We start from the raw sequence: 119,490 nt of genomic DNA on the forward strand, positions 1-119,490 counted from the left end.
AGAAAAAAGAAAAAAAGGAGTGGTTGGGAGCTTCAGTCACCCACCAGTCTGAAAACAGCCCTCAGCCCCTTACCCAGACTGGCCAGGCACCCCCATGGGGACCCCCACCCTGAAGGGTGTGTGACCAGCTGCAAACAGCCATCATCCCCTCACCCAGGCTGGCCAGGCACCCCAGTGGGGACCCCCACCCTGATCCAGGACACCCTTCAGGGCAAACCAGCCAGCCCCACCCATGCACCAGGCCTCTATCCTATATAGTAAAAGGGTAATATGCCTCCCAGCATCGGGATCAGCAGAGCCGCGAGGCCTCCGAGCACCGGGATCAGCGGAGCTGTGAGGCCTTCCAGCACCAGGATCAGCGGAGCCAAGAGGCCTCCCGGCACCGGGATCAGCGTGACAGGGGGCAGCGCCCAAACCCCCTGATCGCCCTGCGGCTCTGTGTGTGACAGGGGGCGGGGCCACAACCTCCCTATCTGCTCTGCTCTGTTCGTGACAGGGGAAGGCGCCCCAACCCCCTGATCAGCCCTGCTCTGTGCCTTATACGGGGGAGCTCCCCAACCCCTGATCACCCTGCGGCTCTGTGTGTGACAGGGTGCGGCGCCCCCAACCCCCCACCCCCCGCACGGGCCCTGCTCTGTGTGTGATGGGGTAGAGCCATAACCTCCCCATCAGCCCTGCCCTGAGTGTGAGAGTGGCGGCGCCCCAACCCCCTGATGGGCCCTGCTCTGTGTGTGACGGGGGAGCTCCCCAACACCCTGATCGACCCTGCTCTGTGCGTGACAGGGTACGGAGCCCCAACCCCCCTGATTGGCCCTGCTCTGTGCGTGACAGGGGGTGGCGCCACAACCTCCCCATCGACCCTGCCTTGAGTGTGACAGGGGGCAGTGCCCCAATCCCCCAATCGGCCCTACCCTGAGTGTGACTGAGGGTGGCATCACAACCTCCCGATCCGCCCTGCTCTGTGCATGACAGGGGGCGGCGCCCCAACTCCCCAATCAGCCCTGCTCTGAGCCCGACCAGGGGCTGCACCTAGGGATTGGGCCTGCCCTCTGCCACCCGGGAGCAGGCCTAAGCCAGTAGGGCGTTATCTCCCGAGATTGTCCCAGACTGCGAGAGGGCACAGGCCAGGCTGAGAGACGCCCCCTTCCCCGCCGAGTGCACAAATTTTTGTGCACCGGGCCTCCAATATATATATTAGAGGCCCAGTGCACTGGCGGGGGGGGGGGGGTGGCCCTCAGCCCGGCCTGTGCCCTCTTGCAGTCCAGAAGCCCTTGGGGGATGTCCTTGGGGAATGGGCCTAAGCCAGCACTCAGACATCTTTATGCTGCTTCGGAGGTGGGAGAGGTTCTTGCTACTGCTGCTGCCCTAGCCACTGGTGAGCCTGGCTTGTGGCTGATCAGTGCTCCCCCTGTGGGAGTACACTGACCACCAGGGGGCAGCTCTTGCATTGAGCATCTACCCCTTGGTGGTCAGTGTGTGTCATAGTGACCGATTGTTCCGCTGTTTGGTCGATTTGCATATTAGCCTTTTATTATATAGGATATATATATATATTTCAGAGAGGAAGGGAGAGGCAGAGAGAGAGAAACATCAATGACGAGAGAGAATCATTGATTGGCTGCTTCTTGCATGCCCCCCACTGGGGATTGAGCCCTGACCAGGAATCGAATTGTGACCTCCTGGTTCATAGGTCATTGCTCAACCGGTGAGCCACACTGGCCAGGCTTAGACATAGTTCTTTTTTCTTTTTTAATATATTTTATTGATTTTTTTTACAGAGAGGAAAGGAGAGGGATAGAGAGTTAGAAACATCGAAGAGAGTGGAACATCGACCAGCTGCCTCCTGCACACCCCCCCACTGAGGATGTACCTGCAACCCAGGTACATGCCCTTGACCAGAATCGAACCTGGGACCTTTCAGTCCGCAGGCCGACGCTCTATCCACTGAGCCAAACCAGTTAGGGCAATAGTTCTTAATTCTGTGCTCATTTTGGGGTTCTTAGGAGTCATAGGTGGAGACACCACACCCTCAATCTAATCTTTGCCCTCAGCTACTTTATTAGATTGTAAAGTTTGAACAGCCCTTTACCACACAAAGCCTTCAATAATCCCATCACACTCTTTCATAGGCTTCCCCACCATAGCACTGACCCATCAGCTTTGTCATTATTTCTCTGTCTCTCTAACAACCAGGACAGAGACAGTCAGGTAGGTATCTCTTGATAAGTCCGAACTGAAGTAATGAAATTTAGGCTTTTCTAACTCTCTGTAACTATATTGTTTCCTATTTCAGGAATCTCTTTGGCTTCATGTGACTTATGTAGAGCAGTGATTTTCAACCTTTTTCATCTCGTGGCATGACCAAACGACTAAAGTTCTGTGGCACACCAAATAATATTAAACTTTATGCTTCTCTGACAAAAATAGGTATAATTTTGATTCATTTACACTGGACAGCTATTGTGTTGGCTGTAGTCATTTTTAAATTTGAAAATCCAAGAGAAAAGAGGTCAGTGCCCCTGACTAAATAGCCTAGTATTGCATATTTTAAAAATTCTTGCAGCACACTGGTTGAAAATTGATGATGTAGATAAATATTTTGGTAAATTTTCAGGCAATTGAAAACATAGTTAATTATATATTTTCCATGTATAGTTCCTAAACCAAAGGGAAGGGTAATTAATAGTTAATAAAGTTAATTAAAAAAATGATCAGTTGCAAACACTGGTTATTAAAGGTCACCTGTAAGTTGCTGGTATGGGCAGAGCAGGTTGGAGGAATAAAAGAAAGTAGGGGAAGCTTTTGAAAAGGGGGCACATGGCCTTTCAGAGTTTTGTTCCCATAATTGAGGAGATGGAAGGGCTAGGTAGACAGTGAGGGGACCATGGGCGGGGGGGGGGGGAGAACAGGAGGAACCTGGGGAAACCAGCTTGCGGAAGTTACTAAAGAAACCCAGCTGGACAGGGAAAGAAGGGTGCTTGCAGACATAAGCTTTAAAATGTATAGATATTGCTAAGACCAGCAGCTTGCAGACAACCAATCAAAAGGTAGTGAGGCGTATAACCAATTACAAGAATGTTACTAAGCAGAATTCTTTGAAGGAACCAATCAGGAGCTAGCAAGGCATGTATCTACCCCTAGAAAAAGAATCTCTCTCTCTCTCTCTCTCTCTCTCTCTCTCTCTCTCTCTCTCTCTCTTTATGGCCATGTGGGACTCTACACATGGACTAATGGACTTTAATTCGCTTGGATGCTGAACTACACCCAATTGCAACATGGAACAGAAGCTCTGGACCCTGGCCTGCTCCTGGAACCCCAGCTGCACCTTTTCCAGGGCTGGCTTCTCTCAATAAACTTTGCTTCTGCTAACCATATTTTTTGTCTACAAATCCATCTTCAGTTTTGCAAGACAACGAACTTGGACTCAAACACCACACCTTGGTTTCAGAATCACATTCCTTATCATTTCCCCCGAGTTACCGATGCACAGGCTGGTGTGGAATCTGAATGTTCCTGTCTCTTCCTGGGGTTCCCTCTCTCCTCCCTCCCCTCATCCCACAGCAGCTTACGTGAGGCAGCAAAGAGTTCCCATTAGTATGGTGCTCACAAGAAAGGCAAAAATGGCTGCCGGAGGTAGGGAGCTCTTGATGAGATCCCGCAAGTAACCCTTGAAGTTGCTCATCCAGGACCTGTAGTTTTCTGCATAAAGAGCATAGAGTTTCATTGAGGAGAGGTCAAGTATGTAAATGAAGACGCTTCGATTTCAACACTGATTCAAGTTCAAATAGTTGTCCCAGGTATAATGCTCTTACAGTTGGCCAAAGCCCATATCCTTATCTATTTTGCTTTGCTGCCTCTAAGATGTTCAAGGGGTCCACATCTGTACTAATAAAAGGGTAATATGCTAATTAGACCAGACATCTTCTGGACATCCATCCAGACGTCCTTCCGGACAAAGCCACGGTGTTGGGGGTAGAGGCAGAGGCCGTTAGGGGTGATCAGGCTGGCAGGGGAGAACAGTTAGGGGTGACCAGGCCAGCAGGGGAAGGCAGTTAGGGGCAACCAGGCTTGCAGGGGAGGGCAGTTAGGGGTGACCAGGCCGGCAGGGGAGGGCAGATAGGGGCGACCAGGCCAGCAGTTAGGGGTGATCAGGCCAGCAGACAGAGGTGGTTAGGGACAATCAGGCAGGCAGGGGAGCAGTTAGGGGCATCAGGCAGGCAGGCAGGTGAGCAGTTAAGAGCCAGCGGTCCCGGATTGTGGGAGGAATCCTGGATTGGAGAGGATGCAGACCAGGCTCAAATTTTGTGCACTGGGCCTCTAGTTAAAAATAATAATAATAATTTAAAAGTATCCACAGCCCTAGCTGGTTTGTCTCAGTGGATAGAGCATCAGCCTGCCAACTTAAGGGTCCCAGGTTTGATTCTGGTCAAGGGCACATGCCCGGGCTATGGGCTCAATCTCCAATAGGGAGCGTGCAGAAGGCAGCTGATCCATGATTCTCTCTCACCATTGATGTTTCTCTCTCCCTCTCCCTCTCCCTTCATCTCTGAAATCAATAAAAAAATATATATATTTTAAAAGGCAGCCACCGATGGATATAATCTTTGCCTCTTTATGAGTCAAATTGGTAGTAAGTGTCCCAGAAAGAGAAAGGAGAAGGCCACCAGCATCCAAAGGGGGAAGGGGCCAGGGAAACTGGCAGAAGGAGCTTCAGAGGGAGTCTACTGATTAAGGTAAGGCTCGAGATAGTGGGTGTTTTCTTTAGGAAGTGAACATTACTTTTAAATACTGACCTGAGGCATGCATGTTATGTCTTAGGAAGACAGGAACATTCATTCTAACAACAGACAAACCCCTTGAGAGGGGTTTTGATCCTTCCTCCTCTTGTAGTCTATAAGCAGTTAAAGATGACAAAGAGGAAACCAGAGGTTCCAAGAAGCAAGTTAGAGAGCATAGCAGAAATCCAACAATCAGCAACTTCTGGAGGTTCATGGATTCTCCCAAGGGCCGCTGAGCTGCACTCGCTCAGCTAAGGGAAGATGGATGTTTTTCCTAGGCTCTTTCCAAGGCAGCTTTGTCTGAAAAGTTACAAAATGATGGGTTAGTTTTGTTAAAAATATCAGTTTTATTGATTTTCAGAGAGGATGGGAGAGATAGAAACATCAAGGATGAGAAAGAATCATTGATCCGCTGCCTCCTGCATGCCCCCTACTGGGGACCAAGCCTGCAACCCAGGCATGTGCTCTTGACTGGAATTGAATCCGGGACTCTCCAGTCCGCAGGCTGACGCTCTATCCACTGAGCCAAATCAGGTAGGGCCAGGCAGTTCCTCTTAAACGGCTACACACTGAACAACTCAGACTCACTCCCTCTGAGCTCCAGAGTTGGGCAGAAGCTAGAGAGGCCCCACAGACATATGGGGAGAAACTGAATTGTCTGGCATCAGGGTAAGACCTGGTGTGTGTGTGGGGGCAGCTTTCTCCCAGACAGAAGTGCTGGCAGAGGCCATTGTTCCTTTGATGAGCCCTCCCCCCACAGAGCTGGCATCTGAGACTCCATTAACTGGGCTCACACTGTTTTCCCCAGCCTAGTGATTCTTAAAGTGCCCCCCCCCCCCATTTTGGAACCACCCAAGCTGTTTCCAGTGGCTTTTCCACAGCAATGACCTGTCCTGACTCATGCTTCAGATTTCCTAAAAATATCTCAAGCAAGCAGCTGCTGGCCTCGGTGTGTCTCTTACTTCTTCTTTCTAAGTGGCATCAGCCCTGGTATCAGGAGCAGCCAGCCTTTGTTTGCAGCTTGGCCTCTCCTGGGTATCTACAAGCCCAGAAGAAGTAGCAGCCATCTGCAGATCACTTTGTAGCTCATGCTGGGTGGTCCTGAGCAGAACACAGGCAGTGGCTGACCTTGGCCTGCACCTCTCAGGAGGCCCCAGAACCAGTGCACCCAATGGACAACTTTAGACCATGCCCCAGAGCATTACCACTCAACCACCTCCATAAGTGACACACTCAAGGAGCAGACTCAGTGAGCACAGAAGCCCCGCTGAAGTAAGCTCTTCTCTGTGGGATGGGACCATGCACAGGGATCCTCCACAATGGTAGGTGCTTAGAGTTGTTGGCTGATGGTCCCAGCCTGTCCTTGTAGCTGATTGGCCAGGGGGTGAGTTCCTCCCGTTGACATGCCAACAGCAATCAAGGCTCAACTACAAAAGGAGGGTGTACACAGCCCACACTGGGGCACACGCCTTGAATGCCCAGCTTGGGTGATTGGGGAGGCTGTGTCATTGGACCCTACAGAACACCTACTACATTAGGCCACTCTACCAAGCCTGGGAGACGTAGCAGCTGTACCTAATACATAGAAACAAACACAGGGAGGCTGCCAAAATGGAGACAAAGAAACAAACAGAAATCTGATGGGTAGCTTCTGGGAAGACTTTTTGCTGTATTGATCAAAGAGAAGGTGCTGCCATTTTTGTGCTGCCTTGTCCATTGTTGAAGTGTTAGCCGAAGTTGGAGCAGCCATCTTGTGACCATGAAGCAATGCACATGAGAAAAAGGTCAAGAAAGTGACATCCATTCTGGCTCTGACAACTTCAGGCCACTAAACCAACATGTCCATTTGCCTACCTCGAGACTGCTTGTGTGAGAAAGATAACCCCCTATTTGAGTCGCTGTAATTTGGGTTTTCTGTTACTTAAGACATTTATAACTGATACACTCATCCACTATGTCATAGGGTTCAAAGACAGCCATGTTAGGTGGGAAACCACTTACCTGAAAATTGACTTACCACCAACGGATCCAAAGAAGCAGTGAATTTGATCTCAGCCTTCAAAGTACAACGGAAGAAGCTAGTAACAGTCTACCCCTTACGTCTCTGAAGTTCCAAATAGAATTCTACCACTCCTTATGACATCATTACTGCATTTGACCCTCCCCAGCCTCTCTCCATTTGACAGTTAGGCATACAGACATCTTTTTCTGTCTATGCATAAACATCTGTGTTGATTCTGAAACCCATCCTTACAGTAGCTGTATCCTCTTAACACGTGAAGAATTCTAAGATATTTTATTTGCCACATGGTAGCTACTAGAGTTTACAATAGTGTATATATGGGACTTTAATAGATGAAAATGGTGGCATTTTACACCAGTAGAGGAAAAAAAGATGATTTAACATAATGATTAGCTACCCATTTGGATGCATTAAAGTGAGAGCCCTAGGCACAAAAACAAATTTTAGATGGATTAAGAACTAAACAAAAGTAAAACCCTATACGTATTGAAATAAATTATGGGTGAATGTTTTTATAATCAATGTGGAAGAAGCTACTCTGAGCATGTCATAAAACCCAAAAAGTCATGAAAATCCTGATAAATGTATTGCATAAAAAATATAAAGCTTTCATACGGCAAAATATTGTAAAGAAAGAAGATTAATGACAAATTAGATCAGGGGTCCTCAAACTACGTACGGCCCGCGGGCCACATGCAAATACAAATATTGTATTTGTTCCCGTTTGATTTTTTACTTCAAAATAAGATATGTGCAGTGTGCATAAGGATTTGTTCATAGTTTTTTTTTTTTTAAACTATAGTCCGGCCCTCCAACGGTCTGAGGGACAGTGAACTGGCCCCCTGTTTAAAAAGTTTGAGGACCCCTGCATTAGATAATGCATTTTTTAACATATATGATATCTTCTCCAAGGTTCTTATTGGTCACAATCTCTAGAAAACTTATAAAAGGAGGGTTAATGGGATAAGCCACAGTCCCCACTGCTCCACTTAGTCCTCAGAAATACCCCCCGTTCCCTTGAGTGCCCCGTGTAGGTATTACTCTCTGCCCCTATTGTGTAGCAGCAGCCCTGACTCCTCATGAATACCAGGGTAAATTACTCCTGCTGGTATGGGAACTCCTATCTGTGAGGTAAGGAAGGAGAGAATGCTAACTGAGTAAGCGTCTCATTCTTGATCATGCCTGGTGCCTCCCTTTTCTTAGATCCTCTCTCCTAACGTCTTGAGAGAATCAATTTCTACTCGTGTTGCTGTGTGGAACTGAATAGAAAATTGTAAACTGTAGGATTAAACTACTTTTCTAACTGTCTAATTCAACAGTTCCTCAAGCAATTTAGCATGCCACCTGTGCTTCCATTTCCAGAGTTAACCAAAGCCACCAATTCCTGGCTGTTTTGAAGGATTCTTAGTGTAAATCCAGTTGCTTCTTGGCTATGTTCTGTTCTGGTCTTTCCTTAATCCTTCCTTGTACTAAGAGACTCTATTTGATCTGAAGATTCACATTTATTATTATTCTTATTTTATCTCAAGTAAAAATTTTTATATTGTTTTATTTGACCACATTCATTCTGATCTTTCCTTCAGGACTTTCAATTTCTTATCATGGTAAGAACACTGAACATGAGCTCTATCCCCTTAACAACTTTTGAAGGGCACAATACCTTATTACCTATAGAAACTATGCTGTATGTCAGATCTCTAGTACTTATTCATGTAGCATAACTGAAACTATACTTGTTGGACAGAAATTCCCCATTGCTCTCTCAGTCTCCCTCTATATAAGCTCTTCTGGATCAAGACTTCATTTTTAATTTTAAAAATTTTATTTTGGCTATATCACTTTTTACTGTGAGTTCAATTTAATATGGTTTTCTAACTCAGTAATTTATTTATTTTTAAAAATGTTTTTATTGCCCTGGCCGGTTTGGCTCAGTGGATAGAGCATCAGCCTGCGGACTGCAGGGTCCCAGGTTCGATTCCAGTCAAGGGCACATGCCCAGGTTGCCAGCTTGATCCCCAGTAGGGGGCATGCAGGAGGCAGCTGATCAATGATTCTCTCTCATCTTTGATGTTTCTATCTCCTTCTCCCTCTCCCTTCCTTTCTGAAATCAATAAAAATATTTTTAAAAAAATGTTTTTATTGATTTCAGAGAGGAAGGGAGAAGGAGAGAGAAATAGAAACATCAATGATGAGAGAATCATTGATCAGCTGCCTCCTGCACTCCCCACATTGGGGATCGAGCCTGCCTCCTGGGCCTGTGCCCTGACCAGGAATTGAACCAACCGTGACCTCCTGGTTCATAGTTTGGTGCTCAAGCACTGAGCCACACTGACCGGGCAGTGCCTTTCTTTTTAAAAATATCATCATTTACATTTTTATTTCAAGGGTAAAACACAACTCTCAAAGGCCATTTGTTTATGTGTCAATGTCTTATTTAACTGCTTATTTAGGAAATCGGCAGGAAGACAAAAAAGCTGGTTCCAAGAACATTGGAGAACTAGAGATGTATATATAGTCAATGGGAAAAGAATGTCAAAACCAGATTATTAAATTATACTATTTCAGATTTCATCAAAGATAGCATGAGTAGCGATTGCCTTTTATAATGCACTTTGTGGCACAAAGCTCCCTGAAGATCCTCTCACAAAACTGTTAACTGTGAATCGATGAAATACTCAGTAGCATTTCCCTTTGGAACCTGTAAAAAAATTAATAAATTAGACATGAGTGTTTAACCTTTTACAGAAATAAAACCATATCACCTTTGGGGTTAACTTCTCTACCAGGCTATAAAGCAAAATGAGTTATTGATTCCTGTAAGTTAACCTTTAACCTTAAAAGAACCTTATGGGACCATAAATCATTTGCACTTTGATCAGTTGTGGACTGAGATTGTGCAGGGTGGGGCAAAGGGAGGTTTACAGTTGTAAGTACACAAAACACAGAGTTTATTCTTGTATTAGTGATCCTAACCTCTTATATTTTTTGTTGATTAGAATTAAGACCAAATGGCTTCATTTCTACATCTTTCTGATATTTCTAAAGCCCTGTGCCCTTAAAAATCTTCTTAAGTCTTTGGACACTCTTGTCAGAAAACACACATATGCATTCATACATAAATGTACCTAATCCAGGGGATTTGGGGGCTCTTGAATCCCATCTATGAGCCTCAGTTTAAGAACACTAGTTTTAGCCCTAGCTGATTTAGCTCAGTGGATAAAGCACTGGCCTGCCGACTGAAGGGTCCCGGGTTTGATTCTGGTCAAGGGCTCATGCTCAAGTTGCAGATTCAATCCCCGGTGGGGCTGTAAGAGGCAGCCGATCGATCATTCTCTCTCATCATTGATGTTTCTATCTCTCTCTCCCTTTCCCTTCCTCTGTGAAATGAATAAAAATATAATTAAAAAGAACATTATTATAATCTTTTATTGATTGAGCCTGAAACCTGGGCATGTGCCCTTGACTGGAATCGAACCGTGACCTCCTGGTTCATAGGTCGACGCTCAACCACTGAGCCATGCTGGCTGGGCTAGAACACTAGTTTCTGAGGTAAGAATATACCACTAACAGTGCCCCAAGATGGCTAAATAAGATATCTATTTTTAAGGAGGCAAAACCAGACTTTAACGGAGTCGTTCTTATATTATCTCCATTTTGCAGGATGTCAAAATGACTTGCCTTTTAACTTCCAGACTGTGATGATCTGATCCCCAAATGTGTTGTTCCATGTTTGACCAGGATAATAAAAAAGTGAGAGTTTTATTTTCAATGTTCCAAGCCTCTGCCAAGTTTAGATACATTGTTTTTCTACAGAGGAGGAAGTGGTGGCTGTGGGAGGGGCCCCATTTGTCAGAGGAGAATGCTTTCCAGATGGGTTTCCTCAGATATATCTTTTTGCCTGACTACATGGAAGGAAAGACCAGTCTTCTAGCAGCTGCAGAAATGCTTAAGAATTAAATAGTATGCAACACTCCCCTAAAGTGCAGGCTTAATGACAAGTGCTTTGGGAAGCTTCAGGGCAGTGTCTGCTTGGACTGTGTTTCTTTTTAAAAAAAATATATGTTTAGCCCTAGCCGGTTTGGCTCAGTAGATAGAGCATCGACCTGTGGACTGAAGGGTCCTGTGTTCGATTCCGGCCAAGGGCACATGCCTGGGTTGTGGGCTCGATCCTCAGTATGGGGTGTGCAGGAGGCAGCTGATCCATGATTTTCTCTCATCATTGATTTTCTATCTCTCTCTCTCTCCCTCTGCCTTCCTCTCTGAAATCAATAAATATATTAAAAATTATTTATTTCAGAGAGGAAGGGTGAAGGAGATAGAAACATTAATGATGAGAGAGAATCATCCATCAGCTGCCTCCTGTACGCCCCCCACACTGGAGATCGAGCCTGCAACCCGGGCATGTGCCTGACCAGGAATCGAACTGTCATCTCCTGGTTCATAGGTCAACACTCAAGCACTGAGCCACACTGGCCAGGCTGCATCCTTTCAATACACAGGAAAATGATAGTGCCAAGGGCAGTGCAGGGCACGAAGTAACCCAGAGGCCAGGCTCACGGGTAGAAGGCAAGTCTGAGAGGCATGTTGACTGGAGTTAGGGAACGCTCTGGGCCCAGGAGGGTGGGGCAAAGAGACTGGCAAGGGCTTTGCTTTAACCGGGACAGTCCAGGACAAACTGGGATGGTTGGTTATGCTAGTGGTGCCATGTTAATAGCGGTGGGAGGGGCACTTAAGACAACCCTATGATTTTATACTATACAAACCATTGTATTTTACTACATTTTATGACAGGAATTCTATGTTTTAGTGGTTTCATTGGATCAGGAGAATTTATGATGGTCTCAGAACTAGTCCCTTGAAAATGCCAAAGTTCTCATACTTTATTTCTGTTTTTCAAACATATTTTTATTGATTTCAGAGAGGAAGGGAGAAAGAGAGACAGAAACACTGAGGAGAGAGAGTCATGGATCGGCTGCCTCCTGCAGGCCCCCCACTGGGGACCGAGCCTGCAACCTGGGCCTGTGCCCTGACCGGGAATCGAACTGTAACCTCCGGGTTCCTAGGTCGACGCTCAACCACTGAGCCACGCCAGCAGGGCTCATACTGTATTTCTTGTCCTGCTCAGGACAGCTGCTGCGTCTCACAGCCCAGAATCTCCAGCCTCAGGGCAATGTGGTTCACCCAGCTCCGGGGGTGAATTCTCAGGTAGCGTGTCAGGAGCGGTGGGTCTAGCGAATTCACCACGGGTGTGAGGGAGTCTTGATTTCCCTGAAAAACCTGAAAGAGGAATGACAGCATTTATTTGTTGTCCGGCAGGAAAAAAATTATGTTTTCCCAACATGGCTAGGAGAAGTGAGTGTGACATCTAGAATTAAGGGCACTCGGCTTGCTGCTGTGGAGGCCTTCGTCTTTAGGTCCTGGACAGTGCCAACTCCTTTTTTTTAAAAAAATATATTTTATTGATTTTTTACAGAGAGGAAGGGAGAGAGATAGAGAGTTAGAAACATCGATGAGAGAGAAACATCGATCAGCTGCCTCCTGCACATCTCCTACTGGGGATGTGCCCGCAACCAAGGTACATGCCCTTGACCGGAATCGAACCTGGGACCTTTCAGTCCACAGGCCGACGCTCTATCCACTGAGCCAAACCGGTTTCAGCCCAACTCCTTTTATCATGAGAGCCTTTGTATACGTGGTTTCCAGTGTTGAGAATGCTCTTACCCCTCCTGTTATCCCATTTTTATCCTTTGGGTCTTGGTTTAAATACTATGTCTTGCCCGGCCGGTGTTGCTCAGTGGTTGAGTGTTGACCTGTGAACCAGGAGATGACAGTTTGATTCCCAGTCAAGGGCACAGGCCCAGGTTGCAGGCTTGATCCCCATTGGGGGGCGTGCAGGAGGCAGCTGATCAATGATTCTCTCTCATCATTGTTGTTTCTCTCTCTCTCTCCCTCACCCTTCCTCTCTGAAATCAATAAAAATATATTTACCAAATAAAACTAAGGCCATTCTTTTACATAACCACAGGATAACATTATTATACCCAACAAATGTATTATTGATATCACAATGTTGTCTTCATATAGTTTTCTAATCCAGAATTTAGTAAAAGATCTCACATTGCATTTATTTATCATATCTCTTTAATCTAGAAGAGACTCCTACTCTCTGGTCTTTTTTTGACCTTCATGACATTGACTTTATTTATTTATTTACTTATTTGGATTTGGAAAATTTACTTTGGAAATTTGGGGCATTGGCATTTAAAAAATATATTTTTTTTTATTGATTTCAGAGAGGAAAGGAGAGGGAGAGAGAGAGAGAAACATCAATGATGAGAGAGAATCATTGATCGGCTGCCTCCTGCATGCCCCACACTGGGGATCAAGGCTGCAACCCAGGCATGTGCCCTTGACCAGAATCAAACCTGGGACCCTTCAGTCCTCAGGCCGACACTCTATCCACTGAGCCAAACCAGCTAGGGCGGGGCATTGGCATTTTTAAAAACGTCCAGCACCATTGTGCTATAGAATGTCCTACATTCTAAATTTGTGTGACTGTTTTCTCGTTATTAGGTTTTGGTTAAACATTTTCAGTGCAAATACTAAGTAGGTGATGCGTCCTTCCCATCACACCGCATCAGGGGACACATAATACCAGTTGGTCCCATTATTGACACGAGTTTGACCACTTGGTTAAAGTGATGTTCACCAGCTCTCTCTGTGATAGAGGTAGCTATCTCCCTTTCCTGGCCAACAATCTGTGAAACGATGTAAATATTCAGTTCCCCATCAGGCTTTCAACCAGTGGTTTTGGCATCCCTTAAAGTTCCCTGCAAGCATTCAATAGCATGCTGATAGTTGCAAATTGATTTCCTAATTTTTTCATTTCTTCCACATTTTTATCGTATGGCAGACGGCAGAGACACAAGATGAGTCAAACATGCAATCACACTGAAGGCTTCTGTTTGGAAGTGGTGTATGTCATGTCTACCTACTACATTTCATTAGTCAAAATGAGTACTACTGCCAAGCCCAAAGTCAATGGAGTTTTCAAGGAAGGAGGGAATGAAAAAGCAAGGACAAACAATAAACCCTTTACCTCATCTGCCATTGTCTGTTCATTTAGAAATTCCTTATTTTTTCTCGTTCTATCAATAAGAGGTGGTTTTATAAAAGGTTTGGGCGACCTATTACGTTTCTTAGTCCAGGAGTACCCCCTACTGTTGATAAAGTGAAGTGCAATCTATTTCTTACTAGATGGGCCAGTAAGGGGGTTGTTTCTTGTGATTTTGTGATTTGTTTTTGCTTTTACAGGACACTTAATTTTCACCATTTGAATTCTTTTTGTTCATCACAAAGCCTGCAAGATATGTAACCCCCTACACCAGAAACAAATGCCTTTTCAAATCTGCGGCCTCTAGCCACACATACTTTCAATCTCTTTTTAGAAGTGATTTTATGGACTCGAATGGGAACTAGGCCATTGGCTCTCCTGGGTGTCCAGCTTTCGGATTCACCCTGTAGATCTGGGGACTTGTCAGCCTCCATAATCCTGTGAGCCAATTCCTTATAATGAATCTCTTTATACATACACTCCCATGTACCTAGGCACACACGTGCACATCCTATTGGTTCTGTTTCTCTGGAGAACCCTGACTACTACTTGTGTACATGGAATCATACAATATTTGCCCTTTTATGTCTGGCCTATTTAACTCGGCATAATGTTTTCAAAGTTCATCCAGAATATCCTCCAGAATGTATATTATCTATACCCTAAGTCTTTCATTCAGCCTTAAGAGGCCAGGGAATTCTTGGAGGAGATGATGTTTATCTGAGACTTTTAAAGGATGAACAAGGTGACAGGGACAGTGGGAAATCCCTAGAAAAAACAACGTTCCAGGTAGAAGAAACAGTATGTGTAAAAGCCTGTTGTCAGAAGGAACATGCAATTTTTAGGGGCCTGGGAGTTTATTATTCTGGGTGGAGCTTAGAGGGCAAAGGAGCAGGTGTCAAGAGACTGTACTAGAGAGATTAGTAAGGGCCACATCATTCTTGGTGAAAAAGAAGATAAAAGACACCATAGAGATGAATTATACATCCCCTCATAACTCATGAGATTGCAAGACTTCACTAGTACACTACGTCCTCTAATTAGCATAATTTGTTGACGTATCTAGCAAATCAATATCAAGAAGGAAGACTGTCTGGGTCACTAAAGTTCAAGGTCAATGAGGAATCTAAGTTGCTGATGAGGGATACAGACACCATGAAGCCTTTGGGAGATACTTGTCATTCTTCCTTACCCCTCTGCTTCTTGCCACAATCCTGGATGACATGAAAATTCATGAGGAAAATCAACTTTGGGCTCTACTCTGCCCTTTTCTGGGGATTATACATCCTTGCCTAGAGTCACTGTGTCCCCCCCAAATGCTTTTCATGGTGTCTTATTACTACAGATACTCGGTGAAGTTTATCCTGAAAGTTTGATCCTATATCAACCTTGTTGTGCTCTTAAATGCCACGCTCTCGGTCAGGGTTGTGCCTTTCCCATGAGAGCAGCATACCTTTACTTTGCCATTCTGAAGACACGGAGTCCAGTTATGGCCATCTTGGCTGCTGGAGATGAGGAACTCCTTCACATACATGCTGGTAAGGAGAGATTTCGCACCCTGGGTGGTTATTCCTGTGACTTTCCTTGTCTTCCGGAAGTCCACTTGCAGCCACTCTTCTGGACTATTCACCTGAGGAATAATCTAGTTAGACTAGTTTCCCGTTGGTCAGGATTTGCTCCCAGAAATCCCGAATTCCTTCTTATTAACCACGTCACAGCACCTACACTCTGCGTTTTAATTGTCTTTGTCAGTCCCCCTTCTTAGACTCTGAGTAACTTGAGGGCCATCATTCTTCATGATTCATTTCAGTATCCCCAGGGTCAGCTATTGAATCGATATTTAGTAAATGTTTGATGGATGAATATATGAGCCATATAGAGATTGGCTATTTATTAAGTTTAGCCATGTGTTATATAACCTATTTTGTTTAAAGTAAGCCCCCAGTCTGGCTGGTGTTGCCCAGTGGTTGAGCACCAACCTATGAACCAGGAGGTCACGGTTCAATTCCCAGTCAGGGCAAATGCTTGGGTTGCGTGCTTGATCCTCAGTGTGGGGCGTGCAGGAGGCAGCCAATCAATGATTCTCTCTCATCATTGATGTTTCTCTCTCTCCCCCTCTCCCTTCCCCTCTGAAATCAATAAAAATATATTTAAAAATAAAATAAATTAAGCCCCCGAAAGGAGCAGACACCATTAACTCCATTCATCCCCAAAAGCTATTCAGTGGTTGAAAACTCACAGACTGAGTGGTTCTGGAAAAGAATTGTGCCCAATGAACTGTTCCATGACTGTAACCCTTTTCTTTGAGACGCTGAGAAATCTGCATAAAGAGCTAATTATTGAGCCGAAACCGGTTTGGCTCAGTGGATAGAGCATCGGCCTGCGGACTGAGAGGTCCCAGGTTCGATTCCGGTCAAGGGCATGTACCTGGGTTGCGGGCACATCCCCCGTGGGGGATGTGCAGGAGGCGGCTGGTCGATGTTTCTCTCTCATCGATGTTTCTAGCTCTCTATCTCTCTCCCTTCCTCTCTGTAAAAAATCAATAAAATATATTTTTAAAAAAAGAGCTAATTATTGATACTTCTTTCTGTGAAACTGGACTTCAGCTAGAATTCTATGACAGATATTAGCCTAGAACTGCATCTACAGATTCCGTTTCCAGTTAGGGATCATTTCCCCCGATGAATGCTGTGTGTTTGACACCGCTAAATATCTGTGGGTTTTTCTGCCCACAGTCAACCTTCCTTGACACTCTTGGGGAACAACCAGGTGACACAAATACCTCTGCGGAAACAGTCAAGGGCTTTCTTCATTCCTTCCCAACCGCTACTTCCCACGCTGCCGCAGTTGAATAGAACATTTGTTGCCTCTTACCCGGGGTCTCCAGGCATTAGTCCTCCCCTGGAGGTGAAGTCGGGCTTGTGGAGGAGACCAGGTGGCAAACACATTGTTTAAGTAGGAGGAGGCAGTAATCTGTGCGTCTGATATTGTTTTATTTTCCATTCCTAGTGGAATGCTGCAGCCTGAAGGAAACGAAAGGAGAATGTAATCACAGGGACAAGATGCAGCCCTGGTCCCACTAGCCCGCCTCCACTGACACTTGAGGACTACTGTCATCATGACTTCACTTCCCAGGAATTAACTTTTGCATTGATTCTGTTATTGGTAACATGCCCCCCTTTTTTTCTGGTCAGATCTGCTCAGCTTTGACTTTGATTTATTTGCCTTGTTAATACTACAGTAGGAGGTGGCTGCCCATGGGGAATCCCATGGTTAGAATGACAAATTCTTGCCCGGCTGGAGTGGCTCCGTGGTTGGGCACTGACTTATGAACCAGGAGGTCACTGTTCGATTCCAGGTCAGGGTTGTGGGCTCGATTCCCAGTGTGGGGTGTGCAGGAGGCAGCTGATCAATGATTCTCTCTCATCATTGATGTTTTTCTCTCGCTCCCTCTCCCTTCCTCTCTGAAATCAATACAAATACATATTTTTAAAAAAGAATGACCAAGTCCTGGGTTTTCCCAGGACTCTGCTGGTTTTAGCATTAATAGTTCTATGTGCTGAGAAAATCCGCAGCCTCTGGAAAACTAGGACTATTAATTATTCTATTCATGGTTGGGAGATGGAAGGATATGGGATGACATGGCACTTACTGTTTAAATCACAGCCCATCAACTCCATGCGGAGAGTGCTGCGGATGCTGTAGTGTGTTGGGTGCAAACGGATGTACCGAGCAATAATTGGAGGGTTAAAAATATTGTGTTTTATTCCAGACGAATCCACATTGCCAAAGAAGACCTGTAGAGAGGGATTAGCACAGATACGTGGAAAGTGAAGACAGAGCAAAAAGCAATTCCTCCCAGTCATGTTTTCCTTTGTGCGTTTCTCAAAAGCATCCAACATTCAAAACCATTTTGGCTAGACAGATGTCAGGATAGAGTTCAAAAAGGAGAAAAATACCAGGAAGAGGAATGGAGCAAGGGAAATCGGGTCTGGGCAGGTAAAGTAGTCTATTTTGGGCCCCATAAAAAGTTCACCAATGTTGCCCTAACCGGTTTGGCTCAGTGGATAGAGCGTCAGCCTGCGGACTGAAAGGTCCCAGGTTCGATTCCGGTCAAGGGCATGTACCTTGGTTGTGGGCATATCCCCAGTAGGAGATGTGCAGGAGGCAGCTGATCGATGTTTCTCTCTCATCGATGTTTCTAGCTCTCTATCCATCTCTCTTCCTCTCTGTAAAAAAATCAATAAAATACATTAAAAAAAATGTTCACCAATGTTGAGGAAGCCCGCTAGGGGTGGGCCACAGACCAGTAGCATCAGCATCACTTGGGAGCAATTAGAAATGTAATATCTTGGCCTTATTCTAAATCTACTGAATCAGAACATAAAATTGGAGAAGCACTAGCTTAGGGCAGAGCCAGCTAGGAAAGAGGACTGGGAATCGGCAGCTTACCACACTGGTCTCAATGGTCTTCCAAGAATGTGGGCTCTGCAGTCAAATGCTCTAACTGATGTCACCCCAATAAATTTAAAAAATACTCTGGGCTCTGTGTGCATGTGTGAACTGCTGGGCATTAATGAATGATTCCTTATGTATGAATTTATGAGAAAAATGTTAATATCCAACATGTGAAATTTAGGACCTTGACGCGTCTACATTCTAGAGAAAAGCACATGACATATTTAAGGGAAAAGGAACACAGTTTGAGAAGTATGGTAGTAATGCCAATTCCAAAGGCCTAGAATTAAAACATGGTATACAGTGCAAAGAAAGTTGAAAATCATCTCTCATAAAATACCTGGCATTCTATATTTGAATACACTGAAATAAGAATCAATGTGTTTGTTATACAAGATGGGGCAAAAATAGGTTAACAGTTGTTCATATGGGAAATAATGCAATACTTAATAAATAATAATAATACGATGAACTCTGTTTCATGTACTCAACTATAAACCTACCTTTGCCCCACCCTGAATCACACATCCGAGTTACAGTATTATGAAGAATTTTTAAAAGTTGGATCCTCTCTCTTTTTTGATGAGCTTGATTAAAGGTTTATCAATCTTGCGCTAGCTGGTTTGGCTTAGTGGTAGATCGTAGGCCTGTGGACCAAAGGGTCCTGGGTTAGATTACGGTCAAGGGCACATACCTCCTCCCCGGCCTGGGCCTTGGTAGTGGCTCATGCAGGAGGCAACCAATTGATATGTTTCTCTCACATCAATGTTTCTCTCTGTCTTTCCCTGTCTCTTCCACTCTCTCCAAGAATCAATGGAAAAATATCCTCAGGCGAGGATTAAGAAAAAAAAAAAAAGGTTTGTCAATCTTGTTTATCTTTTCAAAGAACCAACTTTTGGTTTCATTGATTTTTTTAGACTCTATTTTGTTTATTTCTGCTCTGATACTTATTTTTTCTTTTCTTCTACTCACTTTGGGCTTTGATTGCTCTTTTTCTAGTTTCTTTCAGTGTTAAGTTAGAATGTTTATTTGAAAATTTTCTTGCTTTTTCAGGTAGGCCTGTAATGCTATGAATTTCCTTCTTAGGAATGTTTTCACTGCGTCCCATAAATATTAGGTTGTTGTGTTCCCATTTTCATTTGTTTCAAGGTATCTTTTGATTTCTTCCTTTATCTCATTGTTAACCTAGGCGTTTGTGTTTTTCATATTTTTCTTGTGATTGATTTCTGGTTTCATATCGTTATGGTCAGAGAAGATGTTGCTATGATTTCAATCTTCTTAAATTTATTGAGACTTGTTTCGTGTCCTAAAATGTGGTCTATCCTAGAAAATGTTCCATGTGCACTTTGTTTTGTTTTGTTTTTCTTCTTCTTCTTCTTCTTCTTCTTCTTTTTTTTTTTATTGCTTAAAGTATTACAAAGAGTATTACATATGTCTCCTTTTTTTCCCCCCCGCCTTTGACAATCCCCTGGCCTCCCCTACCCCCCAGTGTCTTATGTCCATTGGTTATGCTTATATGCATGCATACAAGTCCTTTGGTTGTCCATGTGCACTTTGAAAAGAATGTATATTCTGCTGCTTTGTGGTGAAATGCTTTCAAGATATCAAGTAAATCCATCTGATCTAGTGCGTCATTTAAGGCAGTTGTTTCCTTGTTGACTTTCTGTCTGGAAGCTCTATCCATTGATGTCAATGGGTTGTTGAAGTCCCATACTATGATTGTATTATTGTCAGTATCTCCATTTATGTCCATCAAGATTTGCTTTATGTATTTAGGTGCTCCTATGTTGGATGAATAAATGTTTACAAGGGTTATATCCTCTTGTTGAATTGATCCCTTTATTATTATGTAGTTTCCTTCTTTGTCTTATTATAACTGTTGGGGCATGTTTCTTTGTCTACCCATTTTTGGCTGCTTCTGTATTTGTTTCTGTCCTATGAGGCTCAATAGCACAGTCTTCCTGATCACCCAAGCAAAGTGCTACAGGAATGTCCCTTCTATGGGTTATGTAAGCCTTCCTATTGTAATTGAGTCTTGATTGCTGTTGGCCTGTCTGTGCATGGGGTCAACCCATAGGCTGGCTGACTGTGGAGACTGAACATGACTACAGTGCATGAGTGCGGGTGCTGGTTCGCCTCAGCAGGGCCTGGTGTCTGTTGACATCTCCCTTTAGATGTGCCACTTGTGCAGTTAATTCAATCCTGCTCTGATGTTGTTTGAAGCAGGTGTATTTGCTCTGGGGGCTCTTGGGAGGACTCTCGTGCAGGCCAATGCCAGATGCTGCCTGTGACTGGCCTTGGGCAACCTGTTTGGAAGTACAGTTTGTGGCTGTCTCTAATGGGCCTTGGTGTGCATAGGAAGGACCAAGCTGTAAACCAAGGCTGGCTTCCACCAGGGGGCAGGTCAGTAAAAGGTCCAAGGCATCTGAGATCTGCCTCTGTCTTCCTCTACCTCCTGGCAGCCTGTTTGGCTCAGTCACTTAAAGTGTCTCTGGTGGTACTAGAGTTTCATGGGGAAGGGACTCTGAGTCACCAGGTAGGGGAAGGTAGTGTTCACCAGATTGATACAGGTTCAATCTTGGTGTCAGTGCTGGGTCTGTGGCCACTTAGCAAATGTCCCAGGGTATACCAAGTCTAGTTGCCATCCTCCAGGTGCCCATTGACCTTTGTGGAAGGGCAGGGTCTCACAAAATTGTCAGGGTGAGGCCAGCAGAGTTTATCAGGCCCAAACGGGCCAAGATTTGGCCCTGTGAAGGGAGGGCTCAATACCAATCAGGTGTTTGAGGGGAAAATGGCCCCTGTCCTTGAGCCACACAACTCATTGTGTTCCAGATTCTGCCAGGAGTTCAAGCTCAGCCAGGCGGGGCTGCTGAGAGTTGGGAGGGTGGGGCCAGTGGATCTCCCATGATGGGGAGCATCAGTCAGGCTTGGGGGAAGGCTCTGTCTCCAGAGGCACCAAACTCAATCACTGACACTGTCTGAGCCTCCCCGGATCTCTACACCCCTTCCCAGACAGTTGATTCCTCAGCAGAGTGTCAGCTCTGCAGGGTGAGGTGGCAATGAGTCCAGAGGGTAGGGCTAGTGCATTCTCCCAGGCTGATGCTGTAAGGGAGTACTCCATTCAAGAAAGATGACTTCTATGGTATGGGAGAGGGACTCAGGACAGGGATCCTGGTGGCTGTCCCTTCAGCTCTCTCCCAAGAGCCACAAACCCCTGCCTCTCCCCACGTGACTCTAGTCTACTCTGCCCTCCCATCACCAGAGCCCAGGGTGTGTGGTTGTGGATGAGATTTTTGTGTGCTGGCCTTTTAAGAGGGTGCCTTGGTTTCTAGCAGGTTCCTGCCAATTCCTGGCAGTTAGAATTCCCACTGATTTTCACAGCCAGATGCTATGTGGGATATTTTCCTGGCTCTGGTGCTGTGGGCTGAGAAGCCCAGTATGGGGTTGGGACCTCTCACTCCTCAGGGAGAAAATTTGCTGCTGAGATATCCCTCCAGATTCTCAGGCCTGCCCCATGAGAACAGGACCAGCCCTTTTTGAGTATCTGTGCTTCCTACCAGTCTTGATGTGGCTTCTTCTATAAATCCTTGGTTATAAGACTTCTGTTCAGCTAGTCTTTGGTTGGTTACTCGGGTTAACTGTTCTATATCTTAGTTGTAATTCCAGTTTGGTTTTTGGAGGAGGTGAGTGTACACCTACTCTGACACCATCTTGGATCTCTCCTTTACAAAATATTTAAAGAAAGACTAATGCCAATCTTTTCCAAACTGTTCCAAAAGACAGAAAAGGAGAGAAAACTTCCCAACTTATCCTACAAGGTCAGCATTACCTTGACACTAAATCCTGATATATATACCACAAGAAAAAAATTACAGAGCAATATTCTTTACCAATATGGATGCAAAATCCTCATAAGAATTATAGCAAAATGAATCCAAGAGTATAGTATAAACATTCCATTCCATGTCCAGGTAGAATTATCACAGGAATGCAATGGTGGGTGGTTCAACATAAGAAAAGTGATTAATCGCCGAACCGGTTTGGCTCAGTGGATAGAGCATCGGCCTGCGGACTGAGGGGTCCCAGGTTCGATTCCGGTCAAGGGCATGTACCTTGGTTGCAGGCACATCCCCAGTGGGGGGTGTGCAGGAGGCAGCTGATCGATCTCTCTCATCGATGTTTCTAACTCTATCCCTCTCCCTTCTTCTCTGTAAAAAATCAACAAAATATATTAAAAAAAGAAAAGTGATTAATCAACACCACATTAGTGAACTAAAAATAAAAACCAATATGACCATCTCAGTTGATGCATAAAAAAAAAAATCAACAAAATCCAACATAAATTTCCACAACATAATAAAGGGCATTTAGAAAATACCTAAAGCTAATGTCATACTCAGTGGTGGAAGATAAAAACTTTTCCCCTAACATCAGAACAAGACAACAATGTTTGCCTTCACTGCTTCTATTCAAGGTTGTAAGAGAAGTTCTATCCAGAATAATAAGGAAAGAAAAAGAAATAAAAGACATCCAAATTGGAACGGAAGAAGTAAAACTATCTCTATTTTCAGATGACATTATCTCATCCTATCTAATAAAAGAATAATATGCAAATCAACCATCACTCCATCACAAAAGATGGCAGCGCCCATAACCACAAGATGGCGGCGCCCACCCCCCTCAGCCCCGCAGCTGAAGTGTCCAGGCCTGTTGGCCAGGCAGGTGGCGGAGGAGGAGGGGGGGGGGGCTGAGGGGCAGAGCCAGCGATCAAAGGGAGCAGGGGCAGAGCCGGCAATTGGAGGGGGCAGGGGGGGAGCCGGTGATCAAAGGAGGCAAGGGCGGAGCCTGTGATAGGAGGGGGCTGGTCTCCTGTCCAGGCCTGAGGCCTCAGGCATGGGCAGGAGTGGAGCCGGCAACGGGAGGGGCCTGGGGCAGAGCTGGTGATCAGAGGGGACTGGGGGGGGCAGAGCTGGTGATCTCAGGCCTGGGCAGAGGGTGGATCCAGTGATCCGAGGGGGCTGGAGGTCCCCTGCCCAGGCCAGAGGCCTCAGGCCTGGGAAGGGGTGGAGCCGGCGATCTCAGGCCAGGACAGGGGCGTAGCCAGCAATGGGAGGGGACTGGGGCAGAGCTGGCAATCGGAGCGGGTTGGGGGTCCCCTGCCCAGGCCAGAGGCCTCAGGTCTGGGCAGGGGTGGAGCCGGCGATCTCAGGCCTGGGCTGGGGCAGAGCTGGCGATCGGAGGGGGCTGGGGGTCTCCTGCCCAGGCCAGAGGCCTCAGGCCTGGGCAGGGATGGAGCCAGTGATCAGAGGGGGCTGGGGCAGAGCCAGCGATTGGAGGGAGCAGGGGCAGAGCCAGCGATTTGAGGGGGAAGGGGTGGAGCCGGGGATGGGACGGGGAAGGGGCAGAGCCGGGGATGGGAGGGGGCTAGGGGTCCCCTGCCCAGGCCAGAGGCCTTGGCCAGAGGCCTCAGGCCTGGGCAGAGGTGGAGTCGGTGACTGGAGGGGGCTGGGGGTCCCCTGCCCAAACCTGAGGCCTCAGGCCTGGGCAGGGGCAGAGCTGGTGATTGAAGGGGCAGGGGTGGAGCCAGCAATGGGAGGGGGCAGGGGTGGAGCTGGTGATGGAAGGGGGCTGGGGCAGAGCCAGCGATCAGAGGGGGTTGGGGTCCCTTACCCAGGCATAGCCTGGGCAGGGTGGAGCTGGTGATCTCAGGCCTGGGCTGGGGTGGAGCCGGTAATCGGAGGGGGCAAGGGTGGAGCCAGTGATTGGAGGGAGCTGGGGGTCCCCTGCCCAGGCCAGAAGCCTCGGCCAGAGGCCTCAGGCCTGGGAAGGGGTGGAGCCGTCTCCTAGGGGAGCAGGGAGCAGGCCTAAGCCAACAGTAAGACATCCCCTGAGGGCTCCCAGTATGTGAAAGGGGGCAGGCTGGGCTGAAGGACTCCCCCCCAGTGCATGAATTTCATGCACCGGGCCCCTAGTATATTAGAAATCCCTAATGAATCCACAAAAGATTAAAGTTAATAAATGGATTCAATAAAGTTTCAGGATACAAGAACCTCCCCCCCACACACAAAAGTTGTATTTCTATAGACTAGCAATGAAAAATCAAAAGTGAAATTAACAAGTCTATTTAAAATAGCATCAAAAGAAATAAAATACCCAGGAATAAATTTAGACAAGGAGGTGCATGACTTGTGCACTGAAAACTATAAAGAATTGCTGAAAGAAATTAAAGATGACCTAAGAAATGGAAAGACATCAGCACTCATGAATTGGAAGTCTTATTTGCTAAGCTGGCAATTCTAACCAAAGTTATTGACAGAGTGATAGATACAGATGTAACAAGACAATAAAACACAGAACCTGGCGAGAAAACCTAGTGAGAGAACATGGACACAGAACCTGGCTGGAGAACCTAGCGAGAGAACATGGACACACAACCTGGCTGGAGAACCTAGCGAGAGAACATGGACACACAACCTGGCTGGAGAACCTAGCGAGAGAACATGGACACACAACCTGGCTGGAGAACCTAGCGCGAGAACATGGACACACAACCTGGCTGGAGAACCTAGCTCGAGAACATGGACACACAACCTGGCTGGAGAACCTAGCACGAGAACATGGACACACAACCTGGCTGGAGGACCTAGCGAGAGAACATGGACACAGAACCTGGCTGGAGGACCTAGCGAGAGAACATGGACACACAACCTGGCTGGAGAACCTAGCGAGAGAACATGGACACACAACCTGGCTGGAGAACCTAGCGAGAGAACATGGACACACAACCTGGCTGGAGAACCTAGCAAGAGAACATGGACACACAACCTGGCTGGAGAACCTAGCGAGAGAACATGGACACACAACCTGGCTGCAGAACCTAGCGAGAGAACATGGGCACACAACCTGGCTGGAGAACCTAGCGAGAGAACATGGACACACAACCTGGCTGGAGAACCTAGCGAGAGAACATGGACACAGAACCTGGCTGGAGAACCTAGCGAGAGAACATGGACACACAACCTGGCTGGAGAACCTAGCGAGAGAACATGGACACACAACCTGGCTGGAGAACCTAGCGAGAGAACATGGACACACAACCTGGCTGGAGAACCTAGCGAGAGAACATGGACACACAACCTGGCTGGAGAACCTAGCGAGAGAACATGGACACACAACCTGGCTGCAGAACCTAGCGAGAGAACATGGACACACAACCTGGCTGGAGGACCAAGCGAGAGAACATGGACACACAACCTGGCTGGAGAACCTAGCGAGAGAACATGGACACACAACCTGGCTGGAGAACCTAGCACGAGAACGTGGACACAGAACCTGGCTGGAGAACCTAGCGAGAGAACATGGACACAGAACCTGGCTGGAGGACCTAGCGAGAGAACTTGGACACAGAACCTGGCTGGAGAACCTAGCTAGAGAACATGGACACACAACCTGGCTGGAGAACCTAGCGAGAGAACATGGACACAGAACATGGCTGGAGAACCTAGCGAGAGAACATGGACACACAACCTGGCTGGAGAACCTAACGAGAGAACATGGACACACAACCTGGCTGGAGAACCTAGCGAGAGAACATGGACACACAACCTGACTGGAGAACCTAGCGAGAGAACATGGACACACAACCTGGCTGGAGAACCTAGCGAGAGAACATGGACACACAACCTGGCTGGAGAACCTAGCGAGAGAACATGGACACACAACCTGGCTGGAGAACCTAGCGAGAGAACATGGACACAGAACCTGGCTGGAGAACCTAGTGCGAGAACATGGACACACAACCTGGCTGGGGAACCTAGCGAGAGAACATGGACACAGAACCTGGCTGCAGAACCTAGCGAGAGAACTTGGACACACAACCTGGCTGGAGAACCTAGCGCGAGAACATGGACACACAACCTGGCTGGAGAACCAGGCGCGAGAACATGGACACAGAACCTGGCTGGAGAACCTAGCGAGAGAACATGGACACACAACCTGGCTGGAGAACCTAGCGAGAGAACATGGACACACAACCTGGCTGGAGAACCTAGCGAGAGAACATGGACACACAACCTGGCTGGAGAACCTAGCGAGAGAACATGGACACACAACCTGGCTGGAGAACCTAACGAGTAAACATGGACACACAACCTGGCTGGAGATCCTAGCGAGAGAACATGGACACACAACCTGGCTGGAGGACCTAGTGAGTAAACATGGACACACAACCTGGCTGGAGAACCTAGCAAGAGAACATGGACACACAACCTGGCTGGAGGACCTAGCGAGAGAACATGGACACACAACCTGGCTGCAGAACCTAGCGAGAGAACATGGACACACAACCTGGCTGGAGAACCTAGCGAGAGAACTTGGACACAGAACCTGGCTGGAGATCCTAGCGAGAGAACATGGACACACAACCTGGCTGGAGAACCTAGCGAGAGAACATGGACACACAACCTGGCTGGAGAACCTAGCGAGAGAACATGGACACACAACCTGGCTGGAGAACCTAGCGAGAGAACATGGACACACAACCTGGCTGGAGAACCTAGCGAGAGAACATGGACACACAACCTGGCTGGAGAACCTAGCGAGAGAACATGGACACACAACCTGGCTGGAGAACCTAGTGAGAGAACATGGACACACAACCTGGCTGGAGAACCTAGCGCGAGAACATGGACACACAACCTGGCTGGAGGACCTAGCGAGAAAACATGGACACACAACCTGGGTGGAGAACCTAGCGAGAGAACATGGACACAGAACCTGGCTGGAGAACCAAGCGAGAGAACATGGACACACAACCTGGCTGGAGAACCTAGCAAGAGAACATGGACACACAACCTGGCTGGAGAACCTAGCGAGAGAACATGGACACACCACCTGGCTGGAGAACCTAGCGAGAGAACATGGACACACAACCTGGCTGGAGAACCTAGCGAGAGAACATGGACACAGAACCTGGCTGGAGAACCTAGCGAGAGAACATGGACACACAACCTGGCTGGAGAACCTAGCGAGAGAACATGGACACACAACCTGGCTGGAGAACCTAGCACGAGAACATGGACACAGAACATGGCTGGAGAACCTATCGAGAGAACATGGACACAGAACCTGGCTGCAGAACCTACCGAGAGGACATGGACACACAACCTGGCTGGAGAACCTATCGAGAGAACATGGACACAGAAACTGGCTGGAGGACCTAGCGCGAGAACATGGACACAGAACCTGGCTGGAGAACCTAAAGAGAGAACATGGACACACAACCTGGCTGGAGAACCTAGCGAGAGAACATGGACACAGAACCTGGCTGGAGAACCTAGCGAGAGAACATGGACACACAACCTGGCTGGAGAACCTAGCGAGAGAACATGGACACACAACCTGGCTGGAGAACCTAGCACGAGAACATGGACAGAAACCTGGCTGCAGAACCTAGCGAGAGAACATGGACACACAACCTGGCTGGAGAACCTAGCGAGAGAACATGGACACATAACCTGGCTGGAGAACCTAGCACGAGAACATGGACACACAACCTGGCTGGAGAACCTAGCGAGAGAACATGGACACACAACCTGGCTGGAGAACCTAGCACGAGAACATGGACACAGAACATGGCTAGAGAACCTATCGAGAGAACATGGACACACAACCTGGCTGCAGAACCTAGCGAGAGAACATGGACACAGAACCTTGCTGGAGAACCTAGCGAGAGAACATGGACACACAACCTGGCTGGAGAACCTAGCGAGAGAACATGGACACACAACCTGGCTGGAGAACCTAGCTAGAGAACATGGACACACAACCTGGCTGGAGAACCTAGCGCGAGAACATGGACACACAACCTGGCTGGAGAACCTAGCGAGAGAACATGGACACACAACCTGGCTGGAGAACCTAGCGAGAGAACATGGACACACAACCTGGCTGGAGAACCTAGCGAGAGAACATGGACACACAACCTGGCTGGAGAACCTAGCAAGAGAACATGGACACAGAACCTGGCTGGAGAACCTAGCGAGAGAACATGGACACACAACCTGGCTGGAGAACCTAGCGGGAGAACATGGACACACAACCTGGCTGGAGAACCTAGCGAGAGAACATGGACACACAACCTGGCTGGAGAACCTAGCGAGAGAACATGGTCACACAACCTGGCTGGAGAACCTAGCTAGAGAACATGGACACACAACCTGACTGCAGAACCTAGCGAGAGAACATGGACACACAACCTGGCTGGAGAACCTAGCGAGAGAACATGGACACACAACCTGGCTGGAGGACCTAGCGAGAGAACATGGACACACAACCTGGCTGGAGAACCTAGCGAGAGAACATGGACACAGAACCTGGCTGGAGAACCTAGCGAGAGAACATGGACACACAACCTGGCTGGAGAACCTAGCGAGAGAACATGGACACAGAACCTGGCTACAGAACCTATCGAGAGAACATGGACACGGAACCTGGCTGGAGAACCTAACGAGAGAACATGGACACAGAACCTGGCTGCAGAACCTAGCGAGTAAACATGGACACACAACCTGGCTGGAGAACCTGGCTGGAGAACCTAGCGAGAGAACATGGACACACAACCTGGCTGGAGAACCTAGCGAGAGAACATGGACACACAACCTGGCTGGAGAACCTAGCGAGAGAACATGGACACAGAACCTGGCTGGAGAACCTAGCGAGAGAACATGGTCACACAACCTGGCTGGAGAACCTAGCGAGAGAACATGGACACACAACCTGACTGCAGAACCTAGCGAGAGAACATGGACACACAACCTGGCTGGAGAACCTAGCGAGAGAACATGGACACACAACCTGGCTGGAGGACCTAGCGAGAGAACATGGACACACAACCTGGCTGGAGAACCTAGCGAGAGAACATGGACACAGAACCTGGCTGGAGAACCTAGCGAGAGAACATGGACACACAACCTGGCTGGAGAACCTAGCGAGAGAACATGGACACAGAACCTGGCTACAGAACCTATCGAGAGAACATGGACACAGAACCTGGCTGGAGAACCTAACGAGAGAACATGGACACAGAACCTGGCTGGAGAACCTAGCGAGAGAACATGGACACAGAACCTGGCTGCAGAACCTAGCGAGTAAACATGGACACACAACCTGGCTGGAGAACCTGGCTGGAGGACCTAGCGAGTAAACATGGACACACAACCTGGCTGGAGAACCTAGCGAGAGAACATGGACACACAACCTGGCTGGAGAACCTAGCGAGAGAACATGGACACACAACCTGGCTGCAGAACCTAGCGAGGGAACATGGACACACAACCTGGCTGGAGAACCTAGCAAGAGAACTTGGACACAGAACCTGGCTGGAGATCCTAGCGAGAGAACATGGACACACAACCTGGCTGGAGAACCTAGCGAGAGAACATGGACACACAACCTGGCTGGAGAACCTAGCGAGAGAACATGGACACACAACCTGGCTGGAGAACCTAGCGAGAGAACATGGACACACAACCTGGCTGGAGAACCTAGCGAGAGAACATGGACACACAACCTGGCTGGAGAACCTAGCGAGAGAACATGGACACACAACCTGGCTGGAGAACCTAGCGAGAGAACATGGACACACAACCTGGCTGGAGAACCTAGCGAGAGAACATGGACACACAACCTGGCTGGAGAACCTAGCGCGAGAACATGGACACACAACCTGGCTGGAGAACCTAGCGCGAGAACATGGACACACAACCTGGCTGGAGAACCTAGCGAGAGAACATGGACACACAACCTGGCTGGAGAACCTAGCGAGAGAACATGGACACAGAACCTGGCTGGAGAACCTAGCGCGAGAAAATGGACACACAACCTGGCTGGAGAACCTAGCGAGAGAACATGGACACAGAACCTGGCTGGAGAACCTAGCGAGAGAACATGGACACACAACCTGGCTGGAGAACCTAGCGAGAGAACATGGACACACAACCTGGCTGGAGAACCTAGCGAGAGAACATGGACACACAACCTGGCTGGAGAACCTAGCACGAGAACATGGACACACAACCTGGCTGGAGGACCTAGCGCGAGAACATGGACACACAACTTGGCTGGAGGACCTAGCGAGAGAACATGGACACACAACCTGGCTGGAGAACCTAGCGAGAGAACATGGACACAGAACCTGGCTGGAGAACCAAGCGAGAGAACATGGACACACAACCTGGATGGTGAACCTAGCGAGAGAACATGGACACACAACCTGGCTGGAGAACCTAGCGAGAGAACATGGACACACCACCTGGCTGGAGAACCTAGCGAGAGAACATGGACACACAACCTGGCTGGAGAACCTAGCGAGAGAACATGGACACACAACCTGGCTGGAGAACCTAGCACAAGAACATGGACACACAACCTGGCTGGAGAACCTAGCGAGAGAACATGGACACACAACCTGGCTGGAGAACCTAGCACGAGAACATGGACACAGAACATGGCTGGAGAACCTATCGAGAGAACATGGACACAGAACCTGGCTGCAGAACCTACCGAGAGGACATGGACACACAACCTGGCTGGAGAACCTAGCGAGAGAACATGGACACACAACCTGGCTGGAGGACCTAGCGCGAGAACATGGACACAGAACCTGGCTGGAGAACCTAAAGAGAGAACATGGACACAGAACCTGGCTGGAGAACCTAGCGAGAGAACATGGACACAGAACCTGGCTGGAGAACCTAGCGAGAGAACATGGACACACAACCTGGCTTGAGAACCTAGCGAGAGAACATGGACACAGAACCTGGCTGGAGAACCTAGCACAAGAACATGGACACAGATCCTGGCTGGAGAACCTAGCACGAGAACATGGACACAAACCTGGCTGCAGAACCTAGCGAGAGAACATGGACACACAACCTGGCTGGAGAACCTAGCGAGAGAACATGGACACACAACCTGGCTGGAGAACCTAGTGTGAGAACATGGACACACAACCTGGCTGGGGAACCTAGCGAGAGAACATGGACACACAACCTGGCTGCAGAACCTAGCGAGAGAACTTGGACACACAACCTGGCTGGAGAACCTAGCGAGAGAACATGGACACACAACCTGGCTGGAGAACCTAGCGCGAGAACATGGACACACAACCTGGCTGGAGAACCTAGCGCAAGAACATGGACACACAACCTGGCTGGAGAACCTAGCGAGAGAACATGGACACACAACCTGGCTGGAGAACCTAGCGAGAGAACATGGACACACAACCTGGCTGGAGAACCTAGCGAGAGAACATGGACACACAACCTGGCTGGAGAACCTAGCAAGAGAACATGGACACAGAACCTGGCTGGAGAACCTAGCGAGAGAACATGGACACACAACCTGGCTGGAGAACCTAGCGGGAGAACATGGACACACAACCTGGCTGGAGAACCTAGCGAGAGAACATGGACACAGAACCTGGCTGGAGAACCTAGCGAGAGAACATGGTCACACAACCTGGCTGGAGAACCTAGCGAGAGAACATGGACACACAACCTGACTGCAGAACCTAGCGAGAGAACATGGACACACAACCTGGCTGGAGAACCTAGCGAGAGAACATGGACACACAACCTGGCTGGAGGACCTAGCGAGAGAACATGGACACACAACCTGGCTGGAGAACCTAGCGAGAGAACATGGACACAGAACCTGGCTGGAGAACCTAGCGAGAGAACATGGACACACAACCTGGCTGGAGAACCTAGCGAGAGAACATGGACACAGAACCTGGCTACAGAACCTATCGAGAGAACATGGACACAGAACCTGGCTGGAGAACCTAACGAGAGAACATGGACACAGAACCTGGCTGGAGAACCTAGCGAGAGAACATGGACACAGAACCTGGCTGCAGAACCTAGCGAGTAAACATGGACACACAACCTGGCTGGAGAACCTGGCTGGAGGACCTAGCGAGTAAACATGGACACACAACCTGGCTGGAGAACCTAGCGAGAGAACATGGACACACAACCTGGCTGGAGAACCTAGCGAGAGAACATGGACACAGAACCTGGCTGGAGAACCTAGCGAGAGAACATGGTCACACAACCTGGCTGGAGAACCTAGCGAGAGAACATGGACACACAACCTGACTGCAGAACCTAGCGAGAGAACATGGACACACAACCTGGCTGGAGAACCTAGCGAGAGAACATGGACACACAACCTGGCTGGAGGACCTAGCGAGAGAACATGGACACACAACCTGGCTGGAGAACCTAGCGAGAGAACATGGACACAGAACCTGGCTGGAGAACCTAGCGAGAGAACATGGACACACAACCTGGCTGGAGAACCTAGCGAGAGAACATGGACACAGAACCTGGCTACAGAACCTATCGAGAGAACATGGACACAGAACCTGGCTGGAGAACCTAACGAGAGAACATGGACACAGAACCTGGCTGGAGAACCTAGCGAGAGAACATGGACACAGAACCTGGCTGCAGAACCTAGCGAGTAAACATGGACACACAACCTGGCTGGAGAACCTGGCTGGAGGACCTAGCGAGTAAACATGGACACACAACCTGGCTGGAGAACCTAGCGAGAGAACATGGACACACAACCTGGCTGGAGAACCTAGCGAGAGAACATGGACACACAACCTGGCTGCAGAACCTAGCGAGGGAACATGGACACACAACCTGGCTGGAGAACCTAGCAAGAGAACTTGGACACAGAACCTGGCTGGAGATCCTAGCGAGAGAACATGGACACACAACCTGGCTGGAGAACCTAGCGAGAGAACATGGACACACAACCTGGCTGGAGAACCTAGCGAGAGAACATGGACACACAACCTGGCTGGAGAACCTAGCGAGAGAACATGGACACACAACCTGGCTGGAGAACCTAGCGAGAGAACATGGACACACAACCTGGCTGGAGAACCTAGCGAGAGAACATGGACACACAACCTGGCTGGAGAACCTAGCGAGAGAACATGGACACACAACCTGGCTGGAGAACCTAGCGAGAGAACATGGACACACAACCTGGCTGGAGAACCTAGCGCGAGAACATGGACACACAACCTGGCTGGAGAACCTAGCGCGAGAACATGGACACACAACCTGGCTGGAGAACCTAGCGAGAGAACATGGACACACAACCTGGCTGGAGAACCTAGCGAGAGAACATGGACACAGAACCTGGCTGGAGAACCTAGCGCGAGAAAATGGACACACAACCTGGCTGGAGAACCTAGCGAGAGAACATGGACACAGAACCTGGCTGGAGAACCTAGCGAGAGAACATGGACACACAACCTGGCTGGAGAACCTAGCGAGAGAACATGGACACACAACCTGGCTGGAGAACCTAGCGAGAGAACATGGACACACAACCTGGCTGGAGAACCTAGCACGAGAACATGGACACACAACCTGGCTGGAGGACCTAGCGCGAGAACATGGACACACAACTTGGCTGGAGGACCTAGCGAGAGAACATGGACACACAACCTGGCTGGAGAACCTAGCGAGAGAACATGGACACAGAACCTGGCTGGAGAACCAAGCGAGAGAACATGGACACACAACCTGGATGGAGAACCTAGCGAGAGAACATGGACACACAACCTGGCTGGAGAACCTAGCGAGAGAACATGGACACACCACCTGGCTGGAGAACCTAGCGAGAGAACATGGACACACAACCTGGCTGGAGAACCTAGCGAGAGAACATGGACACACAACCTGGCTGGAGAACCTAGCACAAGAACATGGACACACAACCTGGCTGGAGAACCTAGCGAGAGAACATGGACACACAACCTGGCTGGAGAACCTAGCACGAGAACATGGACACAGAACATGGCTGGAGAACCTATCGAGAGAACATGGACACAGAACCTGGCTGCAGAACCTACCGAGAGGACATGGACACACAACCTGGCTGGAGAACCTAGCGAGAGAACATGGACACACAACCTGGCTGGAGGACCTAGCGCGAGAACATGGACACAGAACCTGGCTGGAGAACCTAAAGAGAGAACATGGACACAGAACCTGGCTGGAGAACCTAGCGAGAGAACATGGACACAGAACCTGGCTGGAGAACCTAGCGAGAGAACATGGACACACAACCTGGCTTGAGAACCTAGCGAGAGAACATGGACACAGAACCTGGCTGGAGAACCTAGCACAAGAACATGGACACAGATCCTGGCTGGAGAACCTAGCACGAGAACATGGACACAAACCTGGCTGCAGAACCTAGCGAGAGAACATGGACACACAACCTGGCTGGAGAACCTAGCGAGAGAACATGGACAAACAACCTGGCTGGAGAACCTAGTGTGAGAACATGGACACACAACCTGGCTGGGGAACCTAGCGAGAGAACATGGACACACAACCTGGCTGCAGAACCTAGCGAGAGAACTTGGACACACAACCTGGCTGGAGAACCTAGCGAGAGAACATGGACACACAACCTGGCTGGAGAACCTAGCGCGAGAACATGGACACACAACCTGGCTGGAGAACCTAGCGCAAGAACATGGACACACAACCTGGCTGGAGAACCTAGCGAGAGAACATGGACACACAACCTGGCTGGAGAACCTAGCGAGAGAACATGGACACACAACCTGGCTGGAGAACCTAGCGAGAGAACATGGACACACAACCTGGCTGGAGAACCTAGCGAGAGAACATGGACACACAACCTGGCTGCAGAACCTAGCGAGAGAACTTGGACACACAACCTGGCTGGAGAACCTAGCGAGAGAACATGGACACACAACCTGGCTGGAGAACCTAGCGCGAGAACATGGACACACAACCTGGCTGGAGAACCTAGCGCAAGAACATGGACACACAACCCGGCTGGAGAACCTAGCGAGAGAACATGGACACACAACCTGGCTGGAGAACCTAGCGAGAGAACATGGACACACAACCTGGCTGGAGAACCTAGCGAGAGAACATGGACACACAACCTGGCTGGAGAACCTAGGGAGAGAACATGGACACACAACCTGGCTGGAGAACCTAGCGAGAGAACATGGACACACAACCTGGCTGCAGAACCTAGCGAGAGAACATGGACACACAACCTGGGTAGAGCCTGGCGGGAGAACCTGGCTATGCTGATTAACTGAACCCTGTCTCCGTGTCCTTCATTCTTCGTTGACTCTGTCCATACCTTTGGGAACCCTGGACCTGCTGGGTCTGGACCCCAACACAATGAAAGATGCAGAGTGATGTTACTAATGTACACACCTTCAATCGTGTGTAACACTCCCTGCCACAATAAACTCTATTTCCTAGAACTTAAAAAATAAAATTAAAATAATATGGTGAGACAAACAAACAAACAAAAAGGGTGTTTGATTTTGTCAAATGTTTTTTCTGTATCGGTTTATGTAATTATGTGATTTTTGTCTCTCAATTTGTTTATGTGATTTATCACATTTGTTGATTTGTGGATATTTTACCATGTTTGCATTCCCGGAATATATCCCACTTGGTCATGGTGCATGATAAAAAAAAAAAAGTTATTGACAGAGTAAATGCAATTGCTATCCCAATCCCAATGATTTGTTACAAAAATGTAAAAGCCAATCCTAAATTCAAATGGAATTTCAAGAGACTTTGAATAGCCAAAATAATCTTGAAAAAGGAAAACAGTTTGAGGACGCACACTTCCCTATTTCAAAACAGCATAAAGCTACAATTATCCCAACGATGTGGTGCTAGCATAAGGACAGATAATTAGATCAATGGAATAAAATTAAGAATCCATAAATAAACCCATAATGCTATTCATGCACGTACACCCCTAAGAACTGAAAACAGGTATTCAAATGGAACCCTGTTCTAGAATGTCTATTGCAACACTACTCACAATAGCCAAAAGGTGGAAATGACCCAAACATCCATCAACTGAGGAACTAATTAATGCACAACATGTAGCTCACCCATACAATGGAATATTATTCAGCCACAAAAAGGGAATGAAGTGCTGATTCTTGCTACAATGTTGTTGAATTATAACAAGAACATCAAGCTTAGTGAAAATAGCCAGACACAAAAGGCCAACCATTTTTTGTATGATTCCTTCTCTAGGGAGTTTCTAGGATAGGTAAACCTCTATGGACAGGAAGCAGGTTCATGGTTGCCTGGGGTCTAGGGGAGGAGGAGAGGGCATGTGGGGGTGGGGAGAGGAGGAGGGCAGTGGGAGTGACTGCCACCCAGGGTACAGGGGTTTCTTTTGGGGGAAGTTCCAACGTTTTGGAAGCAGATAGGTGTGCTGGCTGTCCAACATCACCAGTTATACCTGGTGCCACTGGATCCCACATGTTTTTTCTCTACAACATTCCTGTCCAGTGGACAGTGAGAGTTCCCCCAAAGAGAGGGTCCCATGAGCAAGGGTGAGCAGGGCGCTGCCAGCGCCCCTTCTTTGCAAGCCCCGGCCCACCAGGGCCAATGGGAAAGCAGTGACCTCACCGAACTTATGCGTCATACAGCCTGTACCTGGACCAATGAGGGCTCGGTCCACGGTCGCGAGGATACAGAGCAGGAGCCTCTGTACTGGCCATCTTGAGCGGTTGAGACCAACGGGCACCTTCCTGAACCCAACCGCACTTAACCGCACTTAACCGCACCGCAGCACGCCACAGCGCACTGTAGATCTAGGCGGGTCGGAGACAGCGCACCCCAGCGCCCAGCATGTCTGGGCAAAGGAGCCGCGATGGGTCTTCTGGTCACCAGAGGCGGAACCGCACCCGAAGCCGCACCCGCAGAGCTGAATTGACCTTCTCTGTGAGCCACCTGGAGCACCTCCTGCGGGACGGCCACTACACCCAGCGTCTCAGCGACAATGCACCTGTGTACCTGGCGGCCATCATCCAGTACCTGACGGCCACGGTCCTGGAGCTGGCGGGCAACGAGGCCCAGAAAATCGGCAGCAGGCGCATCACCCCGGAGCTGCTGGACATGGCGATCCACAACAACGCACTGCTCAGCCGATTTTTTGAGAACACCACCGTCTCCCAAGTGGCCCCGGGCAGGCGGTAGCTTCCCAACATGACCTGGGCTCCCCGGGCCTCGGCCCACTCACAGCCCAGGCAGCCCGGGCCTGTCTGGCGCCTTGGGCCAAGTTATTGAAAATAAAGTGTTGAAGGAAACCTCTGTGCCTGCTTCAGTCACTCTGTGTGGGAGGTGGTTGGGATGGGCCGGTGGTGGTGTGTTCCTGGGAGGGGGGGTGGAGTCGGGGATGACAGGACAGGAGCAGCCCCCATGGTGACAGTGCAGGGGGTGGTCCAGGGTGGGAGAGGCCGGCTGGGTGGGGGTAGGCTGGGGTCTGGAAAACTCCCCCATCGCCTCTGAGCAAGTCAGAGCCTGGCAACGTCCCCAGAAGGCTGGTGTTCACTGGGGTGGAGTGCAAGACCATGACTCAGGCATCGTGATAGGGTGAAGGTGCAATGCCAACCCGCCTGCAGAATGGGGTGGGCGGAGTGGTTGGCATCGACTCCCATGGGGCAGTGGCTTTGACGGGGAGATTGAGGTCTGATGTGGGGGCCGAGGGAAAGACAAGGAGAAAGATGCAAAATCGGAATGAGGGTCACAAGTTTCGTCTTGGTCCTGTTCCTTTAGAGATGCTGGAGACACCCTTAGCAACCTGGGTAAACAAGCTTGTCACCTAGCAACAGAGGGCTTGCGGCCAGGCCCCGCCCCAGGACTCGTGATTTGTTTATGCTCTTTGCACCGGGCCAGGCCCCGCCCCAGGACACTGATATTTTGCATATCACCACGGCAACCAGGGGGCGCGGGGCTTAGGTGCGGGAGCCTGCGTGCTGCCCGGCTGAGCCGGACGCAGGGCACCTTGCAGCCAGCTGCCAGCACCCGCAGGTCCACCCTGCTGCGTCAGCGCGACCGGAAGCGCTTATGCTGGGAACATGGCGGCGTCCTCCAGCGGCTTGGGTGGCGGTGCGGGCCCGGGGCCCGAGACCGGGGACTTTCTGGCCAGATACCGGCAGGTGTCTAACAAGCTGAAGAAGCGGTTCCTGCGGAAGCCGAACGTGGCGGAGGCCGGCGAGCAGTTCGCCCAGCTGGGCCGCGAGCTGCGCGCCCAGGAGTGCCTGCCCTACGCGGCCTGGTGCCAGCTGGCCGTGGCGCGCTGCCACCAGGCGCTGTTCCACGGGCCGGGGGAGGCCCTGGCGCTCACCGAGGCCGCCCGCCTCTTCCTGCAGCAGGAGCTCGAGGCGCGCCAGCGGCTCGCCTGCCCCGCCGCCTACGGGGAGCCCCTGCAGGCGGCCGCCAGCGCCCTGGGCGCCGCCGTGCGCCTGCACCTCGAGCTGGGCCAGCCGGTGGCCGCCGCCGCCCTCTGCCTGGAGCTGGCCGCCGCCCTGCGCGACCTGGGCCAGCCGGCCGCCGCCGCCGGCCACTTCCAGCGCGCCGCCCAGCTGCAGCTGTCGCAGCTGCCCCTGGCCGCGCTGCAGGCGCTCGGGGACGCCGCCTCCTGCCTGCTGCTGGCGCGCGACTACAACGGCGCCCTGGCCATCTTCACGCGCATGCAGCGCCTGGCGCAGGAGCACGGCAGCCACCCGGTGCCGCCGCCGCCGCTCCCGCTGCCGCCGCTCCCGCTGCCGCCGCCGCCGCAGGTACATGGACCCGGCGCGGCCCCCGCCCCGCCCGCCGCGCCGCTCCCTCCCAACGCCGCCGGCTCTGCGGCCGCGCCCTCCCCCGCCGTGCTGGGCGCCTTCTCGGACGTCCTGGTCCGCTGCGAGGTGTCCCGTGTGCTGCTGCTGCTGCTCCTGCAGCCGCCGCCCGCCAAGCTGCTCCCGGAGCACGCGCACACCCTGGAGAAGTACTCCTGGGAGGCTTTTGACAGCCAGGGCCAGGAGGGCAGCGGCCAGCTCCCCGAAGACCTCTTCCTGCTGCTCCAGTCCCTGGTCATGGCCACCCACGAGAAGGACACGGAAGCCGTCAAGGCGCTGCAGGTGGAGATGTGGCCGCTGCTGAGCGCCGAGCAGAACCACCTGCTTCACCTCGTGCTGCAAGAAACCATCTCCCCCTCGGGACAGGGGATCGGATGACTCGCATTAGCCTGGTGACACTGCCTGCTGCCAGACCCTAGGCACCCGCCTCTGCATTTGGAGGGAAATAAAAGATATTGATCACCGCCGTTCTACCTTTTTTAGCTTTTTCCCCTTGCCACCACAGAAATCTTGTTGACTGAAAGTTACCTGTACCCCAAAGACTTCTTTCCATAATAGTGGGAGAAAAAAACAGTGTGATGGGATCTGAGAGCACATGACTCGCTTCTCAAAAACTGCAACATAAAAATGAGACTCCTTAAAAAAAAAAAACAAACCGTCACCGGAAGAGAGCCGCTGCTTTTGATTTTTAGGGAGCGAGAGAGTGGAAGGGAGGTGAGGTGGGGGGAGAAACAGACATCGATGTGACAGCTATACGTCAATTGGTTGTCTTGCGCATGCGCCCCAAACGGGGTGGGGATCAAACCTTCAGCGGACCTGCCCTGGACCGGAATCAAATCCCAATCCTTGTGTGTGCGCGCATGCGCGCACAGGCTTACGCTCTAACCACTGAACACACAGGCCGGGGCAAAATGAGAATCCTTTTATCCCTTTTCTCTTCCACCCAACTTGATCTGCCACATGCACCCACGCTCTAGTCTTTGTTTCATTGTCAGGAATTTATTGCACACACTCTCAATACTTAAGCTATGTGGCTTTCTTATGGTGATTAATTTATTGGCATATTTCTCCCTTATCTGCCTCATACTTATTGGTGGGAATCAGTTGCTTGGTATAATTGTTGCCATAGCCCTAAATCCATGATAAAGCCATTCCAATACCCCTCACTTGTGGTTTAGATTTAGTTCGCCTATAAAATGGGTATAACTTATCTACCTGGCAGGGAGCAGAAAGCAGAAACAGGTAGTTCTTAGTTCCAAGATTATTCATTCATTTGAAGTTGACAGTGTGTCTAGTCTAGTGTGTGGGCTATGCTAGACAGTGAATCTACAGACATCATTTGCCCTGTGGTCCTTACTCGGAGAGCTGCAATACAAACGTATTCCGTGCAAGGTCATTTCAAGGGTAGACTGAAAGGGAGTGGGGCCCAACTTAAGTGTGTCAGGTGTGCACTAAAATTCACATTTATGGTTCTATTCTGAGAGGTATCTGTACTACCCATGACCATTTTTATCTGTAGCGATCTTTCTGTAACTCAAATATATAAAATCAGCATGGTTCTTTGGTGTTGTGTGATCATGTATATGCAAGCCAGTGTAATTCTCTAAAACCATCATGGCATGCTATTTATTAATTTTAATTTTATTATTATTTTAATTTTTTATTGATTTCTGAGAGGAAGCGAGAGGGGGAGAGAGAGAAATAGAAACAACAATGATGAGAGGGAATCATTGATTGGCTGCCTCCTGCATGCCCCGTACTGGGGATCAAGTCCATAACTCGGGCATGTGCCCTTGACTGGAATTGAACCTGGCACCCTTCAGTCTTCAGTCCGACGCTCTAGCCACTGAGCTAAACCAGCTAGGCAATAGCATGCCATTTTTAAAAACACTAAATTTCCAATGCTTTTTGGTCTAAATGTTACATGCAAACCCACTTAGCTGTTTTTGTTTTAATGCAATTTATCATATTTACAGTTTTCAGAGTGATAATAAGAACTTCAGAGTATACACTCTTTGGGTATACTCCAGAGTTCTCATCCTTTAGGCTGAAATTGTATACAGTACTAATCTTTTGGGGTGAGATTTAAGGACACAGTTTGGGGGTAGGTTTTTGTTTTGTATTTTTTGAGGGGATATGTGGATGGTTGTCTCTATGAATTAAGTGCCTCAAAATGAGTGGGAATTTAATTAATTAATTAATTAAATTATTGGGGTTTTTTTGTTGTTGTTAAACCTCACCTGAGAATATTTTTCCATTGATTTTTAGAGAGTGGAAGAGAGAGGGACAGAGAGAAGCATCGATGTGAGAGAAACACATTGATTGGTTGCCTCCTGCACATGCCCTGACCAGGGCCCTGGGCTGGGGAGGAGCCTGCAACCAAGGTACATACATGCCCTTGACCAGAATTGAACCCAGAACCCTTTGGTCTGCAGGCTGACTCTCTATCCACTGAACCAAACTGGCTAGGGCTGGGTGGAAATTTTAAAATATATATATTCTTATTGATTTCAGAGAGGAAGGGAGAGGGAGAGAGAGAAACATCAATGATGAGAATCATTGAGTGGCTGCCTTCTGCATGCCCCCTACTGGGGATTGAGCCCACAACCCCGGGTATGTGCCCTGACCACGAATTGAACCGTGACCTCCTGATTCATAGGTGGATACTCAACCACCGAGCCACACTGGCCAGGCAAAATGGGTGGGACTCTTCTGCTTCTATTTCAACAGTGTGGAAGCAATAGGCAAGGAGTGACAGCATACACCTATTTGTGACAGATTGAGTCACCATTCCTGTGCTCTCATTGGCTGCCAGGAAAGGCCCTTTGGTACCCTAAAAGCCTAGTCCAATTTATTGTAAAAGTGGTAAGGGTGCATGCTGCTTTGTGCTTTGCTTTTTTGGGTATACTCTTCTCACCCTGTTCTGCAGGCCTGGCTGGCTGTCTTACTGTCTTATGACAGGAATGCTTAGGAGTTCTGTAATGTGACTAATGGTAGTATTTGGATTTGGATTTAAGAAAAATCCTCCTTGCCCTAACTGGTTTGGCTCATTGGATAGAGCGTCGGCCTGCAGACTGGAGGGTCCTGGGTTCGATTCCAGTCAAGGGCATGTACCTTGGTTGCAGGCACATCCCCGGGGGGAGGGGTGTGTGTGTGTGTGCAGGAGGTGGCTGATCGATGTTTCTCTCTCATCGATGTTTCTGGCTCTCTATCCCTCTCACTCTTTGTAAAAATCAATAAAATATATTTTTTAAAAAAGAAAAATCCTCCTTAGGCCTCTGATCTAAACTTCTTGCATTAAGGAGGTGGGTGTGGGGGTTACCAGAGAGGCAAGTATTGGGTTTATAAGTATAATTTAGGAAACACTAAAGGTTGTTTTCCATTCGCCATTGGCTCATTTATGTATGTCCCTCAGAAATTTCATAGTATAGATAGCTGGGCCCAAGTCAGATTTCAGTGATTTTGACAAAGTTCTCTTGTCACATAGCAACTTAATACCCAAATTCACACTGATTGCTAACATGATCGAAAAGAAATATTTTAAAGGAGATGGTCAGTCTTTTTAACTTGAAAACCAGAGGGAAAGATTTGCATCATTGAAATGTTCATTGACAATTCAAAATTAGCATTCAAAGTATTATAAACCTGAAAATGGCAGCGAATCATTGATTTTTAAAGGGTTTGGGGGGTTCCCTTTTCCCCCTTTATGGAGGGCTTCTGTGATGAGAAATATTGATTATGAAAAATATTTTGGCCTGGTCTCGGTGGCTCAGTGGTTGAGCATTGACCTATGAACCAGGAGGTCATGGTTTGATTCCCGGTCAGGGCACATGCCCGGGTTGTGGGCTCCATCCCCGGTTGTGCAGGGGGCAGCCGATCAATGATTCTCTCTCATCATTGGTGTTTCTCTCTCTCTTTCCCTCTCCCTTCCTCTCTGAAACCAATAAATATATTTAAAATATTTTGTCTGTGAATGGTACAAAGATATGAAACACTGGAGAACTACTGCACTGGAGGAAGATTACTAAGACTGAAATTTATAAATTAGACAAGCTCTGAAGCAGAAGGTTCTGGTTAACACCAACTGCCTAGGTGTCTGTACTGCCATTAGACTACACCTCAGTCTGCAAATCTTTTCTGTAAAGGACCAGCTAAAAATATTTTAATTTTAATCTTTTCAGGCCACAAATGACCTCTGTAGTGTAGTTTTCTTTGTTTTTGCAACTTTAAATATGTAAAAACCATTCTTAACTCACAGCCCATACAAAATCAGGTTGTAGTCCAAATCCATGGGTTCTAGTTTGCTCATCTTTTTGCTAGAACCTAGAACAGCCGTGGGCAAACTACGGCCCGCGGGCCGGATCCGGCCCGTTTGAAATGAATAAAACTAAAAAAAAAAAAAGACCGTACCCTTTTATGTAATGACTAGGGGCCCAGTGCACGAAATTCGTGCAGGGGGCGGGGGGAGTGTCCCTCAGCCCAGCCTGCCCCCTCTCACATACTGGGAGCCCTCAGGGGATGTCCTATTGACGGCTTAGGCCCGCTCCCAGCTCCCCTTGGGGAGCGGGCCTAAGCCACAGTCTGGCCTCCCTTTGTGGGAGGTGACTGGGCTGATCAGGGGAAGGCACCAGCCCCATCACCCCGCTGCTGCAGCCACTGCCAGTCACCGCAGCCAGCAAGGTTTTTTTATCAACACGGACTCCAGTCCCATCACCATGAAAAAATGACAACTTTTTTTAGGCATTTTCAAGATGTGTCTTTCATATAATAATAATTTCTTTATTATTTTTTTATCCTCACCTAAGGATATGTTTCCACTGATTTTTAGAGAATGTGAAAGAGAAAGGGAAAGACAGAAACATCAAAATGAGAGGAACACTTTGATTGGTTGCCACCTGCATGAGCCCTGACCTGGGCCCTGGCCAGGGAGGAGCCTGCAACCTAGGTACATGCCCTTGGTCAGAATTGAACCCAGACCCTGCCATCGGCAGGCCAAGGCATTACCCACTGAGCCAAAGTGGCTAGGGCAGGATATGACATTTCTTAGCCCTCCAGCAGCGGACCTTCGTTTTTTTCACCAGGAGTGTGGTGAAAAACCCTAGATCACCGTTTTGGATTCTTATTACCCAAGTTACTAAGAATATTACCAGTGGCATACAGGGAGCTTAACCAATGAGCGGTCAGAAAAGGTGCTTCCTCTGTAGTTCACACCAATCTGCGGCTTGGCACCCCACCTACCCCCGCCCCAGGTTTGACGCCTCTGGCCCAGGCTTCAGGCCTGTGCAGGGGAACCCCATCTCCCCCGATCACGGGCTCCACCCTTGCCCAGGCCTGACCCCTTGGCCAGAGGTGTTGACCCCCATCACCCTCCGATTGCCAGATTTGCCCCTTGCCCAGGCCTGATGCCTCCGCCAGAGGTGTAAGGCCTGAGCAGGAGACCCCCATCTCCATCCCATAGCTGGCTCCGCCCCCCGCCCATGCGTGACACCTCTGGCCCAAGTATCAGGCCTGAGCAGGGGACCTGCACACCCCTCCGACTGACGGCTCCACCCGCCCCCACCCCAGGCCTGACGCCTGGGCCAAAGGCGTTGACCCCCATCACCCTCCAATTGCAGGATTGGCCCCTTGCCCAGGCCTGATGCCTCTGCCAGAGGCATCAGGCCTGGGCAGGGGACCCTCATTTCCCCCCATCACTGGCTCTGCCCCCCGCCCAGGCCTGATGCCTCTGGCCCAGGCGTCAGGCCTGGGCAGGGGACCCCCAGCTCCCCATGGTTGCAGGCTCCACCCCTGCCCAGGCCTAATGCCTCTGGCCAAGGCATTAGGCCTGGGCAGGGGACCCCCAGCTGCCCAGGATCGCGGACTCCACCCCGCGATGGCTGGTTCCACCCTTGCCCAGGCCTAATGCCCCTGGCCAAGGCATTAGGCCTGGGCAGGAGACCCCCAGCTCTCTGCGATCTCCCACCCTGCCCCTGCCTAGAACTAATGCCTCTGACTGAGGCCTTAGGCCTGGGCAGGGGACCCCCAGCTGCTCACAATTTCTAACTCTGCCCCTGTCCAGGCCTAATGCCTCTGGCCAAGGCATTAGGCCTGGGCAGGGGACCCCCAGCTCCCTGTGATTGCAGGCTCTGGGCAGGGGCAGAACCAGGCATTGCGGGGCGGAGTCAGTGATCCTGAGCAGCTGGGGGTCCCCTTCCCAGGCCTAATGCCTTGGCCAGAGGCATTAGGCCCGGGGAGGGGCGGAGCCTGCAACCGCAGGGAGCTGGGGGTCCCCTGCCCAGGTCTAATGCCTCTGGCTGAGGCATTAGTCCTGGGCAGGGGACCCCCAGCTGCTTAGGATTGCTGACTCCGCCCCTGCTCCACGCGATGGCTTGTTCCGCCCCTGCCCAGGCCTAATGCCTTTGGCCGAGGCATTAGGCCTGGGCAAGGGACCCCCAGCTCCCCGCGATCTCCCGCCCTGCCCCTGCCCAGGCCTAATGCCTCTGGCCAAGGTGTTAGGGACCCCCAGCTGCTCAGGATTGCTGACTCCACCGTGCCCAAGCCTAAGGCCTCTGGCCGAGGCATTAGGCCTGGGCAGGGGACCTCCAGCTCCCTGGTGGTTGCAAGCTCCGCCCCTGCCCAGGCCTAATGCCTCTGGCCAAGGCATTAGGCCTGGGCAGGGGACCCCCAGCTGCCCAGGATCGCTGACTCCGCCCCTGCTCCCTGCAATGGCTGGTTCTGCGCCTGCCCAGGCCTAACACCTCTGGCCAAGGTGTTAGGTCTATGCAGGGGACCCCAACTCCCCGGATTGCAGGCTCCACCCCTGTCCAGGCCTAACGTCTTTGGCCAAGGCTTTAGGCCTAGGCAAGGGACCCCTAGCTCCCCGGACTGCCGGTTCCGCCCCCGCCCCTGCCCAGCTCCCATCGCGGGCTCCACCCCTGCTTCCCGCGATCACTGGCTGGGGGTGGCAAAGGCGCCAGGTTCTCTGATCACGGCTGGGGGGCAGGGCAAAGGCGGCCCCCAGGGCCGCCTTTGCCCTGTCCCCCAGGTCTTAGCTCCCCCCTGGGTTTCGGATCACTGTCAGTGGCAGAAGGCTTCTTCCCTCCTTTCCCTTTCGCCTCCCAGCATTGTGCCTACATATGCAAATTAACCACCATCTTTGTTGGTGGTTAATTTGCATATCTCCCTGATTAGCCAATGGAAAGGGTAGCAGTCGTATGCTAATTACCATGTTTCTCTATTATCAGATAGGATGTTTACTTTGAATTTATATTAGTTCACACAAACATTCCATCCATGCTTTTGTTCCGGCCCTCCGGTCCAGTTTAAGAACCCATTGTGGCCCTCAAGTTAAAAAGTTTGCCCACCCCTGACCTAGAACATAGTACAATTGACACTTGAACTGCACTGGTCCACTTATACTTGGATATTTTCAATTGACCCATGCAGTTCAAAGCCATATTGTTCAAGGGCCAACAGGTAATTTGGAATCCACCTAAGTGGACGGCTGTCCGAAATTATAAACAAAAAGGGTACACTGTTCACTGCTGGTGGGAGTCTGGAGTATGGAGTTTCCTCAAAAAATTAAAAATAGAACTGCCATTTGACCCAGTGATCCCACTTCTGGGAATGTATCCTAAACACCCTAAAACACCGATCAGAAAGAATATACGCACTCCTATGTTCACAGCAGCTCTATTTACAATAGCTAATATTTGGAAACAGCCCAAGTGCCCATCAGTAGATGAATGGATAAGAAAGCAGTAGTACATTTACACAATGGAATACTATGCATGTTTGTTGTTCATAATTTGTATCTTTACCTTTTTCTTCTTCTTCCTCTTCTTAAAGGATACCTTTCAGCATTTCATATAATACTGGTTTGGTGGTGATGAACTCCTTTAGCTTTTCCTTATCTGTGAAGCTCTTTATCTGACCTTCATTTCTGAATGATAGCTTTGCTGGATAAAGTAATCTTGGTTGTAGGTTCTTGTTATTCATCACTTTGAATATTTCTTGCCACTCTCTTCTGGCCTGCATAGTTTCTGTTGAGAAATCAGCTGACAGTCATATGGGTACTCCCTTGTAGGTAACTGAGTTTTTTTCTCTTGCTGCTTTTAAGATTCTCTCTTTGTCTTTTGCTCTTGGCATTTTAATTATGATGTGTCTTGGTGTGGTCCTCTTTGGATTCCTTTTGTTTGGGGTTCTGTGTGCTTCCTGGACTTGTAAGTCTATTTCTTTCACCAGGTAGGGGAAGTTTTCTGTCATTATTTGTTCAAATAGGTTTTCAATATCTTGCTCTCTCTCTCTTCTTCTGGCACCCCTATAATTCGGATGTTGGTACGCTTGAAGCTGTCCCAGAGGCTCCTTACACTATCTTCGTATTTTTGGATTCTTTTTTCATTTTGCTTTTCCGGTTGGGTGTTTTTTGCTTCTTCGTATTTCACATCTTTGACTTGATTCTTGTGATCCTCTAGTCTGCTATTGGAACTCTGCATAATAATCTTTATTTCAGTCAGTGTATGCTTAATTTATAGTTGGTCCTTTATCATAACCTCGAGGGTCTCACTAGATTTCTTGAGGATCTCACTACATTTATCGGCGGTTTCTAGAAAGTTCTTGAAAAACCTTAAAAGTGTGGTTTTGAACTCTATATCCAGTAGTTTGCTTTCCTCCATTTCTGTCATTTGTGTCCTGTTTCTTTGTCTCCGCATTTTTTATGCTTCCCTGTGTTGGTAGAGTGGCTTTGTGTGCTAGGTGTCCTACAGGGCCCAGTGGCTCAGCCTCCCCAATTACCTGAGGTAGACACTCTTGGTGCACCCCTTTGTGAGCTTTGTGCTCAGTCTTGTTGTAGTTAAGCCTTGATTGTTGTAGGATATGACCTCCTGGGAGGTCATATGAACACTGGGAGGATATGACCTCCAGGCCAATTGGCTGTGAGATTCAGCTGTGTCTGCAGTGGGAGAACTTTTGTGCTGGAGACACCCTTCTGGGGCAAGACTTGCTTCAGTGGGGCTTTGGTGCTCACTGAGTTTTGCCCCCTGAGTGTGTCCCTTATGGATCTGAGGAGTTGTAATTGGATGGTCCCACTCTGACCACTGGGTACACTGGCTCTTGGATCTAAGGAAGTGCTAATTTAGCCTCTGCCTGAGGCTACCCAGCAGGAGCTACAAAGAGATCTGCAGATTCCCCTTCCTTGTTTGGGGTTTGGAGGTGCCCAAATGAGGCCCAGCTGTGAAGCAATGCAAACTGCTGTGGGGCCTTGGGCCTTCTCTTGGAAGTTCTGGGTCTGTCTGGCCCAGCTGCAGTTTGTTAGGTAATTTTCGGATTGCAAAGGGCCAGTGCGTTCATATGCAAAAGCCTCTGCTGCAGCTTGGGTGGTGCGGGGTCTCAGGGGATCAACAGGGCGGAGCAAGCAGCTATGGCTGATCCTCAGCCCTGCCTTAAGGGGCCCGGCGTCTTAGTGTCCCTGTAATTGCTGCAAGCACATCTGAGAGAAAGCCGCCCTCGAGTTCTGAGTTCTGCCCGCTGCCAGACAGTCCAGTCTCTCCTGCACAAGTCTGGGTCCCCAGAGACTTCCTGGAACCGGAGTTCAGAGCAGTCAGGGGCTTGTGACTCCCTCCCGATTCAAAAAGACAGCTGCGTCCTCAGTCGCCAGCCCTTGCAGTGTGCGCCTCCGTACCTCTGCACTCCACCTCTGCAGCTCCTCTGAGTCTCAGTGTGCTTTTCTCTTTCCTTCTAGTTGTAGAATTTCCACTCAGCCAGCCTTCCTGTAGTTCTGGATAATGTCCATTTTGTCTTTTAGTTGTATTTTTGAATTTGTTGTGGGAAGCAGCACTTTCCGGTGTTTACCTATGCCGCCATCTTGGTTTCTCCTCCCATCTAACTTTCATTACACACATGATTACTACATTAATTAAACTATTTTAGAGCAATAGCTTAATGGAAAAAATGGAAGCTTTTCCATTTATTTTCAAGTTTAGTATAACTCTCATGACAAAACCTGATAATAGAGCCCCTGAAAAAGGTAAACCAATTTTATTTATTAGTATAGATAGAAAAGATCTAAATAGGATGCTAGCAAATTGAATCCAGATAAGTTGTTTTTTTTTGGTTATTCTCTTCCAAGGATATTTTCCATTGATTTTTACTTTATTTTTATTTTTTAAATATATTTTTATTGATTTCAGAGAGGAAGGCAGAGAGAGAGAGAGAGAGAAAAAGAGAGGGAGAGGGAGAGAGAGAGAGAGAGAGAGAGAGAGAGAAAGAAAGAAACATCAATGATGAGAGAGAATCATTGATCTGCTGCCTCCCGCACACCCCCCACTGGGGATCGAGCCCACAACCCTCGCATGTGCCCTTGACTGGCATCAAACCTGGAACCCCTCAGTCTGCAGGCTGACGCTCTATCCACTGAGCCAAACCAGTTAGTGCTTCCATTGATTTTTAGAGAGTGGGAGGGAAAGGATTGGAGCCCAGGGAAAGGAATCGAACCCAGGACCCTTCAGTCTGCGGGCCAATGCTCTACCCAATGAGCCAAACTGGCCAGGGCCCCAGAAAAGTTCTAAATGGTTAATACACTATGACCGAGGGCAGTTTTCCCAGGAATGTAGTACAGTGCTGTGCTGGCGCTCACTAGTATTGGCTTGTGAGAGCCAATTGTGTTCATTGTGTTCATGGGTTCCAAGCTCTGCATTCAGTGACATTACATCAGCAGCTTGGAACCTGGTGTAATGGGAGTATTTGCATCATAGAAATCAGCAAATGCTACAGAGAAGGCCTTTCCCCCATCAAACCCTCCTGCATTTTGCTCCAGAGCCCGTTGTTAAACATTTGCCAGCACACCACTGAATGTAAATATAATTTGACGATAGGAAAGAAGAAATGTGATCACAGCAAAAATGCTTGAAAAGCATTTGATGAAATTCTGCAGCCATTCCAAGTAAAGTAAAAATAGAAGGAAACTTTTAAACAGGACAAAAGGTATTTGTTTGAAGTTAACCGTGAACATTATATAAAACAGTAAAATATGGGCTCCATCCCCATTAAAGTCAGGAATAAGATAGGCTTATTTGTTTTATCTATCTATCTATCTATCTATCTATCTATCTATCTATGTGACTGTGTGTTGGTGTGTATGTATATTAACATGTTAATCATAGGAATATTTAGGGTGATTGCTATTTCCTGTTTACCAGGACCTGTCAGCATGTCATCAGTGTAATGGACCAGTATGGTGTTTTGTGGGGGGTGACAAGATGTTTGGAGTCCCTTGGGTTTATATTATGACAAAAAACCAAGGAAGCTGGCATCACCCTGAGGCATGAACAGTAAAGTTAATACTCCTGTTCCTACTTCATAAATGCAAATATATTCTCATTTTGCTTATCAATGGGAATAACCAAAAGAGCATTTTCCATGTCAGTAGTTCCATATCAGGTGCCTGCTTCTGTCTTCATTTATTCCAGAGGAGATACCACATCTGGAATTTGCCATATTTTTGTCATCACCACCTGATTACATTTGTGATGATCTGTCATTTTCCCATGATTCATCTGGGTTTCGTAGGGGCCACAAGACTAGTTAGGAACGTAACATAATAGGTCACTTGTGAAGTGGTGGGGCCCCGGCTATAGTAACAGCAGTGTCCATGAAGCAGAAGAGGCATGAGAGGCATTACAAAGAAAGAATTGGCTGGATTTGTGCGTCAATTCATTAGAGGGCATAAAAATGAGGGAAGAGTAGATGCTACTGCTAAGGTTTTAAGCCTGTTTAAGGGTCTTGGGCCCCTAGAGAATTCATCATTTCCCACGTTTCATCCATCCCTTTGTGTGGAAGATGCAAATCTTCGCCTGCATTGGTGCTTTTGCCCCCTTTCATCTACTGCCTGCTGGACATTTAACTTGATTGCCCTACTGTCACCTCAAACTTAGATTATCCTTAAGCAAACTCACCATCTTATCAGTCCACCCAGTCCTGAGTCACATGTTTCTGTCAACAGAGCATCTCTTAATTTCTATTATCTATGAGATCCTACCACATTTTTTGTCCATCTATATCAGTGGTTCTCAACCTTCCTAATGCCGCAACCCTTTAATACAGTTCCTCATGTTGTGGTGACCCCCAATTTCATTGTTACAAATTGAACATAATTAAAGCATAGTGATTAATCACAAAAACAATATGTAATTATATATGTTTTCCGATGGTCTTAGGTGAGCCCTGTGAAAGGGTTGTTTGACCCCCAAAGGGGTTGCGACCCACAGGTTGAGAACCGTTGATATATATATATATATGCCTAAGCGACCGTTACAACCAGTCAACTGGTCACTATGATGCACACTGACCATTTGGGAGCAGACGCTCAACAGAGGAGCTGCCCCCTGGTGGTCAATGTGCTCACACAGTGGGAATGCCTCTCAGCGAGCTTACTGAGCAGTGGTAGCAGGAGCAGCAGGGCCGGATGAGCGGGAGCCACCAGGCGCCTAGCCCAGGCTCGGGAACCTCCACCTGCTGCTTTGCACACTACTACATCCCTCGGCCAGACCTACAGGGATCAGTCCGAAACGGCAGTCCAACATTCCTCGCAGGGTCCTGGATTGCAAGAGGGTGCAGGCCAAGCTGAGGGACCCCACCGGTGCACGAATCTGTGCACCAGGCCTCTAGTATATCCATAATCACTCCTACTACGCACACATGGAAAATTCTGGGAGTTAAGTCTGTAGATGATAGGAGTATTTGTCTCATATCTGAAATCTGTCAAAAGCTCTTTAAAAGATTCATGCATTCTCTGGAAAGGATTAATTACATACCATTAAGGTCCCAGTGGAATTCCCTCGATAGCTCTGCCACTTCAGCCCATCGATACTATACATGATGATAAACTGAGAGATGTAGAGGCTGGAGAACTTGTGACGGGCACCCTGGGTCATGATGCTGTGAATAATCATTGGTGCCAACAGATCCACCTGCCAATTAAAGCAACACTTTATTTTAAATGTATGGACCACCTTCTGAAATTAAGTACTGACTTAAGGAGAATCTACATTGACACAGATATGCCCAGTATTACCTTGGATGTGCAGTTGAAGCAGATACCAATGTTGAAATGTAGGTGTGTGTGAAGCCATGGGGTATATGATGGAAGGAGTAGGAAAGGTGCTTATTTTTTTAAAAAAAAATATATATTTTTTTATTTCAGAGAGGAAGGGAGAGGGAGAGAGAGAGAAACATCAATGATGAGAGAGAATCATTGATCGACTGCCTCCTGCATGCCCAACACTGGGGATGGAGCCCGCAACCCTGGGCATATACCCTGACCGGAATCAAACCATGACCTCCTTGTTCATAGATCGATGCTCAACCACTGAGCCAGGCCAGCTGGGTGAAAGGTGCTTATTGAGTTTCCAGCCTACTTCCTGTAAAACCAGAATGCTTTGAAAGAATTGAAGCTTTTGCTCTACTCACATCCTTTGTGCTGTACACATGAACCCACATAACCTAGTGCTTTTCCCATACCTCAGCCTAGTCAAAGCCAATTTCCTCCTCTCTCTCCAGCCCAGCCTCCAGCCTAACATTTCTATCTGTGATAAACTGCTTCTCCTCCTTCAAGTGTTAGTTCAGAAACTATTTCTCTTGATTAGCCTTTCCTACTACCCCAGAAATTTAGTGCTGCTGCTTCTATGCTTCCACTCCATTTTGTATAATAACTTCATTATAACAAATTATTGTACCATGTTATAAAGGTTTCTTTGCTTATCTGCCTTCTTTGTTAGACTGAAATCCTTAAGGCAACGAACCTATTTGAGTGGCCTAACCTTTCAGTGTCTTAGCTTCTTTATCTGTAAAGTGGAGATAATAATGGTGTTTATCTCAAAGGTTTACGAGAAGGATTAAAGTGTTGACACATGTGGCCAGCGTGTCTGAGTGGTTGAGCATCGACCTATAAATCAGGAGGTCACAATTTGATTCCTGGTCAGGGCACATGCCCAGGTTGGGTCTCGATCCCCAGTAGGGGGCATGTAGGAGGCAGCCGATCAATGATTCTCTCATTATTGATGTTCCTCTCTCTCCCTCTCTGAAATCAATAAAAAAAAATTTTTTTTAAAAAGCTTAGTGATCAAGTCAGTAAATTCTGTGAAACTGGGAAGACTAGGAAATACTTTGGGAAACAGAATCTTGGCAAGCGGGAACAACGGGTCAAATCTAATAAGTGGAATCCTCAGGGTTCTTTGGCATGGGAAACCCTCTACCAGTCTCATCAAACTGTATCCAGTGAGGGAGATATAATTCCCCAAGTGGAAATAAGGGTGCTATTACAAAACAATAAATGCATAGAACAGATGCAAAGCAGCCAAACAGATTAAAATGTCCACTACACAGGGATATATATATATATATATATATATATATATATATATATATATATATATCTGAATGAAAGTGATAACTACAGGAATACAAGGTGAGAACATGTGGTTTGGCAGCCTCATAAACAAACAAAAATACTTGGGGATTAGTGAACAGTCCTCTCAAATCGAGTCATAATTGGCAGCGCCTACAAAACAAATAAAAAAGATGAACTGATGTGGCATTAACAGATGTGCTCTTTGCGCCTGCTTGCTGGTAAGGCAGTTTATTTTTCCTGATTTCTATTCAGCATTTTTAACCTCAGGAAAAAGAGAAGAACAGATACCATCTCACAAAGAAAAAAATACGTAGGGGAGTGTCTTCAGCCAACGAAGAAGAGAAAGAAGAAAGCTGGTGCATTATGAGAAGTGGATGGAGCTGTGGGAAGCAGGTGGTAAAACATGTGTACTGTAGTCCCTCTCCAGGGTGTAAGTACCAGAGGTGGGAGGCATGTTAGGTCGAGAGCAAAGCCGGAAGCAGAAACGTTTCCTCCCTTTTCCTGTTTGGGCTCTAGAAGGAACCTACCCTTGTGGTTAAGCAGAGAGGTTGAGTTGGCACTCCCAAGCTGCGCTCAGCTCTCATGTGGCATGGAGGGGACACAGAAGTTCCCGTATGTATGCCCTTGAAGGGGGTCACAGTCCTGATTGATCACATGTTGACATGACACTATTTTTGTATATGTTGTACTAAATAAAATGGTATTAACATGAACTTCACGTCTCATAATTTTATAAGATAGCTACTAGGAAGTGTAAAATTACACATGTGGTTTGCACTTGTGGTTCACATTACATTTCTACGGGACAGTGCTGCTCTAGAGGAAATGGAGAAGTGAGAAAAGCTGAAAGATTCAGTCATTTAAAAAGAAACTGAGTTAACCGAAAGGCACTGTTTCAGCTCCTGGCTCCAAGTTAGTTTACAAGATTGGACTAACTTCAGTAGGTGCTTCCTACCACTGAGTGGTTTAGAATTTGTGAACAAGATGGATTCCGTTCTCTCAAATAAAGAAGCCAACTTTTCTTGGCTTGTGTGATGGGAGACTGAGCCATTTGTTTCTGTGTTAAAATAAAGAGATTGGAGGACCACAGGCCACCTCGGTTGGAGGCATCTAATCATAGAATACACAATCTTGGGAGGTAGTGAGTTCAATGACGTGGAAAGTATTCAGATGTCCTAATCCCAGGAGAAAGATGAAGAACCATAACTAGAACACCTCAGCATGCTCAATTCTATTCCCCAGTTCTCCCCTCATCTGTTACCTGGAGTTTGATGAGAATGTATAAAAGAGATGTGTAATGCTGTGAGCTTGCAAGAGGAATATGTGATGCATTTTCTAACCTTGATCCAGGAAAAGGGATCCTTGGTGCTCCAGGCATTGATTGATCCAGAATAATGAAGTCTGGCCAGATTTGGGGCCCACTGTCCTTTGCCCAAGAAAGGGGAGAGAGATTAGGTTCAGTTGGGTTGGTTCTAGGCACTTAGGAATAAAATTACTTTCTCTTTTTTGGAAAATATATCTTTAGTGGTTTCAGAGAGGAGGGGAGAAGGAGAGAGAGAGGCAGAAACTTCAATGATGAGAGAGAATCATTGATCGGCTGCCTCCTGCATGCCTTCCACTGGGGATGGAGCCCGGGCATGTGCCCTGACCCTGGTTCATAGGTCAACACTCAACCACTAAGCCATGCCAGCCAGGCAAAATTACTCTCTTTTTAAAAAAAATATATTTTATTGATTTTTACAGAGAGGAAGGGAGAGGGATAGAGAGTTAGAAACAACGATGAGAGAGAAACATTGACCAGCTGCCTCCTGCACACCCCCTACTGGGGATGTACCCACAACCAAGGTACATGCCCTTGACCAGAATCGAACCTGGGACCTTTCAGTCCGCAGGCCAATGCTCTATCCACTGAGCCAAACTGGTTAGGGCCAAAATTACTCTCTTGAGAAATGTCAAGCCTAGCTGTGAAGACAATAAAGGCACACAGTAAGCAGTATCGATTACTAACTACCTACGTGTTTTGCTTGTCCTTTTTATTTTCTAAAATGTAATAATTTTGTTGACCATTAGTCCCTCTAATTATCTGACAATGGGATGTGTTACCAGCACTATCAAATATTATTATTTCTTTATTACACAATGTATGTTCATTGTGGAAAAATTAGAAAATTAAAAGTAAAACATAAATAAATAGAAAAGCGAAATAAGCCTATCAGAGAAAGACAAGTATCACGTGATCTCACTTATATATGGAATCTAATGAACAAAATAAACTGATGAACAAAATAGGTCTAGAGACATGGAAGCATGCAACAGCCTGAGGAATCCCAGGCGGGAGTGGGTGGGTGGGTGGTAAGAGATTAACCAAAGAACTTACATGCATATATTCATAACTGATGGACACAGATATTAGTGTGGGGAAGGCTGGGGTGGGGCGGAACCAGGTAGAGGGGGGCAATGGGGGACATCTGTAATATTCTCAACAATAAAGATAAGTAGAATAAAAGTACAGCTTCCTATTACAGTGAAGAAAATGGACTCAAGGGGAATAATATCACAGGCAGGCACAACATTTAAGGAGGCAGTGGCATTACCCAGGTGAGAAGTGATGGTGGCCTGAATTAGGATCGTCACAGTGGGAAATGAAGAGAAAATACATTTGAGAGGCACCTATGGAGTAAAATTAATAGGAGATCGAGATGGATTGGTTATCTGAACCTATCCAACAAAAGTAAAAAAGATAGCCCAGTGGGTGTGGCTCAGTGGTTGAGTGTCGACCTTTGAACCAGGAGATCATGGTTTGATTCCGAATTCCCGATTCCCGGTCAGGGCACATGCCCAGGTGGCGGGCTTGATCGTCAGTAGAGAGCATGCAGGAGGCAGCTGATCAATGAGTCCCTCTCATCATTGATGTTTCTATCTCTCTCTCCATCTCCCGTCCTCTCTGAAATCAATAAGAATATATTTAAAGAGGAGTAAAAAATATATACTCAGTCCAGTTCTTAGAGAGAAAATAACATTTACCATATTGTCCTGAGGCTGTAATCTGAAAATCTCTGATGCGCCCAGAAGCCATTCCCAGTGGAGCCTGACACTCTGAAATCAAATGAGGGAAACACAGTAACTAGAAGTGCAGGAAATTGAGCTTCACAAACTCAAGTTAGCAAAAATGGGAGCATACCAACAAATGGTCATATTTTGTTTACTATGTGTCAATAATTGTATGAAACATTTTATTGTATAATCTCATTTCATTCACCCCAACAGGTAGGTGCTACAACTATTCACATTTTTTAGCTGAGGAAACTAGGGTCTATACTAAGCAGACCAATGGCTTTCTTATTTAAGATTAAATATCAAGCTCTTCCAAGCAATATTTGTAGTTATGTTTCGTAATCAAACCCAAATTAAGTCTCAAAATTTGCTCTTGGCGATCTTGGAGCTTCACAAAGTTGTGAAAATGAAGAGAGAGGTTTTTTTTTAGCATTCGTTTGTTCAATACGAGGGCATCAAAAGTAGGTTTACTGATGCTCATATGGAAAATAATACAATAATTAATAAATGATAGGAAAATAAACTCTGTATTTCACATACTCACAACTTTAAAACCTACTTTTGCCCCACCCTGTATTTAGAGCTTCAAGTTCAAAGTGTTCAAAGCTTCAAGCATAACCACCCTCCTCTGAAGACTCATAATTTCTGTCTACGGCCATACCACCCTGAACGCGCCCGATCTCGTCTGAAGACTCATAATTTCTACCAGCAATATTCATTTCAGATTCCCTAATGACTGTGAGCTTGTATTTACTAACTGACAAAGGCAACCTCTCTAGGAAAGAGGAAAGGTGTATAGATGTAGGCTGAGTAGGCAGCATGACTCTGCCCATATTGCTACTCACTCTTTTATTTTCCTTCAATAAAGAAATTTTTAATCCATTTGAATTCAGAATTTACAATTATAATAGGGTCTCCTGTGCAAAGGTGTAAAGGATATTTTCTTTTCTAGAATAACTTATTTCAGGTTAACAATAATTTGTGGATCAGAAAAAGATGGAAATTCCCTTTAACCACTCAAGACTAAATATAGAAGTGAATATGGCATTGATCTGGCTAATATACATTAAACATATGTACATCACATTACACATAATATTACCATTATTTATCATTTTAAAAATGCATATTCAGTTAGTCACACTCTAAATACATACAGTTGTCCCTCGGTATCTGTAGGGGATTGGTTACAGGACCTCCTGCAGATACCAAGATTCACAGGCTTGCTACTCACGCTTGTTGTACACCAGGAAGAGAGTGCTCATCCCAGCTTGCAGGTGTTCGCCAATAAGGCATTCTATCCGCCAAATTCCAACTTTGGATGGTAGCATTTCCACTGTCTCAAAAACCCCTTATAAAAAACAAAAGGAACAAAAACATTGTTTTCACTAAAAAATGAGCATGAGATACATTGGCTTATGCAGAGTATCAACAGAGATCTACCTAAGTCAATTCCACCACCGATAGATCCTGAAACCCAAAGTGCTTGCTATCAGATCCCTATTTGGGAGCACTGGAGATTGAGTCCTTTTAAAAAAAACACATATTTATTTATGAGAGAGAGAGAGAGACACTTATTGTTCCACTTATTTATGCATTCATTGGTTGATTCTTCTATGTGCCCTGACCAGGGATTGAACCCCAAAACCTGGTGTAACGGGACGATGCTCTAACCAACTGAGCTAGCCGGCCAGGGCCTGGAGACTGAGTTCTGACAGCCTCCCACCCTGGGAAAGGGGAGAGAGGGCAACAGAATGCTTAGATGGTAGAGACGGGAGGAAGCTACTGCATAGGCCTGTACTCGGGGTTTTCAGAGCCACAGGTGTGTTTCTCATTGACCAGATGCGGGCTCCCTGGGAGAGAAAAGTCAGGGAGGTCCTCCCAGATGTAACCCACTGGAGCTGCCTTGAGTGCTAGAGTAACCCCATCAGCAGAGAGCTGGAAGTGCATGCTGAGGGCCTGAGGAATGAGTGAGCAATCACCCGGGGTGAAGATGGAACCAACCAACCAGGTCAAGGGGATTTCATGAAAAAGGGTCCCCAAAAGAGCCCCCTGGAAGTCTCCAGCAAGAAGAGTCAGTTTTAAATATCTTCCAGGTAGCCCAACTGGTGTGGCGCAGTGGTTGAGCATCGGCCTATGAAGCAGGAGGTCAGGGTTCGATTCCCAGTCAGGGCACGTGCCCGTGTTGTGGGCTCCATCCCCAGTGTGGGGCATGCAGGAGGCAGCTGATGGATGTTTCTCTCTCATCATTGATGTTCCTCTCTCTCTGGCAGTCAGACATCCTTAGTGCTGCTGTGGAGGCGGGAGAGGCTTCTGCACTCACTGGGAGTGAGCCCGGCTTCTGGCTGAGTGGAGCTCCCCCTGTGGGAGCGCACTGACCGCCAGGGGGCAGCTTCTGCATTGAGCATCTGCCCCGTGGTGGTCAGTGTGCATCATAGCACCAGTCGTTCTGCCATTCGGTTGACTTGCATATTAGCCTTTTATTATAGGCAGTCCTCGGGTTACATCGGACTCGACGTACGTCGTATCATGGTTACGTCCCCATTTCCCATTTATTTAAAAAAAAAGTTCGTCATTTTGACGTATGTACATATGTTCTTTATGTTTTTTATTATTTATTTACCACAAGTAAAGGTCAGGAATTATCTTTCTTTTAATTTTTTTTTACTGTTTCACTTCATTACTGCTGTGTATGCACTCCATGTGAGTGACGTAGGTGCTTATGTAGGTGGGTTCCGACTTACGGCGAAAATCACGTTACGTCGAGCTGTAGGAATGGATTTCCAACGTAACTCGAGGACCTACTGTATAGGATAAGAGTGGCCCAGCCAGTGCTGCTCAGTGGATTGAGCGCAATCCCATGCACCAAGAGATCATTAGTTTGATTCCCGGTTAGGATGTATGCCTGCCCAGTTTGTGGGCTTGATCCCCAGTAGGGAGTGTGCAGGAAGCAGCTGATCAATGTTTATCAATCATTAATGTTTCTATCTCTCTCCCTCTCCCTTCCTCTGTCTCTCTCTAAAATAAAATAAAAAAATCAATAAAATCATACATAAAAAAGGTAAGAGTGAAGCAGAAAAGTCACTGGTCCTATCGGAAGTTTTATGCAAAAATGGGGCAAGTTTATTCCTACTATTAAACCTGTTTTAAAGGGACAGTGGAGAACTAACATGAAGTTGTGCTTTGATCAACATTGTAAGTAGTAGTTAACATATTGGTAACAGACATAAACAAGTCACTTCTTGGATAACTACTGGTGCCATATGTGGGATTTGAGATGGGAAAAAAATCTCTCTTTTCCTAGGAAAGTGCTATGCCATTAACTATCCATTTATTCTATTCTATTTCCTTTATAGCACATTATCTGTATCTGAAATTATCATATTCACTTACAAACTTATTTATTATCTTTCTGTAGGGTAAAGTTACTTGAAAAAGTAAGTTACCCATGAACAGGAAGTTTGCCTGCTTTTTTCACTGATCATATTCCCAGTGCCTAGACCATTTCAAGTAAATCTATAATAATAAAAGCATAAAATGCTAATTAGACCAGACAGCTGAACGACCTTCCGGACATCCTTCCAGATGACCTTCCAGATGAAGCTGGGGCTGTGAGGGCCGAGCCCCTTGCACAAATTTCATGCATTGGGCCTCTAGTATACAATAAGTACAGAAGGTAGAAGAAAGAGCACAAACCAGCCCATACCTGGATAGAGGTTGTAGACTGCCATTTTGTACTCCTTTTTTTTCCTTACAGTGAAGACATGTCCACTGAAATGAATAGAATGGATGTTTTCATTGCTGCCCATGCTGAGCAGATACCATCGGATCCTTTGATCATGAGCCATTACTAAACCAGGTAGAGTATCCATCACATAGCCATTGATCGCTGGAGAAGGAGAACAGAGAAGGCTGTTAAAATCTATTAAAGTTTCTTTTTTTAGAAAAAGTATGTTTTATTGATTGCAGAGAGGAAGGGAGAGGGAGAGAGAGAGAGATAGAAGCATCAATGATGAGAGGGAATCATTGATGGGGCTGCCTCCTGCACGCTGGGAATTGAACCATGACCTCCTGGTTCATAGGTTGACACTCAACTGCTGAGCCATGCCGGCCAAGCTAGAAGTTTCTTTTCCTCCACCCCAGTCAAAAATATTGATTCTTTGAAGATTCCACTCCCATACAAACACTCTCAATTCATACAGTGTCCAAGCCTCAGGCTCGAGGCTCCTTTGTCATAGGGCATGCTGCTTTTCACAGTGAGCGTGGGATATATTTGGGCATGGGATACATTACCATGGAAGCGATACTTTTCTTTAAAAGCAGGGTCCTCCATCCGGATATCGCAGGGAGCTCTGCAGTTCCTTTCCATGTTTTCAGTGAAGTACCAGCTCTTGGTCTCATCAAAAATAGTGAAAAACAGAGCAAATTCCCGCACTGTCACTTGTCGCCCATGAGCAGGGTTCAGAGTGTTGGCGCGGCAGATCAGAAGCGGTCCAATCAAGCCCGAATGCATATCCTTCTCCTGAGAGGGAAGACACCAATCCTGTGAGTATAAGCTCCCGCACCTCTAAACCAGCGTAGGTTTCTCATCAACCTTTATGCCACTCCAATCTACTCCCCATCTTCCCACAGTATGATTACTTTATCCAGCAAAGCTATCATTCAGAACGGAAGGTCAGATAAAGAGCTTCACAGATAAGGAAAAGCTAAAGGAGTTCATCACCACCAAACCAGTACTATATGAAATGCTGAAAGGTATCCTTTAAGAAGAAGAAGAAGAAGAAAAAGGTAAAGACACAAATTATGAACAACAAATACACATCTATCAACAAGCGAATATAAAAATCAAGTGAATAAATAATCTGATGAACAGTATGAACTGGTGATTATAATAGAATCAGGGGCATAGAAAGGGAATGGACTGACTATTCTTGGGGGGAAAAGGGGTGTGGGGGATGTGGGAAGAGACTGGACAAAAATCGTGCACCTATGGATGAGGACAGTGGGTGGGGAGTGAGGGCAGAGGGTGGAGTGGGAACTGGGTGGAGGGGAGTTATGGGGGGAAAAAGAGAAACAAATGTAATAATCTGAACAATAAAGATTTAATTAAAAAACAAACAAAAAACTTAAGCCTGGATGGCGTGGCTCAGTGGTTGAGCGTCGATCTATGAACTGGGAGGTCACAGTTCAGTTCCTGGTCAGGGCACATGCCCTGGTTGTGGGCTCGGTCCCCAGTGGGCGGTGTGCAGCAGGCAGCCAATCCATGATTCTCTCTCATCATTGATGTTTCTCTCTCTCTCTCCCTCCCTTACTCTCTGAAATCAATAAAAATACATTTTAAAAAATTTAATATGTCTTTGTTGATTTTAGAGAGAGGAAGGGAGAGTGAGAGGAAAAGGGAGAGGGAGGGAGGGAGGGAGAGAGAGAGAGAGAGAAACATCAATTATGAGAGAGAATCATGGATCAGCTGCCTGCTGCAGGCCCCACACTGGGGATCGAGCCTGCAACCAGGCATGTGCCCTTGACTGGGAATTGAACTGGTGACTTCCTGGTTCATCGGTTGACGTTCAACCATTGAGACACATCAGTCGGGCTACCTCTCCCTATTTAAAACCTCCCATTATACTTAAGATAAATACCCAAATTCTTAGCAGATATTGCAAAGACCATTTCTTTTAAACCAGAAAGTGGCCAGCACAGTGTAGACCTGCTTACCAGATCAACATCAGAAAAATAAGCCCAGGCTTTGCAGTCAAACTCATCGGCAGTGGGCGCCATCTGATGTTGCACTTTCCAAAAGTAAATTCTGGTTTCATTGGGCTCCACAAACTTTTTTCTAGGTTCTGTTCCTTGCCTCTGATCTTCCTCATATGAAATAAGGCTGGAGTAGAAGGAGTAGGGACGAGAGGCCTGGTTTTTGAAAGTTACCTGCAGAGCAAAACAGAAAAAGAATGCAAGTATTGTAGCGTTTACATCCCTAATCGTAATGCCTACTTTGGCTCTGTCCAAGTTTTAATACCCAGAGAAAGTGGTATAGGATGGCTATTGTAAGAACCCAAACCTAAAGATCTATAGAGGAAATGCTGAGGAATTTTTGAATTAACAATGTTTTAAGGCATGGACTCAAAGGAGGAAATTCCTAAAGAGACCATAATCTCACGACTTGGTACTTAAGGTTCTTCATGACAAATTTCAGGATGAATGCACATAATCTTTTTAAAAGCCCGGTTTTCAGATTTGAAAAAAAATGATACATTTCATAGGACATATGAAAAGTAAAATACAAATCAAGGCACCATCCCATAATTTTATATCCTTCTATATCCTTAATGTAAACCATCAATTGGGACAATGATTGACGATTTTGGGGAAAAAATAAAACTAATTTGACCTTTGGCTCCCACAATGCACCAAAATAACTTTGTCTATAGAAATTTTGATGGTTAAAAAGTTAATTTTTAGGAAATTAATTGTAAAAGAAAGTTCAAGAATAGGTGATTTTAAGAAAAAAGTCTCTGTATGGGGAAGGATTTTTATAAACATGAAAGCTATGAAAGTGGCATAAAGAAAAGATTACAGAAGCGGTTCTCAACCTGTGGGTCGCCAACCTGTGGGTCGTGACCCTTTTGGGGGTCGAACGACCCTTTCACAGAGGTCGCCTAAGACCATCAGAAAACACATATATAATTACATATTGTTTTTATGATTAATCACTATGCTTTAATTATGTTCAATGTGTAACAATGAAAATACATCCTGCATATCAGGTATTTACATTATGATTCATAACAGTAGCAAAATTACAGTTATGAAGTAGCAACGAAAATAATTTTATGGTTGGGGGTCACCACAACATGAGGAACTGTATTAAAGGGTCTCGACATTAGGAAGGTTGAGAACCACTGGATTACAGGTTACTTCCTGTTTTTTTTTTTTTTGTTTTTTTTTTAAATATATTTTATTGATTTTTTACAGAGAGGAAGGGAGAGAGATAGAGAGTCAGAAACATCAATGAGAGAGAAACATCGATCAGCTGCCTCCTGCACATCTCCCACCGGGGGTGTGCCCACAACCCAGGCACACGCCCTTGACCGGAATCGAACCCGGGACCCTTCAGTCCGCAGGCCGACGCTCTATCCACTGAGCCAAACTGGCTTCGGCATACTTCCTGTTTTTAATGAAAAAACCACTATATATAAAATTAAGAGACAACAAACTTGGAAAAATACTATTCACTAAAATGATCAATGATCTATAATATATGAGGTAATATAAATTAATAAGAAAAGCACTGCCTCCAAAATTGTCAAGTGTGCAAAGAATATTAAGAGATCATTCGTTACAGAAAGTCTTAAACTGTTCACATACATTTCACTTTTAGAATTTTATCCTAGGAAAAGTTGTTATTGCAGCATTATTTAAATAGTGAAAAAAACCTATTATAGGGTTATTCAAAGTGCATGGTTAAGTAAACCATAAATTCATGTAATAGACTATTAAGCAATCACTTTAAAAATATACTTAGGAATTATTTTTAAATGACATTAGAAATGTTTATGATATATTTAATCAAAATAGAAGAATTATATATTGTATAATTTTGAATACACAAATAGAAGAATCCATAGGAAAAAAGAACATACACCAAAATGATATTTATGAGATTATTTTTCAACTTCTTTATTTTCTATATTTTCTATATACCACATGATCTCACTCATTCATGGATAACAGAGACCATTATAAACTTTTGAACAATAATAGATACAGAGGCAGAGCTGCCTCAAACAGATTGTCAAACTGCAGCGGGAAGGCCGGGGAGGATTGGGGGGCAGGAGGCAGGGGGGTAAGAGATCAACCGAAGGACTTGTATGCATGCATATAAGCATAACCAATGGACATAAGACACTGTGGGTAGGGGAGGCTGGGGGACTGTCTAGGGCGGGGGGATAAAATGGACACATATGTAATACCCTTTGTAATACTTTAAGCAAAAAAAAATATATAAAAAAATAAATAAATAAATAAATAAAATGATAATACATTATTTTTATACTCAGAGGCAAAAAATACACAGGATTCATTTCCTTGTGATTCCATTGTCCTCAACTCACCCTGATATTGTCTTCGACTTCTGCTCTTATACATGGCCCCAGGAGTCCCAAGTGTTCATTCAGTTCTCCACGGTATAAGGGTTGAGTAAAGGAGCCATCAGTAAATTCCTGGAAAACCACCTTCTTGAACTGAGCCCTGAAGACAAAAGCAGAGGAAAAGCAATATCTTTATGGACCAGGTGTGTAAAAACACCTCACCTTCTTTTTTTTTCCTTTAAAAAAATATATTTATTGATTTCAGAGAGGAAAGGAGGAGAGAGAGATAGAAACATCAATGATGAGAGAGAATCATTGACCAGCTGCCCCCACACACTCCCCACAGGGGATGGAGCCTGCAACCTAGGCATGTGTCCTGACTGGGAATTGAACTGTGACTCCTGGTTCCTAGATCGATGCTCAACCACCGAGCCATACTGGCTGGACAAGGATGTCCCAGTTTCAGGGCTTTTGCACTTCCTGTTCCCTTTGTGTGGACACATCTCTTAGAGCTGATCTATCATCATTTAGGTCTCAACTCCATAAAGGATTTCTCTGACCACCACAGCTAAAGTAACACCCCAGTGTTACTCTATCATATCATTCAATTCTACCGTCTGAATAGCATCATCAAGACCCCCTATTTATTTTTCTTGTTTTTTTGATTTTTAAAAAAATTAAATCTTTATTGTTCAGATTATTACAGTTGTTCCTCTTTTTTTAAAAAAATATATTTTATTGATTTTTCACAGAGAGGAAGGGAGAGAGATAGAAAGCTAGAAACATCGATGAGAGAGAAACATCGATCAGCTGCCTCCTGCACATCTCCCACTGGGGATGTGCCTGCAACCCAGGCACACGCCCTTGACCGGAGTCGAACCTGGGACCCTTCAGTCCGCAGGCCGACGCTCTATCCACTGAGCCAAACCGGTTTCGGCAGTTGTTCCTCTTTTTTTCCCCCCATAGCTCTCCTCCACCCAGTTTCCACCCCACCCTCTGCCCTTACCCCTCCTACTGTCCTCATCCATAGGTGTACGATTTTTGTCCAGTCTCTTCCTGCACCCCCACACCCCTTTCCCCCCAAGAATTGTCAGTCCACTCCCTTTCCATACCCCTGGTTCTATTATATTCACCGGTTTACTCTCTTCATCAGATTTTTTTATTCACTTGATTTTTATATTCACTTGTTTTTCATATGTATTTCATATGTATTTGCTGTTCATAATTTTTATCTTTACCTTTTACTTCTTCCTCTTCTTAAAGAATACCTTTCAGCATTTCATATAATACTGGTTTGGTGGTGATGAACTCCTTTAGCTTTTTCTTATCTGTGAAGCTCTTTATCTGACCTTCAATTCTGAATGATAGCTTTGCTGAATAAAGTAATCTTGGTTGTAGGTTCTTGTTATTCATCACTTTGAATATTTCTTGCCACTCTCTTCTGGCCTGCATAGTTTCTGTTGAGAAATCAGCTGACAGTCGTATGGGTACTCTCTTGTAGGTAACTGACTTTTTTTCTCTTGCTGCTTTTAAGATTCTCTCTTTATCTTTTGCTCTTGGCATTTTAATTATGATGTGTCTTGGTGTGGTCCTCTTTGGATTCCTTTTGTTTGGGGTTCTGTGTGCTTCCTGGACTTGTAAGTCTATTTCTTTCACCAGGTGGGGGAAGTTTTCTGTCATTATTTCTTCAAATAGGTTTTCAATATCTTGCTCTCACTCTTCTTCTGGCACCCCTATAATTCGGATGTTGGTACGCTTGAAGTTGTCCGAGAGGCTCCTTACACTATCTTTATATTTTTGGATTCTTTTTTCTTTTCCGGTTGGGTATCTTTTGTTTCTTCGTATTTCAAATCTTTGACTTGATTCTTGGGATCCTCTTGTCTGCTGTTGTATCTCTGTATATTATTCTTTATTTCAGTCAGTGTATGCTTAATTTCTAGTTGGTCTTTTTTCATATCCTCCAGGGTCTCACGAGATTTATTGGCGGTTTCCAGAAAATTCTTGAAAAACCTTATAACCATGGTTTTGAACTCTATATCCAGTCGTTTGCTTTCCTCCATTTCTGTCATTTGTGACCTGTTTCTTTGTCTCTGCATTTTTTATGCTTCCCTGTGTTGGTAGAGTGGCTTTGTGTGCTAGGTGTCCTATAGGGCCCGGTGGCTCAGCCTCCCCAATTACCTGAGGTAGACACTCTTGGTGCACCCCTTTGCGGGCTTTGTGCACAGTCTTGTTGTAGTTAAGCCTTGATTGTTGTAGTTATCACTGGGAGGAATTGATCTCCAGGCCAATTGGCTGTGAGAATCAGCTGTGTCTGCAGTGGGAGAACTTTTGTGCTGGAGACACCCTTCTGGGGCAAGACTTGCTTCAGTGGGGCTTTGGTGCTCACTGAGTCTGCCCCCTGAATGTGTCCCTTATGGATCTGAGGAGTTATAATCTGGATGGTCCCACTCTGACCACTGGGTACACTGGCTCTTGGATCTAAGAAGGTGCTAATTTAGCCTCTGCCTGAGGCTACCCAGCAGGAGCTACGAAGAGATCTGCAGATTCCCCTTCCTTTTTTGGGGGTTTGGAGGTGCCCAGATGAGGCCCAGCTGTGAAGCAATGCAAGCTGCTGTGGGGCCTTGGGCCTTCTCTTGGAAGTTCTGGGTCTGTCTGGCCCAGCTGCAGTTTGTTAGGTAATTTTCGGATTGCAAAGGGCCAGTGCATTCATATGCAAAAGCCTCTGCCACAGCCTGGGTGGGGCAGGGTCTCAGGGAATCAACTGGGTGGAGCAAGCAGCTATGGCTGATCCTCAGCCCTGCCTTAAGGGGCCCGGCGTCTTAGTGTCCCTGTAATTGCTGCAAGCACTTCTGAGGGAAAGCTGCCCTCAAGTTCCGAGTTCTGCCTGCTGTCAGACAGTCCAGTTTCTCCCCGAATGAGTCCTGGGTCCCCAGAGACTTCCCGGAACTGGAGTTCAGAGCAGTCGGGAGCTTGTGACTCCCTCCCGATTCAAACAGACAGCGGCGTCCTCAGGTGCCAGCCCCTTTCCGTGAGTGCTCGAGCCTCCGTACCTCTGCACTTTACTTCCGCACCTCCTCTGAGTCTTGGTGTGCTTTTCTCTTTCCTTCTAGCTGTAGAATTTCCACTCAGCCAGCCTTCCTGTAGTTCTGGATGATGTCTGTTTTGTCTTTTCATTGTATTTTTGAAGTGGTTGTGGGAGGCAGCACTTTTCAGTGTTTACCTATGCCGTCATCTTGGTTTCTCCCCTTTGTTTTTCTATTAATTTATTATCTTTTGCCCTCCCCAACAGAATGTGAGCTCCTACTTTGCTGCACTCATGCCTACAAAATTGTCTGCCATGTAGTAGGTGCTCAATAAATATTTGATGACTGCAATAAACTCTTATGTTTACCTTCCAAATTTCTCTGTTTTCTCTCCCCTGCCCAACCTCCTTCTGTTCCCCTAACTTTGCCCTCTGTACCCCCAAGCACCATGAAAAACTTTTCCTACATCCTCAACTTTTTTGTCACACACTTCACTTCTTCCTCCTGCCTCTTCAGGGCTCTCTCATGACACTATGACTATTATGGCAGCTCATAAGGCTGATAAAGTTGACTTTCTTCCTACTCTCCATTGCTGCTTCTTGACTCTGACACTTCTACCCTTCTGTAAGCCCCTCTCCTTCTCCTCCATCCCACCAGAGTACGAGTTTCATGCCATCTGGATTTACCATCCTCTAACTTTCATTGTTGGGCTCATCTAACCTCCCATTTACTCCTCAGCTTCATCTAGACCAGTGGTTCTCAACCTTCCTAATGCCGCGGCCCTTTAATACAGTTCCTCATGTTGTTGTGACCCCCAACCATAAAATTATTTTCGTTGTTACTTCATAACTGTAATTTTGCTACTGTTATGAATCGTCATGTAAATATCTGATATGCAGGATGTATTTTCATTGTTACACATTGAACATAAATAAAGCATAGTGATTAATCACAAAAAGAATATGTAATTATATATGTGTTTTCTGATGGTCTTAGGTGACCCCTGTGAAAGGGTCATTGGACCCCCAAAGGGGTCGTGACCCACAGGTTGAGAACCGCTGAATTCTAGACATTGCCATCTGGTTCTCAGGGGTCTTCTATAAAGCCACCTGGAGTTACACTGCTGCAGATTGGCTGTCCCTTTCCTATTGTTTCAGTATTTGGTAAAATCAAAGGTCACCATAGCAGGACCAAGGAATAATCAACATACCCATACCTGTTTCTTGGTGCATGGGGGGATTTGCTCAATCCATAATCCCAGAGCTGCTCCACTGCAGCAATAAAATAATGTCGTGTCTTCTTTTGAAAGCTGCGAGGGTCCTGACGTTCATCCTCACCATATATATCAAAATCCTCTCTCTTCGTTTCCGTTGAGAAGGTATCATCATAGTCAACGTCATGTCCCTCTGGCTGAAGAGGAGTAGGGGTTAGTTCCCTTTGATGGTGTTTCAAGACGGGTGGATTTTGAAGGCCCAATCTTCCAGTCCCGCCTTGTTTTGCCCAGGTGGCCTCACTTTGGGGCTTCTCTTGTCTTTCGTTTATTGCTGCTATTGAATGATTGTTTTCATAAGGGTCTAGGGGTGAAATGGTGTCTTTTGTCTTAACAGTTATATTTTGTTGTGACTTCTCTTGGGATTTCCACTCTTCTCTTGGTATCTGGGTAGCATATTGATTATCCCAGGCGAAGAGATCTAGCAGCTTGGAGGGAGTCTTTTCAGAGCTTTCGGCTGCCCATTTCGGAAAAGCCATTTTTCCAGGTTCATTTACTTTGTTCAATTTAACAGCGTCCTGTGTTTTCTGAAGGAAGATCTCTTCTACCAGATCCCCGTGGCCAGGAGAACCATTGCCAGTTTTCGTAGGCAAAGAGTCTACCTGATGAATATGAACTTCAGGAAGTGATTCCACTTTGCCAGATGCTTCAGACAAGCCTGGTTTCAAGAGAACAGGATCCTCAGGTTTCTTGTATATGAGTGAGTTTGTAGCACTTTCTCCCAGAGAGCTAATATTTTCTTGACCTCTCATCATTTCCATTAGGAAGGCTAAAGAGAGATTTCTTTTGTCTCCTTGTAAGAAAGGACTGCTTTCTTGGACTCCAGAACTCCTTTCCCTAAAGGTAGAACTATAGGTTGGTGCTAGATGAGAAGGGTTGTCTTGGGGTGGGATCTTGGTCACATCTGTAGGTCTAATTGATGGAAATGCTGATGCCTTTACAACGGGTAATGCAGACCCATCTGTTTGATTGATGCCATGACTGCCCATAGAAAAATCTGGTAAGAGGGACTGAGTAATGGCCCTTTTCTTCTTCTCATGGTACTCTGTCTGTGTGACGGCATCCTGGGCCAAATATTTCATGTTTTTGGACCACTGGGTTGAGGCATCATTCAAAATTACACCCCCTTGAAGCTTTATTTCTTCTGTTGGGAGTCTAAAGTGTTTTAAATCCCTCTTACCACGCTGAGCAATAACATTCTGTGGACTTGGATTAGGACTTGGATACTTCTCTGTCACTTGTTTTGTTTGATTTCCCAAGCCTTCCAAGTTTGCTTCCTCTCTTATTTTTGAGAAATGGGTCATGTGAATCCCTGCTCTAGTTGCTGAATCATTTAATGACCTGGGGCCTTGAAGTATTGGAGTATATGTGCTCTCATTTAAACTGTCTACATTTTGCTTAGTGCTTAATAAAAAAAGGTCCTTCAGCAACTTTTTAGTGCCATTCACTGTATACACGTGAGGCAAAACTACGTTCTCTTGGATTAATTTTTCCTTCATTCCCCTCTCTTCCTGGGATAGTTTTGCTTGATTGTGTGTATCGTTTTCTTGGCTATTAGTCAAGTTAGTAAAAAATATGCCTTTACTGTTTGGAGAAATCATCTCTTTGAGTCCCTGGTCCTTTGTAAACTCATCCTCTTCTACTACCACTTTATTCTTCTCTGACAAGAAATTCTGACCATTCACAGGTTTTTCTGATCCTAAAGGTATCAATTGCTTTGGATCAGGCCTCTGTCCAGAGCTTAGGGAGTTCTTGTCATGGGTCTTTTTCATCCAATTTGCTGAATCTGGCAAGATGGATGTATCTGGATTTTCTGCACCTACTGGAACAGAGTCCTCTTTTTTATGGTGGACCATTTCCATACTTTTTGGTGAAGTAGTTTTATTTGACACATAATTTAGCCCCAAAGCTGTCGTATTTTTGTCCATGAGCATTTCATCAGGAATCAAAGAAGTCACTTCTTGAACCTCAACATTACTTTTTAATGTAATATCTTGCCAGACTGATGTACTATTCTCAATTAATAATGTTGGGCCATCAATGTGAGTCTTTCTATTCATTGTTGAGATAACTGGTGCCTTGTTTGTCTTTACTAAAGAGACATTAATTTTGAATGAAGAATTATCTTTGGTCAGTGAAGTAGGTTCATGGACTCTCTCCTCTTTAAATAACCTATCACTCTCCATTGATGATACATGTTCTCCTAGTGAACTTTCTTGACTATTCATTAAAGCTGCTTCTAACAACTTGGAATCATTATCTCCCTTACTTAAGTCCAAAGGCACACCAGACCCAATAAGGAGAGATGCATTTTTGTCCAATACAGTGGTGCCTAATTGATTACTAAAGTGAACTGGCATATTTGTGGGTCCTAAGGAACCTGTCTTTTCAGTACCTGCTGTCAACTCTTCTGATGGAATTGTTGGTAAAGTCATTAGATTGCTTGATAAATTAGAAATTGTTAAATCAAGTTTCTTTGAGTCTACTTTTATAGTTGACCCCAAATTCTCGTTTAATCTTAATTGTAGTTCTGGCTCAGGAGTAAATACTCTGTCCCTACTGTTATGGAGCTCTGGCCTGAGATGTGCCATTTCAGATAGGCCTTTGTTTCTTTCTATTGGTCCAGCTAAATGATCATCAGCCTCATATGTGGCTTCTTGGAGATCAGATAAGGATAATCCATGTGGAGTAGGGTTCTCTCCCAAGAGCATCAACAAATCATCAGGGGAAACACTTTGTACTTCATGCAGCGGTGTTCTCTCTCCAGACCAAAGCTCAATCTTCTCCATATCATTTTCTGGAGTTGTAGTGCCTCTGAATTGATCTTGCCTAGTGCTGGGGTGCCTTGAATTCCTGGAGAAGCTTCTGGGTCCAATGACATATTTTTCATTCAGCAAGGAAGGTGGAATGTCTTCATATGGATCCTCATAATAATCACCAGTGTTTCTGTTGTTACAATTAGAAACCTTCAGTAAGGCTGTCATGCCTCTGTTCCGAAAGTCTGAGTTGTGGCACCCCAGAACCCACAGACCTGGAGATGAGAAAGAATAAGACTCTGGTTACTCATAACCTAGGTACCAAGTTAGTTTTGTGTTAGAGGGTATCTCCTATTCCCAGAAGAATGAAAAAATACTAATTGGTACCATTATAGGTAATTGGTATGTGTATTCTAAACCTGTAACAGTAGTTTAGCAATGGTAGCAAAAGTGAGATTTGTACGGCTGCTGTTGTGGTATATCTGTTTGTGACCATAAGAAAGGGTTGTGATTAAAAGTGAATAGATGCTGGAATAAAAATGGAGAAATGTAATTAGCATGCACAATAGTGGAGAGTCTTAATAGTCGCACAGAGCGCTAATGATGACAGTGCCTTAACTCAGGAAAGGTTATATAGGCTAGCTGTTATTGCTATATAACAGAGTGGCACCGGTTCTAGAGTCAGATTGCCTGGATTCAAATCCTAGCCCTACAATTTACCAGCTATGTGACTTAGAGCAAATCAATTAAGCTCTCTGAGTTCTAGTTTTCCAGTTTATAAATGAGGCTAATAGTATCTAGCCCATCATATAATGCATTCTAATCATATAACACAATGCCTAGCATCCACAGCATCACTAATTTGCAGAGTAAATAAGCACAAGGGAGTAGGACTTAGGATTAGAATACACATACAAAGCCCACCACAATTTTAGCAATATTAATTTCTACTGTGGCCAGGTTTATCCAATGAAGGAATTTCATGGTAGTAAAGCAGATGCATAAGCATAAGTGAAAAAAATACATATCTGAATAAAAATAAATTTAACACATCAACCTATATAATAAAAGCATAGTATGCAAATTGTCCCCTCGACCAGGAGTTCGCCCAGGAGTTCGACCAGGTGGCGGGGCCGGCCAAGAGAAGGGAGGGAGGCCCTGGCCAGCAGCTGGCAGCCACTAGGGACCCTACCAGTGCAGGACCCTACCACTGGGCCTCTCGTTAGTTAATAAATCTCAATCCAACAGCTTAAAGAAGAGTTGATTTTTGTAATGAAAAACTCAATAAAACAAATCACCAAATAAAAATAAGAAATTTCATATATACAAAATTTGAAATAAAAAAGGAGATATAATCACTGATGCACAAAAGGATTATAATTTCCTTGAAGAAAATTCAGCTGCCATTCTCCTCTAACTTCTGGCACAGGCATAAAATGCCTGGGCAAGTTTGAGACTTGATCAGCACTACAAATATATAGATCAGCCTTGTGCCTCAATAATATAACCAGGGATTCAGTAAGCTAATTTTGTAAGCTGTTATCAATCCTGGAACTTGTTCTTATCAAAGTAACCCATAGGGACAGAGCCTAGCCTACCACAAGCGGGTACGAGCACATTTCAGGCTTCAAAAGACAAGAGCTCTTCAATCAGCCAAGGCTAGTACAATATCCTAGTATGGAATATTAAGCAATCTACACTAATAAAAGAGAAACATGGTAATTGGCGTACGACCACTACCCTTTTCATTGGCTAATCAGGGAGATATGCAAATTAACTGTCAGCCAAGATGGCAGCCCGCAGCCAGGCAGCTTGAAACTAACAAGAGGCTTGGTTGCCTCAGTGACGGAGGACTCCAATGTTCCCTGCCTGCGGCTGCAGGCCTCTGAGCGGGCAGTTTAAGAAACATTGTAACAGATACCGCCTGACTTCAGCCAGCAGGATGGCAACATTGTAAGCAAAGGCCAGAAACCTAAGAGCTGGAGCCAAGCCTCAGAGCTAAAGCTGGCCCAGAATTAAAAAAAAAAAAAAAGAAAGGAGCAGTTGGGAGCTTCAGTCACCCCCAGCCTGAAAACAGCCCTCAGCCCCTCACCCAGACTGGCCAGGCACCCCAGTGGGGACCCCCACCCTGAAGGGTATGTGACCAGCTGCACACAGCTATCATCCCCTCACCCAGGCTGGCCAGGCACCCAAGCGAGACCCCCACCCTGATCCAGGACACCCTTCAGGGCAAACCAGCCGGCCCCACCCATGCACCAGGCCTCTACCATATATAGTAAAAGGGTAATATGCCTCCCAGCACCAGGATCAGCGGAGCCAAGAGGCCTCCCGGCACAGGGATCAGCGTGACAGGGGGCAGCCCCTGATTACCCTGCGGATCTGTGTGTGACAGAGGGTGGGGCCACAACCTCCCTATCCGCCCTGCTCTGTTCGTGACAGGGGAAGGTGCCCCAACGCCCTGATCAGCCCTGCTCTGTGCCTGATAGGGGGAGCTCCCCAACCCCCGCCCCCCCCCCACGGGCCCTGCTCTGTGTGTGACGGGGTAGAGCCATAACCTCCCCACCGGCCCTGCCCTGAGTGTGAGAGTGGCGGTGCCCCAACCCCCTGATCGGCCCTGCTCTGTGGGTGATAGAGGGCGGTGCCCCACCCCCTGATTGGCCCTGCTCTGTGAGTGACAGGGGGCAGCGCCCCAACCCCCTGATTGGCCCTGCTCTGTGCGTGACAGGGTACAGAGCCCCAACCCCCCCTGATGGGCCCTGCTCTGTGTGTGATGGGGGCAGCGCCCCAACCCCCTGATTGGCCCTGCTCTGTGCATGACAGGGTACAGAGCCCCAACCCCCCTGATGGGCCCTGCTCTGTGTGTGACAGGGGGCAGCGCCCCAACCCCCTCATTGGCCCTGCTCTGTGCATGACAGGGGGTGGTGCCGCAACCTCCCCATCGACCCTGCCTTGAGTGTGACAGGGGGCGGTGCCCCAATCCCCCAATCGGCCCTACCCTGAGTGTGACTGAGGGTGGCATCACAACCTCCCAATCCGCCCTGCTCTGTGCATGACAGGGGGCAGCGCCCCAACTCCCCAATCGGCCCTGCTCTGAACCCGACCAGGGGCTGCACCTAGGGATTGGGCCTGCCCTCTGCCACCCGGGAGCAGGCCTAAGCCAGCAGGTTGTTATCTCCCGAGGGGTCCAAGACTGCAAGAGGGCACAGGCCGGACTGAGGGACCTCCCTTCCCCCCCGAGTGCACAAATTTTTGTGCACCGGGCCTCTAGTCTTTTATAATGATGATGTTCATATATATTTACTGGCATAGAAAAGTATAAAATATATTAAGTGGAAAAAAAAGGTTACAAAACATGATATAAATATGCTTTTTATTGATTTCAGAGAGGAAGAGAGAGGGAGAGAGAAACATCAATGACGAGAGAGAATCATTGATCAGCAGCCTCCTGCACACCCCCTACTGAGGATCAAGCCCACAACCTGGGCATGTGCCCTGACCGAGAATCAAACCGTGACCTCCTGGTTCATAGGTCAACACTCAACACTGAGCCACACCAGCTGGGCCAAAGGTAGTTTTTAGAGCAAAGACTTTCAAGTAACTTAATGTGGTGCTGTCATTAAAATACCTTGCAATTACCCCAAATCACTTGAACCACTTAATATCTGCCCAAATGTGGGCCAGTGGACCAAAAAGCATATGAGTGGCTAGTGGTGCAATCACAGCTATTACTAAAAGAATAATGTAGCCCTAACCTGTTTGGCTCAGTGGATGGAGTGTCGGTCTGCAGACTGAAGGGCCCCAGATTCGATTCCGGTCAAGGGCATGTACCTGGGTTGTGGGCACATCCCCAGTGGGGGGTGTGCAGGAGGCAGCTGATTGATGTTTCTCTCTCATCGATGTTTCTAACTCTCTGTCCCTCTCCCTTCCTCTCTGTAAAAAGTCAATGAAATATATTTTAAAAAAAGAATAATGTAAATAACTAACCTGGGTTTTCCATTGACATGAAGACAGTTTCTCCGGACAACGGGAATAGGGTAAGTGTGTCTTCGAAGACTGTTTTGTGTTTGAAGGTATATCCAGAGAAGAAGACAGAAAGGAAGTCAGTCTGTGCTCCAACACTTAGAATGTACCAGTAAGCCACCTCATGCAAGCAAATCGACAGCTGCAAACTATCAAAAACATAACCATTGATGCCTGCAAAAGAAATGGAGATCAAGAGGTTTTAGCAGTATCAGGGTTTACTAGTTTGGATTGTCGTGATAGGATTAGAAATGATGGTTATGTCCAAGAAGCGATAGCATAATACCTTCCAGAAAAGTCGATTGTTAATACTTGGTCAGCTAGGTCCTAATCCCAAGGGCAGGGGAGTCATAGACCATCATGGTAGAGATGGCTTTGAGTGCTATATGGGGGTGTGGGTGGGGAGCAGGGGATTTGCATGGTCTCAAAGTGTCTCCCTCCAAACTGCTTATAGTTGCAAGGGGGAAAGGAGTAACCAGACAGAGGAAAAATCAGAAAGAAAAACAAATTTGATCAGATGAACCAAATGAATATGTTAATGTTCCAGATTCAAGGACTAACGGGTTTCCAAAAAGCAGGACAGCCCGGCTGGTGTGGCTTAGTAGTTGAGCATCGACCTATGAACCAGGAGGTTATGGTTTGATTCCGATCAGGGCACATTCCCCAGTGTGGGGCGTGTAGGAGGCAGCTAATCAATGATTCTCTCTCATCATTGACGTTTTTACCTCTCTCTCCCTCTCCTTCCTTTCTGAAATCAATAAAAATATTTTTAAAACTTTAAAAAAGTTCGCCAAATATTTGTTGATATGTTTTATGATCATATGCATTTATATAAAATTGTATATGTTTGTATATAATGATTTTTAAGGAACTATGACTTGCATGGCAGATAAAGTAATCCACTATATGGACATCAATTTAGCTTCAATTTCCCTTTGTCTATTACTCATTAGATGGGTGCTGCTTTACTTACTGTGCATGATGTTGGAAACTTGGAACTCTGGATCCTGGGGCTGCATTCCATCTGCATTGGGGAGGAAGCGCTGCATATTCTCTGTGAGGTACCAGCTTCGGTTCTCATCAAATATAGAAAACAGGATGACGTTTCTCTTGTCTGACATCATCTGTTAATTACACACATTGAAAGAAGGAAATACTACTACCATTGTCAAGTAAGAATTTGCAGTCTACAATAGAAGTGACAGCATGCATGTGCTATATCTATAATCCTTTGGTTCAATTCCATTTCTCCATAGGTCACTATTATGGCATGGACCAGAGCTTGGGAGTGGGAGTGGGTGCTATGGGCAGTAAGTATATGTTTTCTGTTTGTTTGTTTGTCTGTTTATCCTCACTTGAGGATATTTTCCCACTGATTTTTAGAGAGAGTGGAAGAGAGAGGGAAAGACCGAAAGAAATATCAATGTGAGAGAAACACATCAATTGATTGCCTCCTGCACGCATCTGACCAGGGCCCAGGCTGGGAAGGAGCCTGCAACTGAGGTACATGCCCTTGACCGGAATCAAACCAGGGACCCTTTGGTCCGCAGGCCGACGCTCTATCCACTGAGCCAAAACGGCTAGGGCAGCAGTAAGCATATGTTCAAAGCGAATGTATCCTCAGGACAAGAGGTTCACCGGACCCATTAAACTTCATTTATTCTGGAGACAAAGCCATATGATGACTGATTTTTTGGTACAGTCTGTAGCCTCATTCTTTCCATGTTCAGAATAGAGGAGTTTTACTCGTAAAGACCCAAGTGATTATTCAATGTCTTTCTTAAATAAGTTAGTCACGTCAAGTAAGATTAATGCCTTTCCTAAATTTCCATCTAGCAATTGCCCTTCCACAAGGCTACCAATCTATTAAAAAAATTAAAAATAGGCGCTGCATTGTTTGGCCCAGTTGATAGAGTGTCAATCCTGGGACTAAGGGACCCAGGTTCAATTTCGGTAAAGGGCACGTACTTCAGTTGCAGGCTCATTCCCCAGCCCTGGCTGGGGCACATGAGGGAAGCAACCAATCAATGTTTCTCTCTCTCTCTCTCTCTCTCTCTCTCTCTCTCTCTCTCTCTCTGTCTCTCCCCCTCCCTTCCACTCTCTCTAAAAATCAATAGAAAAATATCGAGTGAGGATTAACAAAAAAAAAATTTAAAAATATTTCAATTGATTTTTTAGAGAGAGAAAGGGAGAGGATAGAAAGATGGAAACATTGATGAGAGAGAATCATCGATCAGCTGCCTCCTGCACGGCCCTTATGGGCGATCGAGCCTGAAACCAAGGTACATGCTTTTCACCTGAATCGGACCTGGGACCCTTCAGTCCACTCGCCAATGCTCTATCCACTGAGCCAAACTGGTTAGGGCAAAAAAAAATTTTTTTTTAAATAGAAAACAGAGATCAAATAATAAAGCTCAGATGAACTGCAAAATGTTAACTATTATTAATACCTTAAGTTTTCTGTTGAAAAAATTTTAAGTGTTTTTCAGAAGATCAATTTGTATAAGAACCAAAGTTATGAGTTAGTCACTTGTTAACTGAATCTTCTAAAATTTAATGTGTAAACTTCACTAATATGTATCAATTTCATTTTGCATAATCTACTGCTACACAAAGCAAAATGCTGAGGGGAAGAGATTGAAGTATATAGACGTACATTTTATTTTATTTTATTTTATTTATTTATTTATTTATTTTTAGACATACATTTTAGTCCTCTTCCTCCAAATAGTGGAGAAACCATAATTAGGAAAAATTTGTCAAGACAGGTACTTGGCCAAATTGATGCCTCTGGGTTTGTGTACCACTTTTTTTTTTTGCATTAAAATTCATGTGCTTCAGTCTCTAAACCAATGAAGTGTTTTCAGATTAGTAGGAATCTTATGTATCATAACCAAATGGACATATAGTCAAGCCTCAGCAACACGGCCATGAGTTTTTGTGAAGTAAGTTTTCTTATTCAGAGAATTAAACTTTATTTTTTAAAGTAGCAGAAGTGGTCCAAATTCCAGTCATATTCTGAAATATTTTATATCTTTCCCTGTATTTTGCTCAGCAAATATTTATTGAACTCTAGAGAAGTCTAGGCTGTGATAAGATTTGTGTGTCATCAAAAAATAGGTGATAATTGCCCTAAGCCGGTTTGGCTCCGTGGAAAGAACGCTGGCCTGTGGACTGAAGGGTCCCTGATTGACTATCAGTCAAGGGCACATGCCCAGGTTACGGGCTCGATCCCGAGTGGCGTGCAGGAGGAAGCCAATTAATGACTCTCTCTCATCACTGATGTTTCTATTTCTCTCTGAAATCAATAAAAATATATTTTAAAAAATAAAAATAAAAGTAGGTGATAATTGAGCATATTAAAAGGGGCAAGATCACCTACAAGGAGTGGAATTTTAGACTGAGTATGAGTATTGGAGAAATAATAGGGCCCAGGTCTCCTATTTATCCAGCAGGCAAGATTATTACACCAAACTCAAAATCAATTAACACCTGAGAGACCCAACGCATTTCTTTTACTGGCCAATATCGCAGATGACTATACTGTCTGCATTCTACCGGGAGACATACACCGAGGGAGTATAGGAAATCTTATGTGGAAGTTCCTATACATCATGTCATTTTTAGCTTCAAATAAGCACTTGGAAAGAGAAGAACTCACCTGGTTTCCACTTTGATCTACAGATTCTTTGTAGCAGATGAGGAGAGGGCCAATGAGCCCTGAAGCCAGATCTCTCTCTTGATTAACGAAGCTTGAATAATATCGCGTCAGGCACCGAGGATCTGATTTAGTTGGCCCATCTTCTACAGTCACTGTCCATCTGTACTTGAATATATTTCCTGGCACAATTGGCATATCTTTCAGATGTTTCACACCTACCCATATTCCAAACCCCAGAATAGCTTGATTAGAATATAACAAACCACATATTGGTAATCATGTTGCTATTGCAAGAGCTCTATACATCTAGATGTACATATGTTTTTCAATAAATGGAAACTAAATTTGTACCTATTACAAGTTTAAGATTCAAAAAAATTTTTTAAAAATATATTTTTACTGATTGATTTCAGAGAGGAAGGGAGAGGGAAGGAGGGCGGGAGGGACGGAGAGAGAGACAGACAGACAGACAGATAGAGACATCAATGATAAGAATCATTGACTGGCTGCTTCCTGCATGCCCCACACTAGGGATCAAGCCTGCAACCTGGGCATGTGCCCTGATCAGGAATCGAACCATGACCTCCTCGTTCATGGGTCGATGCTCAACCACTGAGCAATGCCGTTGGGCACCCCCATAATTTTCTAAAACTACATATGTGTGTTTAAAGCAACAATTATAGCATTTTCTTGTGAGCATTATAAAGTACATAAATGAAATACATCTGGAAATTGTAGCATAAAGGATTGTGGGTGATAAATGTGCCTATATGGTGCATAACAGCTGGGCAGGCCCAGCACAATTTTAGTTGTTATTGAGACTGTGACCTCATCTGTACCTACAGGTAAGTAAGAACTATAAAACTGAGTTAACGCTTACCTTTTGGCCATCTCCCTTCATGCAAAGGCCTGACATCAGTGATTCCATGAGGGAAGATGTTATATGGTCGGCTTGCTTGATTCTTAAATATAATCTGAAAGTATAAATGAGCTAGATCAAGTCCTAAGACAACTAGGATCAAGAAGAAAAGTGTGGCCTATATCCAGAGAACAAAAGCTTCTCTACATCCACATCATTGCGGTTTGTTCTTTTTTTCAAGATTCTTTTGTCTATGGGGGTCCTTTGCAATTCTATCTATATTTTAGGATTAGCTTGTCAATTTCTGCAAAAAAGGCAGTTGGGATTTTGATAGGGATTGACTTGAATCCTAATAATAAAAGGCTAATATGCAAATTAACCGAATGGCGGAACAGCTGGTAGCTATGATGCGCACTGATCACCAGGGGCAGACGCTCAATGCAGGAGCTGCCCCCTGGTGGTCAGTGCACTCTCACAGGGGGAGTGCCGCTCAGCTAGAAGCCCTGAGCCAGGCTCATGGCTGACTAGTGCAGGGGTGGCGGCAGCACTAAGGATGTCTGACTGCTGGCCTAAGCTATCAGTCGGACATCCAACAAGGGCTCCCAGACTACAAGGGAGTGCAGCCCGGACTGAGGGGACCCCCCCCCCCCCGACAAGTGCATGAATGTTGTGCACTGGGCCTCTAGTCTGTAGATAAATTTGGAAGAGTCTTAACAGTAATTGATTCTTCTAATCCATGAACATAATATGTCTTTCCATTTATTTACATTTTTAAATTATCTAAGCAGTGATTAGTAGTTTTCAGTGCACAAGTCCCTTTTTGTTAAATTCATTCCAAATTATTTTATTCTTTTTTGATATTATAGTGAATGAGATTATTTTCTTAATTTCATTATCAGAGTATTCACTGATAAGAATATACAGAAATATAATTTTTTAATACTGATTTTGTATCTCACAACCTTGCTAAACTTGTTTATTCTAACAGCTTTTTAGCAGGATTTTCTACAAATAAGATTATGTTATTTACAAATAATCTTCCTTTTCAATCCAAATGCCTCTAATTCCTTTTTGTGTGTGTGTGGCTCATTTCACTGGCTTCCAGTGCAATATTAAATAGAAGTGACAAGAGTGGACATCTTAACTTGTTCCCAATCTCTAGGGGAAAACATTCAGTTTTTCACCACATTATAAAGTTTTCTTAGATGTTCTTCAAGTTAAGGGCCTTGACTTCTGTTGCTAGTTCACTCAGAGTTTTTTCTTATTACGTGATCATGTGCTTCTTTCTTTTATTGAAATACTATGGTGTAGTTCATTACAGGCTGTCCAAAAATAGACTAGGAGCCAAATTTGGCTCACAGGCAATAGTGTGCTGATTCCTGTACTATATAATTGGTGGGAAAAGTTTTAGAAGGGTATGTATCAAAGCCTAAGCAATGAATATTTCAAAGGAGTGGCAGGTTTAATGAGTGGCATTAAATTTGTATTGTATACACTCATATTTTTAAACCAATTTATAATACACATTTATTTGTGTAGTATTTATGATTTTGAAAAGATAATGCCCATTAGAGATAGGCTGAATTATGAAGTTTTAAGAATCTCAAATCTCTCCAGACTTTTTCTTCTTACCCAACCTTATAGCTTTTCCTCAACTTACCAACAGCGTATCTCCAACTTCTCCATAAAGTAAAGGTCCCAGGATTCCTGATTCATATTGAATAGCTTCACGAGTTTTAAATGTTTCATTTGTGTATGCTATAAATCGGACTTTTTTGTACTTTCTACCAATACGCTGAGGACCATTATTCAAATATAGACTTTTATAATTGCTGTATGAGAAACAAAAAGATGAGAGGTTGAAATGGAGAATTCTAGGGAGAGGGCAGGTAGCTAAAATTTAACTCTAAAACAGCTGAATGATTTAATCAAGGAAAAGAGTGGGAAAAGTACAAGCATCCTTGATGCTTAACTATTTTTTTAAATTAAAACTTTATTGTTGAAAGTATTACATGTCCCCTTCTTTCCCCCATTAACCCCTTCTAGCCTGCCCCAGCCTGTCCCAGGCCTTCACCACCCTACTGTCTGTGTCCATGGGTCATGCATATATGCATACAAGTTCTTTGGTTGATCACTTCCCACCTACCTACCCTCCCCCACCTTTCCTCTGAGATTCTGCATTCTGTTCTATGCTTTTATGTCTCTGGATCTAGTTTGTTTATCAGTTTATTTTATTCATTCGATGCCACGTAGGAGTGAGATCATGTGATACTTGTCTTTCTCTGACTGGCTTATTTCACTTAGCATACCACTCTCCAGGTCCCTCCATACATCCTTGATGCTTAGCTATTTTAGTTTCCAAACATATTAATGTACTTGACATTTGACGTCATACCTGCACCTACCTCAAATGTGGTTTGAAGATTTATTGTTTTGAATAACTAGGAAGAACTTTTTGAGTATTGGGAAGAGATAGTAGCGAGAGTCAAAAGGTGCTTACCTGTCATTGGGGGAGGGGACTGAGGGAGCATAGTCCCAGTCCTCCTCTTCAGCAGCAATATAGTGGACCCAAGTTTTAGGATGCTTCTTGGCAACTGAGCGGGCTTGGATAAAGGAAGAAGGGTCATCATCATCAAACCTGACAAGATCCATGTCAGAGTCATAAGTATCATCATCCTCATATTCCTCTTCTTGATTATTTTTCTTCCGTAGTTGGGGTTCCTCTGGGCAGCTATCCACTTTAACATAAGCTTCCATACCATCTGGAGTCAGACAAACAAAACAATGTCAAATTCCTACAAAACTTTCTTGCCTTAACTTCTGGCATCATTCTCTGTCATTAGGCCTTCAAGGCCCTCCCTCTTTTTTTAAAAAAATGTATTTTTATTGATTTCCTAGAGGGAGAAAGAGAAAGAGACAGAAATAGAAACATCAATGATGAGAGAGAATCATTGATCAGCTGCCTCCTGCATGCCCTACATTTTCTCATAAAACATCTCTTCAGCTATGTATGACCTGCCATCTCTCCACAGTATCAAGGCCTAGGTAATGGGATCAGGCTGGAAAACCAATAATATACTGTCCTCCTCACTTTTGCCACTTCATTTATCCTGAACCCATCTACTTTGCCTCTATCACAGGTATTTAACTAAAATGTCACCAATACTACAAGTACTCAAGCCCTCTTATACTCAGGGCAACATCTTTACTCTGAAAACTGGCAACCAGGAAATCTCAGTTGAGGTCTAACATAATCCTATACTGGACAGTGGACAGAAAATGTAATTAAAATAAGAGCTGGATACTTATCATACTAGTTTTTAAGATCCACAAGTATTACCATGTTGGTGCGAAGAGATATGACAAAACAGTAGAAACTGGCCAAGGTCCATCAGGTGTGTCTGAGCAGTAAGGAAAGTTATTGGTGAGATCTCCAAGGAGGCCTGTCGATGGTTCCTCACAAGAAATGTGTGACCTTCAAGGAAAATTGAGTGTACTTCGGGGGCGGTGCCCATTCCAATCACATGCCAATAGACCAATTTCTTGTGACATCCGATCAGACCTGTAAAGTTGTAATAAGATAGCTATGGTCATGAAGTAGAGAAACTGAAATGGAAAACATTTTCTAAGATAGGATGGACAGCCCGGCTGGCGTGGCTCAGTGGTTGAGCATCGACCTATGAACCAGGGGTTCACAGTTCAATTCCCAGTCAGGGCACATGCCGGGTTGTGGACTCAGCTGATCAATGATTCTCTTATCATTGATGCTTCCATCTCTCTCCCCCTCATCATTCCTCTCTAAAATCAATGAAAACATTTACAAAAGAATAGGATGAACAAATTGACTTTATAAAGTTTATTATCTTGACTTGGAACCAAACTTTCTAAGGACTCTGGGGCACTGTGAAAGCAACAGCTCTTGCCAGAGTCAGGAATGATTGTCATGCTGCTAATTCCAATGGCTATTTCTTAGTTTTCATTTGCACCTGTTGACCATTCATTCCTTCTTGTGATTCTCTCCTTCACTGGCCTCTATGCCAACACCTCTCTGGGTTTTGTTCCCCTGTTGTTTAAAGTGCTTCTTCTGTCTCCTTCCCTGATCCCTCCTTCTCTACTCACCCATTAGATGACAGATCACCTCAGTGCTCAGCTTTAGGCCTTATTTTCTTGTTGATCAATATTTTCTTCCTGATCAATAACATCGATTCTCATGGTGTTAATGATCATCTATATGCTGATAACTCTCCTGTTTCAGACCTCTCCCATAACTCCAGGCTCATACAACAACCTTTTCACTATCTTCACCTGGATTATTTCATAAAGCCCACACATCCAAAATCAAATTTGAGATCTTTATTACCTCATCTTCTTTCAGAGAGCCTCATTTCAGTGATTGGTACCATCCTGCATTCAATTATGTGAGAGTTATTAGTCTTCACTCTCACTTTTTACATCCAATCTAACACCAATTGTGACAATGTGATTAATGACACTAATATTTACTGAGCATTTTTTTTTTATTTCAAGCACTGTCCAAAGTCTTTTCCACGTTTTAACTCATTCACTCCTCACAATAACCCTATGAATGTAGAAATTACTATCATCCTCCTTCTTTTAGAGGAAACATGTCCAGGGAGGTTCATTAACTTGCTCAAATTTGAGCCCAAGCAACTAAATATTTAGATATCATACTGTTAACTACTAGGGCACAGCTGTTTTCTATTTTGGCTCCCGGAGCCTTCAAATATATATATATATATTTTCACTATCATTACTACCCCAACCATCTTAAGCCAAGCTAGCTACCATTATCTCTTACCTGAACCACTGGAATAGCTTCGTTACAGGTCTTTCCACATCTGGTCATACTCCTTTCCAAGCTTTCCACTCACAAGGAAACTTATGTGGTATGTTTGCATTTCAGATCTGATTGTAGTATTCTTCAGCCCAAAACCCTTCAGTGACTCCCATTCCATATAGAATCAAGTCCAAACTCTCTAGGAAGGCCTAGAAATCCCTGAATAGCTGGATCCCTGTACCTCCCCAGTCTCATCTCACATCACCTCATTTCCCTTTTCCCAATCTTGTTTCAACACTCAATATAAATGGCACTTCCTTAGGGAAGCCTTCTCTGATCCCCAGTCTAGATCAGTCTCCTTTATTGTATGTTCACATACGATTATGCAATTTTCCTTCGAATTCTTGGTTTGTAATTTTGTATTTATTATTATGATTATTTGATTACAACATGTCTGCCTATTATGCTCTAAGCTATGTCAGAGCAGGGACCTTCATGATTTGAAAGTTAATTTCTTTTCTAATTCTAAAATCATGCATATTCATGATAGAATTATTGGAAATACAGCAAAGAATTAAGGGAATACCTGTCCTCGTCCTTTATTATTTTCTTGTGTTTCTAAATTTTCCATTTTCCTCTTTCTTGGCTTACATTCCAGTTTTACTTAATACATCTTCAATGGCTTCTAAGGGCTACCATTTCTAAAAATGTCTTTATTCTTCCCCCAATGCTGATTTACAGTTTGGCTATGAATTCTAGGTTGAAAATGACTTCTACCTTAGAACTTTAAAGTACTGCTTCATTATATTGCCAATCTAATTCTCATGTCTTTGTATGTGACTGTTTCTCCCAGGTCCCTGTGTTCTCAGAATTCCACAATAATAATTTTGTGTTGGGATCTTTTTTATTTATTTATTTATTTATTTATTTATTTATTTATTTATTTATCCTGCTGTGAAATTTTAATACAAAGACTCAAATCTTTTTCTTTTTTTTAAAATATATTTTTATTAATTTTTTACAGAGAGGAAGGGAGAGAGATAGAGAGCTAGAAACATCGATGAGAGAGAAACATTGATCAGCTGCCTCCTGCACATCTCCTACTGGGGATGTGCCCACAACCCAGGTACATGCCCTTGACCGGAATCGAACCCGGGACCTTTCAGTCCGCAGGCCGACGCTCTATCCACTGAGCCAAACCGGTCTCAGCATCTTTTTATTCTTAACACATTTCTTTAATTTTTAAGATCTATATTTAAACATATTCTTAATCTTTTTTGTTTTACTGAGAGATTTTTTTCTATTTGACCTACCTTCTATTGAGTTTGTATTTTGACCATTGTAGTCCTAATTTTGTGAGCATATTGGTGTTTGATTATTTTTTCATAGAATCCTATTATTACTTTATTAATGAAGGATCTTGTTGAATATTTAAATATATATATATATGTATGTATATCTATATACACATATATATTTATTGATTTCAGAGAGGAAGGGAAAGAGAGAGAGATAGAAACATCAATGATGAGAGAGAATCATTGATCGGCTGCCTTCTGCACATCCCTTACTGGGGATCGAGCCCCAAACCCGGGCATGTGCCCTTGGCTGGAATTGAACCCGGGACCCTTCAATCCGTAGGCCAACACTCTATCCACTGAGCCAAACCGGCTAGGGCGAACCTGAGGATTCTTCAGCGAGTGTATACATACCTGGAAGAGACCGGTTTACATAGCCATTGATTGTGTGCATTTCAGTCCGGGGCCGAGCAGATGCCTGTGTGGAAGACTCATATGTTTCTGAATGCCAACTTTTTCCTGATGAGAAAGGATGCAAATGTAGGCCCAACTGAGTGTCTGTCTCATGACTGACCCTCTTTTTCTTCTTCCCTCTCTCCCATGGGGTAAAGACTGTTCACACCTTAAGCATTTCTTCTTCTTTTTTTAAAAAAAAATTTTTTTTTTATTGATTTCAGAAAGGAAGGAGAGGGAGAGAAAGATAGAAACATCAATGACGAGAGAGAACATCGATTCCCAGTCAGGGAACATGCCCGGGGTGCGGGAGGCGGCTGATCAATGATTCTCTCTCATTGTTCATGTTTCTGTATCTCTCTTCTTCTCCCTTCCACTCTGAAATCAATAAAAATAAATAAGTAAATAAATAAAAGTTAAAAGGTGAAGATAAAAGAAGGTATATTCATTGAAGCAGAGAGTAGAATGGCGGTTTCCAAGAGCTGGGATGGGGGAAATGGGGAGATATTAGTCAAGGGTACAAACTTTCAGTTTTAAAATGAATAAGTTCTGGGGATAGAAAGCACAGGCATGATCATCATAGTTACTAAGAGTGTGTTGGAAAAAAAAAGAGTGTGTTGAACAGTGGGAATACGCTAAGAGAGTAGATTTCACGTACACTTGCCACACGCAAATGGTCACTGTGAGAAAATGGATGTCAAATTAGCTTGACTGTAGTTAACTATTTCACTTTATGTATGTAAAATCATCACCTTAAATATGTGCAATGTACAATTTTTACTAAAATTTTCGTAACTTAAGCAAAAAGTCCTTGTTTGTGGATTTAATGAGAGGGATTAGGCTAACCTGTGACCCAGCTCCTGTATCTTCTTACCTCAGCTGCCAATGAAACCATGGGTGCATTTAGGGGTGGGGATTCATTGTCATTTCCACCTCCTTCATTTCTGAACAGTAAAGTAGTTTATGATCTTTCTAGAATCACTTCTGGACAATAGTAGCTCTCATTTCAAGTACCAGAATAAATTAATATATTTGTTTTCTTTCAGTAGTTCAAAATTCAGATTGCAGCTCACTAACCTTCATCAAATACAGCAAAAAGCAGTACAAATTCGTGTGTCCTTTCTTTGGCCAGACTCCCTGCAAAAGAAGCGAGGACATTTATTGTCTATTGAAAATCCTTTCCCAGCAAACTGACACTAGGAGGAGACATTACTTCATCAACAGCCTGAGAGTAGCACAGATGTAGTCCTTTGTCTCTTGTTAACTTTACCATAACATCATTTCTTTGGTGTGAGGTTTCTACCAATGCTTCTAAAACTCTTCGGGTGCTTGCTTCAGCCGCACATATACTAACATTGGGACGATACAGAGAAGATTAGCATGGCCCCTGCACAAGGATGACACGCAAATTCGTGAAGCATTCCATATAAAAAAAACACCACCACAACTATTTCGGGTAAAGAACCTTTTTTTTTTCAAATTTCAAATTTGTTGCAGACCATGACTTTTGTAAACTGTAATAAAAATGAATTACTAGCCCAGCCACCATAGCTCAGTGGTTGAGCATCGACCTACGAACCAAGAGGTTGTGGTTCGATTCCCAGTTAGGTCACATGCCCGGGGCTGCAGGCTCCATCCTAGTGTGAGGTGGGAAGAGATTAACCAAAGAACTTATATGCATATATGCATTACCTATGGACACAGACAATAGGGTGGTGAAGGCCTGGGACGGGGCGGGAACCTGGTGGAGGGAGGCAATGTGTGTGTGTGTGGGAAGGGACATCTGTAATAATCTCAGCAATAAAGATTTAAAATATATGTATATATTTTAAAAGATATATAAAATACAAGCCCATATAATTATATTTTATATAGTATATACATATGTGTTCAGAGCAAATATAAGAGAAAAAGAAAAATTACAAAATGTGCCTATAAGCAATTAATATAGAGAATTTCTATTATGTTTAACATTTTTACTTCTGCAGTTGTAAATAAACAAAAAAGTTGTGAGCAAAATAACAACTATCTATATTAAACACCTCAGTCACTTTAAATGAACACCATGTACACCAATATTTAGAATTGTTAATGTTAAAAATGAGCTTGCTTCATGTGTTAATGGTTGAATTTGTTGGCTGTCTTTCTTAGCATTGTATTTCTTCATTTTGGGGGAAAGTTTTCTTTGAAGCCTTATTGTGAGTAGGAAGATTTTTGCTCATGATATTCCCCTTTTGTCTCTCCTATACCCTGGCTGCTTGGAAAGTAAAAGTTAGATTGGACAAAGAAAGTAACTCACCTATACAAATTTAAAATACAAGCAAAGTTATCGGAAAACTTTATTTTATTTTTAAAATTATCAAGAAGTGGACCTAGCTGACTTAGCTCAGTGGATAGAGCATCAGCCTGTGGAATCAAGGGTCCCAGGTTTGATTCCGGTCAAGGGCATGTACCTCGGCTGCAGGCTTGATACCTGGCCCTTGTTGGGGCATGATCAGGAGGCAACCAATCAATGTGTCTCTCTCGCATCCAATGTTTCTCTGTCTGTCTCTCCCCCTCCCTTCCACTCTCTCTAAAATTCAATCGAAAAAATATCCTCAGGTGAGGAATAATAAAAAACAAAACAAAACAAAAAGTGCATTGTGGCAACATAGGATGAACACCTGTTCCTCTAGGAAACTAGATTACGCTCCTTTTCATGGGCATGATGCTAGGGGAAAGGAACCTCTTTCAGATTAAAGAACATAAATGCTACCTTTTATGGATAGACCCAGATATTTGTATTTCCCTGCTTATTTTCTCTCAATCCTACCTTTTCTTACACTTACCTTCTCTACAAACCAGGAGGGTTCCAATGAGACCTGAATTCAGGTCTTTCACCAGGTCCACATGAGAAAAATAGGAGTAGGTGAGACATGGTGGGTCAGAGGCCATTGGGCCATTCTCTTTCAGGACCTCCCAGACATAGGTATGACTGTCACCAGGAATGACCTTATCATCTTCCTTCTCCCTTTGGCTGGTCTGATCCTCATATTGAGCACCTAAAGCAAGAATGCATAAAACTGTCATTTTTATGCCCATTGTCCACTCGGGGAAACATATCAAATTTATTGTCACCAGTAGATTCTACACAAGCAACAGCCTTTCTGCTTCTTTACTTGGAAGACTAATAAGCAGCAGCTATAGCTCAGCCAGCATGGCTCAGTTGTTGAGCATCAACCTATGAACCAGGCGGTCACGGTTTGATTCCTGGTCAGGGCACGTGCCTGGGTTGTGGGCTCAATCCCCATTGTGGGGTGTGCAGGAGGCAGCTGGTCAGAGATTCTCTCTCATCATTGTTTTTTTAACATATTTTATTGATTTTTTACAGAGAGGAAGGGAGAGGGATAGAGAGTTAGAAACATTGATAAGAGACAAACATCGATTCAGCTGCCCCCTACACATCCCCCTACTGGGGATGTGCCCGCAACCAAGGTACATGCCCTTAACTGGAATCAAACCTGGGACCCTTTGGTCGGAAGGCCAACGCTCTATCCACCGAGCCAAACCGGTCAGGGCTCTCATCATTGTTTCTATTGCTCTCTTCCTCTCCCTTCCTTTCTGAAATCAATTAAAAAAATGACAAGTATGCAAAGCCATAGAGATACAAAGCATATCAAATGTTGCCTGGGACTGGGGGTGGAAATGGGGCTTGAACTTGAAAGAGAGAACTTCTTTAAGTGTCCTAAAGCTGGATTGTGTTGATGACTGCACAACTGTCTAAATTTACTAAAAGTCATCAAGCTACCTTAAAGGGGTGAATTTTGTGGTATCTAATTTGTACCTCAATAAAGCTATTTAAAAATGCTATGAGGTAGCTATACACAAAAATCAATTTGAGATGGTGTGAAGGGTAAAATAATAAAACTTCTAGAGGAAAGCATAGAAGACAATTTTCGTGACTTTGGGATAGGCAAATGTCTTAATAAACAGGACACAAAGCTCTAAAATAAAAGAAAAATGTGATACATTTTTGTGTTTCATTAACTGTTGAATTTCTATGCTTCATTAACTTTAAGAACATGTGTTTATGAAAATAAAATTAAGATAGTAAAAATTCAACCCACAGACTAGAAGATATGCAAATATTTATATGTCTTTGGATTGGTATTTTGAATATAAAGTACCTCCACAAGTCAATAAGAAAATAATAAACAACTCATTTGTTTTCAACAGGATAAATGCTTACACACTAGATCAAATACTTTACAAATGGATATGAGAAAAGTCAAATTTACTTGACAGTCGTGGGCTCCCAGACTAGTATAAGAAGGTCAGGAGCTTCTTGATCATAACATCCTATATAATAAAACCCTAATATGCAAATCAACTGAATGGCAGAATGACTGGTTGCTATGACACACACTGACCACCAGGGGACAGATGCTCAATGCAGGAGCTGCCCCCTGGTGGTCAGCCAGAAGCCGGATTCATGGCTGGCAAGCGCAGTGGTGGTGGCAGGGAGCCTCTCCCGCCTCCTCCGCAGCAGCACTAAGGACCCCTCAGGGGATGTCCGCCTACAAGCAGACATGCCCTGAAGGGTCCCGGAATGTGAGAGGACACAGGCTTGGTTGAGGGACCCCCCTAGTGCAAGAACGTCATGTACCGGGCCTCTAGTAAAAATATGAAGGCTCATGATAGGACTACAAATCACATGGGCATTAGGCCATCACCTGACTGTGTTTTTCCTGGGCAGAACCACTGTAGATGCCCGTGTGAGAAATTAGATAATCAATTTTTCCAAACCTTACCTGGCTTAGGGTACAAGTGCTATATGCTGCACAATTGTGAGAACTCTGGACTCTCTCAAATGCCCCTAGACTTATTTTAAATGCTCCCAAGTAGATAAGCCTCATGGAAATAGCCAACCCAGCTCCAGCCAGAGCTTGGAATGATTTTTCCTCTATACCATCTGCCCCATCCTATCTTCTTCCCCCAATCCAGGTCAGCCCTGGCCTCATGAGTGCAACCCAGAAAATTAAGGTCTTCCAATTTCAGAATAAGAAATTGGTCAACATATAAGCACAGTTAGGCTGTACAACATAGAGCATGTGCTCCAATAATTTATTAAGGATTTTCTTGAATCTTCTTGATCTATATCTACCTGGACAATATCATAGTCAATTGTGGCACCCGCTTCACTCCCTTCCTGCATTGTGAAGTTTAAGGAGAAGATCACTGAAGTGGGGACTGTGGCCAAACAGGTTGTTTGTTTTAACGAGGTCAGCTTGTGCTTCTGCTAGTTGTCTCTCATCCCCTGGTGACATCCATATTTAGAAATGGGGGGAGGGGAAGGAGAGAAAATATCTGAAAAGTCAGACTCTAAAAAAGGAGAAGGAAAATTCTGTTTCAACTTTATACCATGAGTCTTGATTCCTCTCTAGTAAGTTTTCTGGGCATAGGAAGGCAGATGAAGTGGGAATTTTAGGATCTATGGCTTGGATTCCCATGGGAGAAGAGGGAACCAAATAAAAATTCAGGGGATTAGATTAAAATGACAATGTTCTTAACTTCATGAAATAGGCCTAGGTTAGCCTCTTACCTCTACTATTCATTAGTTTTATGACCTTATACTCAATATTCTTCTATGCCGAGATGACAGGACAGTCGGAGGACATTTGACTCACCTTCGGATGCTTTCCAGTAGGAAACACCAACGGCATGAAGACTGACCGCATGAGAAGCCATGTTCTTAAGTGTAACGACCACTGTGTCAGAAACCTCAGCCCGAATGGTAGGACCCAGCAGACCTGCAAGAATGAGATGGACCCCAAAGGTCACCTGGAGGGTGGCACTCCAGAAAACCTGTTTTTATGAACGTTATGGTCTGAGTCACAGTGGAGAAGCATGTCTCTGTGGTTACTGATAAAAAGTGGTAGTCGAATGAATGTAGAAACTGCTATCACCAGCTCAACCTTATGATTGTTCTGAGGACACTGTTCTGGCAATTCATTCAATGCATTCATTCATTTAACTAATAGTAGCTGAGTTCCGACTACAGTATATTCTAGAGACTGTCCTAGGCAGCGGAGATATAGTGAATAGGACAGATCATGGAGATCACAGTTCAGAGACATTAAGCACATAAAAAATAAATAAGCCCAGCCGGTGTGGCTCCATGGTTGAGTGTTGACCCATGAACCAAGAGGTCATGGTTGATTCCCAGTCAGGGTACATGTAGGGGTTGCGGGCTCAATCCCCAGTAGGGGGCGTGAAGGAGGCAGCCAATCAATGATTCCTGAATAGGTGGGTTGATATCTCTCTTTAGAATTTGGGGATACTTGTCACCTATAATTTTTAGCAATAATTCTAAGATAGAAAATGTTTCATCTTAACATCTTATTGCATGCTTATTTGACATCTAAGTGAAGGTATCAAGCAAGCAGTCAGAACTGAAGATATAAACTTAAGATTATTAGCATAGAGATGATATTTAAAGCTATAAGACTGAACAAGATCACCTAGGGACTGAAGGTAGAAAGAAAATAAAGCAAATGCAGGTCCACGACCCTTGGCACTGTAATATCTATAGTAAAAGCAGAGGAGGAGGGGCCAGCAGAAAAATACTGAGACTATTCACCCAGTGTGTTTCCTGATAGGTAGTAGCAGATACCTAGTTTTATAATAAACAACCAATACTGTTTTCATACCCATCCATGGTGGCCTGGGCTTGGCAGTGTTGAAAAGGTGATCCGTGAACTCTACAAAGACAGTCTTTTTGTATATGACTGAGGTGTTGAATGGAAAAGATCTTGGCAATTCAGGGGGAAACCTGTGCGAAAAAAGGAAAAAGTTATATGATAAATCATAGCCCTAGCTGGTTTGGCTCAGTGGATAGAGCGTTGGCCTGCAGACTGAAGGGTCCCAGGTTCGATTCCAGTCAAGGGCACATGTCCAGGTTGCGGGCTCGATCCCCAGTAGGGGGCATGCAGGAGGCAGCCGATCAATGATTCTGATCATTGATGTTTCTCTGTTTCTTTCTTTCTCTCTCTTCTCTCTCTTCTCTCTCTTCTCTCTCTCTCTCTCTCTCTCTCTCTCTCTCTCTCTCTCCTTTTCTCTCTAAAATCAATAAAAATATACTTTAAAAATGATAAATCATATAATTGATACCCATACAATGCATCAGCCAAAAAAATCATTTGCCAAAGCAATAACTACAGTATCCTTCAATTTCATCTCTAAAACAGACTATAACTTTTATCTAAGTACCTGTATTCAAATTTTGTCAGTATGTATCTAAAATTATACTTCCCTTCATAGGAATACCAGAAATAAGGAATACAACAGAGAAAATGACCTTCCAATGAAAACTATGTATATTGAGACCTACAGGTGCCAGGAGCTATAATTTAGAGTCAATCCTCCATTAATAATAATTATTTCTTAAAATATATCTTTATTGCTTTCATAGAAGAAGGAACAGGATGAGATAGAAACATCAGTGATGAAAGAGAATCATTGATTGGCTGCCTCCTGCACACCCCACACTGAGGATTGAGCCCACAACCTGGGCATGTGACCTGATGGGGAATCAAACTGTGACCTCCTAGTTCATAGGTCGATGTTCAACTGCTGAGCCACACCGGCTGGGCTAATGCTTATTATTGTCTCCAGTCAGATACTCCCAATTATCCATTTATTTGTGGATCAGCTACTAAATCAGAAATTTTATCTACACTAATAAAAGAGAAACATGGTAATTGGCGTACGACCGCTACCCTTTTCATTGGCTAATCAGCGAGATATGCAAATTAACTGTCAGCCAAGATGGCGGCCAGCAGCCAGTCAGCTTGAAACTAAACTAACATGAGGCTTGCTTGCCTCAGTGATGGGGGATCGGAGGATCGTTGGAGGAAACCAAGGTTCCCTGCCTGCGGCTGCAGGCCTTTGAGCCGGCAGTTTAAGAAACATTGTAACAGAGAGAAACCAAGATGGTGGCATAGGTTAACGCCGGAGATTGCTGCCTCGAACAACCACTTCAAAATACAACTAAAAGATGGAATGGACATCATCCAGAACCACAGGAAGGCTGGCTGAGTGGAAATTCTACAACTACGAGGAAAGAGAATATCATACCCAGACTCAGAGGAGGCGCAGTGCTGAAGTGAAATACTAAGGTGCAGAGTGCGCGGAGCGGGCTGGCGGCGGAGGGCGCGGTTGTTGTTTTCAATCGGGAGGGAGTCGCAGACTCTGAGCTCCAGATCTGGGCGAGTCTCTAGGGACCCAGACTCAAACGGGAGAAGCGGGACTGTCTGGCTTCGGTCGGAACTCGAAGGCAGCTTTCTCTCCCAGGTTTGCAGCGGTTGCTGGGACTCTGTGAGGCAGAGCCTCTGGGGACGGGACTGAGAGCCGCCATAACTGCTCGATCCGGCCTGCCCTGTAGATCCCCGGGGACCCGCCCCGCCCAAGCCCTGCGCAGAGCCATTTGCCGAACAGCCTCAGGCAAACGCTAGATTAGCACCGCCCTAGAGAGCCAGCACAGAAGCTCTCCCACTGCAGACACAGCGGACTCTCATAGCCAGTTAGCCTGGAGGTCAAATCACCCCCGGTATTGCCGACAACAATCAAGGCTTAACTACAACAAGACTGCGCACAAAGACCACTAGGGGGTGCACCAAGAAAGCATAAAAAATGCGGAGACAAAGAAACAGGACAAAACTGTCAATGGAGGATATTGAGTTCAGAACCACACTTTTAAGGTCTCTTAAGAACTGTCTAGAAGCCGCTGATAAATGTAGTGAGATCCTCAAGAAATCTAATGAGACCCTCGATGTTATGATAAAGAACCAACTAGAAATTAAGCATACACTGACTGAAATAATGAATACTATACAGAGGAGTGCAAGAATCAAGGCAAAGATTTGAAATGCGAAGAAGCAAAAAACACCCAACCAGAAAAGCAAAATGAAAAAAGAATCCGAAAATACAAAGATAGTGTAAGGAGCCTCTGGGACAGCTTCAAGCGTACCAACATCAGAATTATAGGGGTGCCAGAAGATGAGAGAGAGCAAGATATTGAAAACCTATTTGAAGAAATAATGACAGAAAACTTCCCCCACCTGGTGAAAGAAATAGACTTACAAGTCCAGGAAGCGCAGAGAACCCCAAACAAAAGGAATCCAAAGAGGACCACACCAAGACACATCATAATTAAAATGCCAAGAGCAAAAGACAAAGAGAGAATCTTAAAAGCAGCAAGAGAAAGAAACTCAGTTACCCACAAGGGAATACCCATACGACTGTCAGCTGATTTCTCAACAGAAACTTTGCAGGCCAGAAGGGAATGGCAAGAAATATTCAAAGTGATGAATACCAAGAACCTACAACCAAGATTACTTTACCCAGCAAAGCTATCATTCAGAATTGAAGGTCAGATAAAGAGCTTCACAGATAAGGAAAAGCTAAAGGAGTTCATCACCACCAAACTAGCATTATATGAAATGCTGAAAGGTATCCTTTAAGAAGAGGAAGAAGAAGAAAAAGGTAAAGATACAAATTATGAACAACAAACATGCATCTATCAACAAGTGAATCTAAGAATCAAGTGAATAAATAATCTGGTGATCATAATAGAATCAGGGGCATAGAAAGGGAATGGACTGACTATTCTTGCGGGGGGAAAGGGGTGTGGGAGATGCGGGAAGAGACTGGACAAATATCGTGCACCTATGGATGAGGACAGTGGGTGGGGAGTGAGGGCAGAGGGTGGGGCGGGAACTGGGAGGAGGGGAGTTATGGGGTGAAAAAAGAGGAACAAATGTAATAATCTGAACAATAAAGATTTAATTTAAAAAAAAAAGAAACATTGTAACAAATACCTCCGGACTTCAGCCAGCAGATTCGCAACATTGTATGCAAAGGCCAGAAACCTACTTTCAGGAGCGATTGCCTAAGAGCTGGAGCCAAGCCTCAAGCTAAAACTGGCCCAGAATAAAAAAAAAAAAGGAAAAAAGGAGCGTTTGGGAGTTCAGTCACCCCCAGCCTGAAAACAGCCCTCAGCCCCTTACCCAGACTGGCCAGGCACCCCAGTGGGGACCCCCACCCTGAAGGGTGTGTGACCAGCTGCAAACAGCCATCATCCCCTCACCCAGGCTGGCCAGGCACCCCAGTGGGGACCCCCACCCTAATCCAGGACACCCTTCAGGGCAAACCAGCTGGCCCCAACCCATGCACCAGGCCTCTATTCTATATAGTAAAAGGGTAATATGCCTCCAAGCACCGGGATCAGCGGAGCCACGAGGCCTCCCGGCACCGGGATCAGCATGACAGGGGGCAGCGCCCAAACACCCTGATCGGCCCTGCTCTGTGTGTGACAGGGTGCAGCACCCCAACCACCCCCCCAGGCCCTGTTCTGTGTGTGACGGGGTAGAGCCATAACCTCCCCATCGGCCCTGCCCTGAGTGTGACAGTGGCGGCGCCCCAACCCCCTGATCGGCCCTGCTCTGTGGGTGATAGAGGGTGGCGCCCCAACCCCCCCTCCCCCCACGGGCCCTGCTCTGTGTGTGACGGGGTAGAGCCATAACCTCCCCATCAGCCCTGCCCTGAGTGTGACAGTGGTGGCACCCCAACCCCCTGATCAGCCCTACTCTGTGGGTGATAGAGGGTGGTGCCCCAACCCACTGATCCGCCCTGCTCTGTGTGTGACAGGGGACAGTGCCCCAACTCCCCTATTGGACCTACTCTGTGAGTAACAGGGGGGAGCTCCTCAACCCCCTGATGGGCCCTGCTCTGTGCATGACAGGGTACGGAGCCCCAACCCCCCTGATGGGCCCTGCTCTGTGTGTGACAGGGGGCAGTGCCCCAACCCCCGGATTGGCCCTGCTCTGTGCGTGACAGGGGGTGGCGCCGCAACCTCCCCATTGACCCTGCCTTGAGTGTGACAGGGGGTGGTACCCCAACCCCCCAATTGGCCTTGCTCTGAGCCCGACCAGGGGCTGCACCTAGGGATTGGGCCTGCCCTCTGCCACCCGGGAGCAGGCCTAAGCCAGCAGGTCGTTATCTCCCCAGGTTGTCCCAGACTGCTAGAGGGCACAGGCCGGGCTGAGGGACCCTCCCTTCCCCCTGAGTGCACAAATTTTTGTGCACCGAGCCTCTAGTAATTATATAAATGTTCCCAAAATGTTTCCTATGCCTAAAGGATAAAACTCTTTTAGGTGAAGGCTGGTTCCCAAAACCTTTTCCTCTCTCCCTACCTGACAAGTTAGGATGTTGTTTCCTGAGGCCCAGTTTAGGTTGAGCAATCAAAAGGACCAATGCGAATCCTAGTGAAGAAGGCCCCCGTGAATTGGTAGAAAATACCAACTGGTTGAGGTGAGTATTTCCACACACTGGTTTTCATCTGCTAATTATTTTTGCACCCCAGGGAGTGTTTCTGCAGATTTCTATATGCCATAGAGAGCCTCTCCTGGCTTATGCTTCTGGACATCTAATCTCTCACCAGATTTTACCAACTGGTTTTGTTTCAACAATCAAGAGACTATAGGCACAGGCATGAACATTTCGGGAATGAATATTCATGTGGAGAAAGCAAAGGCTCTTGCCCTGGAAGAAAGTTTTCACATGCAGATCCTGGTCTCCAAACCTTGATCAGTCAAAAAAAAAAATTAAGCACTCACTCCCCATCACAGATGTATATTCATTCATTTATAAACCATACTAGAGGCCCAGTGCACGAATTTGTGCACAGGTGGGGTCCCTCGGCCTGGCCAGCGATCGGGGCCATCAGGGCTGTCTCGCCCAGTCCTGATCAGGGCCGATGGGGGCTGGCCGGCCAGGGGGAGGGACCGCGGGAGGTTGGCCAGCCACAGAGGTTAGTTGTGAAAGCACACTGACCATCAGGGGGCAGCTCCTGCAATGAGCATCTGCCCCCTGGTGGTCAGTGCACGTCATAGTGACCGGTCGACCAGTCGTTCGGTCGACTGGTCCTAACAGTCGCTTAGGCTTTCAAATATAGAGATATTACATGCCGCTGTGCCATCGTAAAACACATGCTAAAAATAAATATGAAAAAAGAGAGGTTTTTAAAGATATATAATTACATGTGGACTGGGTGTTGTTTCTGATGTCTTATTGACTCTCAAGGGCTTTTGAAAAGCAGGAGATATGCCTGGCCAGTGTGGTTCAGTGGCTGAGCATCGACCTATGAATCAGGAGGTCAAAGTTCAATTCCCGGTCAGGGCATATGCCTGGGTTGTGGGCTCGATCCCCAGTGTGAGGACAACACACTGCAGGAAGCAGCTGATCAATGATTCTCTCTTATCATTGATGTTTCTATCCTTCTCTCCCTCTCCTTTCGTCCCTGAAATCCATAAAATATATATATGTGTGTGTAAGAAAAGTGGGAGATGTGATGGAAGGAGGACAACACAAATAAATGGTGATATACTTGGTATGGGATACCACTGAAGAAAGAACCCCAAACATTAGCTACAAATGACAACAATAAAGATAAGGTGGCGGAAAGGAGAGGCAGCTTCCGACTGTGGATATTAGTATGCTTGGAGCAAAAGCCACACCATACCTAGGATTACCAGGATGTGAAATCAATAACAAGGTACCTGACATTCATTGCTTATTTCTTTCTCAATCTTTTGCTGAAATAACAAAAATATCAATGTTTATTTCAGGAGCAGCCACACCAAAGAATCATTCATTCCTGTAAGAATTTTTTTTTCCTTTTTCTTATAAAGGCTTTAGTAGGAATGCTGAGGTAGAGAAGGAAAATGCAATATAAAATTGAGAAAGTTGCTAAACTGAAAAATCAGTGATGTACAAGGAATGAATCAAAAGATACCTTGAAGGAAATGAAAATGAAAACACAACAACCCCAAATCTATGGCACAAGGCAAAGGCAGTCCTAAAAGAGAATTTCATAGTATTACAGGCCTATCTCAAGAAACAAACAAACAAAAAATCTCAAACAATCTAACTTTACACTAAAAGGAACTTGAAAAATAAAAAGCTCAAAGTGAGTAGAAATAATAAATACTAGAGCAGAAATAAATGCAATAGATTAAAAAACAAACAAACAAACAAACAATACAAAAAAAACCAATGAAACCAAGAGCTGGTTCTTTGAAAAGATAAAGTTTGATGAACCTTTAGCCAGACTCATAAAAAAAAAAAAAAAAAGATGGAGCCCTAGCTGGTTTGGCTCAGTGGATAAAGCATTGGCCTGTGGACTGAAGGGTCCCGGGTTCAATTCCAGTCAAGAGCACATGCCTGGGTTGCGGGCTCGATCCCCAGTAGGGGACGTGCAGGAGGCAGCCAACCAATGATTCTCATTATTGATGTTTCTATCTCTCTCTTCCTCTCCTTTCCTCTCTGAAATAAATAAAAATATATTTAAAAAAATACAGGAGTCAAACAAATAAAATCAGAAATGAAAGAGGAGAGGTACCAACTGACACCAAATAAACACAAGGGACTGTAAGAAAATATTATGAACAACTATATCCCAACATATTGGACGATGTGAATCAAATGGATAAATTCCTAGAAACATACAATCTTCCAAAACTGAATCAGGAAAAAATCAGATAATCTGAATAGACAGATTACTACTAGTAAAATCAGAGGAGTAATAAAAAACTCCCAACAAACAAAAGTCCTAGACCAGATGGCTTCACAGGTTTTTTGTGGGGTTTTTTTCAAACATTCAAAGAAGAACTAACATCTATTCCTTGTCAATCTACTCCAAAAAATTCAAGAAGAGGGAAGACTCAAGCTTATTTTATGAGGCCAGCACATTATCCTAATTCCAAAACCAGACAAAGACACTACAAAGAAAGAAAATTATAGGCCAAAGTCCCTGATGAACATAGATGCTAATATCCTCAATAAAATATTAGCAAAACAAATCCAGCAATACATTAAAGGTCACACACCATGATCCAGTGGGATTTATTCTGGGGATGCAAGGTTGATACAATATCTGCAAATCAATAAACATGCTACACCACATAAACAAAATGAAGGACAAAAAACAACAACACATGATCATATCAATAGATACAGAAAAAGCATTTGATAAAATCCAGCATTAATTTATGATAAAAAGACTCAGTAAAATGGGAATAGAGGGAACATCCCTCAACATAATAGAGGCCATATACAACAAAACCACAGCCAACATCATATTCCATGGGCAAAAACTGCAGATGTTTCCCTTAAGATCGGGAGCAAGGCATGGATGTGCACATTCACTACTCTTAGTTGACATCGTAGTGGAAGTACTAGCCACAGCAATCAGACACGAAGAAGAAATAAAAGGCATCCAAATTGGAAAAGAATAAGTAAAACTGTCATTATTTGCAGATGACATGATGTTATATATAAACAACCCTAAAGATTCTACCAAAAACTAATAGAACTGAGAAATGAATTCAGTGAAGAAGATACAAAATAAATATCTAGAAATCAGTTGCATTTTTATATACCTACTAAAGGCCCGGTGCACAAAATTTGTGCACTCAGGGTGGGGGGGGGGGGAGATGTGTGTTCCTCAGCCCAGCCTGTGCCCTCTTGCAGTCTGGGAGCCCTTGGGGGATGTCTGACTGATGGCTTAGGCCCGCCTAAGCCGGCAGTCAGACATCCTTAGTGCTGCTGCGGAGACGGGAGAGACTCCCGCCACTGCCACTGTGCTCACCAGCCATGAGCCCGGCTTCTGGCTGAGTGGAGCTCCCCCTGTGGGAGTGCACTGACCACCAGGGGGCAGCTCCTGCATTGAACATCTGCTCCCTGGTGGTCAGTGTACATCATAGTGGCTGTTTGGTCAATCTGCATATTAGCCTTTTATTATATAGGATAATGAACTGCCAAAAAGGGTAGAGGTGAGGCCATAAGACCTTTTTTGTGAGGCACACAGTTATCCTCCACCCACCCAAATCAGGAAACACTGGTGAAGGTGGAAAAATGCATCCAGGTTCCCATCAGGGTGAAACCCGAGTAGGTCCCTGAGTTTGTACTCCTGGAGTTTGGATGAGGGGTGTGGCCCAGAGACACATGTTTGAACTATTCTAGTGAACAATAAAAACCCATCAAATTGCAGACACAGCAGACCCTGCAATGTGAGTTTCCAGAAGTCACACCCAACTCAAACTGCACGGAATGTTAGAAAAGAGAGGGATGAACAGACAGCTGCTCACAGAAGGAGACTCTGTGAACCCCAGACATGTGATGTGGAAACCAAGGCAGAAAGAATTAGCTGAGGAAACCAGGGAGACTGCCTCTTAAGAAAACAGAAGGGGTTGGGTGAGCCTTAGAATGGTGAGCCTACACCTAACAGTGAGCACTCACTCACATAAAGTCAAGACTGTTGGGAGCACGAGGAGAAATTGACCAGCGTACAGTCACAGAGGAAGACCTTCACACCCTTGGAGGGACCTAGCAGCAGATGGCTGAAAAGGCTTCTTGAACCTGTGCATTGGTTTTTAAAAAAAATATATTTTTATTAATTTCAGAGAGGAAGGGAGAAGGAGAGATAGAAACATCAGTGATGAGAGTGAATCATTGATTGGCTGCCTCCTGCATTCCTTCCCCCCCCCCCCGCCCACCCCGCCACTGGAGATGGAGCCGTGACCTCCTGGTTCATATGTAGGCTCAGCCACTGAGCCACACCAGCCGGGCCTGCACATTGTTTTGAGTTGACCTCTCTCAAAGAGACCAAATGAATGGGGCAAAGGTGAGGCTGAGTTCATTCTCACCTCTCTAGGCACCCTCCCCTCCCACAAAGCCCTGCATTTCACTCCATTCCAGGGTTTTCTGGGCACCCGCCCGAGAAAGCACGTAGCAGGAGCAGCTCTGCCAACCCGAGGCCATGACAAATGACTTTCTGTACTGGCTGAGGGCCAGAGGCCAGAGTACTGATAAGAAAGCTCTTCCAGTAAAAGGAGTTGATTTACCGAGGAAGGAATGAGGGCCTGCATTTTTAGAGAGCCACCAGCATGCTTCAGGAGCAGGTTATCAGAGGCACATCTTGTCCACTCGTGGTACACTGACACCTTACTTTCAATCACACCCGTGGCTATATGGGGGATCCCTGCTGACCAGTTACTAGTGGAGGAAAAAGCCTGGGAAGTCTTGATATGCAGATGCAAGCCAAAAAGTGATTGCTGTAAATCCCCCAAGGGGCCCAACTTCAGCCCTTGTTGTTGATTGTCCTTTTGGGTAGAAAGAGAAATGGCCCGCCCTAGCCGGTTTGACTCAGTGGATAGAGCGTCAGCCTGTGGACTGAAGAGTTCTGGGTTCAATTCTGCTCAAGGGCACATGCCCGGGTTGCAGGCTCGATCTCCAGTAGGGGGCATGCAGGAGGCAGCCGATCAATGATTCTCTCTCATCATTGATGTTTCAATCTCTCTCTCCCTTTCCCTTCCTCTCTGAAATCAATAAAAATAGACAGTGGGGCCTTGACTTACAAGTGTCCCGACTAACGAGTTTTTCGAGATATGAGCTATCTCTCAGCCAATTTTTTGCTTTGCGTTGCGAGCTAAAATTCGGGTTACGAGCCAGCTTCAGATACCCCACTGCTAGTTGGCGCAGCGAACATCACAGTGAACGCCACAGCATCAGCCCAGCATCACGTGTCTCACTCGTTCACTTTAATGATTTGACATACGAGTAATTTGAGTTACAAGCTCCATCACGGAACGAATTAAACTCGTAAGTCAAGGCCCCACTGTATTAGGAAAAAAAAAGAAGAAAAGCGAAATGGCCCAAGGTTCAAATATATACAGACTAATGGACAACAGCAAATGGCTTGGTTGTCTGGTCAGGGGCCTTGAAAGAAAAGACTAAAATATCAGGGACAAAAGTGTCTCTGGGCAAGGCTTATTCAGTGAATAGACACTAAATAGAAAGATCATTTCATATGTTAATGCCATCAGAGAGCATCTACCATGGAAGAAGCATAAAACAATAATGTGGACAAAATTACTAGCAATGAACATCAGCCACCCCAGTGCTAAGCGTTTCTGGTGGCAGGGAGAGAATTTATGCATGGATACAAATGCATGGATTCCTTCTGACTAAGGCGGATCAGGCTAGTGTAGCCCCCCAAAGTCCAACCTGTCAGCAACAGAAACCAATGCTGAGTTCCCAATATGGTACTGCCTATCATGGAGACCAGCCAGCCAGTTGACTGCATTGGACTTCTGTCCTAGAAGGGATAGCACTTCATTCTGACTGAAAGAGACATGCATTCCAGGTACATGTTTAGCGTTTCCTGCCAGTACCACTCACTGAGGACTTATAGAGGGTTTGAGTCCCTAATGTGGGATCTGATATAGCATCATGTCAGACCAGGGGACCCACTGTACAGCAAAGGATGTGCTGGAGTGGACCCACGACCATGGTCTCCATTGGCTTTATCACATGCTCCCCCATCCAGAAGCTTCTTAAAGCACAGCTAAAGATGCAGCTTGCACAAGTCCCTGGGAGGATGGAGGGCCAATCTCCAAGATGCTGTATATGCATTCATTCAAAGATGCTTATGTCCCCAATAAAAGGGCACATGGCTTTAGGAACCACAGAGTGGCAACAACAAAAGCTCTACTTACTTACCATCACTCCCCATGACCCACCTAGCAACTCTGTGTTGCCCCTCCCTGCAGCTCTGGGCTTGGCAGTCTAGAAGGCTCACTCAGCAGAAACACAAGAATCTCATTAATGAAAAGCTAAAGGTGACGCCTGGGCCCCTGGGGCTACTCATAAGTACCAAAGGAGCAGCAGGCCAGACTTGGAGCTCCAAGGCTGTGATCATGAGTAGGGGAGGTGCTGTCACACCGGGGTAGGCAAGAATGCGCTACACCAAAGGGCAACCATACCACCTTTAGGGCACGGTGCATTGGAAGGGGTGGCCAGGAAAAAACTCAACCCCCATCCACATGTGGGGAGGGGGAAGCTGGAGGACGGCCCTGGGTCAGGAGCCCAAGACTCCTCCCTTTCTTTCCCAAAGCATCCCACAGGCCCTTCCCAGGGCACGCCACGCCCCTTCCCACAAAAGGCCATGCCCCCTTCCCAGGATAGCCAGCGCTTAATAACTAATCAGTATCTATAATAATAAAAGTGTAATATGCTAATTAGACCAGAGGTCCTTCCAGACAACCTTCCGGACGAAGCCAGGGCTGCAAGGGAAGCCCAGGTCCTGGGTGCCAGAGGAAGCCCGTGCCGGCAGCTGGGGGAAGGAAGGCCTACTCTTGCACAAATTTCATGCATCGGGCCTCTAGTGGAAATATAAAGGCCTGGCCAAGCTGGCCCAACTTGGGACAACTCAGAAGGGTCATTCCAGCTCCAGAGCTCCCTGTACGGTCGGCCTGCACTGCAGCCCAGCTTCTCCCTCAGCCCACCCCTGCCTCTGCCCTGTCCTTCCCTTCCCTTCCCATTCTGGTCCTCAGAGCACTCTAAAGCAACTTCCTGCACATTCATCTCTGTTTCACAATATGCTTCCAGGGAACACAACCAGTGACATTAATTCATATTTAAATGTGCTCCAATTTCATCCATCTCTAAAAATTTCCATGGCACTAGCTTTGGCATAGACCTGCGTGGTTTTTAGTTATTTAAACATTATTTGATGCTGATATCATTGTGTGTACTCTTCCCTTCAGTCCATTTGTCCCATCTCCTGGCCACTTTGAGACTTAAGCCCTTCCAAACTTTTCAACTCATCCCCAGTGTGTTCCTTTTCCTCTTTCCCCATTTTGTCTCCTAGGTTCTGCTGAGTCTATCCTACCCAGTTTCTCCAAAGTTTCCATTGGTTTCTTTTTTTTTTTTTAAATATATTTTATTGATTTTTTACAGAGAGAAAGGGAGAGAGACAGAGAGCTAGAAACATCGATGAGAGAGAAACATCGATCAGCTGCCCCCTGCACATCTCCCACTGGGGATATGCCCACAACCCAGGTACATGCCCTTGACCGGAATCGAACCCGGGACCCTTCAGTCCACAGGCCGACGCTCTATCCACTGAGCCAAACCAGTTTCGGCGTTTCCATTAGTTTCTAACAAGACTCAGATCCATGTCCAAAGATAGGTATTTGACATGCACTAGCACAGTTTAATATTTCTGACCAACATGAACATATAAGACGTACAGAAAGTGTTTACTAGAGCAAGAGCTTGGAAAAGCAGAGGGGGAAAAGGATCAACAGTAGACAAAAACTGCCCGGCCGGCGTGGCTCAGCGGTGGAGCGTTAACCTATGAACCAGGTGGTTGTGGTTCAATTCCTGGTCAGGGCACATGCCAGGGTTGTGGGTTCGATCCCCAGTGTGGGGCGTGCAGATCAATGACTCTCTCTCATCACTGATGTTTCTATCTCTCTCTTTCCTTCTCCCTTCCTCTCTGGAATCAATAAAAAAATATTTTTTGAAAAAGAGTAGACAGAAACACATGTTCCTCCCTCTGCGGGAAGAGTGAAAAAAAAAACAAGAAGCCAGATGAAGAAACAAGGTTGTGAGACAGATAAACAGGAGGCCTAGGCCTAGGTTCAGAGTAGGTCTCTCCATTCAAAGGGACATACTATACATTCCTAGGAGCATTAGCAGCAGCCAGGTGTGGGGTTCAGTTAAGAGATGAGCCTATCCAGGACCATATAGCTCCCCAGCCTGAGACCTTTTCCATTAGAGTGAATATTTTTCACTGGAACAAAAATACGTGCCTGTCTCAGTTTCAGGGTAATCTGCACAGTAAGTGACAAAATGTTCCAGGATTCATAGGGTTTACTCCTTCCTAACTTTTGTGGGGTTTTTGTTTGTGTATTTCCCTGGAGACTGGATATATAAGTCTTGCCAAATATATTTGGCAACAATGTCCTTGACATGAACTGTTCTTTCACATTTTATCTAAAACCAATCAGAAAACCTGTTCTATTTCCTGACCCTTGCTTAGAAGAAGCTGAGCAGCTGCAGGAACAGATAATATAAAACTGAATTTCCCCAGATGTTTATTTCAAAGCTTGGCAGAGCTTGTCAGGATGTGTTCAGCGTCAGCTGATCCTGTTAGTATCAAAATAATCAAGAATATAAAATGGTATCATAAAAATAAAAATTCTAGCCCTAGCTGGTTTGGCTCAGTGGATGGAGCGTCAGCCTGTAGACCGAAGGGTCCTGGGTTCGATTCTGGTCAAGGACACATACCTGGGTTGTGGGCTCGATCCCCAGGAGGGGGCATGCAGGAGGCAGCTGATCAATGATTCGCTCTCATCATTGATGTTTCTATCTCTCTGTCCCTCTCCTTTCCTCTCCAAAATCAATAAAAATACATTACAAAAAAATGAAAAAACAAACAAAACATAACTACTATTCTAACTTAAAAAAAATAAAATAAAAATTCTACCAATTTTTTCTTGGTAAGTACATGTGACTGCCTACACAACAACACAAAGCTAGACAACAAATCCTTGTCTCCATTCAATTCAATGTTTCACTCAGACTATTATTCACTATGCCACAGGTTGCATGTTAGAGGGGAGCTACAAAACAAAGCATAATGAATAAAGTACAATTATCTCAATTTTTAACAATATCAACATTAATGGATATGTGGCTAAATAGTCAGTTAGATACCACGCTATTGACTATTTGGACCTCTACTTCTGGGTCATTAACACGGCACAACTTCCCCTATATAAACTATACAAAGAACTTATATCCCTTCCTCATACTATATGTACACAGTGAGATACTACTACACCGTGATTAAAATGATGTGAAATACTGGCAACATCTAATGTTGTCCAGGATGTGTCGAAATTGGCACTTTCACGCATTGTTGGTGGGACTATAAAACCGTACAGCCATTCCGGAAATCTGTTGGCGGTCTCTTATAAAGTTAAACATGCATTCACAGTATGATCCAGCAATTTCACTCCTAGATATTTAGCTAAAATAAATTAAAACAGATGTCCACACAAAAAACTTGTACAGGAATGTTCATAGTAGGTTTATTTATATTAGTCCCCAAACAGAAAACACTCCAAAGGTACAGGTGACAGTGAATGGATATGCAAATTATGATATGTTCCCATAATGGAGCAGTAATCTACACTAATAAAAGAGAAAAATGGTAATTGGCGTACGGCGATACCGTTTTCATTGGCTAATCAGGGCTATATGCAAATTAACTGCCAACTAAGATTGGCAGTTAACTGCCAACAAGATGGCGGCTAATTTGCATATGTAGGCACAATGCAGGGAGGCGAAAGGGAAAGCAGGAAGAAGCCCCCTGCCACTGACAGTGATCGGAAACCCAGGGGGGAGCTAAGAGCTGGGGGGCAGGGCAAAGGCGGCCCTGGGGCCGCCTTTGCCCTGCCCCCCAGCCATGATCGTAGAATCAGGCGCCTTTGGCGCCCTGGCCAGTGATAGCAGGAAGTAGGGGTGGAGCCAGCGTTGGGAGCTGGGCACGGTCGAAGCTGGCAGTCCCGGGAGCTAGGGGTCCCTTGCCTGGGCCTAAAGCGAAGCTCACGATCGCGGCGCCCCCCGCTGCCACTGCAGGTCCCTGCTGCCCGGGCCGGACGCCTAGGCCAGAGGCGTTAGGCCTGGGCAGGGGCGGAGCCTGCAACCGCGGGGAGCTGGGGGTCCCCTGCCCAGGCCTGACACCTCTGCCGGAGGCTTCAGGCCTGGTCAAGGGGCTGATCCGGTGATTGGTGATCGGAGGGTGATGAGGGTCAACTCCTCTGGCTGAGGCATCAGGCCTGGGTGGGGGGTGGAGCCGGGGATTGGGGGGATATGATGGTCCCCTTGCCCAGGCCTGAAGCCTGGGTCAGAGGCGTCAGGCTTGGGCGGGGGGTGGAGCAAGCGATCAGAGGGAGATGGGGGGTCCCCTGCCCAGGCATGATTCCTGGGCCAGAGGCCTCAGGCCTGGGCGGGGGCCAGAGCCAGTGATCGGGGGGAGATGGGGTTCCCCTGTCCAAGCCTGACACCTCTGGCGGAGGTGTCAGGCCTGGGCAAGGGGCCGACCAGGCGATCGGAGGGTGATGGGGGTCAATGCCTGAGGGCTCCCAGTATGTGAGAGGGGGCAGGCTGGGCTGAGGGACACTCTCCCCCCGACACACACCCAGTGCACGAATTTCGTGCACCGGGCCCCTAGTTAGCAATAAAAAGGCTAGAACAGTGGTTGGCAAACTGCGGCCCCTTGAGTGTGGCTCTTCCACAAAATACCACGTGCGGGAGCGCACGTACAGTGTGATTGAAACTTCATGGCCACACTCAAGGGGCTAAAGAGCCGCATGTGGCTCGCGAGCCACAGTTTGCCGACCACTGGGCTATAGCTATTGCATGCAACAACCTGGATAAATTTCCAAATCATGATGCTGAAGCTATAAAACCAGACTTTGAAGAGTGCAAATTATATGACTCTACTGATATAAAACTCTTAAAAAGTAAAAAATGAGTCATGATTCCAGAAAGCAGCTTGTTGCTAGAGGCCTGGTCAGGGAGGAAAACGCAATGAAAAGTTGCAGAATGGTTGATGTAAATGGTCTATATGTTGATTAGGGTGGTGCTTATGTAACTTCTATGCATTTGTGAAAACTTACCAAATTGCACATTTAAAATCTGTGCATTTGCCCTAGCTGGTTTGGCTCAGTGGGTGGAGCGTCGGCCTGTGACTGAAGGGCCCCGGGTTCGATTCTGGTCGAGGGCACATGCCCAGGTTTCGGGCTTAATCCCCAGTACCTCAATGATTCTCTCTTACCATTGATGTTTCCATATCTCTCCCCCTCTCCCTTCCTCTTTGAAATCTATAAAAAATATTTTAAAAATTTTTTGAAAAAAGAAAATAAGCCTCATTTAAAAAATAAAATAAAATAAAATAAAATCTGTGCATTTGCCCTAGCCAGTTTTGTTCAGTGGATAGAGCCTCGGCCCGCAAACTGAAGGGTCCCGGGTTTGATTTCAGTCAAGGGCATGTATGCTGATCCCTGCCCCAGTCAGGGCGAGTGTGGGAGGCAACCAATCAATGTGTCTCTCTCACATTGATGTTGGCTTTCTCTCTCTCTCCCCCTCCCTTCCACTTTCTCTAAAAATCAATGGAAAAATGTCCTTGGGTGAGGATTAACAACAACAAAATAAAATAAAATCTGTGCACTTCATTGTATGTAAGTTATACCCATGGTAGGCAAAATTTTGTCCGTCATGACCTTTGCTTATGCCTATGAATTTGTTACCTGGCCAAAAACAACAACCAACAACATATGGAATTATGGTTGCTAATTAACTGACCTTAAAAGGGGAGAGTTATCTGGGTGGGTCCAAGGTAATCACAAAGGTTCTTTTTTGTTTGTTGGTTTGTAAATCCTCACCTGAGGATATGTTTCCATCGATTTTTAGAGAGAGGGGAGAGACAGAGAGAAAGACACATCATTGTGAGAGAGACATATTGATTGGTTGCCTTCTACAGGAGTCCCTCTGGGGATCGAGCTTGTCACTGAGGTACGTGCCCTTTGACCAGAATCGAACCCGGGACCCTTCAGTCCTTGGGCCAACTCTCTATCCACTGAGCAAAACTGGCTTGGGCCACAAAGTGGAAGAGGGAGACAGAAAAGAAGGTCTGAGAGATGTAGTGGAAATTTAAGTCAGACAGATTCAAAGCATGAGAAAGACTTAATGCACTCTTGTTAGTTTGAAGATGGGGGGCACTACATGGAAATTGAGAGGAGGAATTGAATTCTAAATAAGCCTGGAAGTGAACTCTCCCCAGAGCCTCCAGTAAGGAACACAGCCCTGTACACACCTTGATTTTGGCCTTGTGTGACCCTGAGCAAAGTATCCAGTCATGCCCACTGAAACTGTGAAATGAATGGATTTTCTCGCATGCTTCTAAGTTTGAGGTAACTTGTTACACAGCAGTAGGAAACTAAAAGAATACTCAAAATAGAGGTAAATATTTAAAAAAAACCAAGCAAATAAAAATTCAATTAAAATCATGTTTCTAAATGAAATCAAAGATGATATTATAGCCGAAACCGGTTTGGCTCAGTGGATAGAGCGTCAGCCTGCGGACTGAAGGGTCCCAGGTTCGATTCCGGTCAGGGGCATGTACCTTGGTTGCGGGCACATCCCCAGTAGGAGACGTGCAGGAGGCAGCTGATCAATGTTTCTCTCTCATCAATGTTTCTAACTCTCTATCTCTCTCCCTTCCTCTCTGTAAAAAATCAATAAAAAATATTAAAAAAAGATGATATTATAAACTATACTGAAAACAATGAAAAGTAGACTCTTCATACCACAACCTATGGGATATGGAAAAGATGTTCTCAGAGAAAAATATATACCATTAAGAGCCTTCACTATTTTAAAGAAGGACAAAAAAGAGAAAAGTACATATAATCTTTTCCTAAGGTATTAGAAAAATACAGCACAATAAACTCAAAGACACTAAGAGGAGATCATTGATGAGGGCAAAATCTAAAAAATGAATTAAATTAAAAAATAACTACAAAGCCCTGGCCAGGTGGCTCAGGTGGTTGGAGCATCGTCCTGTACACCAAAAGGTTGATGGTTCTAAAACAAAAGTTGAGGGTTCAATCCCTGGTCAGAGCATGTGCAGGAGGCAGCTGATCAATGATTCTCTCTCATCATTGATGTTTCTATCTCTCTCCTTCTCCCTTCCTCTCTGAAATCAATGAAAAATATTTTTAAAAATGAAAAAGAGATATAACTACAGACACAGAATAGTTTAACAATATTAAAAAACTGTTATGTAACTTGATATCAGTACATTATCAAATACATGGATAATTGCTTTCCAGGAAAATATATATAACCAAATTTGCCTGAAGAAGACGTAGAAAAATCTGAATAAATTGATGACCATAGATAATATTGAAAAGGTTATTTAGTACTACTTTCCCAAAATACATCAGAACCCCCCAAAGATGAAAAGCTTCTGAACTCATGGCTAATACTATCCTTATGCCAAAATTGGGCAAAGAAGTCAAAACCACATCACACACACACATTACAACAAGAGATTAAACTTCTGTGTAATGTTGATGGGATCTCATTGCTCTCCTTCTCTCTCTGGAAGCTATGTTCTCTCTCTTATGCTCCTTGCCTCTTTGCCCTTTCTCTATCCTCTAGCTTCCAGAGTGGCAGCATCATAATAATAAAAGGCCAAAAGGCATCACGACCAAAACGACCAAACAACTGGTCACCAGGAGGTGCATGGAGCACCTCTCAGCCATAACGACCTAACAACAGGTCTGTCTCTAAGATGCCCACTGGGTCCTGCCTCCCACCCAGCGTGGCCAGCGGGTGTCAGTCTGGGTCCCGCGTCTCGCCTGGTGGGGCAGGAGTCAGTCTGGGTCCCACCCAGTGTGGCTGGCGACAGTTAGTCTGGGACCCGCGTCCCGCCTGGCACAGCAGGAATCAGTCTGGGTCTCACGCAATATCACGCACTGGACTTCTAGTCTATCTATAAATATAAAAGCCTAAGTGACCAGCCGACCAACCGATAGCTATGATGAACGCTGACCACCAGGGGGAAGATGCTCAACGCAAGAGTGGAAACCATAGGCATGGAAACATGGAACAGACTGATGAATTTCAGAGGGAAGGGGGGAGCGGGGAGGGCGGGAAGAGATTAACCAAAGATGTGATAGGCATACTAGAGGCCCGGTGCACGGATTTGTGCACCAGTGGGGTCCCTTGGCCTGGCCTGTGCCCTCTCGCAATCCAGGACCCCTTGGGGGATGTCGCACTGACGTTTTCGGCCCCATCCCCGCAGGCCAGGCTGAGGGACCCCACTGGTGAATGAATCCGTGCACCGGTCCTCTAGTGCGACAGTAGGAGTCAATGGACAGGCAGCTATTGTAGAAGTGCCAATGGTCAAAATGAAGTTCAATCCCTTTATGACTTCTGACCCGAGCAAGAACCGTAAAAGGCATTTCAACACACTTTCCCACATTCAAAGGAAGATTATGTCTTCTCCTCTTTCCAAAGAGCTGAGACAGAAGTACAATGTTCAATCCATGCCCATCTGAAAGGATGATGAAGTTGAGGTTGTTCAAGGACATTATAAAGGCAGCAAATTGGCAAAGTAGCCTCAGTTTACAGGAAGACATATGCCATCTACACTGACCGAGTACAATGGGAGAAAGCTAATGGTACAACTGCTCATGGGGACATTCACCTCAGCAAGGTGGTGATCACTAAAGTTGGACAAAGACCGCAAAAAGATCCTTGAACGTAAAGCCAAATCTCGCCAAGTAGGAAAGGAAAAGGGCAAATACAAGGAAGAAACAATTGAGAAGATGCAGGAATAAAGTAATTTTATATACAACTTTCATTACAAACTTAAAATGAAAAAAAAGATTCAACGGACAAAACAGAACAAAATGTCAAATAGGTCAGTTCTATGAAAGGGACAGCATTTACGCTAACAGCACAGATGCGCACATGCCTTGCCTGGAAATGCTTTTTCAGCACTTAACTAGCATCACAGCCATTCTAACCTGTTGTCTGCACCTTCCTCCAACCAGTCATATCCCCACAACCCTGGTCAAACTCTACGGAATGTGCCTTTACCTTGTATCCATGTGGAGCTCGCTGAGTAGTTCACTTTGCATGTAGTCCCAGGACAGTTCAACTGCGGCCAGGTAGTATCTTCTGGTGGCACTAAAGCAGACAGGCAAAAGGCACAGAAAGAAGCAGGTGGCCAGCTCTATTTGCATGGCTCTTACGGCTAGGAAATGTTCAACTGGAGAAATGAAAGATTAATTCTTCTCTAAAACATCCTTGGCTCCCAAGAGAGAAAAAGGTAAATCTTCTATGATTTAGTGAAAAGTCCCAAAATTTCTGCAGAGGATTTTAGGGAGCGTTACCTGCTGGATGTGACAGCAGCAGCACTGAGCAGTAAGGGATAGGATTGCTTCCTTTTTGGCTGTGGGAAGCAACCACAGGAAGAACTGACTAGGAAAAGGGCGGCTGAGCTAAAGCTTAACCCATTCACCTCTGAGAACAGTAAGAGCGCGAGAATACTGCTTTAATCAGAACCTTTAAGGAAAGGAAGAGAGGGAGGGGGAGGTCAAGGTACTCATATTCCCAGCCTACTCCGACCCTCTTCCTTAGTAGCAGCAACAGATTCTGGAATCCACTTGCATAAGCAAGAGTAACCAGGATCCTAATAGCCTCCCTACTTCTCCCCTGGCCCCTCACACGCCACCACTGACTTTTTAAAGCTTTGAAGCAGCCCAGCCCATGTGGCTCAGTGGTTGAGTGTTGACTCATGAACCAAGAAGTCACCAGTTCGATTCTCGGTCAAGGCACATGCCCGGGTTGTGGGCTCGATCCCCAGTATGGGGTGTGCAGTAGGCAGCCAATCAGTGATTCTCTTTCATCATTAATGTTTCTATCTCTCTCTCCCTCTCCTTTCCTCTCTTTCTAAAAATCAATAAAAACATATTTAAACACACACACACAAAAACTATAAAGCGGATCCTGTCACTCCTTTGCTCAGAACCCTCTACTGGTCTCTAATCTCTCTCGGAGTAAGATCCTGGGTCTCTACCAAGGCCTAGTGCATCTACCATGATCTGCATGTCCCTTCCTCCGACCTCCGTGGTCCCATCTCACTCTGGCTACTGACCTCCTTGCTCTTCCTTAAAATACAAAGCAAACTCTTGGGCCTAAAACTTGCCACTGGCTATTTCCTCTTCTTGAAACACCTTTCCCCCAGATCCCCACACATTCCCACTCCTACATCTCCTTCAAGTCTTGACTCAAATCTTGCCTTCCCAATGAGCTCCCACAAGGACCAACTTTACATGGTAAGCTCTGTACCCACACTAGCACTACTGATATCCCTCCTGGCTTTTTTATTTACTTTCAAAAAATATTTAAAAAATCAAAATATTGATTTCAGAGAGGAAGGAAGAGGGAGAGATAGAAACATCAATGATGAGAGAGAATCATTGATCGGCTGCAACCTTCATGCCCCACACTGGGGATCAAGCCCACAACCGGGGCATGTGCCCTGACTGGGAATGGAACCTTGACCTCTTGGTTCATAGGTCCACACTCAAGCACTGGGCCACACCAGTCGGGCCTGGCTTTGTTTTTATACATAGCACTCATAACCACCAGAAATGTATGTGTCTATTTATCTTGCATCGTTGCTACTTGAGGCTTCTTACGTTTGCTTACATTTGGCCCAGGTATAGGATACTGTATCTCCTTACATCAGAAACCTGCCATGCTTAGTTCAAGCAGAGAAACTATTGGGTTAATATACATTAGGGGGAGAGAGGGCCTCCCCAAGGCCCTCAAAGTATAGGAGATAATAAGAAGAAACTTGACCAGGGTCGCAATAAGAAATGTTATTACTGAGAGTTCAGTTCTGCCCGGGTAAGAATGTGTTTGGCAGCAATTGGTGAGATGTTGTCCAGCTTGGAAACAAGCCAGAGGAAGGCCCTTTGATAAAAATGTGCTGTACCTCTCTCTACCAGGCACCAGGATGCAGAGGTAATAACTGCATGTACTACATGCCAGGAACTGTTGTAAGTGCTTTCTAATGCAGCTGCTATTCTTTTAAAAAATATTTTTTTATTGATTTCAGAGAGGAAGGGAGAGGGAGAGAGAGATAGAGCAGGGGTGGGCAAACTTTTTGACTCGAGGACCACAATGGGTGCTTAAACTGGACCGGAGGGCTGGAACAAAAGCATGGATGGAGTGTTTGTGTGAACTCATATAAATTCAAAGTAAACATCATTACATAAAAGGGTGCGGTCTTTTTTTTCCAATAGTTTTATTCATTTCAAACGGGCCGGATCCAACCCGCGGGCCGTAGTTTGCCCACGGCTGAGATAGAAACATAGATGAGAGAGAAACATTGATTGGCTGCCTCCTGCACACCCCACAATGGGGATCAAGCCCGCAACCTGGGCATGTGCTCTGACCAGGAATCAAACAGGTGACCTCTCAGTGCATAGGATGATGCTCAATCACTAAGCCACACCGGCTACAACTGTAATTCTTGTCTTCGTTTTACAGGTGATGAAACTGAAGCATAGAGAGGTTAGGCAACTTGGCCATGGTCACCCAGTTTGTAAGTGGTAGCATTCAAACCCAGGTAATCTGGTTCCAGAAGTCATGCTCCTAACCCCTAAGCCTCAGAGATGAATAAAATCCAGGTCCCGCCTTCTGGGAGACATAGTCCAATGGGGGAGACAGAAAAGTATCCCCATAGTTACAATACAGGGTGATAAATTCTCTGCCAGATGCTTTACACATTATCTGATTTAATCCTCACAATGCAACTGCAAAGAAAGGTGTTTCGGGAAAAGGAAATAGCGGGTGCTAAGTTCTAGGCACAAGAGTTTGCTTTGTATTTTAAGGAAGAGCAAGGAGGTCAGTAGCCAGAGTGAGATGAGACCATGGAGGTTGGAGGAAGGGACATGCAGATCATGGTAGATGCACTATACCCTGGTAGAGACCCAGGATCTTACTCTGAGTGAGGTCAGAGGCCAGTGGAGGGCTCTGCAAAGGAGTGACAGGATCTGCTTTATAGTTTTTTGGGTTTTTTAAAAAATATGTTTTTATTGATTTTTAGAGAGAGAGGAAGGGAGAGGGAGAGAGAGATGAAGTATCGAGGTGCACAGAGATTAAATGGTTTGCCTAAGGCTATGCAACTACCCATCTGTCCTAGGCACTGGGTGCACAGTTGTGAAAAATAAAAACAGCTGAGAGACAATAAGCAATACTTCTAATACATTAGTATCTTATTCACTGTGTTAGAAGGTAAAATAAATGGCACAAAAGAAAGTACAGTCAGCCCTTCGTACCTGTGGGTTCTGCTTCCTGGAGTTGGGGATCCTCAGATGTGGACAGCCAATGGTAATCATTGTTGTACAACATCCTATCCTATCTAATAATAGACAAACATGGTAATTAACCATACCTCTGCTACAGTTCCCATTGGCTAATCAGGGTGATATGCAAATTAACTGCCAACCAAGATGGCGGCTGGCAGCCACGCAGCTGAAGCAAACATGAGGCTTGGTTGCCCCAGCAATGGAGGAAGCCAAGGTTCCCCGCCTGCCACGGCCCAGCTCTGAGCTCCGGATGCAACACTGTTTCAATTATAGAAGCTAAAAAAACCCAGAAACCTGCTTTCAGCCAGCCACCCTTGGAGCTGGAGCCACAACAAATTTTCAATTACAGAAGGTAAATAAATCCCAGAATAAAAAAAAAAGAAAAAAGGAGAGACTGGGAGCTTCAGTTGCAGGCTTGGCCCACCTGAAAACAGCCCTTAGCCCCTCATCCAGGCTGGCCAGGCACCCCAGTGGGAACCCCCACCCTGAACGGGGTGCGGGCAACCTGAAAACAGCCATCAGCCCCTCATCCAGGCTGGCCAGGCACCCCAGTGGGGACCCACACCCTGAAGGGGGTGCAGGCAGCCTAAAAACAGCCATCAGCCCCTCATCCAGGCTGGCCAGGCACCCAAGCAGGACCCCCACCCTGATCCGGGACACCATTCAGGGCAAACCAGCTGGCCCCCACCCGTGCACCAGGCCTCTACCCTATATAATAAAAGGGTAATATGCAAACTGACCCTAACAGCAGAAAGACTGGGAATGACTGGTCACTATGACACACACTGACCACCAGGGGGCAGATGCTCAATGCAGGAGCTGCCCTCTGGTGGTCAGTGTGCTCCCACATTGGGGAGCTCTGCTCAGCCACAAGCCAGGCTGATGGCTGCCAGTACAGCTGTGGTGGTGGGAGCCTCTCCTGCCTCCTCAGCAGCTCTAAGGATGTCCGACTGCAGCTTAGGTCTGCTCCCTGCTGGCAAGTGGACATCCCCCAAGGGCTGCCAGGCTGCCAGAGGGATGTCTGATTGCCATCTTTGGCCCAATCCCCCAGGAGCAGGCCTCAGCCAGCAGGTGGTCATCCCCCGAGGGGTCCCAGACTGAGGGCACAGGCCGGGCTGAGGGCCCCCCCAGTGCACAAATTTTTGTGCACTGGGCCTCTAGTCTATATATATAAAAGCCTAAGCAACTATCTGACCATTCAACTGGTAGCTATGATATGCACTGACCACCAGGGGGCAGGTGCTCAATGCACAGGCATGGAAACAGAGGGAAGGGAAGAGGGGGGAGGGTGGGAAGAGATAAACCAAAGATCTTATATGCATACTAGAGGCATGGTGCATGGATTCGTGCACCGGTGGGGTCCCTTGGCCCAAAGTCAAGTCTCTTTCTGTGGTAGGCAATTAGTGCCATTTGCCAACCACACCCAAAGACAGATGAAGTTAAGAGAATAAATCACATCAGCATAGAGCTGATGGGTATTCTACTGAGATCCTCCCCTAGGATCTCCCCTAAATTCCCAGCCTTTATTACACCTCAAAATGAGGGTCAAGCCTGCGCTCTCCCAGAAGCACGCCCAGTGCCTTTCCCCTCCTCCTCCTCCTCTTCTTCCTCCACAGGCATGTATCTCCTAAACTCTAAGGGACCCCAAGAAGTTGGCAACCAGGGTAGCAATGGACAGCAGCAGTTCATCCTGGCAAACCCCCTGAACTTGTCCCCAAGATCCCCTTCTCTCTAACTTCTTAGTGAACCCAGGCAGCCCAGCCTAGGCTCATTTCCCCACCTAGTATTTCTAATATCCTAGGCCCTTCTTTGTTTCACTGTCCCCAGCATTTTTTAAAAACATTCTTTTTTTATTGATTTCAGAGAGGAAGGGAGAGAGAGAGATAGAAACATCAATGATGAGAGAGAATCATTGACTGGCTGCCTCCTGCACACCCTGACTGGATATGGAGCCGACAACCTGGGCACATGCCCTGACCAGGAATCTAACTGTGACCTCCTGATTCATTGGTCAATGCTTAACCATTGCGCCGCAACAGCCAGGCATTGTCCCCAGCTTTAATAAACATCCCCTAAAATTCACCTGGATTTGTGTTGTGAAATTTTTTTGTACAAAATCAAGAACCCACACAGAACTGGCTAGCCCTAGGCAGACCCCTAGGACCCGGTCCCCTTCCCCCCAGCCCACTTTACCTCTGGTAATCATACTGTCGCCTGTGTCCATGATGGTTTTTTTTTCTTAATCTCTTCACCTTTTTCACAGCAATTACCTTTAAGACTCATCTTTCTGGTCCTGTTGGAGAAAATAGACTTTAGGGAGACAAGAGTAGAAACAGGTCAACCTGTTAACTGGGTGTGACCTGGGCTAAAATGTTAGCACCGGGGGAGTGAGAAATGACTAGATTCACTGTGAAGGGAGAGTTTATGGGGGTTGCTAATAAATTGGATTTGTGGGGTTTGATAGGAGTTCGAATAACAAGGGCTCCATAGGCATTGTAGGCAAAGAAGCTCTTTAATTTCTTTTTCTTAAGCTAGAATTTTTAAATCCAATTTATTTTATATCTTTATTGTTGAAAGTGTATGTCCTTTTACCCCCATTGGCCCCCTCCAGCCCACCCCCGCACCCCTCCCCAGGCCTTCACCACCTTTCTGTCTGTGTCCATGGGTTATGCATATATGCTTACAAGGTCTTTGGTTGCTCACCTCCCACCCACCCATCCACCTTCCCCCGCCTTCCCTTACAGATTCCTCACTCTCTTCCACCAGAAACTCTTTTCTTTCTGAGCGCTTCTATTACTGATTATCAGCGTCGGGATCATAGCGGCTCTGATATAGATTTGCTCAATGGTTACATAAACAAACAGGACAA

The 119,490-nt window shown here is 45.7% G+C and overlaps 4 protein-coding genes and 1 pseudogene across 5 annotated transcripts; 3 read left to right on the forward strand and 2 right to left on the reverse strand.

Moving 5' to 3' along the window:
• Positions 1–3,565: 3,565 nt before the first annotated feature.
• Positions 3,566–4,992, reverse strand: SMIM9 (small integral membrane protein 9; the record flags this gene model as incomplete). Its single annotated transcript, XM_081081754.1, has 2 exons — positions 3,566–3,699; positions 4,854–4,992. The coding sequence occupies 2 exons, from the start codon at positions 4,990–4,992 to the stop codon at positions 3,566–3,568; spliced, it is 273 nt and encodes a 90-aa protein (XP_080937880.1).
• Positions 4,993–11,650: 6,658 nt separating this feature from the next.
• On the reverse strand, positions 11,651–113,663 carry F8 (coagulation factor VIII). Its single transcript, XM_081115381.1, has 26 exons — positions 113,338–113,663; positions 93,465–93,586; positions 92,442–92,564; positions 89,604–89,816; positions 87,853–87,912; positions 86,737–86,841; positions 83,567–83,788; positions 82,727–82,988; positions 81,887–82,058; positions 80,248–80,341; positions 79,368–79,582; positions 76,680–76,830; positions 75,671–75,880; positions 68,877–71,961; positions 64,662–64,797; positions 62,263–62,475; positions 60,841–61,069; positions 60,254–60,436; positions 57,782–57,898; positions 56,518–56,589; positions 54,834–54,919; positions 51,899–52,054; positions 17,568–17,712; positions 16,790–16,938; positions 15,369–15,545; positions 11,651–12,078 (listed from the first exon to the last, which is right to left on the reverse strand). The coding sequence occupies exons 1-26, from the start codon at positions 113,481–113,483 to the stop codon at positions 11,923–11,925; spliced, it is 6,999 nt and encodes a 2,332-aa protein (XP_080971507.1). The 5' UTR covers positions 113,484–113,663; the 3' UTR covers positions 11,651–11,922.
• On the forward strand, positions 37,120–37,467 carry H2AB1 (H2A.B variant histone 1; the record flags this gene model as incomplete). Its single annotated transcript, XM_081081412.1, has 1 exon — positions 37,120–37,467. One exon carries the CDS (start codon positions 37,120–37,122, stop codon positions 37,465–37,467), a length of 348 nt encoding a protein of 115 aa, XP_080937538.1.
• On the forward strand, positions 38,338–39,574 carry F8A1 (coagulation factor VIII associated 1). The gene has a single exon (XM_081115384.1). It carries the CDS (start codon positions 38,349–38,351, stop codon positions 39,486–39,488), a length of 1,140 nt encoding a protein of 379 aa, XP_080971510.1. The 5' UTR covers positions 38,338–38,348; the 3' UTR covers positions 39,489–39,574.
• On the forward strand, positions 112,620–113,075 carry LOC308536098 (large ribosomal subunit protein uL24-like; annotated as a pseudogene). The gene has a single exon. The product of its transcript is annotated as a large ribosomal subunit protein uL24-like (transcript).
• Positions 113,664–119,490: the final 5,827 nt, after the last annotated feature.

The sequence above is a fragment of the Myotis nattereri genome (genome assembly GCF_964212035.1).
Source record: "Myotis nattereri genome assembly, chromosome: X".
NCBI classification, from domain to species: Eukaryota; Metazoa; Chordata; class Mammalia; order Chiroptera; family Vespertilionidae; genus Myotis; species Myotis nattereri.

Coding starts and splice junctions, on each gene's coding strand:
- F8A1 (XM_081115384.1), top strand. CDS start 38,349: ATGGCGGCGTCCTCCAGCGGCTTGGGTGGCGGTGCGGGCCCGGGGCCC.
- F8 (XM_081115381.1), bottom strand. CDS start 113,483: ATGCAAATAGAGCTGGCCACCTGCTTCTTTCTGTGCCTTTTGCCTGTC. Junction 83,789..86,736: donor TGTAAACCGGTCTCTTCCAG/GTATGTATACAC, acceptor ACAACTTTACAG/GTCTGATCGGATGTCACAAG. Junction 57,899..60,253: donor AGTCTACAACCTCTATCCAG/GTATGGGCTGGT, acceptor GTTTTTTATAAG/GGGTTTTTGAGACAGTGGAA.